The following is a 115,136-nucleotide window of genomic DNA, read 5'->3' as shown; positions in this document are numbered from 1 at the left end:
AAACATTGTGATCTGTAGTAAACTGAACAAAATAAGAAGTGGAACCACTCTTCTGCCATTATACGCTCCGTGCGGGAACTATAGGGGGCGCTTTGAAAAACGCGCGTAGCGCCGCTAGCGGAGGAGCTGGTGTCCGACAGTGAGGCGCGCTCAGCAGCCTGCGGCGCCTTTTCGCGTGCGAAGCTGTGGCGGCGGAAGCGCGCACGGACGGAACTTTTGCATTTTGAGCCGATAAGTTGAGGGTAACGTTGCATGAGTGCTGCGGCAGACCTAAGAAGGGCATTTAGCGGTTCTTCGCTTCTTATATATTGAGTTTGAGTCGTTATTAGGGGTAATTTCTTTAGTTGCGGTCGAAAAAGGGGTTTGAGCGATTTTTCGAAAAGCAAGACGGCCGCCACCATAATTGCTCTCAGTGGGAAATTTGTTCCGCTCGTCGCTGTAAAGGTAGGACTGCTGGGACGATGATATTTAGAGGCGAGTGAGATGTTCACTAAGTTTGCGCACTAAGTGGGCAAAGTTTTATTAAGACAGCAGCTGTGAAAGATATGGTTCAAAGGAATAAAGCTGTCAGGAATATCCAATATTGGACCCAAAATGTTGTGTTATAACCGGGCTGTGCGAAGTGCAGATTTGGACACACAGGTTCTTGGACATGACCGTTACTTGACACAACAGTTATAACACCAAAAATAGGTGGCATTGGGGAACCAGGTGGAAATTTAGTTTGGGCGGCGCAAGTGAATGGGAAACGGTTTTGACCGTGAAAGGGCTGTCAAGAGAATACCACTCGTCGAGGGAGATGGAGACTTTACAGGTAGAAAGGGACTAGTGCACTATACTTTCAATTGAAACAACTTTACGAAAGGTGGCTTCAAAGCCGAGAAAACCAAGTTGCCGGCCAACACACGGTTTGGCCGTCAAAGGCTTTTGCGGTCAGCTGTTGTGTAGCAATCTGGCTGTGCGAAGTGCTGATTTTCGGCACACAGGTACTTGGACAACCGTAACTTGACAGAACACTTATTATACCTAAAAAGGGTGGCATAGTTTAACCAGGTGGAAATAGTTTTGGGCGGCGTAACTTAATGGGAACCGGTTTTGACCGTCAAAGTTGTCAAGAGAATACCACTCATCATGGCCGGGAAGTGCACACTTTACAGGTAGGAAGGCACCAGTGGACGGGTACTTCCAGTTTGAACAACTTTGCGATAGGTGGCTCTAAAGCCGAGAAAAAAAAATTGTTGTCTAGGAGACTCAGGTTGTCAGCGTTTCTACATCCAAGCGGAGACTGATTAAAGAAGAAAGCACACCACATAAACTTCCATACTCAAACATCGATTGTCCAGTGATTCCAAGTTACATTGTAGTTTTCCTTAGTATTATATTTGTCACTTTTTGTACCGTCCGAATCTTTCTTCATGAAGTACACACTGCGTGCCATACTGGTCCGGAAATATCATCGACACGTGCAATTGGGACGAAAGTTCTTTGGAGGACATTCCTTCAACGAAATTCGTTCTGCATATCCGCGAGTGTGGGATGGCATATCATTTCGAGCTGAGATATGTGGGCGTTACTGGTACAAAAACAAACGCAGAGCGCAAAGCGGCACTGTAGAATATGTCAGCCGTGCCGACACAGGGGCAGACATGATCGGGAGACCAAATTTCTCGCGTCGTACGGCACGGGCCCATCGTTGTCGCTGTCCCACAAAACATCGGCGAGGTGAAAAACTGTGAAACTTCGTCCCCACGATATACGGCGCATAACTATTGGAGCACTTAACGACGCAGCAGTTCATGCTGTAAACCCAGCGCAACCGCACCGCTCCGACTTCAATACGTACCAATGTACGCGGCGTGGTTTCGTTTCGCTGGGGCTCTCACTGCCTACCTCCGGTAACGGCCGCGCAGCGGCGCGCCGGTCGCGTCGCACGGAGTGTATAGTGACGGACATTTCTCAGACTGTCTTGACTGGCACTCGCATTTTCCCCATTATCTCAGGTGCCACCATATAAATATCATAACTCTACTAAGTTGATCATTAGTGTACATGCTTGCATCCCATTTATTACACACTCAGTTTTTCTGCACTCTGAGCAGCATCAAAAATTATTGCAACTGTAACTACAAAGTTGGGCTGTTCCACCCTAGTTTCTGCAAGAGTTGTAGAAAACCTTAGGAGAACACTGCCATTATATTGCTGCAAGCAAAACTCCCTACACGTGTTATTTTGATTGACCAGTCAAAAAACACTGCAGACTGATAAAAAAATTGCCAACACAAAACTGACCGCACTTTTCTACGCTCACTCTACACTCTAAGCGACTTCAAACTCCAAAACAGTGGTCATAAACAGCCTACCTATTGTATATATTTTTAATGAAAATGTGATTAAGCATTTATACAACATTTCCTTTAAGATTATCTCACATTCAGAATATTCTCAGAAAAAAGGGTGTGGCACAGGTATACGATTAGATTTTTACAGGAAAATAGGCCACTCATAACCATAATTCCAGTTTCTTAGGAAGCTTAGGGCGTATAGAATTGATTGAGCCATTGGCGCATAAAAGCATGACCTCAAAATCCTCTTTAGTGTTCCTTAAGTTTAAGGGATCTATAGCAGCACTCTCTCTTCAATAAACATAATTTACAAAGAGCCCATCGTCACAAACTCTCGTGGCTGTGTTAACTGCAGGCACACACGAGCACCGCCGGGAGAAAACAGGCGTTACAAGAAAAGAGTATCACATCTGGCCACACTGTCACTGGGCTGAGGAGGTATTCCTCAAGCAGCGCTCGCAGAAAGGGTCTGTCGGCAGCGTTGGCAGACCTCATGAGGTGTCTTTGGGCCATGGGAAACGGCGATGGGGGTGCACCCTAAGGTGTCAGCGGCTTACTGGATGCGCTGGAACTTCCCGCTGTCCAAGAATCTTCGGAGGGCGGCGACGCACCGTCAATGAGATCGCGCAGCGAAGGCTGTGGTTGACAGTCCCTCCTCTTGGCAGCTTCCTTGTCCCAAAGCTTGCATCTGACGCTGTAGAACCATGTGCCAGCACGTATCCGGTACTGCTTCTGCGATTGCTGTACAACGTTCGGTCTTTAGTGGCAGTTGCAAAGTGCCAGTTGCAATCGCACTCCCGACCGTTAGCGCCATATTAATGCAGATTGTGTTTTAGGGCTGGTTTCTAGGTCTAGGACGTCACAAAACCACAAAACCAGCAACCTGAAGACATGGCCAGGTTTCTTAACGAAAATCAATTTGTCCCTTGGCATGAGTCGAACCAACAAACTCTCAACCCTTGTAGGAATGCATTCATGGCTGGCATGCTGTATCGCATTTCTTCCAGTTTGCCAATGTTGAATTTACCCAGTGACAAGTGCATGACACAAACCCGATCACCTGATATCCACCTTAATAACACTGATGCTAAGGGGCGATGCAACAATTTTTCTACTTTCAATAAATACAGCTTAGAAATATTCCTTGACATCAAAACCTATAAAACACATTTCTTGTTTACCTCTACCCATTGACGGTCGCAGAAAAAAATCGGAGAAAAACTAGCACCGTTTACCCCCTAACTCGCAGCCAGAAAAAAACGGCCACATGATCTGAAGCCGATTATACACTGCTAATGTTTGTTACATAGCCATACATCGGGGTTAGCAGAGCACAGGGCGTGCACCGAGTTGCACACATTATTAAGGTTCAGCTATTCTTGTCATCCCAGCGATTAGGCAGGAGCCACTACCCGAATGCATGTCGAGGCAATGATTGTCACGAGCCAAAATCGAATGCCTACGCAGTCTTTGGATCCACTGTACGAGCAGCATTTAAATATTGTCACAGCGGGGATTGCAAAGCTTGATGACGCACTCCCAGGGATCGCATTGTTGGCACATTGTCCCCGCAGCCCCCGTGATCAAGTTTTGCGAAGGAGAGATTTAAAGAAAGGGTCTGCTTTTATCCTTGGAATTATACCGCAATAAAGACGTTTCTTGCTTAGTGGTTTTTCATCAAGTATTCTCGAGTCTCACTAGGGTCAATATCGCTAAAACGGCCAACATTGAACCTACGAAAAAATCTTTCTTTTTTTTTTAGGACAGGCAAATCCTGCCTGTCCTTAGAATTTGCCTGTAATTAAGACAGGCAAATGCTAATTTTCCAATTTGCGTGTGAAACCGAAACTGTACCCCTGTGAGATGATGATGATAGCATTTGTACCCAACTTGTGTGAGCTACGAGTTCGCTAAGCCTCAGAGTGTACACTAGTTGGGTACAAATGCTATCATCATGCCACAAACGTACAGTTTCCGTTTCGCCCGTAAAATCGAAAAATCCGTATTGTAGCATAAATATTGGCCAAAAAATGTGCTTTTTCGACACATGCCTAACCAGGTAGGAAAAAAAAAAAGTTTTTTTCTACGTTCAGTGCTTCTTTAAAGAACCCCTAAAAAGAAAAAGATTTTTTTTTTTTAACAATCTGGTTGGGACACGTGCGTAAAAAAATTAATTTTATGCCAAAAAAAAAATTTTTTTAGGGCAATATTGACGGCGCGAGACGTGATTTAGTTTGTAGTCACCTCCTTTCCCCTTGTTTTCTCTCTCGGCATTTCGGGTGTGGGGAGGAGAAGTGGATCGGCTTCGCCTTCACATTGAGGTGGAAAGACCGAATGATCATCTTGTTGAGTGAATGAACATTCCGTGCAGTCATGGACTTTGTGCGCAGAATTTCAGAAAAATCTCTCGCAGTCAATATTGATCTAAAATTTTTTATTTTTTTTTATTTTGCATAAAATTTATTTCTTGATATACGTGTCCCGACCAAACTGTTTTAAAAAAATGCTTTTTTTTTTTCTTTTCCGGGGCCTTTCAAGTTTTGTCCTACATGCGATAGAGTTGAACCTCGATGTAACGAAACCCGATTTTACGGATTTCCCGATTTAAGGAGACGAATTCGGATTCTCCGCGCAGCCTATGCCTGCAAAATGACTTTTTCAATTTTACGAAGTTCCCGATTTAATGAAATAATTAGTAGGTCCCGGTGACTTCGTTAAATCGAGATTCAACTGTAACAAGCCTCACCTCGCATGCCTTGCAGTATGTTTTCTCTAGCACTTCAGCCAGCACCCAGTTCTTGCGGACGGCTCCAGGGGCTGCGTCAAAACAGACAAGGAAACATTCAGTCCGAAAGATGATCAAGCCGCGAATGAGAGGCAAACGGAACATAGTGTTGTGCTTAAGGAATACCACTCGACTACCTTACGTCGCATGAACATGAGGGTACTTTACAGAGCTTCTCCATCAAATGGTAAGCTCTCATTATTCAAATTTAATTTTGAAAAGCGGTAAAGGTCTGAATCGGAAGAGGCGGCATTCGAATTGCCACTAACGCCAGAGTAGCCGACATGCGAAGCAACCATTTTGCGCGCATCACGTGCGCCTAATTTCAAAACTATAAACAGCCCCAGACTCGGCTCGGATGACGTGCCATCCATTGGAGTTCGTCCTTTGGTACCTGGAAGGGCGGCAAGGGTGAAAGGACAGCAGGATTGCTGTTCCCCGACAACTGCTTGGTGCACTCCACGACACTGTTAGCGCAAACGAACCGTAGCCGGGTTTCCCTATTCTTCTCCCAGAATTGAAGGACTGTTATAAATACTACTGTAGTGGTGGAAAGTGATCAGTTAAGTTACTAACCCAAGTGGAAAAATTTTGATGCCTGCCAGTGCCCTCTCAAAGTAAAATGCAAAAAAGCGCCGAAGTCGCGTTCTCGCTAAAAGTGGCATGTTATCTATTTAAGGCGATCCTAGCGCACGTCAACACCCTCTCCCCCCTTTCTATTTTCTGTAACTCCAGGTACAATCTGGAATTCTCAGCGTGGCCTTCTTGATCCTTCTTACCCGTTTGGAGGCCCAATGTCTCGAGGCACTCTGAATGCGGGAAGTGCAGCACATATCCAAGATGGAAGACCATATAGCTCTGGCGACCCGGATGAAAGCTGAGCAAGACCACATCTCTGGCCTCGCACCTGGAAAAGGCACACCCCTCGGTGATGGGTTAAAAATCATTCCCACTCCTTTCAATAAATAAAATAATTTCAACAGCCTCAGTGTCAATGGCATTACAGAGGGGAGTGGGACAGAGGGGAGGTTTTTGGGAATGATTGACAGGTGGAATATTTTAGTATTGCACATTCGTATGCCTACTTTATAAGGATGATCGAGACGAGATGTAACATAGAAAGGTTGTGTAAAAAACGGTGACTCAGTGATAGATTAGTCTGAAAGATTCCTTGCAATGATAGTTACCGAGGATGAAAGGAGCAGAACAATTTTGCACAGCTTCTAGACTGCTAATTAAGTCTAAATGACTAGGACCCCAGATAGATGATGCATACTCAAGTTTTGAGTGAACAAGCTTTTTGTACAAAGTTACCTTCAATTGGGGCCACCTTGTTCGTCACAAGGGTAATGGATAGGGTGGTGGGTTTCATAATGTTGTCAAAAGGGAAACAAAAGTGGGTTCTATTTTTTGTTCCTCAAAGATGAAGAGAAGTTGTATCCAATGAACCGAGTCATCATCCTATCATTCATGATTCGTGATAAAGGGGGAAACGTGAAAATCTAGAGAAACGATTGAGTTGCCATCCAGATGCGCTTACTCCTGCGAGAATAGTTCCATGGGCCGGCACATTGTGTCACATTTGTCGCGGTCTGTGCACCCCGCAGCGAACCATGAATTTGCCTCCATCCAAAATGCATGGACGCAGGAGTTGTAAACAAAGAGAGCATTCCGATGTGAAGTGGCTGAAGCAGAGTTGGTCAGCTCTGCTTGGAAGTTAGAGTTTACGCGTCAGATCGCTCGGGTCCGGTGACAGCAAAATGTTGCCAATCTGGCTTTACTTTGTGTGTTACAGCACTACGCAGCACAGGACAAATTCTTCTCGCTCCCTCACATGGCTGCAACCCAACAATATACACTGAAGACAGGTACAAACAAGCACCATAACCAGTGACACAGCGGCGATTACACATTTGAAAGTGTCCGCCTTCACTGCAAAACCGTGCGCACCGTGAAAGGGGTTACTATTCGCTTTTGTCTTCGGCAAACTATATATGCTGTCTTAGCACGGTGTTTCGCTTTTCTAGGGCTATTTATAGTTTTAAAATTAGACGCACATGACGCGCGCGAAATGGTCGCTTCGCATGTCAGCTGCTCTGGCGCTAGTGGCAGTTTGAATGCCGCCTCTTCCGAGTCAGACCTTTACCGCTTTTGGAAATTAAATTTGAATAATGAGAGCTTACCATTTGATGGAGAAGCTTTGAAAGTACCCTCGGTTCAGAATCCGAGAACGCCGGAATGTTGCGAAAGCGGACATGCCGAAATGAAAGTGAACAAAAAAAAGGTGATACCTTTCCGCCTTCAATATTTTCTTTTGATTGCTTCTACACCTGAACAGCTTGCAAGCACTGTGCGCACTGTTTTTAGGTACTTAAAAAAAACTTGTGCACTGACGCTTTCTTTATACTATTCCTTTGGAAACAAAGCCCAAACCACTGAGAAGCATTTTTTGGGAAAATAAAAACTCAACCGCCAAAGGGTTAAAATGAAAGATGCTCACGATAGAACGGACACCTTGTCTATCGGCAGTCTGGTAGGAGGATGGGTGCTAAACAGATCCGACATGGCCAGCTGCGACAGACACGAGAGAACTGTCGTTAGTGAACGGCACGGGCTGCTCCGAGGCCAAGACATGTACTACAAAGCAGTAATTTGAACCAGAGGTGTCGGAACTATTTCGGAGAGGGGGAAGGGGGGGCAACGGTGGTGCGGGGGGGGAGCAAAGTCTCCCTTCGCCTTCCCTGTATTCTTCCCATTAAAATTTTGTAATGTTTGGGAAGGAAGGGGGAGGGGCATCACCAAACCCCTTTTCTGTTCCGGCACCACTGGTTTGAAGTATCCTGTGTAGCAGCAGACCTCAGGGATCCTGATTTCAATCCTCACCCCTGCCTGTTTGAATCTGGATGAGCATCGTACCGGCGTGCGATCGTATATCACCACTGTGTGGTGCACAATTAAAGATCTCTGGCTAGCAGTGGCACTGCATTGGCCAAACGTCTCATCTATAGCAAACCTCCCTGGAAACAAGTTTAGTAGACTCCAGCTAAAGCCACAAAGTACCCCCCCCCCCCCCCTAAAAAAAAGAAAAAAAGAAAACAGTTTTGTTGGGATGACATTGGATTCACTGTGCAATGTTTCAGAGTCCCAAAGTGGCCATTTTTTGGCTCTTGTATTGCTGACATCTTTCTGCTTGCTCTTCAGCAGCAATTTTTCTCAAGAATGAGAAAACCATGCAAATAAAAAAGATGACAACAGGTACCAGATATATTCCGTTTCACCGAAGCTTGGCAATCGGCTAAAGCTACAGCTCCAGCGAGCGAATCGAAGTGCCAATACGAGACACATGACAATCTATCATTGGTGTGCACTCCTCCTGCAGAGTTGTCGCATGCTTCGCTTCGCCTTGATTGGCCAGAGGGGGCCGTAGCATTTGCTCTTCGCCGAGTTGAGCCGCAACGGAGAATAGGAAGAGACAGAACCAGGACAAAATCAACAGCAAGGGTGACCTTAGGGTGCACAATGCAGCAAGGTGCCTAGCGAACATGCCAGGCTCCTTTGTCGGCTTCAAACAAGGCTGCACAATCGACACGACACTCACTATCATCCGTTGCAGCCGAGAAACCTCCTGCTCCTTGGACGTGAGTTGCTGCATGCCATGAAAGAGAGAAACAGAAAATAAACAGCTTCTCTGTGCTGTCATCATGTTAATGTGCGGACGGTTCAAACCATCCAAACTTTTATTGTCGGAAACAAGACAGAATGACAGAATCTCCGCTAAGAAGGTGGTCAGAAGTTGTTTAAAAACAAACAAGGACCCTTACGTTTTGGAGCTCTAAGGCAGAGGGTGCCTGCTGTGGTGGCCAAACTGTAGGTTCCCTGCAAATGGAGCAGGCAAGAAAGAACATGTAGCTCCTTTCTTCCCAGCAAAAGAACCGAGCCTCTACAGACATACGCTCACAACAAACATGCGCATGTGGACCCGAAAGCTCAAGTTCAAACAACAGCACTGTGATCAAGAAAACATTTCCCCACAAGTTTATTCCTCCGCAAAGAATGCTGTAATTAACAAAAGACGAGACCAGACATTTCGGGGTACACCGGGCCCAGATTGAACGTTAACAGCCACGAATGACAAAACTCACATCATGCTCGCCTTGTCCGGATCGTCGGCCAGGGAGCACGGGTTGTCGAGCCTGGGTGCGAAAAAAACGCCGACGCTGTTCTTAGTTTCACGTTTCAATCGCTCCAACAAAAATTCAGCCTCGGAGAAGCACATTCACTCACTGCATCTGCGAGACGAATTCGGTGGATGGGTTGCTGCCCTCCCGATCCAGAGAATCGGCTGTCCCTCCAATGCCTGCACAGTGTACCATTCTAGAATCTTACTGTAATCTGTCCCACGTAAAATTAAAATAAATGGGACCAGCCCCTCCAAAGAAGCTTTCTGCTTGCCCTGATTGGCAGCTTCCTCCTCTCCAGCGTTTGCTCTGCTAGAATGGAAAGAGTGGAAGGCTTTGTGGGAGTAAGTCGTTCTGCTATTCTGAACCTGCAACAGACTGCTTGGGCGATTTTCGCTGCACGGCGGGAGTGAACCTTGTTGCGGCGTTGAGCGGGGAGACGCTTGCAAATGCAAGGAGGCTATTTTTTTACATTAACCCCTTAACTGGGGAATGTGTCTTTAGACACACCTCTATTTTGACCTTGAAATGGGGAGTGCATCTAAAGGAGCGCGACACTTCCTTTCGACGGAGGAGGGAGCGTGCCGTGGAACGCATGCCAATACTTCGACCGGTTACGTCGGTACCGCCATCTATCGAACGCAACACCAAACATGTTTAGGTTCATTTGAGTTTGCTCTCTGGCGAAATAATTTGACGGCTTTGTCGGGAAACATGTTTCTTTGATCCCGTTCCGAATCATCGATGCTTCGAAGTGTCGCAAAGCTTAGACAGACGCGGAAATTGCGACGTTGCTTTGGCGAATTGACAACAATTTCTTGGAAATGAGTTCGTGCTCAGGGACAGCAAAACCTCAGAAATATTTACGAGTCAAGCCTGGCATTATATTTTTTTTTTCCGAAATTCATTTATAAAACATCTGTCTTTATGATCTAGCGTAAAACTGTGTCTCCCCTTCTCTGTACTTTAGTGAAACATTTTTAGTGAAACATTTTCCTAAAACATAGCCATGCACAAAACAAAAAAAAGAAAAAAAAAAAAACTTCAAAAAAATTTTTTACCTTAAAAATTTTGGCAATTCTTTTTTGAGCTGCCCCAACTATATTTTCTGAATCTTCAGCCTTTACCCTTTCAAGTGTGCTATTTAGTATCACAAAATTCTGAATAGGTAGTTATTGGGAAATCAGCACATAAAAATTATGCCCAAACCAACATTCAAATATACCTACGCTTTCCAGTGCCGTGACGTCAGCGACAGTCAGGCTCACCAGTCGAGCAGGTAAGAAAAAAGGATTATGCCGAGCATTCGTTTTGTGCTGCTGCGTGGGTGCCGGAGCGAGCTTCCAAGGCATCCATTTGACACCATGAAAGTGCTTGTACTAATCAGTCGGGAACAAAGTCTACGGTACAAATTAGTGAACCCCTGCCTGCCGCTGGCATCACTTTTTCGTTGTTGCCAGTAGAGAGTTTCAGTTTGAAAAACATAATAAGAACCAAAATCGTAAATTCAATAACTTTGCAAAACAAAAATTCTTTTGCCTTAATATTAAAGCGGAGTTCTTAGGCACCCGTTCCCAGGTTTCGTGGCGTTGGCGTAACTGCGCTAAATTTAGCCGGAAAACTGACGTCACGTGACCTCACAATGAATTCAGCTTACCCACTGGGAAAATGACGTCAGAGGACTTTGTGTCACGTCACCTATGAACAAATTCAGTTCCTCTGCAAGATTTAGCGGGAATATTGATGTCACATGCGGAGGAGGAGGAGGAAGAGAGGAGGAAGAGAGGAGGAGGAAAGGACAGGAAGCAGAGGGGCAGGACGGGAGGAAGAAGAGGAGGGCATAGTCTCCCCCCCTCTTCCTCAAGAGCTGCACTCTTATTTTGCGTTCTTTTTTGGGATGCTTATCAGCGATGTGTGTTTAGGAAATTTTCAGACAAATGGGGGATCAGGAAGAAAACGCCAGAGTATTAACAAATACGTATTATGAAAAGCTAAGTTTAATGCCTGTTTATTAAGAAGAGAACGAGGGAAGTTAAGAGATACCATATCTGCCTGTTTGAGGGAGACATTTGTAACATAAACCAGGAAAGTAAATACTATAGTAAACACAAATCTAGGTGGTAAATTGGCCTCGTGGCTTGACAAACAACATGATAAAAATAAGAAATGTGTTCTAAGAGCAGAGATGAAGAGATGGCAACAAGCAGATTAGAAGCTTGAACAAATGCAAAGATTTTAATATACAAAGAAGAAACAGGTATTGCCTGCATTCTTAGGCAGTTTGTTCCACCTTCTCAAACTTTTCTTGTGTGCAATGAAGTCAAAATTTTAAATTTGGTGTAATGACTCGTTTCTTGCTGCCCCATCTACGTTGTGTCATGTGTCATAAAAAATTAAACCTGTCTGCCACATTTGTGGGTGTCTCAGGCTGCGAACAAGTCTGCTTTCTGTGCGAGTCTTCCCAAGTTCCCTCTGCCCACACTTTTCGAGCGCACAACTACTATAGAAAAATGTATTGCTCCGGTCGCTTCTAGTCCTCGCAAGAATTGGACACCGCAAAGTTTGCAACGAGACATCACCTCTGTTCTGCTCCAGCAGCCATGTCAGCACACCACAACGGCTTCGTAGCCTGGACAATTCTTGATCCTTCTCGTTCAGCTTCTGAAATGCGGCAAGCAGTAATGGATGCTGCATTTGACTTCTCGTAACAGGTTTTGCAGCAGGCAAAATGTCGGACTGGAGCAGCCATTGCCCCTTTTGGAGCAGATACCAACAGAAATTTGCACATCACTTGAAGATTAAATGATGATTGCGTCGCAAAATTCATCAATCTTTGATCATGATTGAGGGCTCATTTTTCAAACAGGAGCACATTACTTAGCTTTCTTTAATATTACGCAGAAATTATCAGAAAAGTATGAAATGGACACGGATCTTTCTTTGTAGAAATAAGGCTCAAGTCAGAGTAGGTCCCCTTTACTATGGTGATTAAGAAAAAAAACACAAATGACTGAAAAATAAATTATAGCAAAACACTTCAGTTGAGATAAAGTGTTTCTCCCACTCTCCCTTTATGCTCCTGGTTCATGCAGCCGGTCAATATCGTTCATGTGAAATTCCGGCGAAAAAACTAGCACATCTGCTAAAACGTCAATCAATGAAGATATGTTCCACTAAGCTTTATCAATCTACCAATCGGAATGTGTTTCGAAACGACGGACTGTACTTTTTGAGGGCTTTTGTTGGAGTTCATTTCTTTTAATTATACAGCTTTACCCAACCAGACACATTTTTGTCAAATGGGTCTACGTTCAACCACTCAATGGCGTATTCATGAATTTTTTTTTTTTTGGGGGGGGGGGGGGTGGGGGGGGGGGGGGCTGATGCCTCATAAGCTTCCCCCCTGGCTATGCCACTGGTACGACTCACATGTTGCGCTGCCTCCATGTTTGCTTTCATAGAGGCGATCTGCTCTTCGTATCCTTTGCGTAGGGCTTCCACCTTGCTCGAGTGCCTGTTGGTATCGCTTGAGGCTGCGTTGTTAACTTCTTCGCTGGAACCCTCGTCCTCCATGAAAGAGATGGGAGGCATTTGGTCGGTTAGAGTGGGGACTTTCGTAAAACGATCCCGGGAACTGAGGATTCAACAAGATGCCCCCAAGAGTCCCCCGGGTCCAAAATATTCTGTTCCGTTATCTCTAAGGTGGTTCTCAAGCTTGGGTACAATCTGTTGCTCGGTTACGCTTAGGATGACCTTGCAAAACTTTTTCAAAGTATAACCTGTTTCACAAGCAATATTGAAAAGCCAAAGTGGGGGTGGGTAGGGGGGGGGAACTGGCACCATGGTGGCTGCACCATTTCGCTTTCTGCTCAACTCCTCTCCAAGGTCCTTCACACACACAGGGGCAGTACGGCGGACCTCACGGAGGAACTCCGTAACACCTACTTTCCTGTTTCCACAGAGCACGAAGAGGCCTTCCTCTCGTACACCGGGTCACCAAACCCCGAGCTCGACGAAGACATAATCGAGGCCGAGGTTCGGAGCGCGATGGAACAACTGCGCGCAAAATCGGCGCCGGGCTTCGACAGGACTACGAACAAAATGCTCCAGAACTTGGACGACCGTTCGTTGACGGTCCTAACGGCCCTCTTCAACGAGGTGTGGCGAACAGAATCGGTGCCCCCTACGTAAAAGCACGCCGTCGTCGCTTTCATTCCGAAGCCCGGAAAAGAGCTTTTGGTCCCCAATCTCAGGCGGATTTCTCTTACGTCTCGCCTGGGCAAGTTGCTCGAGCACGTCATTCTCAACAGACTTCAAGCCTACGTGGAAGACTGTGACCTTCTACCGCACACCTCGTTCAGTTTCCGAGAGCACCTCTCTACCCAGGACGTGTTCCTGCAACTCTCACAGTACATCGTCGAGAAGAAGAGAGGAATGCAAGCTTTGTTGGCCCTCGACCTCCAGAAAGCGTTTGACAACGTGAAGCACGAAGCCATTCTCAATCAAATTTCTCGCCTGCACCCCAGGCTCCGCACCTTTGCGTACGTGAAGTCCTTTCTCACGGGACGCACCGCAGAGATTCGCCTAGGAGAGGACGTCTCGCCAACCTTTCGAGCCTGCGTGGGACGAGGTAATCCCCAAGGGGCAGTACTCTCGCCCCTCTTGTTTAACTTCGCAATGATCAGGGGTGGAACTCATGAAATGTGCTTGGGAGCAGCCACGGGAGCAGCTAAAACAGCTGTTTTGGAGCAGGTTGGGAGCAGCTAAAACTACACTCTGGAGCAGGCTAGGAGCAGCTCAGATCAGTTTTCATTGCACTCCAGCTTGTGTCTTAGACAAGCACGGGAGCAATTTCAGTTGTGCTTAGCAGCCCAGATAAACATGAGTGGTTAGGGACCTAGGCAGATGGGATAACAGTGTAACAGATGCGAAAACTTGGAACTTTGTGAGCCTTGATATTTTCTGAGTGGCTTTCAGCTGCTCAAAATGCAAACCAGCACCGCTTATCGCACAGTCCACACGTCCTCGACAGAGTGATTTTATGTGCGAACCACGTGACGTGCGTAAGCAACGAACGTGCAGTTGCGCGGAAGAACAGGGAAACAAATTTCGAGTTTCTCATATTGCGCAACTCAATATCGCAACAAAATTCGAGTTTATCCTATTGTGCAACTCAATATCGAAGCAGCAGACTACGATTAACGGAGTTATCGTATTCGAAGCGATAAGCAGGAGCAAAGTTAACGTATGCCGAGCAGATCTACCGCTCGCCTGAGAGCTGCTGGCCGGCAAGGTTTCGGATCGGACTGCGTTTCAGATCTATCAAATCACGATTTATCTTGCAGGAATGCGGTTCCAACTTCTAATGATGAAGTGCTCAAAGGAATCTTTTGCTCCTTTGTTTTCAACTGACTGACGTCCGGATCCCGGGCTTCGGAGCCTCAGGCAATCTGACGCTTAACGACTCGACCTTACCTCGACCGACTTGTTTAACCGCTTATGGTTGAAGAATAACAATCCAGAGGCAGATGGTGTAGCGCTTGGAATCCGAACCCTGAGTTTTTTTCGCACACTTCCTACTCGGGATACACAGGGAGAATAAAGAGAAAAAAAGGATTGCAAGGCCGACCAAGCTAAACGCGATCATTGTTGCCAATCGAGTCGATAGAAACCGAAACCAAGACAAAATACAATTTTTTTGGCGCACGTTTTCCAATTTGGTGCATAATGGCGCGAGGTATTGACTGTGGCGCAGTTTCCGAAACATGGCGCAGGATGGCGCAGACAAATGCGTCTGGCGCAAAATGGCGCAAATGGCGCAGCCGTTCCACCCCTGAATGATGGACCTGCCAGAAAAGCTGACCGTTATCCTCGGCCTACATCATTCACTTTACGCAGATGACGTTACTCTTTGGACTGAGGGCCACGTACTACAAGTGCAAAGCGCGCTCCAGACAGCCGCTGATGTCGTAGTAGACTATGCCAGAGCCGTCGGCCTCAAGTGCTCCCATGCCAAGTCGGAACTCCTTGTGAAGAGGGGCTACCACGAGCGCATTTTCTAGGACAAAGTTTAAGTTCTGGTCAACGGCAATCGCATCTCTGAAAGCGACTCGGTCAGAGTTCTCGGCAAGCACCTCAGAAAATATCTGTCAAACGCAGATGTAGTGTCGTTTGTGTGTTGCCGAGGGAGACAACCAGGTAACAAACCAAAACTTAAAACTTTATTTTGCGTAGTAAGCCTCTCGCATCTGATCTCCGACATACCGCCATGCATTCTCCTTGTCAGTCACCCCCTCGCCTTTGGGGCTCTTCTAACTCATGCCGGACAGCGGGGATGTGGCGCCATCTGGTTCTTGGACACCACATTTCCTCTCTTGCTTTTTAAAAAAAAAACCTTCTCAGCGAAAGTCCACTGCGTAATCCTTTAACTGCAGTGGTCTCGTGTTCCTTGTTGATCGGACCGGCAGCCGTCTCTCTGGAGCTTGAGAGGTTGCTTCAAGCGGAACAATGGAGTCGTCAGGAACGTTCGTGTCAGCGTGTCGATCGTCTTGATCTGTGGGCATGTGGTCTCTAATTAGATTGTCAAAGTCATCGTCAGTTGCAACTTTAAAAGTCTTCTCGATCTTCTTGAAGAATGACGAGTTTCGAATCGTTCTCTTGCCACCTCTTTGTGCAGTTATAGCTGTCCCTTGCACACGAGTAATCGCATAAGGGTCTGGGTCATATTGGGACTCATGTGTTAGAGTCACGGGCCGTTTCAGTAGCACGAGATCTCCCTTTTGAAGGTTATGAGGCACAGCGTGGCGTTTCCTGTCGGCATACAGCTTCATCTGTGCCTTCTTGAGCTGATCTCTTTCTCTCACTTGGCCATCATTCGTTGTGGCGGTGACTTCAGGGAGCTTCGTTTTCATTTTCCGCCCGTAGAGTAGTTCTGCTGGAGAGAGACCTGTCGTCCCCTGTGGCATCGCCCTGTAGTTCAACAGGTACTCTTGCAGTTCAGGTTCCCACTTTTTCCCCTCTACTGTCGCTGCCTTGACAGTCTTCTTGATGTTTTTGATGAACCTTTCCGCTTCCCCGTTAGCCTGTGGCCACAGCAGTGTCACCCTATGGTGTTTTATTCCGTTTTCAGCCATGAAATCGGCAAAGTCTTGACTGAAGAACGGTGGTCCATTGTCAGGCTTGATGCTCAGCAACAGGCCGTGGACGGAAAACATTTCTTGCATTTTTGACGTTACTTCTTCAGTGTTCAGAGATGGCAGCGTCGTCACCAGAGGAAACCGTGAGTACCCATCCACTACGACCAGGAGATACTTTCCTCCTTGAAAGGGACCTGCAAAATCTGCTGCCAACGCCTGCCAAGGACCAGCAGGAAATCTTGGAATGAACCTGCTGCTGTAGTTTACCATACCCAATACGCTTCGGACCTCAGATGGATTGCTCGGCGGGGCCATCCGAGTGACTGCTTCTACCTTGGCTGGGTCCACAGTGATGCCCGATGCTGAAAACATGTGTCCAAAGAACTTGAGAGTGCCTGCACCGATCACACACTTCTTTCCATTGAGGGTCAGTCCCGCATCCTGGAGGGCCTTTAGAACCAGGCGAAGTCTGTTGTCGTGTTCTTCTACTGTTCGCCCAGACACCAAAATGTCCTCACTGATGTTGATTATGCCCTCTTCATCAGGAAGAACTTGTCGGATGACGTCTTGAAAGATTTCTGCAGCAGAGTTTACTCCGAAGGAAAGTCTCTTGTATCTTCTGAGTCCTTTGTGTGTTGAGAACGTGGTTATCTGCCTTGATGGTTCATCGAGCTCCAACTGATGGTAGCCCTTATTCAGGTCAAGTTTTGTGAAGTACTTGGCTCCATTCAGTATACCAATGACATCTTCGACCGTAGGCATGACAAGCCTCTCTCTTTCTATCGCAACGTTGGGCTCTCTCATGTCCACGCACATCCTCACCGCTTGGGGGTTGTTCTGCTTCGGTACTACCACACTAGGGAAACCCAAGGGTTTCCCTATTGTGGTAGTACTACCACAATAGGTAACGAACCAGAACTTAAAACTTTATTTTGCGTAGTACCCTAAGCCTCGCGCGTCTGATCTCCGACGCACCGCCATGCATTCTCCCCGTCCGTCACCCCCTCGCTTTTGGGGCTCTTCTAACTCATGCCGGACAGCGGGGATGTGGCGCCATCTGGTTCTTGGACACCACAGCAGACGCCATTTTTCGAATTGGCAAGACAGCCAAGAGCACGGCACGTCTCATTAGACGTAGCGCCAACAAGCGGGGCGGGGTCAAGGACGGCGACGTTTGTTGCATAGTACACGCGTTTGTCGTCAGTTGCGTCCTCTACATGGTACACTAAATGAGACTCCCGACAACCGACAAGAAAAAGCTCGATCCCATCATAAGGCAAGCGTACAAGTTGGCCCTCAAACTCCATGTCTACGGACCGCCTCATGCAACTTGGAATAGACAACACGGTGTCCGAACTCGTCGAGGCACACCGGAGCTCTCAGATCATGATCTCCAAGACGCCCACAGGGTGCGCCGTTCTGGACAGGCTGGGGATCGAGCCGGAACCTTTGCAAGAGGCCCCGGTCAACGTTCCGAAGACGATTAGGAAAGTTTTGGAAGTCCGCCCAGTACCGCGGATTATGCACCCTCAACATCACGAGGAGCGGAGAAAGGCGAGAGTTGAAGCCCTCAACAAGCAGCATCGTAACAACTGTGGCGTCCTTCACGTGGACGCTGCACCGTATCCGGGCGGCGCCTCTTGTAAAGCCTGTTTCGCGATCGCCGTGGTAAACAGCGGCGGATCCACGGTCGCCCAGGCCTCCGTGACCACCAAAGCCACTGCAGTGGCAGAAGAGGCGGTCGTTGCACTGGCCGTGGTCCACACGGGCCCCCACTCAACGACGATCACCAGCGACTCCAAGACGGCAGTCCACAACTTCGCCAGAGGCAGGGTGTGCGCGATAACAAAACGCATCCTTCGATCCTTCAAGCCCGACTTCGACCGCACCAGACACCGTCTGGTGAGGGTCCCCGCTCACTCGACTCACGAGGGGAACAAAACGGCACACGCAACGGCAACTCGAGCAACTTCCCTCCAAATGCCGGCCGGCACGCTGCCAAGTTCCCTTAGCAGCGTCGACGAGGCGGCGTCCCACCACCTTTCGATGTCCAAGGACTGCCTGACGGTGTTTCAAGAGATCTTACAACACTACCGCTTAGAGCGCAGAGTGTATCCACCACCCCACAAAAGTCTCACCAAGTTCCAGGCCCTGAGGTAAAGACAGCTGCAGACAAATACCCTCCCCTGCCTGGCCTTCCTGCGGCATATCTATCCCACCGTCTTCGACGGGAGGTGCGCCCGCTGCCCGCCACCAGACCCCGCCGACGGGGGGACTGGCCCGACCAAGGCCACCATCGAACACTTGTTTTGGGAATGTCCCTTCGACTCTCCCTCACCTACTTTACGGGACTTTGTCGCCCACGTTCGAGAAGGAGAAGAGGACCCGCTGGATCCCCCTTGGACCGTGCTTTTCCGAAGCTTGGACCCACACATCCAAGCCGAAGTGGTCTCCCGAGCGGATAAGATAGCGAAGGAAATCACAAAGACCCTACAAAAAGCGAACGAGCGTCCGACGTTCGACTTGGCGTGAGCATCGGTGCATGTACATCCCTTCCAGAACTGAGAAAAGCCGCCTCGCATGCATTCCTTCTTTTTTCAGGAACACAATTTTTTCTTTTTTGGGAAGCCGCGGTAGCTAAATGTCTATCCTGCGGCTTCTTGATGTGGTGTTCCAATAAAGTTGTTTCTTTTTCTCTCAAGACCACCGCCAGTATGAAACATACATAGAAGAGGCCTCCAGATGTACACTTCCATATGGTGGTCTCAATATCAACATTTCACTATTGCCGTTCGCCCGGTAGTACCAGTCTTACTTGTATTGTGGTTTCAATACTATCATGCTCTTATACCATCAGGGTCTCAGTACCATGGTGTTGACAGTACCCTACCTTTTGGCATGTCAAGGTCCCAATAATACTTTTAATTAATCATAGCAGTACCAAGGTGTAATAGTTCCATCAGTGGTATCAAAAGTGTTGGGGAGATGGGGAGGGAAAAGGAAGGGGGGGGGGGGGCGCAAGATTACCCTCTTTTGTTTTTACACCACTGAGCACCATGGTTTTGGTAGTATTGTGGCCTAAAGCCAGTGTTGGGTAAAGTACATAAAAAAAGTGCTTGAAATAAAGTACAAAGTAGTTGAGAGGTTATTTACTTAGTACACTGGGCACAATGTACTTCAAGTAAAATACTATAAATACAATGTACTTTTAAAGTAAAGTACAAGTACTTTTTAACACAATCTTTAACGATACCCTCTCATTCCCCTATAGAGCGTTTTTTTTTTAATCTGGTATGCATTGTTTTAGGGTAATCGGGGGTGCATCAGCGATTTTAGGAAATTGCGGCAAATATTGGATAAAGTCAAGCGACCACAGATTGTTGTTTTACTCTCACTGAGGAACTATTGAACACAATGAACTTATAAGGCATTTTATCAGTCTTATAGCCACTGTTATTTCCCTCAGAAATTACAGGATGACATCTTGAAAGACAATTTCACGTTTTCTAATGACAATACACCATTCTTTTGTGAGAAGTTGGTGAACACTTATACTTCAACTCAAAAGTAGTACTCAGAGATTGTACATTAAGTAAAGTACAAGTTTTACAAACCTACTTGAAGTAGTACATGGAGTTCCTGAGAAAAGAGAACAGTGTTTTTCCGCCTGGATAAATTAACTATGCATTGCAGAAAGCTACAACTTTGTGAAAATTTGAAGCTAGCCGTTGGGATAGAACACAGAAGTTAGAGAAAGATGACGTTGCATCGATTAAAAAATAATTGGGAAAAACAAAATTTCTTCATGAGCCGACGTTTACCCCAAGTCCAGTATCGTCAAAACAAGACATTATATTGTGAATGATTGTGGGATTTTAATCAGTTAAAACCGCTTGTCAGTAAGAAAGAGAATATTGTTTTCTTTCTTGCTGACAAGTTTGTTTCAATGAAATAGAAGCTACAGGTGCCCACAATATCATTTCTTGTTTTGACGAAGTTAGGTTTAGGTGGACATGGGATCATAAAATAAGTTTGTTTTTCTCAATTATCTTATGATCTAGGTACCATCTTGTTCTCAAACTTTCGCATTGTATACAAACCGCTAGCATCACATTCTCAGGAAGTTTGAGCATTCTGCGATGCATTGCTTGTTTACCCGGGCGGAAAAACACAGTTCTCTTTTCTCGGGAACTCCCTGTACATCAAGTACCATGTACTCAGTGACGTCTCTATAGTCTGTTGCAACTCAAGACGGTAGGGCGAGGGAAATGAAGGCCAGGGGAGGAGGAAGCAGACAAAATGCTAAAGAGTGGAGGAGGTTTCCCCCTCTCCTTTCCAGCGTTCCGTCTGCTTCCTCCTACTCAGCCTCCCTTTTCCTCCCTTTCCCTCACCCTACTTTCTCGAGTTGCAACAGACTATAGTGGGGGGGGACGGGTGGGGGGGGGGGGGGGAGGGGGCACACTGCCGCTGACCTTAGCGACGCCACTGCATATCCTCAAAGTACTTCCCAGCACTGCCTAAAGCCTAAGTAGAACTGTGGTCTCAGTAGTTAACCGAGGAGTCTCTCATGTGGACTGCCCACTGGTGACCATAAACGAGACTACTGCTGATCGGCGCAAGCTTATGACAATCCACCCCTTATCAGAAGATAAGGGGAAGATCGTTCTGAGCATGCACTGTGAACACCGTGCTCAATGGCACCCAGTGAATACCATTCTCATCCACGGCAAAATGTGAACGGCAGGTGGTGTTGTGGCAGTTGGGTCCCGAATACGACCGCACGGTCGCTAGTGGGAAAAGAACACGTCCAGCTTGGGTGACAGCTCACCAAAAAGTGACTTTAATTATCTATCAACTTCCGGAGGAAACTCCGTTTCCAGTAGCACTGTAGCACGGCACACATGGTGCCATCTGTTGCTTGGTGGCCACACTACATCTCCCCTTCCAGTTCGAGGGGGCTTTACCTCGTGCTTTTACAAGTTCGGTCTTTGAGGAAGCTTTACCTGCCGCCCTGAATGTGCGACATGTATACCTGGTGGGAGACTGTCGTGTAGCAATGGGTGCATCCACTGAACCGCCAGTCAGTCTTTCTGGCCCGTCTGAACCATTAGTCTGTCTTTCAGCAACAGGAACTAGCCCGTCTGAAGCTGCAGGCGGGTGCAAACAAAGTAGCTTGGCCGGCTGGGAGTACCCCAGCCGGCCAAGCTACTATTCCCGTTTCATTTCCGTTTCATGCTTAACTACTATTCCCGTTTCCCTTAAGTGGTCAGCCTCGTATCCACAACATCAAGCTCGGTCATCATGGTGCAACCAGTGCAACCGGCGCCAAGTGGCGACGGTTGCACTGGATGACATCCTTGGCGTCTTGACCATGTAGGAGCGTGGCCGCTGTGCCAGACTTTACAGCCTGGCGGCACGCGATAAATCCTGAACCCAAACGTCTTCCCCCGCTTTCAGGGGGTGCAGTGACTGGGCGGCGTGACACATGTTGAAGTCCTTGCGTTGACGTCTTCTCACCTTGCAGTCCCTGCTCTTGATGAGTACTGGTGATAGCCACTTTGGCACCAGTGATGCCTGTAACCCTGGCAGCCTGGTCTGAAGACGGTGATCAATGAGCAGCTCTGAAGGGCTGTAACCGGTCACTACGGGTGTGTCCCGGTACACCAGCAATGCCATATGTGGGTCCTCTGCCTTGATGAACAGCTTCTTCAGTGTTTGAACCATGCACTCTGCCTTGCCATTCACTTGGTACATTGTGCTGCTTGTCTGGTGAGCAAACACATACAAAGTTGTGAAAAATGTGAATTCCGTTGATGAAAACTGTGGACCATTGTCTGAGACCACAGACTCCGGAATCCCAAAGCGGGCAAAGGAACTCATCAGAGCCATGATGACCGAGCTTGATGTTGTGGATACGAGGCTGACCACTTAAGGGAAACGGGAATAGTAGTTAAGCATGACCACATAGTTGCGTCTCTTCAGCTTGAAAAGGTCTACTCTGATGCGCTGCCACGGGCGATCAGGTATAGGAGTCCCAAGAAGTGGCTCGCAGCGCCGATTTCGGGTTTGTGCACAAAGCTCGCACGGCCCCACCAGTTGCTCCAACTCGCTGTTCAGGGTTGGCCACAAAACTGAGTTGCAAGCCCTTGCTTTGCATCTTCCCACGACTTGGTGACCCCCGTGAAGTAGTTCGAGCATCTCCTTTTCAAGCGATTTGGGAACCATGATGAGACAGTCCTTCAGCAACAGGCCTCAAAGGCCGTGATGTTGCCTTAGTCCTTCCAGAAAGCCCCAAGATGCACTGGAACGTTGACCAGCTCCGAGTAACCAACACAGACTCCATCCCCTGCTTGGTGCATGCGAAGGCGATCAGGCAAGAGGATGCAAGACTTGCAACGTTCTTAAGCAGTGCCCCAATGAAGAGCCCAACAGTGTTGAGATTGTTGTCTGCCACCTGCTCAGGAGCCAGGAAAGGGTGTTCGCTGTTGTCAGGAGCTTCCTTGTTATGTAGAGAATGTTGTACCGGTTAGTCATAAGCTGCATCCTTAGGCGCTGAATGCGAGGAGGTATACTGTCCAGTTCCGCAGATCCCAGCAGAGTTACGAGGGGTCGAGAACCTGATGCCACCGTTGAACTGGTCGAACCTCTCCATGGCCGTGACAGCCAGAGCCTCTTTTTTTGTCTGACTTTGACAGATCTCTGCTGGTGTAAGAGATTGTGAAGCATAGGCAATGGCACGACACTCTCCCGATGATTGGTCCATCCTGGGAAGTCTGGGCTCAGCATGAATCTTTTCCGAGCTTGACGTCACCGCCAGTCTTCACCAGTTGAAGCCCTCGGGCGAAAGCCTGAGGGCTTGAACTCATGACCTTTATCACCCCATTCAGCAGATACTGCTTCTGTCGCCTTCCTCTTGAGTTCGCTCCGCTTCGGAGTATTTCCAACGTCAAATGAGGAGGATCCTGGAGGGTCTCGACAGGGTCGTCCACATGATCGGTGACGTTCTGGTCTTTGGACGCACCCGAAAGGTGCCCAACCAGCGTCTTGCAATGGGGTTGGGTTGCCTAAGCAACGCCAAAGTGAAACTAACAGGGCCCAAACGAGTCTTTTCACCATTCACCGTCGAGTTCTTGGGGGTCACTGTCGGCGCAAACAGCATCAGCCCCGATCCATACAAGGTCAAGGCTCTGGTCAACTTGGAGGCCCAAACGGATGTCAGTGATGTCAGAAGTGGGCCACCCAGGTTAACAGCCTCCTAGCTGCTGCCATGCTCAATGCTGGCCCCGCTTCCTGTCCTATGCTGCTACGCTTTTCGTCACCATCGCTGCATTTCTCATCGTGTTGCTCAAGAAAACAGCGGACGCCGCCGCCACTACCTCCACTATGGTCTCACTCCTGAGCCTGATTCCGCCGTCCAAAATTGACTTTGCAAATTCGGACAGGTGGCCACAATGGTTTCTACAATTCGAAGATTTCAGCTTTGCATCAGGTCTCTACCAAGCGTTTGAAGAAGTCCAGGTGCAGACATCAGATCCGAAAAGGTGGCGAGTGTTCTCGAGACCTTAGGCCTAGCCGCAGGGGAATGGCGTTACTTCCAGGGTCCCTATCATTTCATACAACTTTTCACAGATACGTTCCGTCGACATGATCGTTTCATTGACAATGGTTACGCGAATTGCACGCTGTAGGGGCATTTTGTCACACGCAGGCACATAGCCAGGATTTTGTTTCCGCCCATGACAAAATGCTGTATGAGGATGAGGGAGGAGAGGAAATCCCAGCAAAATGGAAGATTTCGGGGGGGGGGGGGGGGGGGGGCTACGTGCCTGATCACGTGACCAGGCACGTAGCCCGCCGCCCGCCCCCTGGCGTGCCTGGTCACACGTGTATTACTGGGATACGCGTTCACCCACCTCCCCCGTGTTCACGCCGCTTCGCGGCGACAGTTTGGCTACTCATTTCAAGAATGTTAACCGACCTGTACACGCCGCTTTGCGACGTGTACAGAGACGCCCGGCCATTCTCGATGAAAGTGTCTTCCATGCTGGAAGAAGCCAATATGCAAGAAATGCCCGTTCGTTCTCGCCTTATCAGAGACCACAACCCCTAACCGAACGTTTCACTAGAAGGGCACAAAATCTACCTCTACTATTTTGGTTGCTTCATTTACGGCACTGTCCTCTTTTATTATCAAGCAGCCTCGGTTTCACGACAACCGAAGCATACTGCTCTTACCGACGTGGAATCCTCGCTCTCAGTGTAGCGGTCTCTCTCCCTGCGTTCTTTCAGCATCCGCAAAAGAATGAGCTTCTTGAGAAGAAGGAGCTTCGTTCGATCGTGGTAGGACATCGCGAGGCGCAGCACAAATACCGTAGCACAAATCCAACAGCGCAGCAGATATGCGAAACAAAACTCGAAACGTCGAAATCCCGCGCGACTACGTTCGTGTCAGTGTTGCCGTGTTGCCAGACGGAGAAAAAAAAAAGTCAGCAGATTGATCCCCAAAAAGTCAGTAGATTTGCACAAAAATCAGTAGATTCCACGAAATATGTGTTTTGCCATGTTTTGCTATCTCTATTAATACACACTTCGAAGTAATAGTATAGAGTAACAAATAACATGGTAATAAACACAAATAAAAATGAAAGAAAAAAACAAGACCAGTTCTCCAGTAACTTTATATGAAGGAGAAATTAAAATGGCACCATAAATGTTTTTGTTTTAGTCATTATTGACTATTTCGAGGATTATTCTTTGAAATAGAGACTGAGCGCACTTTTGGGATCACAGATGAAGGCGACAGTGCGACGTTCACCTGTCGCTATTATTGAAACGAAACCGAAACAAGACGCTCCGGCAAGTGCGCGCGAACATGTCCAATGAAAGTCCTCTGCATGCTGCCATCTTTCCTTACTGGGCTGTGGAAGGTTTTTGAAGCAACGCTGTTGGTCCGGAGCACTGTTGAGGCTACGCGTCGTCTGCTACGGGCTTATTTCTTTTTCGCCTGACCCAAAGTTTGCGTTCAAACGTGGAGAAACTTCATCCGTTATTAAGCCACCGAGGAATAGAATTATATCATTTTCTTGCCACAGCCGGCCAAATAAAAGAAAATAACTGAAATTCGGATGTCGATCCCATGCATTCCGCCGTACGAATGAATGAAAATTGCGGCTCTCTCCGCTCAAGTCGGAGCTATTTTAGTAGATTGTATCGGAGCAGCCGAGAGTTCAGGCGCATGCGCAAACACCTCTCGCTCTGCGCCGCGGGCTGATTGGCTCACTCGGGAGAGGGACGTTACGGCGAGATCATAGACTAGCCAAACTCTCTCCATATATGGCTCTGTTGCTCTCGCCCGGATGCAACGTTACTAAAACACTGCAGTTGGGAAACTCCCATAGAGACAGCTTTGAAAGAGCGGCCCCAATCTGTCTCCGAGCACCGAGCTAATGACGAACACAACGCCACCATTTCTCCCGCAGCGGTCACTCGAAGAACTGCACGTGACTTCTATTTTGGCTTTAAAGCGCGAAACACATGTACGACGAAACTGTCCGATCCGACGTCCGACCGCGCAATACGACGGTCGGAGGCGAGGGTTTTCGTAGCATCGGAGAGCGTTGAAAACCCTCGCCTCCGACCGTCGTATTGCGCGGTCGGACGTCGGATCGGACGGTTTCGTCGTACATGTGTTTCGCGCTTAAGAACAGATACAGCGGTAGAGGTTACAGGGGTGCCACCCCCGTCTCACCGGCGGACGCGCCGCGTTTACAACCAACGTTAAAATGCACCTGGGTGCATTTTAACGTTGCTCCCTGAAAAGCCCGCTGAGGCATAGCTGTATGAAAACAATATTAATTGTTCCGCAAAACCTTGCGAACTAAAGATGATAAAAACATCACGCGCCCATCATTTGGTACTAAACTCCAATAAATTTAATACAAAAAGAGTCTTTTCCGTTTGTTTTTACGCAAAAACAGGCTTTCAAAAAGATCAAGGTGACCACAGTACAGACAAACGATAAAGAGTGGCGCTGTTGTCGCATTTAGCTCGGTCTCGGTGAACGCCAGCGGCCCAGTTTTCGACGGCGAGTTTCCCAACTGGGTGTTTTAGTAACGTTGCCCGGATGTCACCGTCGAACCTGCCGAACCTGCTCTGGGTGAATAGATGAATATATGGCAACGAGGTAGAGGCTACGTGCTTCTGGGCCATCTAGCCAGTGCTTCGTTTTTAATTCTGGGACATTATGAGTTTCCTTTGATAGGCGACACTGGGAACTGAAGGAGCCATATAATAAATTTTTAGTATGTTTACTAAAAAAGTCAGTAGATTTTTCTGTTTTTCAGTGAATCAGTAGACCCCAGGGGGGGTAAAGGTGGGTGAGGAGGAGTGGCAAATCCCGTGCGCCGACATCCTGGGTCCCGAGTGAACGAACGCAAAAGAGAGCGACAGAACACGAGAGAAAGAAAGCAACGTTGCCATGGTAACGCGAAGAGTGAAAACTCTCAGCAATATAAACAGTGATAATTTAACGTTTTAAACTAAATTCTGAGCTATTCTAACGCTTACAAAAAGCAATAAAGTCATTACGCTGCATTAACTCCCCTTCTGTCGAAATCTCGGAAATCTGGTGGTTGCACAGTTTCGTATTCCTCAACCGCGCCCAGCCGCGCCCCACCAGCGAAGCCGGGTATATGGTTTAGTTTAGCGTTAACGCGAGGCCGTACATCTGCGCGCTATGCAAAAAGAAACCTTCGAAAAGAACGCGAGTATCTTTCCACCGGTAAGTTCGTGGATTGTTGAAGTTCACGAAACTGCTCTGATGATGTAACTAGGGGTGTCGCGAACCGGCCGCGGTTTGAGTTCGACCAGGTTCGACTTTTTCGAACTTTTAGTGGAAAGTTCGTCGAACCTTGTATTGAGGTTCGACTCGTGTGCGCATGCGCGACAGGCTGGCCAGTTGGCTTCGGATTGGATGGTAATGGCTAAGAGATGAATTAAGTGCAGCGCTGATCGGCTATTTCAGTCAATACAGTACTAAAATTTAAGTTATTAACTTCTTCAGTGAATAGAATTAGTTTCTTTTAATGGACTTCTTCCAAAACCGACGCGCCCCAATGCGGCGAAATACCACGCAATGCACGCTGGGAACTAGTTGGCCACTTAGTTTCGGTTTCGAGTGAGCAGGTTCATGTCGTGTTATCACACCGCGACCGAACGCGCTGATTGCGTTTTCGATTATCTGACTTTTTACGAATGCACAATACACTCATTCTCGAGCGATAGAAAACGAAGACCGGGGCACTTTCCTTGGTTCCCTAAACACCGGATATTGTGCGTGCGTATGCAAACGTAGTAAGACGTGGCTTAGTCACCTCGCCCCACGAGTGCATCTTTGAGCTCAGTGTCAGTAATCCCGTTTAGTACCAGTGTACTACAACTGAAATTTGGTCACCTTGAGCCCTACACGTATTTTGCTTGCCAAACGTCCGCCTCTTGTTACTTCATTGGGCGAAAACAAGCCGCATCTTCACAGGATTATCACAGTTGAGCCCAGCGTTGGCGCATGAACTTTTAAGGAAACGCAATAAATTCGACCTCACTGCTGCACAAAAGTTACTATGATGTCTTCCTCGTGTCATCACATATCTCACATTCAAATTTTATGCTGATAGGAGATTAAGTTTTCGCAAACACTGAGATCGGCTTGCTACGACGGAGGCCCTAACTAGAGCACTATATAGCTCCTTCGGAGCAGAGTAGCGCAATCTAGAACGCCGTCTCTCGGCGACTAGCGGCGAACGCCCGGAGGTTCCAACTGCGGTCAGAAATGCATGGAGAACGTGAGAAAATCGTTGTTCCTTCAGTTTTGTGGGGATGTACGGAATGGCAATCATTTTTGACATAATAATGAAACATTTTAGAATAATTTGCGATAAGTTTTGTGCCATGCAAGGACGTAACTTTTTTTAAAAAATTGCCTGAGCGGCATCATGCAGCAGACGACACGGCGACGTCACACCATTCACGTGACCCGCTCCGGCCAACCCGAAAAGCCCATCTCCGCTGCGAGCAAACATCGTCTGCTTCAAACGCCATTGCCCTGGAAATTGCCTTCTCAAAATTTGCACACGCATCCGATATTATTCAAACTTTGATAAAGTGTTCAGCGCTTTACTAACTTCACGACAGGCTAGTTTTGAAAAGTGTGAACTCGCCGTTATTTTTTTAATCAGCCGTGTTATGTCGATCTCCATGTATTCTCCCATAGGGCGGGCCGCCTCTTGGAACCCTGAGTACCACGTGACTCGCGCCGAGCTGCTCTGTCGGCCATGTTGTCGGCAAAACACGGGGTTCAAAGGATTGCGCTACTCTGCTCCGTAGGAGCTATATAGTGCTCTAGCCCTAACAAGCGTCCCCTACTCCTCGGTAAGCCTTTTTGGACGAGCTTTCCCTGTTGCCCAAGATCTGTGCCTTAACGGTGTGTCTGAAATTATCTCGGCATGCTCAGCCAGGAAGAAAGCAAACTCATAACAAATATTATAGCCATTAGCAACCGTCAAATGCGCTTTGAATAATTTCGTTCGTTTGGCGCACCGCATAAAAGTTCATGCCCGTCCGGCGCACTTCCGGCGAACGTTGCGACATTCTACAGACAAGTGCTCGACTTTTGCTTTCTTAAAACGGTTTGTATGTGCGAAAGTGCCTATATGATTGCAGGATAACTTTATGCGCATACGCGATGTTGAATATTAGTGGAATGCAAGCGGGTGGAAACTTCACTTCGTGCAGTGCTGCGGGGCAGTACAGGTAAGAGATGAGAAGTGTGTTCAAATGGAGCTCTTCAATGGCGCCTCCAAGTTTTACCTCGCGTACTCAGGCGTATTAAGAAAAACAGTAATCGCAAAAAGTTATATTTCGTCACGCACGAAACAAACTTCTTAATCAACATTACTAATGTAAAGGCTCGAGCTAGATGTTACTTATTGGTTGCTACAGCTTGCTGATTCGCACACAAGCAAGATCCCCGAGCTTCACAGCGTCGAAATTCCCAGCATTGGCTCGTCCACATACCTCGAAACGCTAACAGAAAGGCTCAAGTACAAAATACAAGCATCCATTAAGACATGCTATACGCCTCGGGCTTGTGCTAAAGCTGCGAGGTCTGGCCATTTAGGTTAGTTTATAGACCACAAATGACGCTCTCTATACCAGAAAGCATGAGATAACGGCCGTTAATAATCCACGCTCTGTGTGTGACCTCTAGTCGACGTGTTGATCGAAACCGAAACCACACCACTCTCCTCCCTGGCCAACTAGTTCCCAGAGTGCAACGCGCGCCGTGTTGCATGCAGGGCTTTATGGAAGTAGTCTATTGCAGTTGTTCACACAATAAAATAACCCTTTGCATAAAAAAAAAGAAATTTTCCAAACCTAGACATGCTTGTATCAAGGTCTGGCCACACTGTCCACAAAGTCGAACCGGTCGAATCTGGTGAAAAGTTCGAAGGTTCGTCGAACCGGTTCGACCCAGTCGAACCCCGAAAGTTTGACCAAAAAATCTGGTTCGACAAAAGTTCGCGACACCCCTAGATGTAACCGTGTTTGGGACTAGGGGTGTCGCGAACTTTTGTCGAACCAGATTTTTTGGTCGAACTTTCGGGGTTCGACGAACCTTCGAACTTTTCACCAGATTGACCGGTTCGACCACTGATCTCTATGACAATTGCTGGATCGCGCTTCCCCGCTTGTTCGCTGCGGCGCAAGTGAAGCCACCGGGCTTCACTCGCTTGGGATACGATTTGCCGTTTTTGCTAGCCTTTGCTGCGGTTTTCCAGCGTGCTGACGACACATTTTCTACTCGTTCGTCGTCATTCGCCGAAGAAGTTTTTTGAAGACTCTGTGTATTGTTGAGACTTGCCGTTGTGAACACGTGGAAAATTTTACAAAAGTGCAGTGTCGCAGGAAAAAGGCACAACGGGTCGAAAGGAAGGGCTGGCGGCGTGTTCAAAGCTTCCTTGGCACGCCGAAGTGCCGTGTCTCTGTGCCTTCGCACGCTTGGATACCGACCAAGAACCGACGCCGTGTGTATGTGTTCAGCGAGTGCAATGTGCGTGAAGCTGTTCGTGCCTCTGGATCAGCGTCTTTTCCCCTCGCGGTTTAGGAACGAGCTTAATCTAGCGTCCACTAGCGACGGAAGATGGGGAGAAGGTACGTCTTTTTTTCGTCCTTAGACGATTTACACAATACCGTGCACAACAGCTCCTCATCACTGATCAGTGCTGGCTTATTATCAACCTACTTAATTGCAGTTGACGTTTGAGCGCGGCTCGCCTAATTTTAATTGGTCAACAGATGGCACACGACCATATCGGCCGCGCTTCAAAGATTTTCATTCTCGCCGTCTTGTACTTTTGCTTTCGAAAACCCCCCTGGCTCCACAACGTTGCCCTATTCGTGCTCCCACGGAATCTATTAGAGTTGATTTGGGACATAGCCATGGTTAATATAGTACATAAGAACACGTACAGATCTCCCCCTTTTATTGATAGCAACTCACCGGAACAGCTGGACGATCCAGAACTCCGTGGCCGATATATATAAATGATCTAAAGGCATCTATGCGCGACACACGTTCAGAACTTTGGCGCGGCGTCAATTCTTGACCGGTATCCAAGCGTGCGAAGGCACAAAGATGCATCACTCGGCGTGCCAAGGAAGCTTTGATCACGCCGCGACACCGGCGACACGTTTTCGACGAGTTGTACCTTTTGATACGGCTTCACGCACATTGCACTCGCTAAACACATTCACACGGCGTCGGTTCTTGGTCGGTATCCAAGCGCGCGAAGGCACAGAGACACGGCACTTCGGCGTGCCAAGGGTGCTTTGAACACGCCGCCAGCCCTTCCTTTTGACGCGTTGTGCCTTTTTCCTGCGACACTGCACTTTCGTAAAATTTTCCACGTGTTCACAACGGCAAGTCTCAACAATACACAGAGTCTTCAAAAAACTTCTTCGGCGAATGACGACGAACGAGTAGAAAACGTGTCGTCAGCACGCTGGAAAACCGCAGCAAAGGCTAGCAAAAACGGCAAATCGTATCCCAAGCGAGTGAAGCCCGGTGGCTTCACTTGCGGGAGCGGCAAGCGCGATCCAGCAATTGTCATTGAGATCAGTGGGTTCGACCATAGAGATCAGTGGGTTCGACTTTGTGGACAGTGTGGCCAGACCTTGATACAAGCATGTCTAGGTTTGGAGAATTTCTTTTTTATGCAAAGGGTTATTTTATTTTGTGAACAGCTGCAATTGAAAGAAACTAATTTTATTCACTGAAGAAGTCAATAACTTAAATTTTAGTACTGTATTGACTGAAATAGCCGATCAGCGCTGTACTTAATTCATCTCTTAGCCATTACCATCCAATCCGAAGCCAACTGGCCAGCCTGTCGCGCATGCGCACACGAGTCGAACCTCAATACAAGGTTCGACGAACTTTTCACTAAAAGTTCGAAAAAGTCGAACCTGGTCGAACTCGAACCGCGGCCGGTTCGCGACACCCCTATTTGGGACCCAGAGGGTCTGCCTGCATGGTCCGCCGCTTGCGGCAGCCAGAATGTATGGGAAAATGGCGGACCTTTTCCTCTAGATTTAGTATACACGTTTGCAAGTCCGGTCTCAGGGCGCCGCCATCTTACTCAGTGGGGTGCGCTCTCGGGAGCGGCCATAATCCGATTACGCCGCCTTAGCAAGGCTTCTTAATCGGATTATGACTGGTCCAAGCGCACCCCAGACAGGCAAGATGGCAGCGCCCTGAAGCCGGACTTGCAAACGTGTATATGATCTCTATGGTAGACCCGGAACGAAATCAGTAGATCTACTGATAAATCAGTAGACCTGGCAACACTGGTTCGTGTGACGTTTATGCAAGCAAGTGGATAAATGGCAGTGGTTGTATACTTCAGAATGGGTGGTAACTTGCGCCACCTAGCCTAGAATTTTATCAACTTGTAGTTTTATCTTTTAACACTTGAGTTTCAAACCCGTTCCAACCCACCTACTACACTCACACTCCATTTCAACGCAACTTGGCGAAGAGCGAAAGCTAAGGCCCCGGGAAGCCAGTCAGAGCGCCAGAGCAAGGCTCGTGACAACGTGCCATCGGCATACACTCCTGTCACGTCCCTCGCTCAACGTATCTGATTGGCTCACAGGAAAGACCTAGGGCAGGGAAAGTAATCGCAGGCCGACTTTTAATGGATCGGGCAAATAAAAATAAAAAGAATGAATGAGACAGCGACATATGATATATGCCATGGAGCACACAAACATCAGTGCACACCAGTCGAAGCCGCATTCCAGGCACTGAAACCACGATGCAGATGTGGCAAAGCCATAAAGTATAAGTTCTGGAATACGTTCCTTGAGGTTGTTTGCTAGAGCCACTGAATGATCCCGGAGCCAGTGCTGCAGCCAGGAATATTCTTTGAAGGGCGGGCATGGGATAACTTTGTGATTTGGGGAAAGGAAACATATACCGTAGAATCCAACCATTTCATACTAAGTGCCCATCCCCAAAATTTGAAACATAAAAAAATAGGCACAGTACATATATAGGGTTGTCCAAGTCACCAGGCTCAATCTAAAATGGACCGTAAAAATCGACGCCTGCACGTAGCAATCTAAACTTTTCGTCAAAGGTGTAATTAACAGGTCGGTTTTTTCTTGTAAAATTACAAAGTGTAGCTTTCTTTCTGTAAAAAATAAGGACAAGGAACTTGCCAGGGGCTACGACGGGCAGCAACACGGGCGACAGGGGTCCAGTAGCGGGGTGTGTTTGGCGTTCATATTGATAGATGGCGCTACCTCCTTATCGTGACCAGAGCCGTATATTGGGAGAGTTTGGCCAGTGCGTGTGGCAACGAAGGCGCCGGAGAGGAGAAAAGTGAATGAAATGGAGGAGAGCGCCGAAGGAGCGAGAGAGAAAGAAGGGAGCAGAGAGGAGACGACCGACATTTTTTAGCAACGCTGTCGAAGACTGGTCGGAGAAGAGCACTGCTGAGGCTACGCGTCGTCTGCTACGGGCCGACTTCTTTTTCGCCTGAATAAAAGTTTGTGGCCATACGCCGCAAAATCTTCATTTAGTAGCTTTTTAACCCACCGAGGAATAACAGAATGTCATTTTCTTGCCAGAGCCAGCGATATAAAAGGCAGTAATCGAGATTTAGATGCCGGTCCCACGCATTTCGCCGGGAGAATGATCGAAGATGGCGGCCCTCCCCACTCAGGTGAGAGCAGCCGGGAGTTCACGCGCATGCACTAATGCCTCTCGCTCTGCGCCGTGTGCTGATTGGCTCACTTGGGAGGAGAGCGTTACGCCGGCGAGATCATAGACTGACCAAACTCACCCAATATACGGCTCTGATCGTGACGGCGCTCGACCACCGTGGTTTATTGAAATTAATATAATCGTATTGAAATGCACCTTTGGTTAAAAAATAAATGCGAACAATAAAAGTAAAACTTAAACTAAAAAAACGCGCCTGGATAACGGCGGCGCTTTTGCTGCCAACAAGTATCGTCTGCGTGTCGTCTGCTATCTTTCGCTGGTCGGCTGCACCTTCAGACGCTGCTCCCGACGCCATCTATGAATACGAACGCCAAACACACCCCACTACTGGACTTCGTTGTCTGGGTCGTAGCCCGCCGTAGACGCTGGCAAGTTTCTTGGCCCTATTTTTTACTAAAAAATAACTACGCTTCGTAATTTTATGAGAAAAACCGACCCATGAAATACAGCAGATGGCTACATGCAGGCACCGTTTTTAGAGCGCAGCTCTTAGGGGCCCGTTCCCGGCTTGAGCGTTGTCGGCGTCGGCGTAACCAAGGTCACGTGACCCCCCAAGGTCACATGACCCCCCCCAGGTCACGTGACCTTGAAGGAGGGGGGTCACGTGACCTCAGGGGGAGGGGTCACGTGACCTCGGGGTGGGGGGGGGGTCACGTCATGTGACCTCCCCGATGACGTCACCGGCATCCGCGTCGTCATCATCATCATCACTGATGACGTCACCAGCATCCTCATCGTCATCATCACTGATGACGTCCCCGGCATCCACATCGTCATCGCCATCATCACTGATGACGTCACCGGCATCCGCATCGTCATCATCACGGATGACGTCATCAGTGACGTCACCGATGGCATCATCGGCATCGTCACGTGACCCCCCCAGGTCACTTGACCCCCCCAGTACCCTTCCCTCCTCCTCCTCAAGAGCTGCGCTCTAATTCGGTGTTACAGGGAGTTGTAAACGGCTTTCACTTTTTTAATGTCCATTTTAGATCGAGCCTGGAGACTTGAACCACCCTATATAGACCTTTCCAAAAAGAGCGCTCTGGCCGCCGCCATTTTGCGAATCGAGCGACCCCTATCAGCCAGAAATTTCTGGCACCCGCCTGAGCTGTGGAAACCCGGTCAGCGTGACTCCCCACCTGCATTTTGCATTCGGAGTTCGCCGGCTTTTCTTGGAAGTTTTTATTTTCTTCGCCTGTTTAGGATGCTTACCCTTTGTATGTTATCTTCCACTGTGAGAACAAGAGAATACCAGGGCTCGTAGCCCGCTCGGCCTTCGCAGGAAACGAACGAAGAGAGCGAACGTCAAGCAGCCCGCGACGCAGGCAGATCGACGTTCCTGGAGGATTATTTCCGTCGAGATAATCTCCAAAAAGCCTTCCGGGCTGTGTTCCGGGTCTTCGCAAAAACTAGCTGATAGGGTCGGGTCCGGGGTGTGGCGACATAATAAGCACGTTCGTTCATTTGCTGTGAAGCTGTGCAAAAAAGGAGCTCTCTTCTACATGTTTCCCAAAACACGGCGGATTCCGTCCGATCGTCGTGAAGTGACTATCGTCGACACTGTATATTGGACATTCTGTGTTATTTGAGAACTTTCTCAAATCCTGTTCGGATAACGCGGCACCGAGGGGTACGTACAATATATTTTTTGTTCGATTGATGAGACTCATGGAATTTTATGTTGTGGGTGGGGAATATCCATGCAGTACGGATATCCTGTGTGGTCAAATATTTTGACCTTTATAGATTGACACGGCTGAGTTTACGGCGCCGTAAAACAATGAACATAAAATGAAACAAACATTCCAGTTGCATTTGTACTGTCGCGCACGGACTCACCAAAACAGCTTTCATTTCTTTCTTTTTTTCCCAAAAATAGAGCACGGCTTTCTTAAAGACCTCTATAAATTATGCTCGCCACAGAATACAAGATAAAAAAGAAAACGCGGCAATTCAGCCGCCACCAGCGTCCGGAATTGCGCCAAAGCAGGCTGCCACAGCCTACTGACGAGAAACTCCACAGCTCAGCGCAGTCGGCCAACACTGACGTACACTCTCAAAACCAGGGACATGCGCTGTAAATCGCTTCGTTCGAGACTGCCGCTGGAAAGGTCTATATGCCAAATTCATGACCTCACATGCACCCATCCCCTATTTGTTTTCGCAATTATCTTCAAATCTTAAGTAAGCACTTGCTCGGTATTTTACGGTAAGCACTGCCTGCCCCTCCAACGAAATGTAAGGATCTGTCAATAAAACCAATGCAGAAGGCCTTTCAACTGAAACAGGTCGCATGTCAACAAAATCAAAGATTAATTTGTCGACAGGCGACGTGTTTGTCGAAAGGATTTCTATGTTCGTTTCATTGACAGACCCGACATTTTATTGATTTTGCAAGGAACTTTTTGCGTCTTGCCTGGTTAACGGGGGAGAGAAAAGGCGGAGGAGACCCAAGGATTGGGTAAACACGCCTGCGAATCAATGATGCACTAAAAAAATTATGTTGTCGATGGAACGTCACATGGTCATGTGTCCACAAAACATCACGTGGTCATGTGTCCACAAAACATAATGTCGACAAAATGTGTTCATGAAACATGCGTCCAAGAAAGTCGTCCATAAAAATGTGTTCTGGACACCCCTGCTTGGAGTGTCGCATTCCATAGCGACCGCCTGACCAGAGTTTCTGCTTGGTATGCTTGGTGGATGTCACTGGCAAGTATATATGCGAGTCATTTATTGGGGGAAATAGAAGCTTACGAAAACCATATACGTCACCAAGGTTTTCAATGTCAAATGCTGGCATATATATTTGCCCACCCTGGCTGAGCCAGGCATTACACACTAGGCTTACAAAAGCCTATGCAGGGAGGCAGCAAGTCGTCTGCTCCTAGCGCAGGAGTTGCAGTGATGTCAGAACGACGCCGAGCTTCGATTGGCTTTGATTGAAAGGATAGTGGTTAGACCTGAATGCTAGATGCCTTAAGATCCACCCACTATTTTTTTTTCTTTTTTCAATCAGCCAATAAGAGCTTGGCAGTATATAGTGGGACAGACCCCACTGAAAATTCCTCTCACAAAAGACAGGAAAAAAAAATGTTCCTCACCTTATAATGTCATCAAAGCCTACCTTGCTATCACCGGAGACACAGACAAATTCGTTTTCATACCAAAGAACTTTATTGGCGATTGATTCCTGTACAAATATCTTACACCGTGGCTTGTTTTGTACAGCAGCAGTATGAAAAAAGACATTTAGATTGAAACTTGCTTGTTTATAGTAGTATCTGCTATGTACAAGTTCGGTAAAAATTTGGGGGGGAAATCCCGTCAGGTAGCGGTGGTACATTGCCAAAGCACAATCAGCTTACTTTGTTGAAAACACCGCAATATTTTGTATTTAGACAATAAAATTGTACCCAGGGTACGCTGCCATGCTTGGACACTTTGGCATCACAACTCTGTCCCTAGTCTATGGTTACAAGCTGCGGTGTATTACAATAAAGGAATATTCACACAGCACTGTCTAAACCTTATTCTGGTGTTGTGCCCTACGACTGATTGGACGCTTGTGCCATTGGATTCTGTGTCACTTTGTCGAAAACTGCGACATTCTGCTCAGAGTGTCAGGCACAAGGAATCTAAAAGATGAAAAATAAAAGGAACATACTGCCAAAACTTTGACTTGTGCATTCTTGAGCAAGCCAGAAGCCAAACGGATTTGAGGCAACGATTTGACTATGCTAGTGAAATCGACGACAAAAGAATAAAACCAAGTGTGGCTGTAGAGTTTGTCAGTACCCAAATAACAAATAAAATTGACCTTCGGTCGAAAGCCAGATTTTGAAGCTGTTGCAGCAAGGAAGCACCCTTGAGCTAAAATACCGAGACCTCTACTATCACATCCTGTGATCTGTAGCGAATCGATCAGAGTGAAAAATGCAGGCTAGAAATGACCCTTCTGTCATTACAGCGCTGGACACTTCAGATAACCGTCTTGACTGGCACTAGATGAGCTTTCCTTTCGCGTAGTCTCAGGTTTCATCATAAAGGTGTCGCAAGTATGGTAAGTACCGAGAAGTTGGCCGTCAATATACGTCCTTGCATCCCGTCTGTTACAAGGTGAATTTTTCTTCACTTTGAAGAGCGTTAAAAATTGTTGCAACTGTCATTGCAAAGTCGGGCTGTTTCACATCGCTTCCTGTTGCAGTCGCGTCAAACGGTTGCTACTGCGTGGCCGCAAACTACACAGTCGATGAAAAGCCCTAACACCTGTCATCTGGGTTAATTGGTCTAGAACTCCTCACAAACGCTGCTGCCAAAAAACTGGCTGCATCCGAAATGCTACAACTGCGTCGCCACGAAAAAAAGCTTAATCGCTGACTTCAGTTAAGGGACCTACGACTACTTTACAAAGCTCGAGCTGCGCTCTCTCTGTTCGACGAACGCCGCTCACAGAAAATAAAGCTCCTCACAAAATCTCGCGGCAGTATGAACTGCCAGCACGTGCTAAAACCTCCGAAACGAAGCACGGCATTTTGTAATAAAAAGAATGTCCCGTCCGTGCACATTCCCACGTTGACGAGCAAAGGATCACTCGAGACACTCTCGCGAAAAGGGTAGTCCGTCGGCAGTGTTGGTGGAACATGTCGGGCTTTCTTCAGGGAATGGGGAACTGCAGGGGGGCGTCTTGGGGTGAGAAGGGCTCGCCGGGCGCGCTGACATTTCCCGGCGCCGAGGACTCTTCGGAGAGCATCGAGGTGGTGGTGGTGAGCCCGCGCAGCGAGTGCCGGCGCTGATGCTCCCTCCGCATGGCAGCTTCCTTGTCCCAAAGCTTGCATTTGACACGGTAGAACCGCGTGCCGGCAGGTACCCGGTACCGGTTCTGCGACTGCGGTACAACGTTACGTCTTTAGAGCAGCAGTCGCCGAGCGGTTGCTGTTTGCCGGCATCACAGCGCAACAACTACGGGGTCATCTTGCACCAAACTAAAACTTAAACTTCAAGCTGCTGTGGCTAACGTGTTACAAAACACAAAAATCTGGTGCATAAAGCCGGTGCTGGTAATGAAAGCCAAGATGCGGTCAAATGAAATGAGGGTATTCTCCTAGTAAAAGAGCAGGATGGAATGGGATTTCGGGAGCGTAAAAATTTGGGAAAATTAATACGACATTTGTTAAAACCTGAAGGGACCCATAGAATACATAGAAGGATAAGAACATCTCCACAGTCCTCACAAACCGGTGGGTCGTTCCCATAAAGAAGATACTTGTGCGAGACATAAAAGTGGCCAATGCGAAGACGACATAACAATGCTTCAGGATATTGGCCCTTGTGCGAAGAGACCTCCCAGAGCCTTAGGACTGGCTTTTTGTCTTTTTGTAATATGAAGTTTATTATCACACTCCACGTTCCACTCTGACTGCCATAAACAAACAAGTGGTGACTTTATTAGAGGCTTGAAATCTTGGTACAGCAAACAGGCAGATGGAAGAAGATTAGTCGAGGATGTAGTGAGTGTTTTCTTCCTCATTAACTTTTATTCTCATATGACTAGGAGCTCAACAAAATTTCATATTAAGGTCTTTGTACATAGCTTTATTAACCTCTCAGTTGTTGTACAATCATATTCTTCCTTAATTTCACAGAGCATATTGCAATAATAACACTCTGAGAGTCTACAAGTAAAACAGCAGCAGTTGCTGAGTGGTTGTGCTGGCAATCGCTAGCAACCTATTCGCATGTCTTTCGTCAACTGAATTAACAACTTCTTTTGCAACAAAAAAACTCAAAAATGAGTTAAGTGGGGACACTGGCTAGAGATTGAACTTTTGAACTACTCAAGTGATTGAAATAAAATTTGCAGGGGAGATCTAACTTCAGATGTAGGTGTACTGTGCAAACTTTCAGCTCTCTAGGACAACTTTACATACCTGCATAAGAAGATGTGTCCCTCTTCGTTTAGAAATCTATGATATGCAAATGAAGCTATTAAGCACCATTTGAACTGCTCGAATATAAAGTGGGGGATGTGGGATTTCGGGCTGTTTAGTTTTTATAACCTAAATATAAATATTTCAGAAAGAGTGATTACCTCAAGATATCACATGCATATCTGTCCTACGTCAATTTTTGAAAACATAGTTTTTTCTCAATGAGAACTTTAATGTAAAACAAAATAAAATAGATAGCCCAATTCCCCAGAAAATTTCAATTCAGAAACACCTTGATAGTGGTATCAGAATAATTTTACTTTCAAACAAAAGATTCCTTCGTATGAAATTTGCAGCAAAAAGTGGAACTAAGAAAAATGCATTCAAACATTGAACTCCTTTACTTTGTTACTGCCTCACAATGTGTTGAAAATATTTTATGTCAATGTAACTATTTAGCACATGGTTATGAAATTTGGTGTAAGGGTGTATAATTAGTTTCTAAAACCAAAAACCTCAAAATTGAAAAATGAATTTTTCCAAAAAATTTTGAAACTTAGGCTTATGTCCCCACTTAAAGAAACAGACTGCCATTAACCTCTGCAGGGCACTAGGTTGATGACAGCCAGTAAGACCACTTGGTGGCACTTGTTTGGGAATGCCCATTTGCTCCGAGTACCATATAGGTTAGTTTACCCTTAAATGCACCAGAGGAACTGAAGAATATGGCAGTTTCAAACGACTCTTCCAACAGTGACAAGAAGCCAGTCCAATCATTTAGTAGTAATCAGGTGGTATAACATGCATTTTTTGACACAAGATGAACGACTGAGAAAGCATACGAGGTTTAGGCTCCTTTGACAAAGAGCGAAGCAAAGCACCATACGCCTAAGCATGAGAATAAGAACACTACCAGGGCAGTCTTTTTTTTTTATGAGCCTGTTTTCAAATGCTCAGAGACTACCAGACTATCTTTGCAGAAGATTGAAGTTTTCGACTCATTATCAACGGTTAGTTTCACGAACAGCAGCTGACATTTGATGATAGGAAGAAATGCCAGTCCGTTCCAAACTCCCTCCCAATGGCTTAGACCAGGGGTACCAAACACACGGCCCGCAGCCGCATGCGTCCCGCGACTCTGCGTGATGCCGCCCACAAACATCCCGCGGCTGCGAGCTCTACATGCGCCATAAATAGTAGTTTTATATAGTTTATTCATTTCAGCTCGAAAGGAGCTCTGCTCATATAACGTGTTCATACATTTTGCACCATTTTGTTTTTTTTGAAAGGGCTGAGTACTGCTTTGTCTGAGTATTTGCTTCTGAGCCCTTTCTTATGTAAATGAATCGCAACGGCAATACCCCTAGGCTGCAAGTGTGAGCTCTTTGCTCAAAAGCCCCCACGGCTGCACAAACTCGCTCAGCTGGAGCAACTGCCAAAAATAAAGCTATGAGCTCGGGCTTAAAATACAGGTATTTTCTCATAATGTTGCTATAAAAATCGCCGAGAAAGCAAGAACTGTTGTATGAAGAGATATTGTTTACGCCTGTTGAGCCATGGTGCGACAGGGCAAGGAAGTTGTGCTTGCTTCATTCTACTGAAAACTGCCACTACATTGATGTTTTTAATTTTATAACATCAGGGTGGGTCCAAAGTAGTCGTATATGTAAATGAAAGCTAGAGGCAAACCGGTGAGCTTACAAAAAGCAGAAAGCCCAAGGCTCCCCTAGAAAATCACTAGGGTTTCGCTGGGAGAGTCACCTGCTTTGCAATGCGACACACCACTGCTGGTTGCTTATTTTTTAGAGCACAGCTTTTAGGCGCCCGTTTACCGCTCGAGCGGCGTTGCCGTCGCCGTAATTGCACATCGCATTATGGGATGTTTCCCATAATGACGTCACATGTGGCGTCACAAAGGTCAGTCATGAAGGTCACAACAAAGGTCCCAATATGCACAGTGAAGGTCATGTGAAGGTCATGACCTTCACGTGACCTTCACTTGTGAAGGTCACGGCTTTCATGAGTGATGTCACGAGAGGGGGAGAATGAGGAGGATGAAGGGGAGAAGGAGGAGGGGGGAGGAGGAGAGGGTAGAAGGGAGGTGGAGGGGCATATTTTCCCCTCCTCCTTTCTCAGGAGCTGCACTCTCATTAGGCATTACAGGGATATCGTAAACGTCTCACTTTTTTGTCCCAAAATAACAAAATATCCCCCCCCCCCCCTCCCGAGTTGGCCCTCGACCTTTCGGGGGTAAGCTATCTGGCGCTTACACTCGAATGAGTTTGAGACCATTGGCTTAGACTGATGCATCCCAATGACTTAGCCACATTTAAAATTCAGTAGAAGTATGCAGGTCTCACCTTGCGTGCCTGGCAGTATTCTTTCTCCAACACTTCAGCCAGAACCCAGCCCTTGCGGATGGACCCAGGAGCTGCGCACAAGGAAAGCAGAACAAACTATGAAGAAACATTCAGCCTTGAGTAACGGCCAGAGTGCAGAGAAGCAAAAAGGTTCCAAAACTAAGCCAGTGTAGACCTCGCTTTGGATTTGTCCCATTTCAAAATGAAACAAGAAGATGAACTGCGTTACTTCTAGGGCGTGCAGGGTGTCTGAATCGACGCAAGTGTGCCGAATGACCCTGAAAAAAAACTTCTCCATATTTATTTTTTCACCGCAAAATTAAACTACGCATTTCCGAACACTCATTCTCCACCCAAATAAAGTGCTAGCAATCCGGACCAGACACTGAAGTTTCAGAGCTTTCCGTTATCTGACGAAAAAAACATTCAGCATTTCCACTCTGGTGAAGATGGAAGACCAGCGAAGCTGTGCTGTGGTGGGACTGAAGTATTTATAAAAAATGTTCAGCTGCCGTGGCGTCCTGTCATCGCCGGGCCTCGTGCTTGCGCTTGGCTTCCGTGGCACAATCGTCGTCTGTGGCAATGTGACCAGCGCCGGCCCGCCGGCGCCGGTTACATCGCCGCTTCTATTCTCGGCGGCGTTCCAGGCGAGCGATCTGCTCTTCGTTTGCAAAAGATTCGGAACCACTCGACATAGTGGAACTCGAGGCGATAGCGGCTTTGCGGCGTTTGTGCGGCTACTCGCACTGCTGCGCACGTCGCCCGCTCCTTGTGCTCTCGCTCTTCTTCCTCCGAACGAATGGCACGCGGCCAACCCATCGTGAGTCCAAAGGGCTCACGATGATAAGAGCACTAGCCCTATCTCAACGTCACAAGACACAGGACACACACGATAGGTAGGTGAGACGATGACGTAGGGTGACGATGAACTGGCTCGAGTTTTGTGTCAACACACCGCTTGCCCGCGGACGCGATAGTGGGGGAACTAGCACTTAACAGCTTTGCTGTAAAAATTACAAGTCAGTTTGAAAAATTTTTAATGAGAAAATGGAGCAAATTCCCGATAACTGATGTAATTCGTCTCCCAGTATTCAAGGGCTTCATTGGCAGCCATTTTCTTATGGAAAATTTCCGAAAATCGCTTATAACTTTTTAATCGGATAACGGCAAGATCTGAAACCCCGGCATCTAGCCTGGACCACCAGCTCTCCACTTGGGCACAGAATGAGCGTCTAGCAAAGCATTGTTCATTAAAAAAAAAAATGTATTCAGAAGACAATTGGTACATTTGGGCCAATTTTATTTTTGTGAGGGGGATTGACTTCCGGGTGTGTTAAAGGCACCGCGGATCGGAGTGCACAGAGCGGAAGCTCGCACCGCAGATTCCAAGGGTCCTGGGTTCAATCCCCACTCCTGCCCGTTTCAACCTGAATAAACATAGTACCGGCGTGCGGTCGTGTACGACTATTCCATGATGCATGTTAAAGGACCCACGCATCTAGTGGTGCTGCACTGGCTAAATTTCTCATCTGCAACTGAGACACGAGACGCCCAATGAGGCTGACTAACTTCCGGCTGTCTCTAAACATACACACAACACACTTATTTATATAATAAAAATAACACAAAAACTATTCAGCGACGCATAGTTTATTTTTGCAATGAAATAACCCCGTAAACTTTTTTTTTTTTTTTTTTGTGGACACCCTGTACATTACCGCACACCGCAACTCTCTGAGGAACAATGTGGGATGCTCACTGGCACCTTCAGGGATTCTTAGAAAAATTACCGTTTGTCGGAAGGTCTGGCCTTTCGGTTCCTACACAATTGGCTCAATCGAGCCGCAATGACACTATCTGGTTTCTCACCCGTCTGCAGGCCCAACGTCTCGAGGCAGTCCGTGTGAAGGAAATGCAACACAGGTCCAAGCACGAAGAGCACATAGTTCTGGTGGCCCTCGTCAAAGCAGAGCAAGACCACGTCCCCGGCACTGCATCTGGAAAAATTGAGAACCGCCACGACGAGTTGAATCGTTCGCCGTTTCCGTTTAATGGGATTCACTTCAGTCTATCTACATGGAGATGTGGGTAGGGGAGCGTTTAGTATAGTTTAGTGTGAGACAAAGAAAAGTTGTAAGATATGCAGTGGCTGACATGTATAATCTTTCTGGTCTTGAGGTGTTCGAACAAAGAGAAGTTGTGTTCTAGTATATCCAGAACTGAAGTTGGGAGTATAAAAGACGCGGCACTGCAGGCCTCCGTGGTGTGGGCCATTGTCTTTCTCTGGTGCTGTGGTTCTTGTAGGCCAACAAAAAATGATTATCTTTCTCATTAAAAGGCAATACACTAGGAAATAATAAAGTACAATAGCTGCTTAAAAAAATTATCTGCCAAAATAGAGCTCTACAATAAAAACAACTTCATTTTCTTTAATAATAAAAAAAAGGAAAGACTAATTTTAAGCATTTTTAATGCTTGCAATGATGATATTCATGGCTCTAAAGGTTTTTCTTGCCACAAATGCGTGCAACACAAATAACATTGGCAGAATGACACTCATATAATAGTTACTTTCATCTTTGCTTGAAAATGTAAAAAACAAAAACAAAAAACCTTAACATAGTTTTGAGAGGCTTAATACTATGAATATAGATAACATAGCTTCGAGAGGCTACTACCCCCGTCAGACGGGCCAATTTAGTGCACTTCAACCAAGAACACTTTGCCTTTAGTGTCATTTCTGTAGTGTGCTACACGGCTTTTTTCCGAAGAACACACTTGGCTTCAAGCGAGTTTGACGAACTCGCTTCACTCGATCGAGTGCGTGGCCCCGGGACACAGAAACCAAAAACGTGGAGTAAATTTTATTTTTTAAAAGGATTAGAAATTTGCAAAAGAGAGGACAGAAACTAGTGTCATTGCAAACAAAAAATAGTGGTGTGGACTTAGCCTCAAAGCTTAGGTTGACTTGTACCGAGACAAGCGCCGCGTTGAATTGATAGAAGACTATGGCAAAGTCAGTCATGCCAATGCTACCTCGGTTTGCAGAGGAGAATAGAGCCTACATTCGTTTCAGCATGTCGCTGTACGAGACAACACAATGATCATGATCTAATAAGGCAGGGTCAGGGCCTCCTCGTAGACCACCGTGGGACGAAGTGAAACGCCAAGGTTTGATCTTCTTCTTTATCTTGGCTTGCAATGATCGATCAGAATCATTCAATTGGCATAAAGAGCATTCATTGATGTAACATTGTTTTTTAGCGTGCCTTTATTAAAAAGACAAAATGTTGCGAGACATTTATGCCCTTACGTTAACATGTTATGTATCTAAAAGTATCTTAACCATCGTTATTGGCATCGTTTGCGAGTAACCCTAATTTTTCCCGTGTAACACCGAAACACTTGAAATGACGTTCGGTAAGCTGAAGTGCACTAAATTAGCTCGTCTGACAGGGGTATAACATAGACTTAATGCACTGAACCATCAAACCCTCCCCTCCCCCCCCCCGCTTTTCCGAGACTTGTCAAGTAAAAGATGTACTCACGTGAGGACGGACACCTTGTCTGTCGGCAGACTAAGAGGCTGGGTGCCAAAGGTATCCGACATGGCCATCTGCGATAGGCAAAGGACAACCATGGTCAGTGAAGCGGTGACCCTTAACTCTGCCCACCACTTCCGCGCGCGGACCCTCTCTCCACCAGATCGCGACCAGACATGGCACGACTTACACCTACGTGTATTGCTATGCTAAAGAATAAACCTACGCAGTTCAATCAATCTTATCTCGACCACGACAGCCACCTTGAACCTTTTTCGTGAAAAAATTTTAGGTTATGCTGCCGGGACTCTACCCAATCCTTTTTTCGTTGCAGCGTGACATATTGCAAGGCAAAACCGAACAAGGTCAAACCGAAACCAGGTTCCCAACGCAGAACACTCTGACGTGAAATCGCGTAAGAGTAGCCGGGAGCCATTTTCTGTGACCACTCACCATTTTCTGCTGTAGTCGAGAAACCTCCTGCTCTTTGCACATCAGTTGCTGTGTGCCATGAAAGAAAAAGAAAGAAGAAAAATAAGGGTGGCATTTCTTGGTGCGACCAATTTTGTCATTGCCTTGTCAGCTTGTGTCACTCTATCTCCACTGGAAAGGTTGTCCAAACTTTTTAAAAAAACGAACAGGAAGACCCTCACATTTCTGAGATCCCGGAATGGGTCTGCCTGCTGTGGCAGTCGAACCGTAGATTCCCTGCGAAAAAAGTGCGGAAGAAAAAAATTGGCTGCCTGTTTGGTCATTCTGCTAAAAACATTTAAGGGAATCTTCTTTTTTTTATTACTAAACCCGATAAAACTGCCCAAGCCTATTCAGTTATTAGAGCTGATATCAAATATCTGGGCATTTTCTCAGTCAGTAGATTAGCCCTCAAGATAATTAGAACCCACCTGTCTTTGGAGGAACAATAAAGAGAAAACTGCTCAACAAAATATTCTGTCTAACACGTGGCTAGATACTATGAAGTGTAAAACATACAATGCTGGGAGTACTTTTAAGGTCAAACCATTATTAGTGATCTTACCGCACATTTAATTTCAGTGATCAATGTGTGGCTGCCAAGTAATAAGTACAAAAGTCACCTAAAAATTTTTTTAAACCTATATTGAAAAATCTGCTTGCAACAGCCAGAAGAACACTATCTGTAGATTTCAAAATTGCCTTTTTCCAAAAGATTAATGTTTTAGGGATTTTTCGGCACCAAAGACCCATGTCCCCTCTTAAATGCAGCAGCTTTATAGGGTGGGTGGTGCTCTTAGTTCGGGTAATGCCTAGGGCAGAATGACCCTTAGTCTTTCAATGCCAAGGGTGGGTGGTCCTTAGTTCAGGTGTTGCCTGGGGCAGGGTTTTGTTTGTAAATGGATTACATCACACCATTGTACCCTCGTGACGCTGTGCGCGCTTCTCTTCAGCACCACCCCGATACAAAGCCTTTGTGCTGAATTTTCTGGGTCAGCAGGAGAGGGGAAGTGCACTTTCCTGCTCTTTCTACTCCTTGTTCTGCACTCTTTTTACACCACCTGTTTCTGCTCTTCTCTTTCTCGCCCTTCCCCCCCTCTCCACTCCATGCACTTTCTCACACCACCTGCCTCTGCTCCTCCCGTTCCTGCCTGGGTCCGCAACTCAGTCAGCACCACATGCAAATCCCACGCCAGAGACCGCAATCTAATCCCTGGCACCGGTTGGCATTTTGTTTCAAAAGCGTTTAGCGGTTACTGACTGACCGGCCTACACATTTCGTGCATATTTCGTGCTTATGCGGCCTCTGAGGTTGGCTGGCCCTATAAAGCTACCACTTTAAAAATGTTTTGTTTCCCGCAAAAAGTCAGCGAACTCACTACAGGCAGACGCTCATAACAAACAAACACAGGCATAAAAGCTGAAGCTCCGACAGTACTGTGGGCCAGATCAAATACCCTTACAACTACATACGAGAAACATTTGCTTTGCGAAGGATGCAGCAACTGGCAAAACGTGGTCCGACAACTGGAGTGCATAAGGACTGGCTTGCTAGAACTGTCTCAGTTAAGACCACATAAAAAAGAAAGCACTGCCAAGGCACTGCAGAGCGACACATGAAGTTGAGTCCCGAGAGGTAGAGTGCTCCAGGCTTGGAAGGCTTTCTTTCTCACAGCCTTAGCTAAGACGGTGTTTCTAAAGTCACTGATGGGGTGAGGTTCTGATTGCCCAGCCTCCAGAATGTGCTTGTTGTCTTTTGCCGTGCAATGGCTGCACATGCTTGCCTGAGGATCATGAGACAGCCCAAGCATTTACAAAGGTAAGAGCTCGTGCTAAAGGCGGCACAACTAAAACCGTTCCCCGTTATTCCTTCACTGTCGGTAACTATGGCAAGTCAGCCCAGGTCTAGACTGAACATTAAGAGACAGCCACGGAAAAACTCACATCATGCTTGCTCCATTGGGATCGTCGGCCTGAGAGCACGGGACGCCGAGCCTAGGGACAAAGAAGACGCGGCGTTTTCGATTTTGTTTCAATCGCTCCAAACAAAAACTCCGCTTCCCAGTTTGGAAAGGGGCAGATTCACTCACTGCATCTGCGAGACAAGCTCGGTGGACGGGTTGTTGTCCTCCTGATCCAGGGATTTGGCTGTCCCTCCCAAGCCTGCACGGAGGATGTGCGCGTTTCGGGGGATTAACGAAATATATTAGCAAATATCGGAAACATATTAATGAAGGATAAGTGCCGCGTGTGCTTATTGAGGTGAGAATGAAGGAATCCCCAAGATGCCGCATATACCTGCATAATTATTTACCTGTCTTTCCAAAGAAACTGAGGCTACTTTTGGGATTGCAACAGTTGTGGAGGACAAAAGATTTCTTAGATAAACGGTTGCGATTGTGGTAGCTGTGTATTTGATGCACACGAGCAGGAAGAGGCCAGTTCGATGCCGCTTCTTTTTTTCTGCCACGCTCGCAGCCCAAAAGCAAGACAAAACTTCCCGTGCCAATGCAAGTTCCAAGCTGCGAACGAGCCCTCAGCAATTTCCTTGCCCTTTGTCCGCCCCACATTCTTTCCTGAAGCACGATAAATTCAGTGTTCGGGGCTCTTTCAGGCCCGCTGCCAGAAGAACTGGACCTGACAAAGTCCCCAATGAGACGTCACCTTTGTTCTCCTCCAGCAGCCTCGTCAACTTGTCACAACGGCCTTGGATCCTGGACAGTTCTTCGTCTTTGTCATGGATGGCTCGACTGATCGCCTCTTCCAGAAGCCTCTGAAAAGTGAGAAGGAAAATGGTTGGGGCTACAATTCTTTTCAATACAACTTAAAAGAAACTAGTCTGCCTTCTTCCCATCATGCCACTTGACCAGGTACTTTGGTTTACATACACTTTATCTTGAAATCTTATTCAACCTCAAATACAAATCCTTGATGCGACTGTTTTTTCTGCCTAACACGCACATTAAGGTTGCAACCGTTTGCGACTGCCTACGACGATTTTCGCATAATTCTTGAAACCACAGGCTTGAAATAATTCTTGCAATGTTACGAAGAGCCACTTCTCACATATAAGTGCGTAAGTATGATCTCGTAAATACTGTAAAGCTTTGAGTCTAGTTATATACAGTTCCAGGATGTGTGTTCTCTCATCATAAGCAGCCACGAGTAGTTGCAATGAACTCGGTCACATTCGAAGACAAATGAGTAAACCAGCAGTTATGTATTGCCATGTGCAGCAAATTCAGAAGTTTGTGATGGAAATTAGAATTAAAGTTTATTTGTATTTTCACGGGCCAAGCCTGGTGGGTAGGTAGAGACAACGGGCATTTCTGCCGCACTAAGGCCTCCACTCCCTGTAGTTTGCAGCCAGTGCACACAATCATAGAAAACAACAACAGATACACACAGAGAAAGAAAAGATTGCAGGGCTAATGGCCCTGAAATTGTGTTGCTATGTGAAACATTCTTGTTTTAGCATTCTTGGTGTGGGTTTAGTTCTTGGTTTGCCTCCAGGAGTTGCCACTCCTCTCCACCCCATTGACTTTTTCCATTGGGTCGGCCTGTGTCCACAGACTACGAAGAATGGCGGGCTGCGACCGGTCACGTTCCAATTTTCCTGCTAAATTTAGTGGGTGAACTGAATTCATTGTAGGTCACATGACGTCAATTTTTCCGCTAAATTTAATGGAGGAACTGAATTTGTGTGTAGGTCACGTAACATCAAGTCATGGGACATCATTTCCCCGCTAAATTCAGCGGAAAAACTGCACTGACGTTGAGGTCACGCGACGTCAATTTCCCTTGTAAATCTATCGGTGAAACTGGTCATGCGATGTCACAGGCCATGGCTTCACGAAATGCGGCTTCATGCAATCTGGAGCAGCTAGCCAAAGAATGTTTCACGTTAGAAAGAAAACTTGGGAGAAAGTGCTTCAAGAGAGATGACTCACACAATGCACTGCTTCCATGTTGGCCTTCATAAAGGAGATTTGTTCTTCGTATTTTCTACACAGGGACTTCAGCTCGCTTGCGTGCCCGTCCGCGTCGCTTGAGGATGCGTCTACAATGTCCTCGATGGTGTCCTTCTCCTGCGTGAAACGGGCGGGAGGCATTTGGTAAATTAGGGCGGAGATTTCCTCAAACCCAGATTCTAGAAACTGGAAGGCTCTCACGATACTCTAAAAAAAAAAAGCCTCAAGTCCCAAATTTCCATTCTTCCCCTAAAAATATAGACTTTTTTCAGCTTATACCGACTCAAAATGACCTTTTAATGATCACCATGATTGTCCCCGTTTCACGTGCGATGCTGAAAAGGAAACGTCAAGGCCGCCACAGTGGCGGTACTACCGTTCTGCCCTCAGGCGAGATGTCTCAAGACCACTCTAAGTGCACAACACAGATAGCTCCATAACCCTTGAAACTTTAAGCACGGCGGTGACTGAGCTTGCCTTCGACTGAGATTCCTCCCATTCGCGCTGCATCTTCAGCCTGCCGTCCTCGATCGCCTTCTGGATGGCCTCTTCGCGGCATCGCTGAAGCCTGCAAAAAGCAAGAATGTCGGTTCTTTTTGCTCTTTTGTTTAGCTCCCAGAACAAAGGACATGAAGTGGGTCAAATGGCGCAGGGTAGCATAATTCAAAACTCGGCTCACGAAACAGACCCGTGCAAAGTATGTCAGTAATTGATTGATTTTGACCGAGCATATGCTGAACATGGCGATATTAACCCCGAGACTGGGTCATTAAAAGAGTAACAACAAAAGAAGCGGACAGCACTGAAGTCTGAGACATACCTAAATGTTGACTGCAGCAGGATGGTGTATATACACATGTAGAAAGAAAAGGACCCAAACCATGTGATTCAAACCCTCTTAAAACCACACCAATTCACAAACCACAAACGGTCATCACAAAACAGTCCTTTGAAATATCCAAACCCACTGTGTAAAAAAAAAAGTTCATACCACAGAGACAATATTACCAAGCATAAAGACACGCTGATCCAGAGTCCAACCAGAACTATAAAGCACACCTAAGCAAAATGGTCGCAAACAGCTAAAGGCAACCAAAAGCCCCTAACTTGGATCAGTGGATGAATGAGAGGAAGGACACCGTAGTAAAGTGACATCTCATTACTACGGACACGCCCGTTCCACCCAAAAAAGTACCCATAATGTGAGTGGTCCTTAGTAACGGAAAAAAAGTGTGTATTTTAATTTACCCAGTTCGCCCCTGAAAATGTTGTCTATGTAGCTAGGTATTCACATTAACATGACGTAACCACACCGTAACTCTGCTCGTGCATAGCAGAACACTCTTCATCCCTACGTAGCAGAAAGCTAACAATGCAGCTCATCTCTTTGTCGCGGCATTGTGAGACATTTAGTGCAACGGTCTCTCGACCCACCTGTCAATCTCCTGCTGGTGGAGTTTGGCCAGCTCGTCCCTGAGATCCTGCTCCCGCTTGGCAAACTCCTGCTGGCACTGGGCCAGGAGCTCCTCTTTGTCCAGGATGTAGTGGGCGTTCAGCTGGTTCTCCAGCCCCTGGTGCTCCACAAACAGCATCTGGATCTGACGGTCCCTCTCGCAGATGCACTGCAGAGCAGCGCTGCATCAGTCCCCCCCCAGCTCAACCCGCACCCATGCAAACTTGCTGATATCTAATTAAAAAGGTTGGGGGGGGGGGGGGGGGGGGTTGTAGACATAGATTCACATAGATCCACCCAAACCCTGATCCGAGACCAAATGTTTCGAGGTTTTCTCAGCCTCTTCTTCAGGGGTGACTGCGGCAATGGCCATTGAGACTGCTCCTCAACAGCCACCGCCACAGTCACCCTCGAAGAAGAGGCCGAGCAGGCCCTGAAACGCTGGGTTCCTAATTGGGGCTTGGTTGAATGTTCCCTAACATTTAATTAGTCTTGCCCTACCCAGACAGATGTTCACATTTGCTGATATCTGTGTTACCTTTTAAGAAGAACACTTTTAGGTGCTGGTTTTCAAGTCTACAGTGTCACAAAACGTTGCCACGAAAATGAGATGACACGGCTAGTCACGACCAGTCACGCGGTCTAAATTTAAAGGAACAACTCGACAGAAGGATGTCACAATATCATGTGACGCAGTGTCCCATCACCTGAAACTCCGTCACATGACGCAATGTCATGTGAGACTGTCTTGCAAAACAAGGTGTAAAAGCCGATGTTGCCATCTTTTTTTTCGTATCCTGAACTTCAATCCAATGTTGGAGTATGTTTGTCGGACGTGAGCACAAAGTAACCCCCCTAAAAGTTCTTTAATTTCTTGTGTGTCAAAATTGGCACCCTTTTGGATCACGCTATCAGATGCGCGTTTCAAGTTCAAACCTCAGCTGGCGATCCTGGACTATTTCGAGCAATAAAAGTGAGTTTCAACTAAACTTTTTCCACCCCCTTTTTTTTTTTTTAAATCAAGCTTTGAATAATTTAGTCTAATTTCGAGGTTTTTTTGAGGTCAAATGAATGCCAGCGTACTGCCCCATGTTTATTTAAACTTTTTTTGAAGTCGTAGTGCTTGAATATTAACAATTTAATTGCAGTAAATTCCTCGAGAGGAACCCACATTTACCGTATTTACACGATTGTAAGTAGGGATGTCGCGAACCACCCTAGGTTCGATTTTGAAACGTTTCGATATTTGCGAAGCGAACTGAGGTTCGATTTCGAAACATTTCGATATTTTCGTACCGACCGAGGTTCGATATCGAAAAATTCGCAACTTTTGACCACAGCGGAGTTTCGAATTCGAAAATTTCGAAGCTTTCACGGTTTCCAAAATTTCGAATTCGAATATTTCGAATATTTTTTTACCTCAGGTTCGATAAATTCGAAGATCTCTAAATTCTTTGTAAAAAAAATTCGAAAACTTCGAACGCTTCGAATTTTTATAGACATGAAGTTCGAACAATTCGAAGATGTCAAATTTTTTTTTGCATAAAGTTCGAAAAGTTCGAAGGTTTCGATTCTCTTTTAACGCTAAATTAAAAAAAAAATTTCGAAGATTTTGAATTTCTTTCTAATCCAAGTTTTCAAAGTTCGAAGTCCGATTTTCAAGTTTTTCCACAGTTTCAGTTTCAAATAACGTTTTCACGACTCACTGGTTTTCACGAAATCAAGTTTAGAAAACTTAGGGTGTGATATCTAGATTCTGCGAAGTTGGTCAGGCAATTAAATGAGACGACGAGTGTCCCGGATGGTGCTGGAATATTTGGCAGTGCAGAATTGTGACCGCCAGCCCCGGGGGGGGGGTCTTTAACCTGCATCCCGCAGTAGTGATTGCACGAACACACTGTTTTACGAGACTCTTCCACTTCGAAACGGCCAGGGGCGAACAGGAGGTTGAGGCTCAAAAAAACCTTGAAGCGACCTGGCAAACTACCTCGCCACCCCTTGCACGCTGGTAGTAATCCGATCCGGTAAAGTTTATAATTGTCCTGGAGGTTTATTTTCTGGGACGGAGGAATCGCCTCGCAAAAAGCACAAAAGTTGACACAACTCGAGGTCGAGGAGCGTTCTACCATACAAGTGGCGTCGGAAGAGGAAAAACGGGGGGAAAGAGGGTAGCGGGGGGGGGGGGGGGGGGGCTTCAGCCTCCTTCTCCCCCTTGCAGGTATTTCGAATTGTTAAAGAAAACAATACGGGGAAAGAGGGCGTGGTCGAGCTTATTTTAATCTGAAATTATTTATGCATATGTATAGCTACTGTCGCTCTTCACTGCATAAAAGATCGCGTAGATGGTCATTGTTAGAAACTCGTTGTCAGAAGGCACTGCTCGTCACATGCTTAGTGGTTCGGAAGTTCAAAGCTGTCTTTTCGACCTAAACACCTGTGCCGATAGTAACAAAAAAACAAAAAAATAAATGCGGGAATAAAAAGCAGGAGAAAAAAAAAACTATCATGAATTCGTCGGAAGTGTTCTATTCTTGCATATTCAGAGGTTCAGAACTTCGAAACAAGTTTCTTTTACCAAAATGTGTACAGGCTAAAAGAAACACGTCCCAGGAACGTGAAGCGAAAAAAAAAAAAAGTTTTCGTTTAATGACGTGCTGAACTTGAACACTATTAGAAATCTTCTCCCATGAGTTAATTTATTCCTTAACGTGAAAAAACAATAAATATATCATTTCGTATTCTGCAGATGGCAATGATATATACTGTCTGTGGTGTTAATTTAAATGCGATACCTCAAACAACTTAGACGAAAATAAATATCAAGTTTAGGTTATAATTGCATGCAGATACATGTTTGGACATTTCTTCGAAACTCACGTTGAATAACAATAATCACATCTTAAGACGGCTCTTACCTAGGCTGTACATAGATCATTCTTAAAAAAAGTATAACATATCTACCATAAAGAGCTCTGGCTGCAGCGTGCTTCAAATCTGGCACAAACGATAATCGTCAAAAACCTGTCGTCCTTCTTCGCCCCTTCGGGGATTTATTTCTTTAAACCTAAGCATGCCAGAACATTGAAATAAACGACATTGTCTTTCGTAAGGAACGCAGCACCGCGTGTAAAAAGTTCGAGAAAAAAAAATTACGAATGTACCCCACTACTTGAAATCAAATGAAACCGTCCGCCGGTCTTTCGAAGTTCGACGAACGTCGAACTTTTACCCTAAAAGTTCGAAGTTCGTCGAACTTCTGACTTTTCAGAATCCGAAAGTTCGAAACTTTTCGAATTCTCTTGATAAATAAGTTCGAAAGTTCGAAATCCATCGAATTTTTTGGTCAGTCAAGTTCGAAAGTTCAACAAGCATCGAACCTTGCAGCGCAATAAGTTCGAAAGTTCGAAAAAGATCGAATTTTTTAGCGTAATAAGTTCGACGGTTCGAAAAGCGTTGAACTTCTTAGCTTAACAAGTTCGAAAATTCGACCTCCGTCGAATTTTACGATATAGACAATTCGAAAAATCGAAATCTTTCGAACCGCTTGATTCGATCATCGAAACTTCGATTCGAAAAAAGTTCGCGGCATCCCTAATTGTAAGTCTACTATTTGATTTTAAGTCAACCTCCAACATAGGAATCCTTTTATCAGAACTCTACCGAATATATCTGTACATTGCTCAAAACTAGCTAAGTTGTTTGATGTTGTTATTAAAGAGCCTTTCTACTTTAGCAAAAAAGCACTGTGAATTGAATCCAATCTAAAAAAAGTATATAGTGTCTGTTTTCAGAATTTTAAATATTCGCACCTCCCCAGTGGAAACCTCGCCACTGCCTCGAAGCTATTTAATTCATATTCAAAATTTCAAATATTTGCACCCTTCTATAATACTCTGTTCAGTCATCCATTTATTTTTCGGCACGTGATCACGCTTCCACCCATGCCCAAATGCAGAGAACAGAGTCAGTAGATGAAAGAGATGCGATTGGGCCAGCGAGCCAGTAGCCCCTTTTGCACGTCTCAGACATTAGCTTCCAACCTGATTTACCCAAAAGCACATGCACAGGCTTGCTCACGAACAGTGTGCAAACCACTCGAGTAAATATAGAAAACCAGGGCAGTAGTGCCCACCTCGTTCAGGTCTTGGACTTCTTCCTCGTGGCTTTTCTGGAAGGCCCGGAGCCGCTCCAGGGTCGACTCTTGCTCCAGCTCGTGCTCCAGGACCATCTTGGCAAGCACAGACTCGTGCTCCTGTTGAAGGGTGCTCCGGAGCTGGAAGGAACCCAGAGCAAGTGGGCTCGTTTGCACCCCCGGATACACAGGCACACTAGCTGGGTCAAAAACCTCTCGAGAACTTCTGCCACCAGCACTTGAGGAGCCCTCAACGTGCCGAGGGTTTTAAAAGGATTCCATCTACACCTGTTGTTAAAGGGAAGCCCAAACCAGTTCAAAGATATTTCTAAAGGAATGGTAATACAGTTAAACCTCGATGTAACGAAGTCGGTAAAATTCGCAATTTACTTCGTTACATTGAAATTTCGCTAAATCGAAATTTGGCTTTCGCATGCAAAAAAAATTCCGAAACATTTTACGGGTATGAAAACTCACCGAAAATGACATTTATTTTGGGGCAAAGTAGTCCGCGAGTTTTGCTTGCGCCTTGTCCGACAGTAGCAGCGGCGTCATACGGCGTTCGAGCGCCCAGAGCGCTTGCACGGCATCTTGCTGCCCATGCGACGCCGTGTACAGTACCTCCTCAGTACGTCCATTGCGTCGAGCACTTCCCGAGTGCTCGTGATCTCAGCAGTTTCTTCAGGATGGCGTCCAAAACGTTTGCTTTCTCATCCAAAGAAAGAACTTTACGTTTCCTTATGCCCGCAAGCACGTGAGTGAACCGCCCGGTTGAAAAATAAAGCTGTTTAGTTTAGGCGGTGCCAATGTTTCCAACCTACACAGCACTCTTGCCCGCACAGTTTACTTGCGCCCACAGTGTGCTTGCGCCTTTGCTTTACATCACGGTCGCAAGACGATAATCGGTCTTCTCGGTCTTCCCCTAGATGGCACTGCCCGTGCGGTCGCGCCCAGTGGTCGCGTCATAAACGGCTCTGGGTCGCGCCATCACGTCGCTCCCCCGCTGAAGTTGGCTCCCGCGCTACCCGCGGTACAGTGGACTATGATGATCAGTGAATGTCAGTGGTGATGCTGTTATGCCGTGCAAACTTTTTGCTCGGCATTTTCTGGCCAGCCCCGCGGAATCCGCTTTGCCGCACGCCTCGCCGGCGCTACCGGCGCCGCATCCTCGGGCAGCCTAGGAACGTTGGAAGGCCTGTCCCCGTGAAGTAACCTATCAAAGCGCTCGCGTTTGCGCATAATTTTTTTTTAACCACAATTTTTTTTTGCGAAGTTGTTTTTTAGAGTTTATTTATTTATTGCCTTCTTTGGCAATGGCGCTTCGTTATATTGAAATACAGTAAAACCTCGTTATAAAGAAGTTGAAGGAGCGGTCGTAATTACTTTGTTATAACCATTAGTTTGTTATAGCCAATGTCCATTTCTTCCAACTATTCAAGCAAGGGGAATTACGATTGCTTTGTTATATCCATTTGTTTGTTATATCCCATTTTGTTATAACGAGGTTTTACTGTAGCAGCAAAATAGACTTTGTTATATAGAGACTAAAAATACATGGGGTCTATGGGCAAGAAATAATGAAAAATAAAATACTTCGTTAAATCGAGGATTTCGTTACATTGAAGTTCGTTATATCGAGGTTCGACTGTATTCACATTCTAAAAGGCTCAATGCAGTACTCAAATTTCTCAATCTTATCAGATATGCCTTAAAAATAAAGCAAATATAGTATCTACTATTCTGTAGTGTTTCAGTAGTACACTGAAACATCACGAGCGTGACTGCATTCTCTCCAGCTATGTGTGTGGCTTGACAGCCCCATCAGTTTTAGTCTTTGCCTCAGCAATTTCTGAAGCAAAAATCGCCCGGTTACATTAAAACTTTGTCAGCATTGTCCAGGGTAGCTCTGCTGAACGTCACCACTGCAGAATCAATCTTCAAGAAGCTTTTTTTTTTTTCTTTAGTATTTTCTTGATTAGACGCACAGATAAAATATGCTGCTACATTTGTGCCTGTCTTCTACATGCCCTTTTTGTACTGGTTTTAATTTAGGAGTCAGATAATTACATTAGTATACTGGTGTTTCAGCAAAGACTTTCAAAAATTCTTTCCAATTGGGTAGTTGTGAAAAATGAAACCTCTTTTCAAGAACAAACTGCCAGCCACAGCAGATATCCGGGATTGCAAAATAAACAACTTAATTAGCTAAATAATGAAATCAATTGACTAATAACTTTTTCAATCATTAAAAATAAACACATGGTTTCAATTTAGAAACTCATTAAGCGTCACTTAAAACCCCTAAATCAGCCAATTACAGGATGATTTAGACCACGTGCGAAGAGCGGGAGTGCGCTAAAGTTACCGCTCATGCAGTAGGCACAAGGCCGCCGCCGAGAAAACGCAAATATCCTTATCATCAGCATTTTTGCATTGCCAGCTTTAAGACTTCCTAAAATTAACCGACTTGGTGGGTATTCAACGACGCTCAACGAGTTTCTAATTGGAATCACATGTTTACTTTTCACTATTTAAAAATGTATAATTAGTAAATAGTTTGCTATTTAGCTAGTTAGATTGCGTCTTGCAATCCCTAACGTCCGCCGTGGCTGGCGGTTTGTTCTCGAGAAGAGTTTCTTTTTCTTTTTCTCGACTGTCCTATGGGCAGGAGTTTTTTTAGGTCTTCGCCGAGACGCCCGAACATGAAATACGAAGACACGCAAACAGAGAGGAACGGCGGTGGAAGAACCTACGCTGGTCAGGGCGAGCGCCGAGTCGTGCCGCAGGCTGTCCACGAGCTGGGACAGCTGCTGAAGCTGCTGCTGGTACAGGTGGACCTCCCGGTGGGCGTCCTCCAGCTTCAGGCGCTCCACCTCCAGCTGGTGGCGCAGCTCTTCGTCCGAACTGCGACACTCACGGCGAATTCGCTCCACTTCTGCGGCCACCGCCTGTGCCTGTGTAGTACACGAAGGCCGGTCAGCGGCGCAAACTTGTCCCCTCACATGCACAAGGACAAAGGCAGCACCCAACTTATTCACTAACAAGACGAAAACAACGGGATGTCTTCTTCGGCTGCCCAGCCTCCAGCACGCACTTGTTGCCTTCTAAAGCCTTGGCTGTGCGTGCACGCTTAAGCTTCTAAAGCTTTCTTAATAAATTGCGATCAAATTCAAAGGAAATTTATATAGCTAATATGCCTTCACAGTCTCACTAGAAATTTGTACAGTAATCCATGATTATAACAAAGCCAATGAGACTGTAAATTTTTTTTATAATTGGTAATTCGACAAAAGCGATAGAGGGACCAAAAACAGTGACACCAGCCTTGAAGGTGAATGGCAACACTGCAAAACACATTGACCATATATTTAATCACAAAATCTTGGTTCGAACATCTCCAGCAGCTTTACCGAATAAAAAAAAAAGAATTAAATGGAGTTTGCCGATAATTTCATCCGAGCATCAGTTCTCTTCAAACTGCTCCAGGCATCGCAAAGAATACTGGCACCGCCGCTGCACTCCACTTTGTTTCAAAGCCTCCGGGTTCCATCCCTTGACCCGAATCCGACAGGAGACGGGCAGCTTCGGTCACGGACAACGTGAGTAGCATCAGGACGTTCACGCTTCTCCCTGCCCGCGTCCCCGTGTCGGCACATCGACATCAAAAGCGGCGCTCTGCCAGCAGCTCTGCACATTCTGTCCTTTGTCACCCGTTTACTCCACTTTTCCCAGTATGCCGTTTGCCTCAGTGGAGAAGGGGGTGGGAACACAAGGGTCTCCGTATGTCTCCGAGTAGGACTGCATGCTTTCGGCGCCGAGGCCTTCGTAATAAGCATGGTCGGCCGCCGATGCACTTAGAATAGTCCAGATAAAAATGCTTGCGTTTCGGTCGGGACCATGTTGAACTTTGATAGAAGCGACAATTCGAAAAAAGCGATTTCATTATAACGAGGGATTACTGTAGTTTGTTTTGGAGTAGTCTAATTAAGTTTGTTAATATTAAAACTATAAAGTTGAACCTCGATTTAACGAAGTCACCTGGACCCACTAATTATTTAGTTAAATCGGGAACTTCGTAAAATCGAGAAAGTCATTTTGCGGGCATAGGCTGCGCGGGGAATCCTAATTTGTTTGTTAGATCGGGAAATTCGTAAAATCGGGTTTTGTTAAACCGAGGTTCAACTGTACTAATGTGCAAAGATTATGAAAAAGATAAAAACAAACTGAAATCCTGAATTAAAAAAAAGAAGCAAAAACCTATCTCAGCAGATTAAAATGTATGTGGAATCCAATAAGATGTAAATGAGAGCTTTAGAATGATTTATAAGTTTTTACGACGCTTATTAACAAATTTATACCACTTATAGACCATTCCATTTAGCGCTCTCTGGGCGGCACCATTTTGTTTGACAGCAGCGCCCTCGCCATACATCCGGGAAATTCAGCGGGTTCGGCGGGGTAAAACGAGAGAGAGGGCACGCGCCCGACTCCGCTAGCATACGACAAAACGGGAGGTTGCCATTCTCCACCTTTGGGCTGTACGGAACATCGAACTCTCGCTCGTGGCTGCCGTTGTGAAGTGGTTCGCGTTCTTAGAATAGTTATGGTTACTCCAAAATCAACCTATAGCTCTCTGTTCTACTTCGGTAAATGATCAACTGACATATCTTCTTTCCGTTACTTAACTAGCAGTTGAGTCCGCCGGCAGTACTACCCTCAACTACTGCGTGTATTGCGGCAGGAGAGCACGTTTTTATTTATTTCAGACATCCACTCATGGTCGCTAAAGGCCTACACCAGTACGAACTTTGAATAGTAAAAAAGGTACAGCCACCGGATTTACTTTTCGCCGGAGAGATCGGCCAGTCTGACACAGTTTTCCCTATTTTTTATTTTTTTTTGCACGCAGATAACAGCGCAATTAGACCCTGTTAGTCTTTTTTATCTAGCATAGTAATACACGATAACTGGCATACCAAATTCTGCGCATCTGCGCTTGAAATTCCCAAAATGACGCGATTTTAAACAGAGTTTGTACGCTAGCCAGGTGCTAGGTACTGCCCACTTGGCGGAGCAGACGACATGCGAGCGAGAGGGGGAGGGCATTTTTTCCTCTTTTCACCCTCTCTGCTATGACCCTAATGGAACGGTCTATAAACCCGTTCCGGAATTCAGTGCCATCTGGTGACTCAAATGGCAGTTTAACTTTTCCTCTACTAATGGTGGCAATGAACCTGTGATCTGCAGTATTTTATGAAGTACCGTCACTTTCGCAAATCATTGGCAAACGACAATGCGCGCTTTGCTGTACAGTTCCTTTTCAATCTCTTTCAGTGTCGGTGGTGAAAAAATTGCAACCAGCCAGAATGAAGTGCCAGCCCACACAGACACCTCGATAAAATTCAATACATCAAGGGGCTTTGAAGTAGAGTGTGTGCTACTAACACATTGACTGGGCCCAAGTTAGAAATTAACACTTACGCAGCTCTTGTATCCAATTCCTGCTTCACATTGCGCTAACGCCTAGCATATGTAGGCGTCGAATCACCTGCTTAGGAAAATCTTCAACTTCTTCCTTCATCGCTAAACAGAAGGCCACCATTAGTATTGCACACATGCCACTTTTCAGATAACGATAGTGATCAAAGTTGCCAGACTGAATTCCGGAAAGGGCCTATTGGGTACCTTGCACATACACCTACCCGAGAAAGAAAAAAGGATGAAGATTGGATCTGTGAGAGTGGAGATATGGCTTCCATAGAATAAGGAAGGGTGTAAATAATTCAATCTGAAACAAGGGCAAGGAAACATGCACAAACCCATTTTTCTATGTGTTCAAGTCAATATTTCAAGGCAAAAGAGACTAATTTCATGAAACAACTTCAAGATGATGATGAGTGCCTGCCAATCTTCAAATATACAACTAAAAAAGAAAGTGCTTAAAGTATTTTTTTTCCTTAAAAAGCAGTCAAACAAGGGAGAAATCCCGGATATTTCTCCCCGGCGCGCACGTCAACGCGACAAAAACGTCAGGCTTTTGCGATGCGCCGCTATGACGTCAGCTCTGCAGCGGAGGGAAGTTTGTATTCAATAATATTTTATCGTTAAACTATTTAACGTCAAAAGTAGGGCTCGCTAAATTTGTCTCCCGTGGTGTCAAGTGAGGAACCTGCTAAACTGAACTGCAAACGCTTACATCCTCCCCCTTGGCACTTTGTTGGGGCGAACGACGAAGTTGAGGAGAAAATCGTGCCTGCTGTTGATGTCACGCAAATCCCTGTCCTGATTTCTCCCCCGGGTGAATGCCGCTCGAAGGCCACGAGATGCTGAAGTGTTATTGAAGCTAGAAAGCTTGCATCAGAAGCGGGACAATCGAAGAACCTCCCTGCTCTTCAAATCCTGCCGGTGACTAGTCCTCGATTGAGGAGGGAGTGAGCAGAACCCGCTCTCTCCACTAAAATTATATACGAGACCTTTAACGCTTACGGTGTACACCTCGGTAATTTCAATGTTGGAAGGTGTCCATGACAAGACGCATACTACGCTGGAGCTCGGCGAGCTTGTCCAACTGAAGAAGGTGCCTGAGTAACGGATGTATTCAATTTTGTAGGTTTCACTCCACTAACGAAGCACTGGAGAAAGAGTAATAAGGCAAGCAAGCTGGTTTTATTGTTAGACACACTGAAACCTGACTCGCAACAAAAATAGGGATGCATACAACATGTCTCCAAGCGAAATGCTTCAAAAAGGAAAGTGTATGACACGAGACATGTCGTAGTTCCTTTTTTGTCCTCGGTCTCGAGTTTTAGCGTGTCTACCTAATACATTATTTGTTCATAACCAGCAAGTGGTTCGTAATTTTGGGGCGATCCACAGTCAAAATATTTTCCACCTCCTGCCTCAGTCTCGGGTAAAGGTCATCATTCTAAATGAAGATTGATGTACCACTGCATCAAAAAAAAATGAAAGCCGTTTACAACTCCCTGTAACGCCGAATTAGAGCGCAGCTCTTGACAAGGAGGAGCCAAGGCCACAAAGGTCACATGACCCTCCCCTGAGGTTACGTGACCTTGGTGGGGTCACGTGACCCCCTCCACAAAATCACAGTCGGGGTCACATGACCTCGGGGGGGGGGGGGGGGGGGGGGGGGGGGGGGGGTTACATGACCTGGGGGTGTCACGTGATCTCGGGGGTCATGTGACCCCCCAGAGAAATTTTTCCACTAGATTTAGCGGGGAAAGTTTTCCGCTAAATTTAGCGGGGAAAATTTTTCCGCTAGATTTAGCAGGGAAATTTTTCCGCTAGATTTAGCGGGGAATTTTTTCTGCTAGATTTAGAGGGTAAATTTTTCTGCTAGCTTTAGCGGGGAAATTTGTCCCCTAGATTGAGCGGGGAAATTTTTCCACTAAATTTAGCGGGAAAATTTTTCCACTAGATTTAGCGGGGAAATTTACTCATAATGCACCGCGCGGTTACGCCGACGGCGACGGCGCTCAAGTTGGAAATGGGCGCCTAAGAGCTGCGCTCTAAAAACTACAAAGACAATCAAAACTGCTAATGTGTTAAAATGCAAAAACCATTCATATACGTAGCATATTTCTCCAAGCTGCGTGCCGCACAATGCTGCACGCCAGCCAATGGGAGTCCATCCATCAATTTGCTGCTACAAACTACAAGCTTTGCTCTATCGGACTGGGGAGAGCGGCTTCCAAAACTGATAACGCTGGTTTGCTCCATGGGACCAGTTAATGTTTTCGCATTAAAATGCTGAAGTACTTTTTGATAATTATTGTGTTCTTCCGAAGAGATTCAAACATAGCTCTGCTGTGCATTGGGTGTGGTTTTCTCGTGGTGTGAGCGCACAAAGGGAAATTGGACTCTTGAGCGTGCTTTCACTGCAGGAGCACCGAGGAAAAGTTGGTTAATTGAGCATGCTTGTACTGCGGCACTGGTGCATTGAGAAAAAAAAGAGTTCCTTGAGCATGCTTTTTTTTTTTTGCAGCACCAGTGCACTGGGGTAAAGGGCGTTCATAAAGCGTGCCTTCCCCGCAGCAGTTTTGCACCAAGGTAAATTACATTAATTCAGCGCACTTTTTCCATAGCATTGATGCACCAAGGGAAAGTGAATTCACTGAGCACTTTCCCCATAGCACTGGTGCACCAAGGAAAAGCGAATTCACTGAACACCCTTTCCCCATAGCACTGGTGCACTCATGCAAAGCTGCATTGCAGGGAATAGGGAGGGCAGGGAGAGAGGTGCTCAAGCCCCTCACCTGATCTCTCTCGGCACGTGCGAGCAGTGCCTGAAGAACGTCGTCGACGGCGCTGCCCATCTGGCAAGCGTGGTCGCTGAGCATCCGACGTGCGGCCTCTAGGTCCTGTCGCAGCGAGGCCATGTCGGAGCGCGAGCTTGCACACACCACCGCCGCAACCTCTCGCAGACCGCACAGACTACGCCTCAACTCCTGCCGTCGAGCCCGCTCTTGTTCCAGATCACGCTGCGGGGAGTTGAACAGGGGTCAATCGGGCCCTCGTCGGAAATGCGAGATCGAAGAAGGCTCAAAAGAAGTCCAGAATCTCAAAACAAAAAATTCTGGGGATAAGATGAAAGCAGTCTTGCATTGTACCAATATGGCCCTCTTTTTTCCAGTTTGCTTGCCTTATCCTACAACTAACTTTGCTCGAATTTAACGAGATAACAGTAGGAAGATAGTAAGTTTCACAACCTACGAATATTTGTCACTACCTTCGAACCCCACTACAGTCACCGACCGATTTTTCAGACTTCAAAGAGACCGAAAAAACATCTGAATAATAGAGCAGTCCGAAAAATCAGCACATGAAAAGTGGCCTTTATAATGTCTCAGCGGACCTAAAAAAGTTGTCAATATTGCCTTGCTTCAGGGTATGCCTCTGCTTTTGGCCACTTTCTATTAGCTTGAGAATCACAGCCTTCTTTCCTACCGTTATACAGTAAAACCTCGTTATAACAAAACGGGATATAACAAACTAATGGATATAACAAAGCAATTATAATTCCCCTTGCTTGCTAATAGTGGGAAGAAATGGACATTGGCTATAACAAACTAATGGTTATAACGAAATAATTACGACCGCTCCTTCGACTTTGTTATAACGAGGTTTTACTGTATTAGAACACTTTCTGCGCTTCTTAGGAACACTTTGCAGCGGCGGAAGAAGAGATGGGGCCACGAAATTCAAGCCAGCGTAGTCCGAAAACACAATTTACCAAGACGAGATGAGAGGTTCAAGTCCAACAGAAGAATGAACAACGCAAAACTGTAACAATGATGATAATAATGACGCGCAGCTAGAGAAAAACAAAAGCAGTAGCATGCCGTTACCTAGCGGTAGGACTTAGCAGTAGTACTCAAGTAGCGCTGCCAAACCAAGCCAATCCATGTGCAGCCAACGTAGAATCTAATTCTCGGTGGTGCTTCCCGCCTATCGCTTGCGACGATTTCGTCCGAAATATTGAACTTTCAAACTTCAAGCTGTCCGAAACATTGGTAGTGAATATGCATTATTTTAATCGGGTAGGTCACGGTTCCTCCTTTAGGTCTGAATTATAGGTGTCCGAAAAATCAAGTCGGCGACTGTACCTTTGAAGCACACTACTTTTTTGGCCTGTCAGCCCCTACAACCAAGCAACCCAGTGTAGTGCACTCCGTGCAGTCATCCAGTTGGTCGTCAAATCTCGACAGACTTCCCAACGTGTCCACCAAACGCGAGGGCTGCTGCAGAAAAATGAAAGCTATTTTCAAAAGGGAAACGAGAAAAAAACCACGGCGAAATCCTGCAGACACGGCCTAGCTGTCAATAACCAGAATCGTCTTTGCTTTGAAAGTTTAGAATCACTGGCGCTAAATATTTCGTTGAACGTTAGGTTTCAAAACTTCCGACGTCTCATCCCAACCAATAGTTAGATTCTTGCAGTACCTGAGCACTCGTTGATGCGCGGCACATCTGCATGCCGAACAAAAAACGCGTTTTGCTTTTCTCGCAAACGCAGTGCCAATTTCTTTACAGCACCGGTGCCGGCCAGGCCCAGCAACTGAAACAAACTCCGCCGCAGCTCACCTGAGTGGACGAAAGAGCCGCAATCTTCTCTTCGAGCTGCCTCTGCAGTTCGGCCGCGACTGCGTCCTGTGGCCCCCGGGCCAGAGATGCCGGTGGCGCCCCTGAGGCGGGGGCCAGGCCGTTGCTGTCCGAATAGGAGGACGGCATCGATTCGTCGATGTAGAAGTCCGCAGTCATGAAGTCCTGAGAGGCGTGACCCTGGTGAGGACAACCGCCGAAGCAGGATTGTAAGTAACGCCATGTTGGAGGACAGTGGCCAAATTCCAGCGCGAAAAGAGACATTGGGAGCCTAAAAGTCTGCAACGATTGCGGAAGTGCCAAACTATTCGGTGGGCTAGTTGGTTCCACAATTGAGGAAATGCCATTTCAGAGGAACTGCATAATTCTGAGAGGCAAGAAAACAACAATACAAAAATGCTCTTCCTCTTGCAGATACCGCAGAACGTTTCAATAGTAGCTTCGTTCGATTTACCTACACTTCTTGCACTGGTGCAGAAAAGTGTAAGGCAGTACACTTCCGGTATCTGTATTAAGATACGACCGGAAGTACACCGCCCTACACTTTTCTGCATGGGATGCAGGAGGTGCAGGTAAATCCAACGAAGCTGGTAAAGACTGATGGGCAAAGATAAGGGTGTAGTAAAGTAAAATTAAAGCTCACTTTTAATATTCATACAGGCATTTGAGGCACTGATATACATCACATGGTACTCATATACTGGAAAGTTTTCTCGAAAGAGCTGACATTACTAGTACAGAGAAGTCCTACTGCAGTATGTATGTAAAGTCACAAACAAAGACAACGAAGCCGCCCAAGCGTGCGACCTCGCGCTACAAGTATGCATCATTTCACTCTTTTCTTCATTGTCACGTCTTTGTCGCCCTTCTAAGAGCAAGATATGGCTAGCCTTCCTTTCCTGGCTGCGGAACAAACGGCCACAGTCTCGAGCGGAGCCGACTCCACTCACCAGTGAGTCTGGGGACTGCACCACCGCGTCCTGCCGCCCCCTGTCGAGTGGCGTCTCCTCCGTGCGCGCCGTGGACGCCGGCGTCTCGCACACCTCCTCGAACTCGTCGTCCGACTCGGCCAGTTTGGGAGTGCGCTCGTGGTCGTCGGACTCTGAATGGTCCCTGCAGCCCTCCCGACTGCCAGTCTGAAAAACGAGTGAGGAGGAAAGCGACAAGATCAGACCACCCAGTTGCATCTCTGCAAAAAACTCAACAGCAATTCAGTTTTCCTACTAAATTTAGCGTGGAAAATGACGTCACATGACTTGGTGTCACATCACCAGTGAATAAATTCAGTTTCTCCGCTAGACTTGGCAGGAAAGTTGAGGTCACGTGCGGAGGAGGAGGAGGAGGGGAAAGGAGGAGGGGCATACCCTCCTCTCCACCTCCTCAAGAGCTGTGCTCTAATTTCACGTTACAGAGATTTGTCGACATCTTTAATTATTCCTATCAGTTTCTCCATATACATATCATATCTCAAATGACTCTACCAGTACTGTAAACATACTTCAACCTTCGTATCTTCCCTATGCTACAGCCCCTCCATCGTCAAGATTGATACAAGAAGACAAGTTCGAAATGTGCTATTAATACTGGTCCACACAGTATTAGAACAGGTCACAGAGATGTTACCGCCAAACAAACACCTAGTGGGCGACAGAAGAAAAGCGAAGCTCACCTGAGACGCTTGCAGAGTCGAGTCCTTGAGGCCATCATTTTCAGGTGAACGCATCTCGCACTGCGACGATGGTCCGCAGGATCGCATTTCCGAAGACGCCTCACCCGGCGGAGCATCGACCGAACCGCAGGACGAACGGAGCGGCACCTCCGGAAAGGCCGGCAAGGCCACGGACACCAGGAGATCAGAAAGCTCCGGCAGGTTTGGGAGTGTGTTCCGCAGGAGCTCCAAGTCCTCCGAAGCCAGCGGGGGGAGGTGGTCGTCAAAGGGCTTGGGGTTCCGGGTCTGATGTAAAGCAGATAGAGCAAAAATAGCTCGGGTTGGTCTCAACCAATCATTCGTGAAAATTCCCTTTGAGTGTGATTTCATAACTAATCGTTTAGTGAACACTGAAAATTCAGCAAAGCCTCTTTAATCTATTTACTCACGTTAGATCAACCGGAAGTAAGCGGAAGCTGACATAGACATTCTCAATGAAAAAAACAGTGAGTGCGTGCGCAGGTGAGCTGGTGGATATTGATCACGATGTAGAATAACCGAGACTGTGGTAAAAGCTGGGAAACTTGGTCAAAGAAAAAAGATAGGGGAAAAGAATGTCTCAAACTCAGCTACCGCATTCATTTCCTCAAAGCCTTATATATCCACAACCTAATCACCGACGTCACAAAGTCAACCTTTGTTATACATACAATCCCAACCACACTAATCTTCACCTGAACCGTAAACGGTGACCTCAATCCCAAACTGAAAACATGGGACCTTGAACAAAACAATCCCACCGACCCACTTCCTCTCCAGCCGGAGTCTGAAAGGGCTGTGCTTCATCTAAATGAGGACTGATATGTCCTCCAGCTGAACCCTTGCCCGCAAAATGACTCATTGCACAATCAACTACAACTGTAAAATGTAATGTTTTTGTCGTTTTCTTTTGTTTGGTTTTTCTACAGGAAACAATTGCGATAGATGAGTTCGAGACATTCTTTTCCCGTCTTTTTTTCTTCGACCAAGTTTCCCAGCTTTTACGACAGTCTTGGGTATTCTACATTATGATAGACATTCTATCCTTTTTTTACAGTAGAAACTCAATGATACATTACAGGCTTTTACGGTTTCCCAGCTTTTACGTTCGAAACCGCCGGTCCCGCTGAGCTCTTAGCCCCACAAAGGCTTCTCGCTTTTTACGTTTTCCCGAATTAAAAGTTTTTTTTCTTCTGTAGTCCCCCAAGAAATGTATCAATGAGGTTCTACTGTATTTACTTACACAAAAAATACTGGAGGCGTTTTGATTATGCTCCTTCAGGTGTGGGGTACAAAACAGCAAATAGATACAATAACAATAACACATTAAAGGGAAGATGGGGCACTTCTACATTTGAGAAAAAACGCTTGAATTGCGTTCATTTGGCCTTTAGATTAACAGATATCAAAATTGTATTTCAATGTGACGCGCCGGAGAGCCATAGAAGCAATTTCAAAATAGGACTGAAGCCCCGCCTCCCTAGCCTTGGGCAGCCAAAAGAGCCGTCGATGACGTCACGGACAGCGACTGTCTTTAGCGTTTTTCTCGCGTTTAACAATACTTGCGCAGCAAATGGTTTGGGTATTCGGGTTCACGGGGTAAAAATACACTAGAATTCACTTCTAACTCATTTTTTCCAAAAAGCTCCGTAGCTTCCCTTTAAACGCATGTCTACAATCTGTCAAGGATGGCAAAAACAATAAAGGAATGGTGCAAAGACGCAATCAAAATATAATAATTAATGACACAGTACAAACACAAAATTACATCATTAAATTATCAGTCTAACCAGTCATCTGCTGACGACTTGCCGACCGCCCTCCTAATCACATCTTGCTAGTAATAGAGTCTACGACGACCGTTGGGTCCAACTCACCGCAAATGGGGGTGGAAGATCTTGCATGCCCGGAAACAGCGCCCGCAGAAAGTGCTTTGAGAACTGGCTGTTGAAGGCATTTCTTGTCTCAACCTCGTTCTGATGTAGCTTCTGGCAGTGAGATGACAGAGAGCCTGCCCACTGTGAGAACCACAAGATTGTTTGCCGCGTCAGTTTTAAAAGGGGCCGACATGTACACTGTGCAACACTGTTAGCGCAAACATGACATCGGCCCGTTTCCACTATTTACTTAGAATTTTACTGCTTATGTTAGTGCCTCAACTGATCACATTTTACTATGCAAGTAATTTTCGTGAGAGCCCTCCAATTCTAAGAGACAAGAAAAAAAAAAGGAGATCGCCCGTCTTCCTAACAGGTCGTGCCGTGTGCAGGATGTTAAAAACAAAATATTTACAGGGTTTCATCCGCCGCAAAAATAAACTATGCATCGCCGATTGCTCATTCTCTGCCAAAATGTAGCGCTAGCCGTGTAGTGCTACCCAGATGCCAAAGTTTCAGAACAAACTGTTATATCATTCAATGCGAAAATGACAACTGACAAAGCCCTCGAACACATAGAGCCGAATGGTACCAGTTACCGAAAACAGGCCCCATTTTCTCGTAGAAAATTTTAAGAAATCACGCACAACTTTTTAGTAATGTAACCTGTTTGTCCTGAAACATTGGTGACTGGTTCGAACCACTGGCACTACGTTTGGGCAAAGGTTGAGCGTTTGGCGATGCCTAGTTTATTTTTCCGGTGGAAAGAGACCGCGTGCAAGTTTTTTTGGGCAGGACACACTGTACATGTGGCAAGGAAAGCAAGGGATTTGACAGTTGGGGAAAAGTTTGCAACAACTGGGCAGGAGATCGAACTGTAGGGGGCACTTTATTGAGCTTCTTGTCCCCACAGTTCGGTGTTTACCAGCACAGCATAACAAAGAAATTTAACCCCGCCTAGCGCGGTCTGAACATGAGCGCTTCACTCTGATGAGTGTTTTGGTTGCACGAGGAGTGGCCTTCAAATTGTCATCTTCGATTTCTCCTATCAAAAACAAAAAAAAATTGCGGTGGCTTAGCTCGGCTATGCCAGGATATACGTAGCGTGAGCTTATGCGCACAAAATGAGAGGCGCTATCAAGCGGTTCCGGTGCAGCGTCAGACTTGGCTACTGCGCAACGGAGGCGCACAGCTGGGCACGCGGCGGCGCCAGTGCGTTTGCTGCGGCTATGACATCACTCCTCAGGAATGCGCAGACCGGCGAGGCAAGCGCGGCGGCGACATCTCCGGCGCGCCAGGTGTGTGCCGTGTGACGTCACTGCTCCTTGCGCATGCGCAGCACGGCTCATTATGCGAGCCACGCGAAACTACTCAACCTCGGCCAGTGTAGCTCACGCTACAAAAGAAAACTCGGTCTGTTGCACACACAGCTGAAGCGTCCCGCTAGAGGCGTGACTCTTCAATCTCCTCCCCAATAGTAATTAATTACGGGTGAAACTACGCCAAACAAATTACACTTTATTGACATCAATCTACCAAATATTGGCCCATGCACAGAAGAAAAGGCGAGGCAGTTGCTGCCTCGTCAGCCTCCCCATCATCAACTAGGTACTCTTACAGCTTACATACTCTGGCATTCCTTGGGTCACACTAGCAGCAAATATAGGCCGCGATCAATGAAGTCAACTAGAGCCAGGGCAACGGCACTGGGACAATATCACTGCACAGGATATTTGGTGGCAGCTGTCACCGGCTTACACCGACATGCCCGACGGAAAACGTAGGAGACGCTTCCCATTCTCTTGCCTTTTGAAACAGCCAGCAACGGCGTAAAATTCTGTTGCCAGAATCTCCTAACGTTACATTTGAAACACGAACAGTCGCACTCCAGAACCGTGCCTGCCATTGACGGCTCCTGAGCACCTCTCGGCAACTGAATGTCGGCACCTGCAAGTTCCTGACGCATAAGCAAACATCACCAGATGCAAGCAGACGACTGATCGCTGTGGTATAAGAGGATGGGAGGAAAGGACGTCGAAGCTCTGAGCACGGCTCCCCATTCTCTCGAGTGCAGCTCTGGCCCGATTCTATTATCTAACGGCAGGTTGACACATTTGCGTCTGCGTTGTGCTCGCTCATAACCACTTACGGCCGACACTGTGGCACACTAGTGCTGTACCGAAGGTCTCGCAGTACATGCAAGATCAAGTTTACATACCATCTATGAGAAACAGTTGCTCGTAACATTGCCAGAATTATTTGAACCACACAGTGAAAGAATACTGCATAAACAATTAGGAAACATGTACATATACTGGAAGTGTTCCAGAACCACACGACAGATGGCACCAGTAGTGTGGTCCCCGTCGTAAGTGGCCGCAAGCAACTGCGACGCACTTGGTAATGTGCGAACCGGCCTCGACATTTGCGACAGGTGCGACAGGGCTGACCTCCAGAAAATGTAGCGAGAAGTTGCGGCGCCGCACCACCTCCGCGACGGCGTGCAGGTAGACGTGGGGTGCCAGGTGGACCTGCCGAAACACCTCGAGGTGCCTGCACAGCCGCTTGGCCGTCTCGGAGTAGAAGACCATGCGAAGATTCACCTCGTGAATGGCCTTCTCCACGTAGATGATCCACCTGGAAATCACCACGGGGACGAGAGACGAGCAGTTTACGCGGTCAGACTCCAATTTTGTTTCCCCGCGTTTCAGTGCACATAGTATGAATATTCTTTGAATATGGTTTTGTATTTTAGGGATTTTTTTTTTCTTTTGGATCTGTTCGGCGTTGGACAAAAAATCACGCTCGTCCGGACTTGGGTTGAATGAGACGGACAACAGCCATGGGATGCCCCGACCTTCGAGTGACATGCGTGCGACCCAATCTACCATTTTTGCGTGATTGTAACGCACACTTTTTTTGTCGCCAAAATCGGTGCCCATAAATACAGTTAAACCTCGATGTAACGAAGTCGGTAAAATTCGCAATTTACTTCGTTAAATTGAAATTTCGCTAAGTCGAAATTTGGCTTTAGCATGCGAAAAAAAAATTCCGAAACATTTTACGGGTATGAGAACTCACCGAAAATGACATTTATTTAGGGGCAAAGTAGTCCGCGAGTTTTGCTTGCGCCTTGTATGACAGTAGCAGCGGCGTCATACGGCGTTCGAGCGCCCAGAGCGCTTGCACGGCATCTTGCTGCCCATGCGACGCCGTGTACCTCCTTCCTCAGTACGTCCATTGCGTCGAGCACTTCCCGAGTGCTCGTGATCTCGGCAGTTTCTTCAGGATGGCGTCCAAAACGTTTGCTTTCTCATCCAAAGAAAGAACTTTACGTTTCCTTATGGCAGCAAGCACGTGAGTGAACCGCCCGGTTAAAAAATAAAGCTGTTTAGTTTAGGCGGTGCCAATGTTTCCAACCTACACAGCACTCTTGACCGCACAGTTTACTTGCCCCCTTGCGCCCACAGTGTGCTTGCGCCTTTGCTTTACACGCTTTACATCACGCTCGCAAGACGATAATCGGTCTTCTCCTAGATGGCACTGCCCGTGCGGTCGCGCGGTCGCGCCATCACGTCGCTCCCCCGCTGAAGTTGGCTCCCGCGCTACCTGCGGTACAGTGGACTATGATGATCAGTGAATGTCAGTGGTGATGCTGTTATGCCGTGTTAACTTTTTGCTCGGCATTTTCTGGCCAGCCCCGCGGAATCCGCCTTGCCGCATGCCTCGCCGGCGCTACCGGCGCCGCATCCTCGGGCAGCCTAGGAACGTTGGAAGGCCTGTCCCCGTGAAGTAACCTATCAAGCGCTCGCATTTGCACATAATTTTTTTTTTAACCACAATTTTTTTGCGAAGTTGTTTTTTAGAGTTGATTTATTTATTGCCTTCTATGGCAATGGCGCTTCGTTATATTGAAATAGCAGCAAAATAGACTTCGTTATATAGAGACTAAAAATACATGGGGTCTATGGGCAAGAAATTATGAAAAATAAAATACTTCGTTAAATCGAGGATTTCGTTACATTGAAGTTCGTTATATCGAGGTTCGACTGTACATGTGTTACAATCAAAACCAAAACCAGAAACGCAATACTTGGTATAAGGTGGCTAGCCCTATCGCCATCGTGGCCATCTGTTTACATTCGCCATTTCAGTATCCGTATCATGCGAATTTCCTCGTGCCTAGGACTTGTGTCTGCCATCTTAAGATGGAAAAAGAAAAGAAATTAGACTAGGAGGCATCATTTAAATGAAAGGCTATCACGCTGGCGGGAAAAGATAACAACGGAGCAGCACTGTGTGGCCTCGCAATCTTAGCGACCTGACGAGCTTGCAAAGTTGTTTGGAAGACAACCTTCCTAGAGGTGACGGTCGCGCACTCGTATGAACACAAGAAGTGCCGCACCTAAAATGCTTTAGACAAAAGCAAGGAATACCTTTGTGGACAGCGAAGAACCATCGTCGGACTCTGACCATGGCGGCTAGTGCACGGTATTTATTTTTGTAATGGCGTGCGTTTAAAAAAAATCTGCTCAATGAGGTATGTGCTCAGCCTTCCTTTTTTTACTTGAGCGGTACAATCAGCTTTCAGTTCTTTTTCGAATATTTGAGCGCTAAATATACCTGTGCGTTACAATCAGGGGCGCGTTACAACGTGAAGTTACGGTACCGTATTTACCCAAAAATAGGTCGACCACGAAAATAGGTCGACCCCTATTTATTGAGCCCACCGAGAATCAAAAAAATATAATTCAAATATAGGTCGACCTTTCTTTTTTTTTAAGGAACAGGGGAAAGTTAGGGCAAAAGAAAAAAACCTTTATTTACAGCACTCTCAGCTAAATCACAGGGCGATGTCAAAAAAGCTTCGTCAGCTTGGTAGACATCCTCGCAAATCGGCAACAATACCTCACTGACACCGTTGTAAAATGGATGACGACAAGAAGAAACGAAAGAAGGTGGAGACGGGCGAGCGACGAAAGATCAAACACAAAGACACGAGCTACGCTGCGAGCCCCGTGAGTAACACGCGACCCGCCGAAAAAAACAAACTAAAAAAATCCGTTTTTCTTTTTTTTGTTTGTTTGTTTGTTTTTGTTTGCGCGTTTGCGAGGGAGAGAGGAATGGAGCGCATAGGAGGGCAAAGTGCATGGCCATAGCCGCATGGCGCATCGCGTTCCTCTCCCTCCCCTTCCCCCTTGCCTAGCGAGGGGAACGCTACAGGCGTGATGGCGAAACTCGATGCCCGAGGAATGTGCGCGAGAGCCGTTCCCGCGGACACGGGCTGTCGGCTGCTGCTGTTCGGTTGTTTTTGTGCATCAAAAGCTTTTTGAAACAAGAAGCCGCGCGGCTCTACCGGGACGCCGGCTAGGTGATTGATAGCTCCATACCCTCGGTAGGGTTTCAAATTTTGGTTGCGAATTAGGTCGAAATTCTTTGGTCACGATTATAGGTCGACCCTTAATTTTTGACAACATTTCCGAAAAAAAGAGGTCGACCTATATTTGAATAAATACGGTACTTGTAAAATGTACAGACAAGAAAGAGAAACGAGATAACGGTGGTGGTTCCCGAACCTCACAGTGGGGCTGCGCTCTGGGTGAACATAAAATAATGCTGTAGCTAAAGATTTCTTCCGGTGAAACTTGGTTTTTTTTGAATCGAGGACAGCTCCAATTCATAGTCCTTTTGTCTTTCCCGGATATGGCAAAACTGGAACACCACTTATTCCGAAAACACGAAACCCCATTTATAAGGAAGGCCTACGCATCCGCTTTCGTGTGGAGCACGGCAGTTAATGGGAAAAAACCTGTATGTGAAAGCATGCAGGTACAGGTTTGGCAAAAAAAGCAAGATGTACTGGGACGACGAGTGTGTAAAAGTTGTGCTCGGTGACCCCACACAGCTGGCAATATTGATCTCCAATGTCGCAGTATGTCCTTGTTTGCCGGTCTCTCCCTGTGAATGCATGCAACAGGCTCATGCGTGCTCTGTGGGAATGCAGATGCGTGGGCCTTCATTATAAAGGATATCGTTGAGAGCATTACATATGCATTGTGTATGTAACTGAATGGACTGAACTGTGGCACACCCGTGGCCAGTACAAAAATACTTGACTGGAGATAAACTGGATTCTCCGACACTCGCACATCAGTTGGCTTACTTTGTTCCGCAAGTTCGGCTGCACCGGCCTTTCACGACTAAAACGGCCAACAACATACCGGCACACGTCACGTGACAAGAAGCACATCACACGCACAATAACTCGTGCAGCCATTCAAAATAAATAGCACATGGAACAAACGAGTCATAACGGCCGACATTGAAATGTCTGGCACACACATGCACAGTAAGTGGTGCAGGTACTCAAAATACACCACAAGTGGGGCAACCGAGTCATAATGGTCGACATCCAGACATCTGGCAGAGACGCTGCGGGACCTGAAACACGTCACATTCGGAGCACTTGACTTGAGTCACGCACTCGGTGCTTGCACCTACCGCAGCCGTGAATTGAGATTTTCCGACAGTTCGTTCTTGGCGGCCGTGCAGCGCCGCCTGATGTCCCTGAGTTGCTGGTGGTTGGCCAGGATCATTTTGAGCTGCTTGATGTGGCTGGAGCACAGGTCCGGAAAGATGCTCGGGTCCTTGAGATGAGATGCTCGAGCCTGGTTCTGTGCAAATGCCTGTGCCAAACCGCCCAAGTATAGAATGTTGCGCAATTAAGGCGGGCTTCCAGCTGTTCACAATCTCTTGCAGTAGAATGTCTCTGCGTTAAAGCCGTTTAGCTTTATAGAATAGGAGGTTTGCTAAAGCAGCATCCTTAAAATACTGTAAAGGGGCAAGCAACAATCTTTCTCTGTCATTGTCTCACCTTCTGCTCATCAACAGCGAACCTATATCAGCTCGTTTACCGTGACTCGTTGACTTCTACCGGCATCTCATTTATCGGTATGCGTATTAGCGCCTCACTTCGGCTAATGTGAAATTCATAAACGACCACACCTCGTTTTCCTAGATATGTGTCTTTACACCACAAAAAGCAGAAACGTCGTCAGTCCTCTGAATTTTGTGCAATGTCTGGCAGAACCCCTCTAGCTCCCGTATGTGTCCCAGATGGGTAGATCAGAGCAAACCAATGGAACATGCCTCGATTGCACTCTAAAGCAACTCTACCATGATCACAGAATAGCAATAAACATACACAAATTCTTTCTAAAAAGACTACCAAAAAAAGGATTTTAAAGGACTCCTTATTTATCATTCTGCACTCTAGCCCACTGTGCTCATCCCAAAGGGTTTGTATTGCTTTCATAAATAATTCATTGTTAAAGACTACGTCTGAAGTCAATAAAGCAATGACCACCAAAAACATCCCCAGAGAGTCATAATGTCCGACTATCTGTCTACTTACGATGACGAAAGAGAGTTTACTGGTACAAAAGCAACCAAGGCCATATTGTGCGACTAAAGACGCTCACAAGCACCGACAACTACCGTTGTGCAATTGTGCGAGGCTCGTTCCATGAGCGGGCACTCCGCCACCGTTTACTTTCAAGGGCAGCTCAATCTAGGGATGCACCACCGTCTGCTTCCAAAGGCACATGAGGCCTGAATCTTGTGCACAGGCACATTTGACACTGCTCGTAAGACCGACACAAACCCACTGAGGGGCTGTATGTGCCACCTCTGCTCAAGGCACTGCGGCCCAAACTTGCCTGTGCCAGTTCCTGCTGGTCCTGGACCAGCCTCTGTGCCTTGTGCATCAGGTCTTCGAGGCCGTAGAGACGCTCCTCCAGTCCCTTGATCTCCTTCATGGTCGGGTTGTCCACCGAGGCCAGGGTCGACTCCACGTCCGCCTTCACCTTCTCTAGCGTGGCATCGTTCAGCTGCCGGAAAGGGACGGGCACGCAGTGCATTGCGGGAGCTGCTCTTTCTGGCGGCCATAGGAAGGGTCGACCCTAGCCAACGTTCCTGGGACCTACATAAGAAAGCTGGAGTGCTGAATATCTGCCGTCGCCTAATTATTGCCGATGCGGGGCACCAACTGGATGCGAGAGCTGCCTCAGGTGTTTGAGGGGGCTCATGTTCTTGCGACTAAGCATGAGCGGTAAAACTGTCCCCTTTTTCTTAAGCTCTTGCAGCATCTCTCTCTAGCACTAACAATGTTCGTTGCTAAGAGAACTGAAAATTCACTTCAGTGTTCCTTTGACACATGTCTGGGACACTTCATGCATTAACAACCAATGGTCTTACCTGTAACACACAACAGTCGCCCACCGATTTTTCGGACGCCGATAATTCGGAATCGTTCAATATTTTGGACCTAAAGGAGGAACCGTGACCTACATTGGTCGTGAATATGCACATATTTCTGCCGGGTAGGTCCTACCCGATAGAAATAGTGCATATTCACGACCAATGTTTTGCACAGCTTGAAGTACGAAAGTTCAATCTTTCAGACAAAATCGTCGCGAGTGATTGGCGTGAAACACCACTGAGACGCCGCCATTTTAGATTTTATGATGGCCGCACATGAATTAGCTTGGGCGGGCAGCCCAAGCTAATCCTGCCAAGTACTACCATTAGGTGACGCTACGCTACCGCTTTTTTTTCTTCTCTAGCTGCGCGTCATCCCATTGCTACTATTTTGCTCATATTGCTTTGTTCGTTCGCCATTCTGCAGTTGTGGACTTGCACCTCTCGTCCTGTCTTGGTGAATTTTGTTTTCAGACTACCTGGGCTGGGACGGCATGGCCCCATCTTTTCTTCCAGTGTTAGCAACACTTTGCTTCTTAGCAAAGTGTTGCTAAGAAGCACGAAAAGCACTCTACCATAACGCTAGAAAAGAGAGCAGCAATTCTAAAGCTAATAGATAGTGGCCGAACGCAAGCGGAGGCATAGCCTGAAGCAAGACTCCATTGACAGCTTTTTTAAGGGGAGACACATGGGTCTTTGGAGCAAAAAAGTCTATAAACTGTTCTTTTGGAAAATGGCAATTTTAAAATCTGCAGCTGTTTTTCTTTCAATCTGCCAAGTTTCTTATTTTGAAGATTAATATTTGAGCCATATCACTTTATAGTTATCTATCTGGTCTGAAATTGCACTGAAGCAAATGCTAAACTCACACTTTTAAAAATTTTGGATTCCTTAGAAATTTTCAGAAGGGATATTTGCCCATCTAGTGCAGACAGAATTATTATTCTTTTTTTAGCAACATGTAGCTGAATGAGCAAAGCATACAATGTTCAAAGCAGATTTTTCAATATAGGCAAAGAAAAATTTTAAACTGAACTATTGTTTTATTGATTGGAAGCCACACAATGAGCACTGAACTTCAATGTGTTGTGAAATCACTAAGAATAGTTTGATCTAAAAAGAGCTTCCAACATTGTATTCTTCATAGCCCTTAGTGACTAACCAGCTGTTAAAGCATTCCTTAAAAATTTTGTTTTTTTTCCTATTGTTTTTGCAAAGACTGTTAATTATAATTATCCTGAAAACAAACCTACTAATTAAAAAAAATAACAGATATTTGAAATCAGAACAAAAGTCTGAACAAGCTTGTGCTGTTTCATTGGGCTACGCCAAAAAAATAAGAAAAAAACTCCACTTAGACATAATAAACGGAAGTTTTTTAATCTGCTAATTTTTCTTTATTATTCTGACATTTTATCGGTCCCTGCAAAGTCCGAAAAATCAGTCAGTGACTGTAGTACTCTAAGAAGTGGGAGGTGGGAAAAGGGTTGGGCCTTACATCAATGTGTCTACTTGCCTGTTTGAGAGACTGGACACACTGGGCAGCCACCTTGTCCAATGTTGTCTGGCTGTCCTGCAGTTTACAAAGAAGTTGAACAGGCTTCAGGGACGAAGGAAAAGATTTCCGCACGGGCAATGTGCGGAAGAAAGGCCCCAAGGGAGTCGGACGTTGCTCGCAATTCCGTCGAAACGCCACAGGAACAGAATTCCAAGACAACGTGGAGAAGCGTTGGTTCTAAAGACTCACATAAGCCATGCCGGCTCAAGTTCATGCAAGACGTCTTTGCAGAACTGGCCCAAATATCTTGCAAACGGAAAGAATGATGCAAAAAATGTGATGTGGGAAAGATGACGCACAGAGTGTCGCGGTACAATCGTTACCAAACATATTCCGTCTCACCTTACGATGAACTGCAGCGCACACCACAAGGCATCTTGGCCAATCCAGCGCCATGGATGTATCACGTCACTATGCACTCCGTGCAGTGCTGTGACCTTCCCAAAGCTCATGTGACACTCGCACGTCGTTGAGTTGGCTTTGACGGCTCGTAGCATCTTCCACAGTTTATTGTAAGGTGAAACGATGTGTAGCCAATATTTAGGTCTCGCCTTCTACGGGAAAATAAGGTTTGAAGACGAATTCGGACTACGACTAACTAAAAAGCGATTCCAGGCTCCTCGTTATCATTTGATTGCTAGTTAAAAGAAAATGCACTGTTCGCAGCACCAATCTCAGCGCCCGGAAAAAATGGTGAACGATGTAACAGCGGGAGACCAACCATACCTGTGAATGAATCCAGTCGAGTAGCATGAATGAAGAGGTCTCCTGCATCGGCTTGGACGAGAGGAGAGCCGGCAGGACTGGGATCTTGGACAGGAGCTCCAGATCACGCTCGAAACTGGTGGGTAAAAAATATTTGACCCTTGTGTTTGCAACAGTGGCCGAAAGACTTCTACCGGACCAAAGTGTCCATGTGCACAAACCGTGTTTACTTGCTTCACATTTGTCCCTTTTCTCATGCTAGTCCCAGGGTCGACAGGTATGTGCAACGCTTATGAACGAGAATTGCACACTCCCATTTCTTATATAGTAACTCGGGTAGAAGCTTGTAAGTGACTAACAAATGACGAAGCTCAGTGGCAAGTATAAAACAAGATTAGCAGAACTCCAAGCTTACTGGGCCTCTTTCGTAAGGAACAATAGTTTCTTTCATTTCAGATTTTGGCAAAAAGAAAGGCAACTTTCAAAACTTCCACCGCACTCCAATGGTGCCAATCCGCACTTAATGGCCAGCTCCCAAACCCCTGTGCTGCCAACCAACCGCGCGTGTTCGCACGTGTCGCGTTTGGACAACATGTTGCGAGTCGCCCCCACGCGATGCTTTCCTCACCTCAGTCTGCGATTTCTGGGCGTTGTCGCAACAAAGAAAAGAAAGGACGACGGGGCAACAATTTGAACAGACACGGCAACCCATGCCAGACAGACGCACATTAGACTGGAGCGTCAGCTGCAACTCTCATAAACCGTGACTCCGGGGCCCATAGGAACCCTGTTATGCTAAACTATACTCCGTTGCAACCTGAGAACGAAGGGCGAGGGTAAGATGGGCCAGGGAGGAGGAAGCAGACGGAACGCTAAAGAAAGAAGGAAGTGTCCCCCTCTCTTCTCCAGCGTTCCGTCTGCTTCCTCCTCCCCGGCCCGTCTTACCCTCGCCCTTCGTTCTTAGGTTGCAACGGACTATAGACTCATGCTAAACTTTGGCCAGTAAATAAGTTATGCTTACAGTATTGGCACTACATTCCCCGATTATCGCTTTAACATTTTTCGAGGACGGAAAAAGGCGCTCCAGGAATTTCAAATCAAGGCTTCGGAAAACTAGCAACAATAATTTCAAGCCCCAAGATGGCCGACGAGTCGTTACTTTAAAGTATAGTTTATTTCATGGCTCCAAATGTTCAACGTTTCAAACGAGCATTTGGAGCATGACTGTTGAGACAGAAAAATGTATTTTTCCGGGGTGGCCTTTTACGCAATATCCATCTATTAGGAGTAGGCAGCTCACATGGAAGACATCATGCACAGTGCCCTCTTCATGCAAGGCAAGTGAACAGCACAGCAGTCGGATGCAACTGCTCGTGAACACGGTTGTTCATGCAAGCAACGAGCTCGACACCTTTCAAGCAGTGCTGTGTGCTGGGGCTTGTTCCGGAGGAACTCCACGAAGGACTGCTCAAACGTGGCAGCACTGTTCCTGAAGGCTCTGAAAAATGCCAAAAGGGGATGACATGTAATTGATGGCACGAGGAAGGGTAATAGCTTCGGCCGCATTGCGAACAACCTTCCCTTGCTGAATTATAAACACAGAAAGTTTAGAAAAGTGTTTTTTAAAAGGACACTGAAACCCTCCAAATTTTTTGCCAGGCAATCAATAATGGTGTCAGAAGACCACTCAATTAATATTTTGCTACAGCATAACATATATTTTCAATAAAGTAAAAAAAAACGCAACTGCTCCACACCAAAATTGAAATTGTCAAAGGCACGCACTCAATAATTAAAAATAGAAAAATAAATATGATACCCATTTTTTGTCTCTTCTAAAAAACCGTATTTACATTGATTTTTTCAATCAATGTAAATACGGTTGTTTAGAAGAGACAAAAAAATGGGTATCATATTTCTTTTTCTATTTCTATTATTGAGTGTGTGCCTTCGATGACCTACGACTATATTGGGTGATTATGTCTAAAGCATAGAAAATAGCATGTGACCACGCAGAAGAGAGTGAGCGTGACTCAAACCGGCCAGTTCTTGATCGCCGTTAGGCGTGCTATGCTATGGATTTCGTTTTCGCCACGTCTCCAGCCAACATTTTGTTATATTTTCGTGCCAGTCGCCTTCCATTAATTAAGTGCAGAATGCGCTGTTGACAGCTTCTAAACTTTGCACCTAAATGCCTCGCGGTTTCGTCGTTTTGCTCTGCGTCGATACCTACTTTAGACATCATGGACTCTTCTTGCACCTCTGCCGGGTGAGGACGCGATGCTGACATGAATGCAAGCGAACATGATTGCTTGCAAGCGTAGCATGACACAAGGTACTTTTAGTGACTCTTTAAAAACCCCTTAGGCTCAATAAAGTCAAGTTTTGTAATCTGCAGATTTTCCAAACCGGTTTATTATTCTGACGCTCTTTGAGCCCCCACAAAGTATGAAAACTCGGTCAGCGACTGTATACACTACAGCAGACACATATACAACACATAGTGGAAAAAACATAACCAGAATTCGGTAGTACTTAACATCCTTCCCATGGCAGTGAAAGAACACAGTGAACAGTGAAAAAGAGCATTCACTTCAACAGCACCACAATGGTTCTTCTTAGACATCTAAAATAGTTTAAATTTCTTGTAATGCTTTTAGAGCGCAGCTCTTAGGGGCCCGTTTCCGGCTTGAGCGGCGTCGGCGTCGCCGTCGGCGTAATTGCGCGGTGCATCATGGGAAATGTCCCATAATGCACCGCGCGAGCCCCCCACCGGGGTCACGTGACCTCGTGGGGGGGGTCACGTGACCCCCCGAAGTCACATGACTCCCCGAGGTCACGTGACTCCCCTGAGGTCACGTGACCCCTCCTCGAGGTCACGTGACCCCCGCCGATGTCGCGTGACCCCCCGATGACGTCATCGTCACTGATGACGTCACCGGCATCCACATCGTCATCGTCATCATCACTGATGACGTCATCGGCATCCACATCGTCATCGTCATCATCACTGATGACGTCACCGGCATCCACATCGTCATCATCACTGATGACGTCACCGGCATCCACATCGTCATCGTCACCATCACTGATGACGTCACCGGCATCCACATCGTCATCGTCACTGATGACGTCACCGGCATCCATATTGTCATCGTCATCATCACTGATGACGTCACCGGCATCCACATCGTCATCATCACTGATGACGTCACCGGCATTCATATTGTCATCGTCATCATCACTGATGACGTCACCGGCATCCACATCGTCATCGTCATCATCACTGATGACGTCACCGGCATCCACATCGTCATCGTCACTGATGACGTCACCGGCATCCGCATCGTCATCGTCATCATCACTGATGACGTTACCGACATCCGCATCGTCATCGTCATCATTACTGATGACGTCATCAGTGACGTCACTGATGTCGTCACCAGCATCCGCATCGTCATCGTCATCATCACTGATGGTGTCATCAGCGACGTCACTGATGACGTCACCGACAATCGCATCGTCATCATCACTGGTGAAGTCATCAATGACGTCACTAATGACGTCATCGGTACCCGCATCGTCATCGTCGCTGATGACGTCACCAGTGACGTCAGTGATGACATCATCGGCATTGAGGGTCACGTGACCCCCAAGGTCACGTGCCCCCCCCGCTGGTTAGTTTAACCCCCCCCCCCCCCCCCCCAGTACCCTTCCCTCCTCCTCCTCAAGAGCTGCGCTCCAATTCGGCGTTACAGGGAGTTGTAAGCGGCTTTCATTTTTTGCACTATTGATTTATTGTTTGGTGGCCACACATTAAGCACTGAACTTCAATGTGTTAGATAGTTGGTGACAGGTCAAGAACGAAGTGGAAGCTCCTCCCACCCCTTTCCACTTCAGTGGAGCAAACGGTAGAGAGGAGGTCGCCTCCTCTCCAGCGTTCGCTCTGCTAAAGGGGAAAGAGGTGGGAGGAGCTTCCAGTTTACTCTTTACCAGTCACTGACTATAGTAAAGTCACTAATAATGGTTCAATCAAAAAGGTGCTTCCAACATTGTATTCTTTATAACTTGTACTATCAGACCATATGCTAAAACAATTTTTTTTCACTACTCTTTTAGGAAACAAAGTTTGGTTAATTAAAATTATCCTAAAATATCATTGACTAATTAAAAAAAAACATATTACAAATTAGCACAAAAAAATGAACAAGCCTGTGCTGTTCATTAAGCTTGGTCAAAAAAATAAAAAGAAAGCTCCAAGACCACTGTTCCACCTTAACTAAAGTGAAATTTATGATATGCAGGTTCTAGCGTATCCTGTCCGTACCTTGACGTAGTGGTCGATCCCAAAAGAGAAACCTATCGACTTACAAGAAAGCAGAACATTCCAAAACCGAGCATATAATGATTGGGGTTCAAATGGTGGGTTCCGCCAGATCGCAGGTGCCACTCGGCCATGCTCAAGAGCGTTCACTCACGCTGTGGTGTCTTCCAAGTTGGCAACGACGGCAGCCCAGCCCTGCTGCTGTAGGTGCTGGTCGTGGACAAGCATTTCACATGCCTTGGTCTCACGGCGTGCACGCTCGTAAAACTCCTGAGGAGGAGAAAAGAAAAAAAAAAAGTATGTAAACCACTAGCTACACTTATTCTAGATGCATACCAGGCGGCACATCAGACTGAGGAACGAGCAGAACAAGGTGGTGCGATTACGGTAAGAACAAAGAAGAATACTATGTCTCCAAGAAAAGCGTAATGTAAGGATTCAATGCACTGCAAAAATTGCTCACGCAAAAAAAAAACCTGCGATATTTGTTGTTAGAACACTCAAATTTTATGGGGTAATTTGAGATTATAGGAGACAAAAGAAAGGTTAGACAGAATTCCGCAAGCACATCCTTTAAATTTTTTCTCCCCGTGCACGAGAAGCTGGCCGCCGCAAGATTGCGACCACTGCATGGAAAACTTGGTCGGAGGTTTTTTCTGTGGTCTTTTATAGCGCTCGCACTCTGTGCACGCCAACGTCTGGCTGTTTCTTTACCGACATGGAAGTATGGCCAGTGCTGTGCACTGTGCGAATTCTGGTTTCAAAACATAGCAACTGCATTCAGTGGTGCTAGTGTCGCTACAAATGGGCGGCAACGCTGGTTAGCACACAGTGAACACTGGCGGTATTGCAGACAAAAATAGATTTTTCCAAAACGTCACAAAATTTTTAGACTGAAGTACTATGCTGTTGCGCCTATTTAGTGTTCAACCAACCAAGTCTATCTTCTACTGAAACAGGGTTTACAAAAAGCTCTAATTAAAAATTTAAAGAAGCTTTCAACGACACAATGGGTCTTCCTCAATTACTTGGAGACCATAAAATCAATCATTCTGAGAGCAACAGTGCTTCAAGGGTGTTTTATTAGATAACAGTGATAAAACCAACTATTACTTTGGAAATAATTATTTTAAAATCACTTGGTTGGACATAGGCAAATGAAACACTACTAAAAAACAACAATTTTAACAAGTTTCACCAAATTGTTAAAGGTTAGATTTTTTCAAAACCTTGATGACAAAATTGAATATTTGAGTTTTGAGGAACCTGTGATAACCTTGAGAAAGCACCCTGCTGATCCTGAAACCTGTCAAAACGTTTCTCCTGCACTCTTTCTAAAATCTGTGTTGTGCAGCAGTTCTGTTATTATCTAGTCACTTATGAACAATCCTCGTATTGTTTCAGAAGATTTCAAAGCTGTGATAAGAGATAACTACAAAAACGAAAAGCAATTAGCGTTACAAAGATTGATGAGACATAGTTCAAACTTCATCATTCTCACCTGAGCCAGCTGGGTTCTTGTTACAACTGTGTTGTAAGATGGGGGCAGGTTCAGCACTTCCTCAACTCCATCTTGCATGTCATCATCTGAAAGAAAAGCAAGCAGGAGAACTCAGTAATGGTTTCCGCTTTGAGGATGGGTTGTCGACAGGAATGTTATCGAGACGAACAAACATTAAGACAAACGCGGCTGACAGAGCTGGAAAAAAAGGAAATGTTCAAGAGCACGTCTAAGGCAGTAATACTGATATGAAAACAACAATGAAAAAAGTTTGCCCAAGGATGGTATCGCAGGGATAAAAAAAAAATTTCACCGAGGTTGAGAAATGCTTTTGGAACATCTCTGCAAAAGTATGAATTCTTAATCTTCAGGCACTGTTTAACGACTCCTGAAACTGTTTCCTTCTTTGTACTTGTTTTCTTGGCACAAAAATCGTAATATACCTTTGCACGTATCTCCTGCAGCAGTTGCAAACAATGCCGCGAGTCAAGTAGCGTATAGGGATCTTGGCAGTCTAAAGAAGAAATATAACAAACGTTTCCGCGATGCGGTGGTTAGAGTGGTAGTATTGTGCCATGTTTTTTTGAGCAGATGGGACAACAGCAAAATTGATTCAGTCTGCAACTTTTTTTTTTTGTTCTGCTGAGCATTAAGCATGGAACACGCAGAGCATGCAATAGCCAACTACCTGGCATGCTTGCCTGAACTTACTGGTAGACTGAGACTTTTGTAACCACTGCAGGCAAACCCATGTTTCATCCGATGATACGCACATTTCACACAGAACTTCGGAGACAGTGGCACCCACTGGCAAGCTAGCGACTGCCCTAAAGTGCTTATTCTGAGTACTCGTCAGCCAAAGTGAGCAAAACGCTGTTTCATAATCTCTCTAACATCTATGTGCAGTGATGAGAATCTAATATGATGAACTGACAGTCATTATTTTTGGGAGCTCTGTATGCCAGAGTAACAACACCAGGCAATGGTGCTACTACTAGATGCACAACACCATAAGCTGTGAGATGGCAAGTAACTAGGATTTCGTGTTTTCCGAGTTTATTTATCGCAAGATTCAGAGAGTGTTTTTCTGAGTCAATTTTTTGCTGAAAATTCGGGGTTTCTCGGAATTCCTTTTTGTTAGATTCCCAATTTTCTTAAATTCAAAATTTATTTGATAGTGTTTCTTATTTTTAAAAATTAAAAAAAAACTAAATAAATAAAGTATGGGTGCCATGACCTGTTGTCCTGGACTCCTCCAGGACAACAGGTCATGGCACCCAGACTTTACTAAAAGGCAAACGAGATTTCAAAGGAAACTGAAGTGGCATCTCCTCATGTCCACTGACCCTGTGCTCTTGTGAAGTTTACTTGAAAAACACCTTTTTTGCTTTTTATCTTTTCATTGTGACCTTGAAATTCCAAGTTTTTCTGACAAATTTGAATTGACAAAAAATTTACCGGCAAGCGTTTTCCTGATATTTTTTTTCGGATTTATCCGAAAACACGTAACCTACATTTTGGTGTTAAAGATTACCATGGCAACGAGATAGCCAGTGGCACCTAGCTCTTGATCGTTCTGTTCATTCGAACATGCTGATGACAATAATCCCCGGAGAAGGCGAACAAAGGACAAACACAAATCTCCGAACACAGTTAGGTAATAATCCCCTTCTTCAGCGATTATTGTCATTCTTGTCCAGCTCGCTGCACCTAATGGCTTGAGCATGCCAAGTTGGTCAGGTCTCAGAACGAAACTTCAGCAAACTATATGTGCCCAGGAACGGGGCTTCTACTGGAGTACTGTTGGTAAGTGGGAAAAGCGAAAAAAGTTCTAATTCCATCTGAGCGCGCTCGGCAATCCTCGGCACAATAGACCCTTTTCAAAATTTCAAAATGAAACATAGATTATGGGTGACTGCCATTAGTTGGGCACGCACTGTGAGCGAGCACGCATTGGACACTAGCGCTTCATTGGCATTTGGAGTGCATCCGGATCGAAACACATTCCACACGAGTTCTGCGCCAATGCTAGACGTGACTCGGAACCAATCGTAGGCTGCACGCCGGAAGCGACAAGACCAACTAATGGCGGCTGCGCATAATCTATGCATTGTTTCACAATTACGGGAAGGGTCTATTGGGTGCTACCAAAACTGAGCTTGCTTAGATCATCGTTTGCACACAATCGTGATGAGGCAGCACGGGAAAAAGCATGGTGCTACTTTGGCAGCCATAGCCATCTGAACGTACATTTGGGCGAGCTGGTAAAAAAAACAGCGTGACTGGGACAGGGACAAAGAAGAGAGATACACCAGATAACCCCCCCATCTCTGTTCTTTGTCCTCGTTCGAATCGGGCCGTTTTCCACCGTGAACACCCATAGCTGCTGCAGCTTGGAGCATGTGGCGAGAAAGCTTGTGCTGCAGCAGCCGGAAATTCCGAGTGCAGTTTCATCCCTGCTCGTTTCTGAATGAGCCTCGTAACGGCATGCGGTCATATATCGCTACTGCATGAGGCACACTGAAGACTCCAGGCTTGCGGTGCTACTTCACTGACTAAATTTCTCATCTACAGCAGAGACACCAGACGTCCATTGGGATTAGGGTAGAGAATAAAAACCAATATGATTTAAATCAGACCAGTTTTATACTACGATGATTTGAATCGAAACATTCCTGCAAAGATAATCACGGAAATAATTTGTATCTACCGTCTGTCTATCACTTAATGATTTCGTAATTAAATCAAAAAATCATTGAGCAAGAAAGATTTATATGACGGTAACACGAGCAAAAAGTAGCGCTCTCCTGAGCAAATCGGAGCGTTGAGGTTCATTTCTACTGCCCACCTTGTTTGTCAGCTATGTAACATACTATTAGCAACAAAATTGGAATGCAAAACGAAAAACAGAAAACAAATGCCCTATGCAATCAAGTCAGAATGCAAAAGAAAAAAACATAAATCTGTCTAAGAAAAAAAAAAATTTCTTTTTTTTTCTAGTACGGGGGGATTACACCAATAAAAAGTTGTCAATTAAACTGTACCTAAGATTTTAAGTTATTCTTTCTTCCACATCGTTATCGGCAACCGCATAAATTGATCTATCAATCTGCCATGTTGAGAAATAGATCAATAGTGGTAAATAATCACCATGTTCCAGCTTTGGCGATTTAAATCAAACTAATCCGATTGAAATCCAATAAATCCAATTTATTTTAAGAAAAAAAAATTCATCTTTTTTGCGTTTTAATTGGGGCTGACTAACTTCCCATTGTCCGAAAGCATGCAACACAATTCAACTAAAGCTGCCAAGTGAGGCGGCTCTGGCCGAAACGGAACTTGCCAGAGAGCACGGATTGGTCGCCGGATCTGGAGAGTGCGTCCGACTCTATGGAGGCCTTGTTGAAGAGGAAGATGGGGTTGGTGTCCGTGCCGGCGCTGTACTTGCCCACCGACGCACTGAGCTGCAGGCTTTCCCCACCGCTGATCAGGAGCACCTGCTTGTCGGGGGGCACGTGGCAGCGCTGCGCTATCACCTCCTTCAGGTTCTTCACACTGCAGGAACACCGGGGAGAATGGGGGCCATGTGAAACTCTCAGGGCGTCACGTCTCGCAAACCGAGGGCAAGCTACCGTGCCAGCAAAACTTGTAAAGACAAGGCGCAACGGTAACACTTCGAAGCAATGGTAACTCGAGGTTCTTTTTAGAAAAGGACGGCGAAGGCATTTTCAACAACCATTGTTTTTCGACTACAATGAGACTAGAATATTTTTTGGTTAAATGCAGGGTTCGGAGAACAGGGTCACGGAGTGAGGAAGATTGTGATTCAGAGCAATTTCACAGGTCAATAACACCGGGTGCACCATAGACACAATATTGTGTATAAACACATAAAGTAAAGAAACAGCATGCGTTTTGGTGCAACAATAAGCTTGCCTGTATTAGAGCAAAAACATATGGTTTAATATAAAAACATACCACCCTCCCCTCCCTCCCCCCAAAATAAAAGAGCAGCAAATTCGCATTTTTCTGCCTTCATCTATATATCAGAAAGACCGTCAGTGTGCCACAAAAATCAAGCAACCATTGTAGATTAAAGTTCTACACTTCTTTGATACCAAACTTCCCACTTTTACATTTCCCGACTCCTGTATGTAAATCGTTAACTTATTTCATATCTTGGTCGGAAAGCTTTTCAGCATTTGCTCCACACATAAACCTGCTTTGTTTAACAAGCAAACTTTGACTGAATCTTTACTGACAGGTGGTAAGATTTATATACACACTCCAAATACCCTAGTCCCCTTAATGTGTCAAAGCTAGGGTTCCGTATCTTCGGGGTTTGTTTTCCTTCAAATGTGGGGGTGTTTTCTTTGGGGTTAATTTTTTTTTTACTATACACACAAAATTTTTGTTTTTGTTTGTGTTTTTTACACATAAAAAACACAAAATTTTTGTGTTTTTTAGCGTCGTTTCTCAATGTCGTACAAAAAATGGGGGTTTGCCAGTGCTTATGTGGAAGGAAAGGGGACATGGGCATGGCATTCCTCTACATCCAGGGTACTTACGCGTGACTCGATACTCGAAAAACGTCTCTGTACCGATAAGAAAAAGAAGCCAGATAACATGTACGGTTCCGAAAGCAAGAAAAAGCCTCGCGGACTGTGTAAGGGGGGGCCGAGTTCCGGGCTAACACAAAATCAAGCTGTATATAGGCAAAGATTTTCTTACCGCGAGGCTTAGGGTTTTCCGAGGTTGGCTCCGATTCAAGGTTTTTAAGTTCTCCCAGATTTTGATAAAACTGGCTAGGGGTCAGTATTTTGGGTTTATCGGTATTTACCGAAAACGTGGAACCCTAGACATAGCATAATGGTAGGAAAAAAAGGTCCAAGTTTGTTGCGCACGTAAATTTAATCATTATTTTGAGATTTATTTCTCTCCGACTGCCATAACACTAAATGTTAAAACAGTGCTCCAGTTTTAATAATTCCCTCAACAACCGCAAAAAAATTGTATGTATCCCATCTGGCCTGTTTGTAATAACTTTGAGTGTGAACGGACAGCCCTGAAAGACATGTGTCTGCTTGTGTGGCAGAAGCGTTTTTATGCTCAACTTCGCAGAAAGAATATTATTGGAAGCACAAAGACCCTGGCATAGTTGAGACACACTTTAAAGCAAAAGGCTACCAGTTTATATGGTCTACACTTTACTTCTCTAAGATTAAAATAGGTACAGAAAACAACAAAAAAAAAACCTTATACTCATGCTTTTATTATTATTATTTTTTCGTAATTCAGCATTTTAAAAATTGCTGCCTAAAATGATGTGTGACTTCTGGTTGTTCTACTAATTATGATTTTAAGTATTAAAAACTATAGTAAATTTTTTTTTTTGCTTTGAATAAGTGCTAGTCTGATAATCGACCAAATGGTGCTACAAAGTGGTGCCACAAAATCGTAACCTGATATGCGCAGGCATATCAGGTCACGACGTTCCGGCTAAAATCTGCTCTTTTACGATTACCATAAGCAATCCAGTAAAAATAAAAAATACAGAGGCAAAAAAAAAAAAAAAAAAATCCCTGGGCGAAGTGATTCTAGAGAGCCTCATCACTCGGGACAATGAACGAGCAAGTGCACGCATAAGTGGTCATCGTAAAAACACAAAAAGGGACAAAGTCATCGCCACGGTAGCTTCAAAATGGTCGCCATGGTTACGGGGCAAATGCCCTTTGGACTGCCGTGCCGAAAAAAAACTTACCTTTCTACAGCGTGGTTCATATCGAAGGTCATCATCTTGCCTGTATCGACCAGGAAGACGTACAACATTTTCGCTTCCTTCTCGATAAACTGCACAATGACCTGAAACGACAAACAAAGCGATCCTTTGTCATCAGACGAGGAAAAGTCTCGATGCGCGCTAGCGCTCGACTACAAAAGAACATCACGTAAATTGACAATTATACTGCATTTCTGAGCTCAATTCATTCGTTAACTTTTGGTGTTCCGAGCGACACAATCGCACGATAATTTTAAAGGACCCACATTTTTGCGAAGCTACGAAGTTACAAGAGAAAGACCAGCGCGTTTACCCTACAAAGATGCATCCCTAGCGAAATTGGGAGCGAGCAACACAAATCCACGAACCTAAGATGTTGTGATGTTTCTGTTTCACTCTGTTGTTGAAGCCGGGTGAGCAGCGTGCTGGAACTTCTTGTTGGTACAAGCCGATATGGAGCAAATAATCCGGGCTCGCTGGTCAGCAGGGCATGCTTGTCGTATCTGCATGATGGTCCACATTTATCATTCGCCAAGATATTTTGGCGCATCCGTCCCCAGAGCGGAAATGTGCGAGTGCGTGCAGCGGCTGGTTCCTCGTTCGGGTTGCATTTGGATTAGTTGATAGTTCTTTTTTTCTTAAATATAATTTACAGATGTAAAATCCCACGTTCACCACACCTCTAGTCACCCACTGTTCGACTTCCAACAGCTGACGCCATGTTACGAACGCATCCGGCTAAATCTCGCCGCAAGCCGTCACGTGACTGAACCGACTTGTAGGTGAGCATGCGCATTAAAAAGTAGTACCATGTTTCAGCCGTTATGTATACCACAAACTTTTTAGTTTCTAGACTTATCAATTATAATTGTTTTAAAAAGAAGTTTTAGATTCAGTATGTTCTAAATACACTTTAATAATCTTTATTAAAAGTTTTAATGAGCGCGGTAGTAACACGGTGGGAGCACTGATTTTGATACCATGGCTAACTGTAGTGGGGCTATGCAAGCAGTTGTTGCCAAACAGATGACGCCAGTTGCACAATTTTATTACTTCATCTGGCTTCCCCATTAGTGCAGCCCCTTATTTGGCATGACTTGCACATGGCAAGCATCATATTTGTTTGTCGAGTGTCAGTTCGTTCAACGCAAATCAAAACCAAGAACTTGTCGCCCTTGAACATTAGCGGTGACGATCGCTATCTGTGTGCGCGACCTCGGCCCTTGGTCTGCTTAGCTTCCGTCAGGCACGTCAGGCCCCAACAAAAATAATAATAAAGACGTAAACATTGCAAGGCCCTATTGCTGTGCCACGACAGAAACTAACATTGTAAAACCTGTGTAGCTGTAAATTTATGTTTAGAGAAAAAAAAAAAAAACATATACACAAACTCGGGAGTTATGAACACGAACCAAACAACGTGCTCCAACGACTCCGCGTTGAATTGCCATAAGCATCGCCAAAATGGCTCCTGTGACGTTACGATTTTTCCTTCTCCTCGCTTCAATATTTCTTTTTAACTCCCAAGAAATCATAGTAGAACATCCCGAAACCACCGAACCGGTCGCCGAAAGTCCTCCGGAAGACTCCAGCACCCCACAAGAGCCAGCAGACGTCGTTGACAACTCTCAAACGGCGCCCAACGTGGACGACCCTGTCGCCACTGCCGCGATTGTCCCAGTCCCCGCAAATCCGGGCAACTTGACCATAACGCGTAATGAATCTAACCCAATCAACTGCACGCCAATCGTTCGAGACACCGACGAGCCGAACCGACTGATCGTCGTCAACGGTACGGCCCTCCTTCAAGAACTGACGCCGGCCGTGAACAAGACCAACAGCACGGCCGGGGATTGCGTCGTTGTGACGTTTTACTCGCCCTACTGCAACTTCTGCGCCCGGACGGCTCCGTTCGTGAACGCTCTGCCGAGCGCCTTTCCGGGCCTCAAGTTCTACGCCGTGGACGTGGTTCAGTCGAGCCAGATCAACATGCGGTACGGTCTGGTCGCCGTGCCGAGCATCCTACTCTTCCACAACGGTCGAGCCGTCGCCAAGTTCAACGATTCGAGTCCGAGCATCGAAGGTCTGACCGGTTTCATTGCCAGGCACACGGGCGTGACTCCCGATCGCCCGTTGGTTCCGGATTCCAGCGGCCCCATGTCGGATGTGCCGCTCGAGTTTATCGACTGGGTGCTCGTGTCTGCTTGGGTCTTCACGGCGGTGTGTTTGATCGGAGCCTTTCTGAGGTCTGGCCTGTGCAAGCATATGACCGCGAGCGTGCAGAACGCGTGGCGCGAAGCGCAGCACCAGCATCAAGACTGAGCTGTGCCGGTGGATGCTAAGACGTGGCGAAAATAACAATTGTTGCGTGCCATACCCATGGTGATGGACAACACAATAGGAATCCATTAACACCTTCTTTTCCCTTAGACCTTGGCCCTCATAATGACTGTATGTGCGAGTGATTAAACGTGAGAAGCCACTCGCTTTTCACATATTTCACATATTGCTGCAGGGCAGCCGCACTGAGCCATGCGAGAAGCTGGTTGAACATTCCAGTTTGTTTTGTCCCCGATTCTGCCGTTTTGCACAAAAAGAAACTACAGTTAAGTGCACCCACATGTTGCCTTCATGTGGCACTTTAGGGGCCCAATTCATGGTGCAAAGCGTGGAACATGATAATTATAAGGCCATCTGCTCACTTTCGCCGAGTTCTCCGACAAGAATGGAGTTCACAAATGTTACTGGTGGTGTGTGGAACCTCAATGTGCTTGACGCAGCGACATTTGCATGGAACTTAAGTGGTGATCAAGAACTTGCTTGGTAGCACTAGGTGTAAATGAATATGGTACGTGATGTGGTAACGTTTCCAGCGACCTTAGGCTATTGTTGCTGTTTCCACCTTTTCACAGAAGTATGATATCAAATAAATTAGAAAAAACATGTGAAAGGGACAGTGAAAAACGTGGCAGTTCTCTTCAGGCCCGCTTCAGACAGGGCAATTTCGCCCAGCAACTTGACGTCGCAATACCAGCAACACGAGCTGCCCTCGTTCACACGCAGCAACCAATTGCTGCAATTTGCCATCATGAAATTGAATTTTCTTGCACTATTTAGACACACAATTACGTGCTGTAAACGTGTTTTTATAAATTTAGATAACGTTAAGAATACTAACTCATCTTTCTAAAACAGTTTATTTCCAAAAACTATCAATTTCAAACCAGAACAAAGTCTTTAGTTGTCATCATCACCAACACGGGGTATCACGTGAAAATATTGCGTTCCTAATTGGCCTGCTGTCGCTTCAAACATCTTCAAGTTGCTCAGAGTTGCTCGATTGTTTCGAGCCAGACCCATTCTCAGCAATTCGTGTTGATCTAGCGGAAGCTAGGGGACAACTTGCCAGGAACACCAGAATTGCTGAGAAAGTTGTCCCGTCTGATGTGGGCCTTAGTAATCATTCACTCCTGCTTTAGCCACAGTGGGCTGGGGATATTGATAAATGAAAAAAAGGTGTGTTCACACTCACACTTTTACGACAGTCGTGCGACCAGCTAGCGACCACCGACGTTGCGGACAATTGGCGAGTCGCTTCTCCGAAGCTCTCGGGAACCTCCGTAGATTCCGTCCCCGCCACAGCTCGGGTTCGCGTTTCGCTGCTTTCCCAGTTTCGTTGTCTCGTGTGTCGTTTTCGCCACGAGAGAATGACTTCCAATATTGACCTGGGTCCTTTGGAATCGTACAACAAAAGCGAAATTGCTACACTGGCGTGCACTCGCTCGAGCTTTCACGGTACAGTATGCAAGTACCTGTCTAGCCAAAAGCCATGGATCTGCTGCAAGGCCAAGTTCCTTCTCTGGCGGTCGTTCAAATAGGTGTGCGCTTGTTATAAAGAAATGGGTACCCTTTAATAGCACTGATTGGAGCGACTGCACAGACCTCAATGGCCCTGTATCCGTGGTTGCTACCGGCAAGTGGCTTCTCAGAAGCCGTTGTCGATGCCGTTCATCCCCACAGCTTGGGTTCGCATTTTGCTGCTTCCCCAGTTTTGTTGTCCCACAGCTACACATGTGTCATTATTGCCACTAGAAGAGACCCATTACATTGGCCCGGGCCCTTGAGAACAGTACAATGAATTACAATCACTACATCTGCGCGTATTTGCTCAAGCTACTACCCCTACTGCGTCGCAGTGCGTACCTGTCGAGCCAAAAGTGGCACGGATTGGCTGTGAGGCCGAGTTCTTCCTCGGGCGCTCAGTCAAATCGGGGTGCCGCTTTTATAAAAGAAAATTTTTACTCTTCAATAGCGTTGATCAGAGCAGCCGCAGAGACCTCCGTGGCTTTGTATCCATGGCCACTACTAGAGCCCTGCGCAGATAACTGTTTGACTATCCGCATCCGATCCGCATCCGCAGACTTTGTATCCGCATCCGAACCACATCCACAAACTTTTTACATTATTGTATCCGTATCCGATCCGCATCCGCCTACTTTGTATCCGTATCCAAACCGCATCCGCAAAATGTGGAACCACATCCGACTCACAATCCAGGTATTCATTGTATATCATGATGTCATGCTTGAATGAAAAAAAAAAATACAAATAGCACTTTTTAGGTTGTTTGTTTATCTTTGTACAAAGAAATCTTCGGGTCACCATTCAAAGGGGATGTCATTTTATCATTATCAGTTTCATCGTATTTATATTAAAAGCGATCAGCCTTCCCGAGACACTGCGCGTCGAAGGAAAAATGATCTTAATTATGTGATCGTCCTAGAAGTCCGCAACACTCTGTCCAGAAGAAGCGCACAAAAAGGATTTTTTTTTGCTTTGTAACACCAATTTTATGCAGACGCATACTTTTGACACATAAAAGTTAAAAAAGGGCATACTAAATTGTGACATTTTAGTTCCGTCAAACAATTAAAAAGTAAGAGAGGTTCATATTCGTCTGGCTACGATGCCCTGGCGTCGTAGTTGGACGAATATGAACTACAAGACTTTTTGGCTAGGAAGCATACAAAAAAGGAACACTCAGGCAGTTTACGTGCTGCTTATGTGGGTGCGCTGTTGATTCCGAAGCTTTACGAACCGTGGCGCCACAGGGTCGCACTCGCTATCGAGGCACTTTTTTTTTTCGGAATCATGACCTCTTTGCGGGGTGGGAGAGGTTTCTTCTACTTTTTTATGACTTGTACGTTTGAGGTTTTCTTTGCCCGGAGAACCTTTTTCGCTCTTTCCCTGCCAATTACTAGCTTTCTCGAAACGATTGATGCCTTGCATTTTTTTACTTTTTCTATAGATGGCATTTTTGACGAGATGGAGTGCACTAACTGAAGCGATCTTCAGTGGGAATCAGATCTTTCTTGGGATCCCTATCGTTTCTTCGAAAGCGTTTTGTGGAAATACGTTTCGTGGACAACTAACTTTTCATGGGCATACATTTCATGGACACACGGTTCGTCGACGTACGTTTTGTGGGCACATATGCCTGAGACGTTTTCTCGACAACCCATTTCTTCACTAAGCCGCTAAAAGCTAGCGCGCGATTCACTAAGGTGTGCTTAACCAAACCATATACCCCTCTCCCCTGCAATCCAGGCGAGACGCAGAGTTTGTTACGAAAATAGCAGGGTTGTGTGCGACGAAACAAACCCAGGAAGCCTTTCGATCAAACGTTGCATGTCGAAGAAACAATCTCTAGATGGAACGTCAGTCGGCGAACGGAACGCAACCGGGCAAAAATTTAGACCCGGATCCGCGGATATCCGCAATCCACCAATATTTGTCTAATTTTTATCCGCATGCCAGTTTACTGCGGATATCTGCGAATAATTCGCGGATATGCGGGGCTCTAACCACTACTGCCAACCGAGGTGTTGGACGGACATGCTGGTTGCTTCTCCCACAGAAGAGCGGTGTGCCAGATATAAACAAGTGCGAGGCGCACCAGACATTGCTTTTGCGGCAGCGCCGATTGGTTCAGCCGCCGAGCAACTTGGCGACAGGTCTGAAAACTCAGTCTGGAAGCGACTGCTCCAAACAGGTCCCTTTTGCGACAAAAACTGTAGCGTGACTTGCAAGTGTGAACGCGCCTTAACGGTAGCTTGCATGCGGGAGTTACCCGAGGATATGTGCGCATGCAGACGAGAAAGTGTAGAATGTACAGCAATAATAGTTCTGGTTCTCTCATCAACACTTGCACAGCATGCAGACATTTACTTACCACTGCCAAGTGCTTCCAACAGGAAACAATCGTCCTGTTTTCTGTTGTTCACAAACATACTGAGCCTTCATTGGTTGGCGGTATGCCATTATGGCTGTGCTCAATGTGGTGCAATTTTTCCACTGAAAGAAGCTCCAAACGAGTAAAATTTCGACAACAGCTCTGCATTTATACTTTCTCTTTGTACAATTGTACATCATGCACACTGAAAGTGTACCAAACAAAAACACACTCAAAAGAGGGGCACTAAAAGAAAACAAACCAATCGCCATGCATTCTTTATCTGCCCAAACAAGCAGGAACCAGTGTTGCCACCATACGGTATTCAAAAAAGGTAACAAACCACGGCAAAGACGATGGTGAAAAAGTTCACAAAACAAATAAATACACTTTGGTCTTAACACTTTACATTAGCCCTACCGATAATCTCCCAATCCACAAAGCGTAACAGTAGTAAGGCACGACGTCATTAGCCAGGCAAGAAACCGTTGGCTTATCAGATACACGGCAGAAGTCCTTATGGCATTACTTGGGCAGAAAGCCATTAGCTGACTATAAAGTTCCCAGTTGTATCAGGAATTCAAATTACCAACTGAATCAATGGCTGCAGCGTGGCTTCTCGGCAATCAAGTCCTTGTAGGTACCGCAAGCAGAGTTCATAATTGGGTCAATGGCCACAGGTGACTTCCCGGCAAGGGCGTCCGCGTTGCTCGCAAGTCGTTAGCCAAATCACAAATTTGCTTTGAAGCAGCAGCCATTCAAATAATGAATTATGGTGTAGAATGAACATATACGTTCTGTGTTTGCAAAGCAATGCCGCAGGACTCAGTTCAGCGGTTAGCCAAGTCCACAGTTCCCATTGTAGTTCTTGTCTTGACCTGCCCGGTACGGTAACACAAAGGTTCTTCTACATGGCATCAAAGTGGAACTGATGTGCTTCTTGCAGCTTGACTCTGCGGTCTTCACGTTTCTCCAACCAGTGGAAGGCCGCAATGATGAGTGAGATGAAGACGCACGTTCCTGCCAGGGCAATGAATGTCAGCAGCACCTGCACACGTGACGGAGAGGACGGAGGAATCAGACAAACCGTTGAGCAAATTTATTATTCTGTGTTGCGCGTCATGCAGGTGGCACACTACTGGGGATGCTATGGCACCTGGCGTGTGTGCCACATCCTCAAATATGGTCCCTCGATTTCTGCCTTATGATGTCATAGGAGTGTCATGCTGTTGCCCGCCATGATCTTGGCAGTGGTAAAGCGGTGGATGTGTACTTGGCAGTATTTCAGTGTGGCTATTAATGTCCAAGAAAGAGATCTACTCCACCAATACATCTATCATCTCTCTCTCTCTCTCTCTCTCTCCCTATGACTCTCTAGACATCAACTCATTGCTTATAAACGAGGTAAATTTGTCCACAGGAGCTTCGCGCACAACACATGGAATGTTCATGGTGCGACATTGAAAATAAGTTGGTGCATTCGTTGATCGTTTTGGATTCTTCAAGATACACTACTGACAAGAAAAAAAGTATGGGTTCTTGAGTGCGCAGAAAGTCCTTCATGTGAAGAATTTTTTTTAAATCTGAACAGATTTTTCTATCACCAAACAACTCGCTTATTGCTGTGTTGATTTGTTTCCTTAAAGGGACACTGAGAGCTCAGAATAAATATACTTTTTTTCATTACCCAAAACGATTGAAAACAATGCCTGAACAATACCCTCGAAATTCGAAATTTGGGAACTCAGTATCTGTAAAGTGAAAATACAATTTTCAAAAGCCGAACTTGAAGTTCCCGCGCGATCCGCGCCGGTGCAGTGACATAAGAATTTAGTCGTCCTGCAACGTCTGCCCGCTCCCCATGATCAACCGCTGCCTATCGCTGTGAGCAGACGACGCTTCACTTTCGAGTTTGAAGTTATTTTAGGGCTCTATCAGCGATCTCAAATTCTTTGAAACGGTGTAAGGTCAAAGAGAATGCGCAGTGGGCTTTTATGAGCGACGTGAGGGGCCGTCGCATCGATTATGCATGAAAGGCTGTCCCAGCGGAGTCACAGGTGAAACTACGGTACAAAGACACTAAACCCAGTTGTTTTGGCCATTTGACGATTTCCTTTTCGAAGTCTGGGAGGTCGTCGGGCACCAAAAAAAGAGAACTTCATCCGATTCCCCAATCATCCTCAGTGCTACATGCGTCGAGCGCCGCCATGTTTTCCCAGGGAGGATAAGAAGCCAGGAGGCGACATCACTCCGGACTCCGATTTTCGGTATTTCAGAAAGAAGGGCCATAGTGCGTTTGGAATTGCATTAAAAAACATGTTTTATGAATGCCATTATAAAACATTATAAAAATGTCGCTTACAAAGCTTTTAGATTTCATAACTGATTATGTCACAAATAAAAATAGGCAAGGTGGTGAGGAGCGGGAGGAAGGCACCAAAAATAAAAAAAGCCCCCACGATCGTGGCAAAATTGTTTTTGCGCTCTGGTACTTTTTTGAGTGTCTATGACTACAACTTGCATCGTTTTTGACAACAAAAACAAATACGACCTTTGGAGCATCAGTGCCCCTTTAAGAGACAAACTGTTTAGAGCTCCCTAAGGTGGTTGTCAGTAGGCGATTTAAGTTCTAAATAATAATAATATAGAACGAAGACACCTAAGAAGGGTCTGAACACAAAAACTGGGCAAGAACTGTAAGAACGTCTATTGGAATCTCTGGTGTTAAGCACACATATAAGCTTATATATCCACCAGACATCTACCCTAGTTTTCGAGAAAATCATGACCTTGGGGCAAACGTTTCTGCCTGACATTTTAAGAAACCCCTTTCATAAACTACGGCAAGCAGCGTGTCTAAATATTTTACGACAATGCATCACGACCACTCTTCTAATTTTAGCATTATCCTTAAAAGAATAAAAAAAAGCTACTATATGTGAAAATTCTCGGAATGATAACCGAAAATGAGTCGTTATATACTCTGAGGAATTTTCCGTAAAATCCCATTAGGGTGCCCACCCAAAATGAAAAGATAAATTGTCAAAAACATGAGGTGGGTCATCTTTTGAGATGAGACAGCAAAACTTTATAAAAAAAATTATTGATAAACATAGGGGCACCCGCTACATACCATGCGACAGTGTAAATAATACCACAAATCTCGGACAGGGTGAATTCGCGTTTCACAATGTGATAAATACGCGGGAATTCGCTACAAACTCCTGTGTCACTGCAAAGAATACCGCGCACTGCGGATGCAGCAGGTTTGTGTTTCACAATGCGATGAACACGCGGAAACTGGCTACAAGCTTGCAGGCTACGAGAACCGAAATCGCTTCTGTAGATCCCAGACAAAAAATGCGGGAACTCGCATGTCATGGAAACTGACATTACGCAAACAGATCACGGACATAAACGCGGGAACTTGCTGAGAACTCACTTGTTACATGCACCGGTACCGCAACCCGCGCAATTGATGCGATTCCCGTCAGACATAGTGTGATGTCCGACAGGAAGGGGGGGGGGGGGGGGGGGAATGTTTCGGAATTTTTATGTTTGGGATGTTTGGCCAGAAAAACGGGACAGGTGATCTCTCAGGGGAGGGTGCGCTTTCGGGATTTTATAGAACTTTCTCGCCTGAAAGAAGACGAGAAAATTTCGGGATCAAGACTATAAGAAGCAAACGACCGGCAGTTAAAGAACCAGTTCAAGGACAATCCGTTTAGTGTGGTGTGTAACGTGCGTGACAGACCGTGGCCTCAGGCAAATGAGAGCATGGGCGTCCTAAATGCCACGCACTTAGAACGCGTTCGCCTGCAAGACAGCAAATTTTCCCTTTTTAATCCTTGCTCCTCAAGAGCCAGGTCTTGCGCCATTCGTGTGCCTTCAACTCAAGCCAAACAAGGAGGGCACAAGGTGTAGGTTCCAAACCTGTCGTCCGGGCGTGACGAAGAGCTTGTTAATCCACTGGGACGGCTGGTCCGGTGGGTGCGGGATGATCACCATTTGCGAGTTGGGGATGATCTGGGTCCACTGGTGGTGCACGCTGGGATGCTTGGTGCTGGCATTGTTCGGGAAGGCCACGGTCAGTACGTCCACAAAGTTTGGCGACTGGCCCAGCCCAAAAACGGTATAGGGCAGCTGGAGCGAGAAGTGGGCCGACTGGTACAACTGGCTCGTGCAGCTCTCCTGGGAAAAGCAGTCGATCAATCGGACAAATTTATCGTGACAAGTTTATATTGTCAATGCCTGTTCATACACTTGCATTTGCTTACGACCGAGTTCTGGAAACGCCCAGTTTAGCGAGGAAATTTTTCCGCTAGATCTAGCGAGGAAATTTTTCAGCTAGATTTAGCGGGGAAATATTTCCGCTAGATCTAGCGAGGAAATGTTTCAGCTAGTTTTAGCGGGGAAATTTTTCTGCTAGATTTAGCGGGGAAATTTTTCCGCTAGATTTAGCGGGAAATTTACCCATAATGCACCGCGCGGTTACGCCGACGGCGACGCCGCTCAAGCGGGAAACGGGCGACTAAGAGCTGCGCTCTAAAAAACTGCTCATGCATTGACCGTTTAGATCTGAAAGAAATGAAAAAGCCAAAGTGCAAATTTGCTACGATGCCACTAAAAAAAAAGAAATTAGAAACAAAGAAAGATATTTTGGACTAAGAAAGCCCACAAGATACAAAAAATACTGGGGATTCCATCAGCATAGTGGGACAGCTGCCAACAGGCAAGAAAACGCGGGCAATCCGGTCACAGGGTTCAGTCAACGATCAGTATGATTGTCTTTCCCTTTCCTTTTTGAAATCTTAAAGGGAAAAAAAATGCCCTGTGACTACCCAAGATAAGCTGTCTTTTATATTTGTGTAAGCGTCCCAATGTTTACCACGTAACTGCGATGTGACAGCGTCTTTCATGTAAATTATCAAGGAAATCAAATGCACCAACACCTTCCCAGGGCAACTTTGAATTTAAGCATAGCCTCCTCTATACTCACAAAGCCTGGCAGTTCGACGACGGAGCCATAGAACGCCCGATCACAGATTTGGAACGTGAGGATCTGGTAGCACAGAGCATCAAAGAGCCATTTCTCGGGGAACCTGGACGTCAGCGCACAACTTTTGCAGCAGTGAGGACCCGAAACACACTTGTTTGCTCGGGAGAAGTATGTTTCGGCGTCTCGCTGCAACGAGGCGCCAGTCACGTGGTTCTCCTCTCATCCGTTGTCTGCTGCTTCACCTTTTCCATTTCGGCAGCCACCTCTCGTGGCGATCTGCCAGGCTTTGTCAGTATAGAGGAGGCTATGATTTAAGAGATGAGGCACGCCTTGTCCCCACACCAGGCCGGGCCCAGGCCGCGCCCAATCAGGCCGGGTCTGGGCTGGGCCTCAAAAAGTAGGGCTATGCAGTGCTCTAAACCAGACTACCTAAATCAGGCAACCCCCGGCTCCCACAGCTAATCAGGTCACGACCGGTGTCATCAAACTAACCATATTGCTGCTGAATTTTCTTCTTCATTTGTAACCAGGTGCTTACTAAGGCTAAGGAAGAAAGCGGCGACCCAGCATTCGCTGTAGCGCGCCGGCGTCGCGCTCTATGCGTAGTTTTCACCAACCAGTTGCTTACTCGAGGAAATTGGAGGGCTTCCATAGAAAAAAAAACTTTGAAGGACGCCCCCCGAAAAGCGCCTCGGGTGAATTTCAAGCCTGCAGATCAGGCAGGGATCTGTTGGCCCGCAGGTTACCTCGGGGAAACCTACGGAGTTGTGCACGGGAGAGGCTCTGTGCGGAAGTCGAAAGAGCAAGATATGCAGCCGAGACCATCCCCAAAGAGATTAATCGGCGCTTTAAAAGAGAGTCGTTTGTGGCACGATCGGCTAAGTAAAACTCCAGTGCAATTTTCACTCCACTTCACAAAATTGATGTCTTGAGCTATTTATATTTATTGCTTCAAACCTATGGGGGTGATTTGGGTTCTACATTCGTAGAACCTTCTAACTTAGCAGGCTCCAAGGTTAGAAAATCGTTGAATTCCCTAGCGTACAAGTTCGAAAGTTAGAAAACTGTTGAATTTTATGGCACAAAACACTTTAAAGTTTAAAAACAATAAAATTTTTTATGACCAAAATTCCAAAGCTTGAAAATCGTTGAATTTTTTATCTAATAAATTTGACATTTCAAGACCTTTCGAACCCCTTGGTTCGACCTTTGAACCTCAGGTTCAAAAAAAGTTTGCAGCATCTCTATTCGAAACACACCAAGGCTCAGCTGTTCTTCCAAAACTTTCCGAAACACCTGTTTTGGGACCGAACCCTGTTTCGGAAAAAGGTTAGCCCCATCACGAACATTCAGCAAGGTTTGGTAGCGCCATTTGTCGTTCTGCGCCAACGGTAAGTGTCGGAACCTTTTCTGTTTTTTTCATATGCAAATCGGCCGCGCATGAATTTAGTTTTGGGTAGTCTAGTGCGAATAGAGGATTTTGAGTCCGAAGCGAATTCGAAGCGAATAGCGGTTTTGGCCGAATATTTTCGATTCGAATATCGAATAGTTTTCCTACAACTTTCACTACCATTGCATAATACTTAGACAAAAACCCAGCTAAACCTGTAAAGGTTATTCCACTTTTTCATTCATAAGCTAAGCTTAATCTATCTATATTTATGAACTGTGATCTCAGAAGGTGTGGTGTCTTGGGATGGCAAGTAAACGACGGATTTGACATAAAATGAATCCTATATAGATGGCCAACTATACCAATTGAGTGAATTTACAAATCTTGATATATAAAATATTCTTTCTTTAATCTCAAGTTAAAAAAGAATGAGTCGCGCATGATGAACACAGGTTGTAACAGCATTTCTGCTTAACATAGTATACTCTTCCGTAAAAGTTTAATTTTGAAACTTTTACTACAATGTAGATATACACATTCACAAAGTTTCCATTTATTTTCAAATACAGTCGGCATGGGTGCACTATCCCGCTTTGAATGTATGCTTTTCTTGAGCACGCAATTACGATTTTGTTTATCGCAGCAGGTTACCTCGTTAAGTGCGCTTCTTAGCGAGCACCGATGTAATGCGGACAAGCAACACCCGCAGACCTCACCTCCGCAGATATTGCTTCTCCGCAGCGCACTGGTGCTTGGTAAGAAGCACACTCAACGGGACTAACCCGCCGTAATCAACACTTCGAAAAACGCGAATAGTGCAGTTCTTTTCGAAGCGAATATTGAATACTGTATTATTCAAAACTACTATTCGAAATTTCGAATATTCGCACAACCCTAGTTTTGGGTTTATTAGGATACTTAGAGCTCATAGATTGAGTTATGACCTTAAAGTAGTATCTCAAAAAGCACTTTAGTGCCCCTTTAATATAAAGCATTTTTACTACCATATATCAGTATGTTGGGAGCTTGCATGCAAAGGGGCTACACCAGTCGCACAGCCAGAGGGGAGGCTTATGGAACTTCAGCTCCTCCTCCTCCTCTCCTCCCACCTCCCCCCCCCCCCAACAAAAAATCCAGCTGCATTTTGACCTTCCCCTTTCTCCTCAGCAACCTAAGTCATGGACATCCCAGCATACTTGGGTAGTAATTCAATTACAGTAATTGAATTACTGTAATTTAATTACTTTTCCTGGTAATTTGTAATTGTAATTCATTACTTTTGGCTAAAAGGAATTGTAATTGTAATTTAATTACTTTCTAGCATCAGTAATTGCTAAATTTCAGGCACAATTACAATTACTTTTGCAATATTTTGCGGCGGCGGCGCTTTTCCCCCTGACCACGGAGACGACAGTACAGCCAAAGCGACAGGGGAGAAAGTGTCTCCCAACCTGCTCAAAAAAAGGGAAAAGAAGGATGGGAAAGAGAGGTTGGGATAGATCGGAATGAAGGGTTTTGTAAACTGTAAAACGATTTAATGAAGAATTTGAGAAATAATTTGATAAATGAGGGCTACATTCGCGTCCATTTTCCTTCCTGTCGTAGTTGAATCTGACTCTTTGTCTCGTTCGCTTCCTGTTGCTCCTGCTTCTAGGGGTCTTTCTTATTTCTCATTCCCATACGGGGGCATCGGGGGCCGAAGTCGAGCTGGTTGGCTCCGATCACATCATCCGGTCGATGCGGGGAGGTTCGAGGTTCTCCTTACGCGTCTTCGCCGCTAGCATATTCGCTTAGATATTTCAGTCAAGGGTGGGGATTTTTATTGTCCAACGAAATTATTCTCTTTTCTTGAAGAGTTTTTCTCGTCCTTCTCTACTATTTCGTATGTTGGTACCACTAACAGTAAGTCGTGCTACTTTAACATCGAGGCGAAGAAGCAAAGAAGCAGTAGGTCTCGTTAACACGACTCACCCTGCCTTACTTCCAACCGTTGTTGCTGCACTACTCTTCCTTCTCCAAATCCGCGTCTACCTTTTTGTATAAACTTTAATTATTTAGTGTTCGCTCTAACCCCTAACCCTTTCAACCGTTTGTCAAACTGATTGGACGAGATTCCGAAACTTAGAAACCGCGGCTTTAGACTGTAGGGAGATTGTTTTTACATTTGGTGTTCCTTGAAGGCTTTTTTTTTTTCTTTTTTTTTTATAGGGGGCTCGGCTTGCACTTTGTTTTTACACCTCTATCGTGACCCTCCACGCGTTGTCCTCTCGTCATGGCCTGTGGAACCGTCCCGAGGCGCGCAGTGCCGCTTTGCATTGAGAACCTGCAACAGTCTTATCTACAATGGAAAAGGAAAGGCTGCCTTGGCCTTGTTACGGAATTTTTTTTTAAACAGATTAGCAGCAATGTAAAAAATATAATTGTAAGGTGCAAACTCTCCGCAATGCCTCTGAAAATATATTCAACACACAGAAACGCGACCTCCAATTTCCGGAAACATTTTCAGGTAGGCAACTTTTATGTCACTTTCCATAATACTTAGAGTTATAAAAAATGGCTCGTCTATGTCTTCCAGCTGAAACACGCTCAAGTAATTCCTAAAATCGAGGTGTCCAAGAGGTCGGAGTTTTGGAATAATTCGCGGGTTCTCATTTTCGCGACACGGTGGGATCGCAATATAGATTCCAATGTGTTCAGAATAGTTCGCGGGACCTATTTTTTTGCGAATTGTAGGCAATTCGCGTAAATGAAGTCGTTTACAGTAAATCGTGAACTTTTCGAGGTTGTTCTTGCCATACCAAATTCAAATCTTCATGAGACGCATAACATCGATACAATCATTGCTATCCTAACGATTAGCAACATGAGGATCCTAAATTTATTATCTATTTCAGGAGCTTTTTGGGTGTTACCGTGCACTGAATGAACCCAGAATCCCTGGCAAGAGAGTAGCTGCTATTGTGACACTAGTTTCATGGAAGCGACCACAGTTCGCGTACAACGGTTGCCCACATCTGGCATGTTACAAGTCCACAGACAGAGAGAGGCAGCGAATCATCGTGGCTGAAATGTTTTCTTAAGTTGTCGTATTCTTTAAATGATTGGCGTCGCTTACAAGTTTCTCTTATCAGCCATTTTTTCGTGAGTTTTATGATACCAGTACTGTCGCATATTTGTTTCCTTGTATTATTTTTAAGTTTAGTTTTTTTGTTGGTTTGACTTGGATACCATTTGCATAAGCACTAGGCAAGCTCACCGCGCACCTGCGAATTTTGTCGCCATTTATTTTTATATATTGAGAATATAAGAACGCAGGAGTTCATCACTCCAAACTATTACTTTCTACAATTCATCTAACAAATTTCATAAAAGAAAAGTACAGTGCGTGACATTTATACGGCGGCCATATAATTTGTTTAAAGTTAAATGGCCCAAGGTGGGTAACTGTCAGAAATAAGTAATTGTGAAGTAATTGCATTACTTTTTAAAAGTAATTTGTAATTTCAATGAATTACTTTCGCGTAGTAGTAATTGTAATTGTAGTTAAACTACTTTTGGAGCAAGGTAATTGTAATTGTAATTAAATTACATTTTGAAAGTAATTTACCCATGTATGCATCCCAGCCCCCTCAGCCCCGCTCCGAAAAAAATATTCCTGGATACACCACTGGGCTACACTACAAATAAAGTTGCAGTGGGCTCAGATTCCTAGTGCAAAAACTTTAGAATGCTCACATAACAAACAGGTAATGATTCAGCAACAAGATACTATTAAAAAAAAAAAGGCTTGACTATAAGCAAGTTCAGGTGAACAGAAAAAGCATGAATAAGTAAAGCAGGGTTTCTTCGGGGAACGCCTGTCTCTCTGGAGTGGGAACCGAGGAACCTCTCCTGTTTGCGGCATTCACGCAGTGAAGCAGTTCACAAGGCAAAAGACCTTGTAGAGAATAATGCGCATAATAGGGAATGTTTGCCACATGTCTATGAATGAATGGATGGCTCAGATCCTCTAGAATAGCGCTTTAACTGGGGGAACATTTTAGTTACGGGCAAGGGCGGCCAATAAAGTTTGGGAACTCGAGGAACCTGGTCTGAAAATCCATGAAGTGAGTAAAAGTTGTAGTAAGTTCTAAGAAAAAACCTAATACAGCAAGATTTGTTTTGTTCCTTTAACCCTTTGACGGTCGTCACAGTATGTGCACGGTGATGATTACACATTTGAAAATGACCGCCTAAACACGAAACTGCGTGCCAAGGGCATAACCTATTTGTTACGCCTTTGGCGAACTATAAACGTTATCACACGTTTCGCATTGCTGGGCTATTTATAGTTTTCAGATTAGATGCTCACTGCGCATACCGTCCACTCTGGCGATAGTGGCAATGGAAGCACTGGCTCTTCTGATTCAGACTTGACGTTTTTTCTAAATAAATTCCGATGATGAGAGCTTGTCATCTGACCAAGAATCTCTGTAAAGTACCTCTGGTTCAAAATATGAAGCCACAAGAATGTCGAGGAAGTCCACGCACCAATATAAAACGTAAAGTGACAACTTTTCACTTTTAACACTTTCTTTTTCATGCTTCTAAACCTATACAGCTTGCAAGCACTGTATCTGCTCCCACTAGATAAGTAAGAAATAACCTGCGCATCAATCCTTTTTATATATTATTGCTTCGAAAATAAAACCGAAGCACTGAAAAACATCTTTTGGAAAAAAAAAAAAAAAAACCGAACAGCTTGACCGCCAAAGGGTTAAATAAATTTACGACACCGAGAAGCGCGGACACGGATGGCCAACCGCAAATGCTAAAATGCGACCAGAGGTCATCCTGGTGATAGTTACAAAATTGCAGGGGGGAAGCAAATTGGCTTAGAAGGTGAAAGAAGGAATCACACTTTTGGTTTTTCGATTTCTAGGCTAGGTGGTGAAAGCTACCGCCCGTTATAAGTGTACAGCCGGTAGCATCCATCCATCCATCAACCACTCACCTGCGGATAGCCGTCTGACGTGATGATCCGGTAGCGCACAAACGGTCCCGGCTGGTTGGTCCCATACGCGATCTGTCCTAGAGGGCAGTTGGCGTAGCACAGCCCACTCACGGCCAGCACCTTGATGAAGCAGGCGTCATCGCTGAACTGGTTCCTCAGGGCGTGCGTCCTTAGCCCGTCTTCCTTGGTCCCGTTGGTCAGCAGCACGTCCATCTGGCCGTCCTCGTCAATGTCGAAGAAGGCAGCCAGCCTGACAGAGTCGAAGGTCGCGAGGGCGCCGTAATTCCAGTAGGGGACTAGCTTACGCCCGAACGGGCAGGACGGGCAGCGGACGTTTAGGAGGAGGGTGGCCCTCCTCACCGGGCCCTTGCGGTCCTTGGGCCGGCCCTCCAGGACCGCCAGGAAGTCGGGGTAGCCGTCCATGTCCACGTCGGCGGTGCGGAGCGCCGTGGGCACGGCCAGCCGCGTGCCTTCGGCATCCCTGAAGAACCGCCAGACCTGCGGCGATGTCACCGCGTTGGGAACACGTCTCAGACTGGTGTGTCCAGAGGTACTGGTCGAACATTATGAAAAAAAATAGCGCACAAAAAGACGAGGGCGGGGACAAGAATCCTAATACCTTCAGAATGGCGTGCCGAGCCTCCTATTCCGCCCAGGCATTAAAACGGCCCCAAAGCGGCAACAGATGACATTACAAAAAGCCGGAGTCGTGCTGCCAGACGTCGCGGTTGCGAGAAAATGTGAGCATTGCCGTCGTCGCAGCGTCCCGACTCACGGCTGCCAAAACTACCGTGGACCGTCGAGTGACCCACGGCAGAACCGGCGGCTGTAACGTCCCCCACCGCTACTCGGATGCCGCCAGGGTCGTGGCCGGGGACGGCATGATGCTTTTCTGGTGTCGTCGGGCGGAAATCGAGGGAACACATTTTTGGATGCAGTAGAAGGATCAGTCGGAGACACATTTCAGGCACCACGGTGATGTCGATTCGTATTATATTGTCTATTTACCATATTTTTCGGACAACAATCCACACCCAGTGTGTAGATCACAGGGGCACATTTTGGCTGAAAACTGAGCGTTTCTCCTCAGATAGCTTGCGCCTGGTACAATGTCCGTGTTGGGCCTTTAATTTATCCACGTCTTACTTCCGCTAAAAATGATAAATCAATGGTTCCCCGACAATGGCACTTCCTGCTGACTGATAAAATGATACAAGCATAAATTCTTCTTGCCACAGACAGTTCTTAATGACTTTAATTCAAATTCATCATAATCCTTCTGACAAGCTGCCTGCAGCACTATCGAGCAAGAAGCATAACAGTGCAGCTCTGACAGGTTTTTTGTTTACACAAACGCTGGGGCAGAAAACACTTGTTTTTTTACTCCTTGCATCAAACCCTTGCAGCCTCTCCTTCCACAATGCTACACAGAACTGTTGAGATGGAGCACTGACCTCCTTTTTGTCTACAAACAAGCACACATTTCATTACATGATACATGTGGGCACTACATGTGCGTCGAAACAGTTGCCTTTAAGGTAAATATGCACAGTGGTGTGTAGGTTCCTTCGGTAAAATTGCCACGAGCCGACTCTTTTGCGTTTTGTTACCCTTTTAACTTTTCAAAATAGAGAACCAATCATTTCTGCCACAACCATTTCATAGAAAAATTATCTCCATGCTTAACTAGAAAATGGCTGAGTGTGGGAACATTTGGAGAGTTTCAAAAACCTCTGTGAGCTAATGGCTCACCTCAAACATCCTGGATGGTACAGCAGAAGGACCTAGCTAAATGTCCAACTTCGCTGTTTCCATGGCATTTAAGCATCTTAGCATCGGCATCACAATCAAGCTTGCAATGGGCGCGTTCAGTAGCGCCCCGAAGTCAAGGAGCTAGTAACTCCTTCCACTGGACGGCCAAAAGTCACTTCCGGTGCACATAACTCCGGGGCTTCGAAGTCAAGCTCCGAAGCACCGAGTGCGGGGCTTCGAAGTAAAGCTCCGAAACACCGAGTCCAGAGACGGTGTACATAGAGTCAAAGAAGCTAAAAATGACGTCATTTCCTGACTGGTGACGATTTCCGGCGAGAAAATCCAAAGAGCTCTGGCTCGAGTCACTCCGTTCGGAGGCAAGGGAGGCGCTACTGAACACGCCCATTGGCACTAAAAGAGTAGATGTCCCTTAGACGGTAAGAGGCGACTTCTGTTTGTAAACACTACAAGGCTGCATAGGAAACAGAATGCGCAGAAGTGTACAAGCCTACACACCTGGTTACTCGCGTCGTGGAAGCCGTCAAGCCACGTGATCCACCCGCTGCTGTTGAACACGACGATAGAAGAGTTGCGGCAGTCCGACTGGCCGAGGCAGACGGGCATCACATGCTCCATGTCACCATCCGCGTCGATGTCCACGAACAGAGACTGGCCTTTCACCGCCGCGTTGCTGGGGTAGTCCCGGCGCTTGGGCCCGCTGAAAGTGCCATCCCCTGTCCAGTGCCAGAGTTCCATGGCGGACTCGGCGGTGAGCATCAGATCCGCCGTCATGTCGTCGTTGAGGTCGACAAAAGAGTTGGAGTGTGGACTTGCTAACTTGCCAAAGCCAATGCCCAGGGCGTGCGTGGTTGGGGACCGGGACGCCCCAAAGGTCCACACTGTCCGAGTCCTTGGGTCGCCCCCTGGCTTGCCGGAGAGGAGGTCGACGACGCGGTCGCTGTTATGGTCGAACAGGAGAGGCTGGTCGGTAGCGACCTGCGATAGAAAGCAGCATGAACAAGGTGAGCTGTTGGATTGACACTTGAAGAGAAACTTCCCAGAAGCCCCAGAGTGGCAGCCAACAGCTGTGGACATAGCTGAAGAAGGTAAGCCTTTTAGCTGCATGACTGCCGAGGAAGTTAAATGGAGAAGCTAAGTTTTTTTTTAGATGCATGACTGCTGAGGGACAGCTGAAGAAGCTGTCTTTTAGCTGCCTGACTACTTAGAATTTAGCTGAAGAAGCAAAGTCCTTTTAGCAGAACATTTTCTGACATGCTCAAGCTTCCAGGAGGGTTCTTCTTGTCGGCTTCGACTACCTTTCATGTTTTTTCTTCAATCAATATGAGGATTAAGAAAAAAATTCTTTTTACTCCCGTTTCCTTTAGATAATTGTTACAGCGAAAGTGTCACATTCATGGAAGAAAGTTCATGCATAGCTAACCTCCCTTGAAAAAGCGTCTTCCACACTTATCAATTTTTAAAAAAGAGTGACTGCTTGCAAAGCACGCTGTGAACATGGTATTGGTGCTTTTCTTTTGTTTTTTAGACTCGTAGTCATAGAAATTACTGGCCAACACCACATTTTATCATAAATGCAAATGACACCATAATAACTCCACAGTATGATTCTGTGTCAAGATATTCAGTCCTTCAGTTTGAGAAGAAGCACTCACTCCCAATTCTCTAAACTTGCTACTATTTTTAAAATTGGATTATGAAAAGTTTCATAAGCGGTGATTAAAATGTAGGAATGAGCAAATGGCAATGTCGTAAAGAGTATTCACCGAGTGTCATTATTTGATGCACAGCAGAAACGGTGATATGGCAAAATGCATTAGATTAGGTGCGTTGTTCATGCTGACAAGTGCAGAGGTAAGGGTATTCACAAACATGGCCGAGTGGCATTAGAATACTGCTAATTGCGCAAGGCTAGTGAAGTGAGCCATGGAATCATTGCTAACATCCATACATTGCAGCACTGCAGGGTGTATTTTTACAATCGATTTTTGTCAGTGCTGTAACGCGATGGTGAGTTCATTTTTTTACTTAGAATGCCAGAATCGACAACTCTGATTTTTTGCAGACGCTAACTGCCAGATGCCCAAACTTTCAAGTCAAGGTTCTCTACTTCGACTGCCTGGCGAGTCATCCTTCAAAATAGCGAATTTAAAGCCTGATGACACCGTTAGAAACAGGACCCGACCAGCGTGGTGCCGTTGCCGCAGTCAATGCCCAAGCTCAGCTGGCCCCAGAAAATGTGGATCTTCATGTCTTTCGATGACGGATCTGCCTTGGCCGTCACCAGAATGTCCATGATGGAGTCGCCGTCGAAATCACCGGGCATCACACTCGTGATGATGCCAGGCACTGTGCACTTGACGTCGGACTTCTGAAAGGTGGGTTTGGCTCCCGTCGCAATCCTGATGTCTAGGTTATGCATGTCGCTCGAAATAAGGAAAAGATCGGTGAGTTTGTCCGAGTTGAAGTCCCCGAACGCGGCCAGCACTCCGGTGTTGGCGCTGCCAAACACAGAGTCCGTGATGTCACGGAATGAACACACCCGCTGCAGGATTGTCGCCACCACGGTGACGACGAGCAAGCGACGGTTCATGACTGCTCGCCTTGGGTTCTGGACGAAACGCTGCAGGGTGCGGCTTTACATCACGTGCTCACGAGGCTCCCAAGTCGGTGAACTGAACATGTGGCGTACACACAACCGACACAACCAGGTAAACACACCACAGCAAATGGTTTGGTTTCTTGCGTGGACGATGGATTCTCGTTGACCAGCTTGTCCTAGGAGGATATGAAAAAGCGTAGATACATAAATTTACAATAGAGCTGTCTGAATTGGGAAGCGGCTTGCGCCATCTAGCGGGAGAAAAAGAAGTTCGCGTCATTAAATGGTGTTGACCGCTTTTTAAATTAAAACTTTGGGTTATGGTCTGTGTAAAGTAAAAAGAGCAGGACAAGCACCTCCTAAGAATCCCTTAACTCTTTCCACTTCAGCAGAGCATACGCTGGAGAAGAAGCGGCCAGTGGAAAGGAGAAAACGAGCAATCATGTCGAGCACGTTGTCCTGATTTCAGAAGTTAGTCAAGAGACAAAGAAAAACTTTATTTGAACGCATGTAAAATATGGGAAATAATTTAAAAATATATCCGTTACTTTACATGCGTTCTATTTTTTTTTTTTTTTCACGCAGCAGTTTATGGGAGAATTTCCGAGATTCGGCACCACAGCTTCGGAAGTTCTGACTTGGGCTCTGTCCAGTGGTTCTGCCACCTCAATCGCCTGTCACGATTGGATGATGACTATCATCTATTCAATGCATATTTATCGTTAATGATTGTTATTTATTGAAATTGACCCCGTAAGTGATGACGTCACAACATGGCGTCTGGGTCCAAACAAACCGTTGCTAGGGGCGTTGCTATGGGCTATTGCATGGAGACTCCACACGAGGCTAGATTTTCGCTTATAAGTTAGTAAATAATTTTTTGTAAGCAACCTAACTTCTTGATATCTAATTATGAAGATGTTCTTGTCATCTCAGTGTCGTATTGCAACGATGAAAGCCATTTCTGAAGTATTCCACTTCGCTTTGCTTTGGTAGCAGACGACACGATAGATTTGCTGGCCTCTGTTGCAGCGGGCGTCTTCATTGAATTGTGTCGGTAAACGAGCAACACAAGCAAGTGCATCGCCATGGCCGCATAGGCCTCCACAATGTGCGTTTTTTTTTTTTTTCTGTGAAGAACCCAGCTTAGTTCAGACGGGCGAAAATTTCGTAAAATCAAACCACGTCATGCAGATCAGATACGACGACGAGCTGAAGTGCATTACCGGCGTAGTGCAGGCCGGCATGGGAAACAAATCGTACGCCGTCGAGGTAAGTCGTTTGTTATTATTATTATTAATATTGTCAGGTTATTAAAATATTGCATGTCTATTGGAATTTCACAATTTTTTTTATACATTAAATTTAGTGAATGTGCTCTTTCGGTGAAGATTTCCATCGAACCAGCGATGAGAGTACAATCTGTAATAAACTCACCTTATGTTTTTTATACAGTTCTTTCGCGTTTTGGGGTTTTGCGGAAATCTGAAGAAACTGCAAGAATCTTTCTCCACGCGATAATGACAACCAGGTATGAAGCACCCTCCCATAGCGCGAGTCCGCAAACAAAATTTGGGATCTCTACCGATCGCCTGAAGTGCTTTTCTCACGGGTGCATTGCGATCTTTTAGCAGACGATTATCTCGATCGACACCCGGACTTTCGATAAACCATTTTCATAT

General features: G+C 46.0%; 5 protein-coding genes across 6 annotated transcripts; 1 reads left to right on the top strand and 4 right to left on the bottom strand.

Moving 5' to 3' along the window:
• Positions 1-2,895: 2,895 nt before the first annotated feature.
• On the bottom strand, positions 2,896-24,880 carry LOC115321702 (RB1-inducible coiled-coil protein 1). Its single transcript, XM_040218684.3, is given in 12 exon segments — positions 2,896-2,993; positions 2,996-3,083; positions 5,089-5,159; positions 5,907-6,034; positions 7,628-7,698; positions 8,726-8,773; positions 8,949-9,003; positions 9,270-9,320; positions 9,412-9,484; positions 11,885-11,966; positions 12,735-12,872; positions 24,677-24,880. Coding segments are annotated over 12 exon segments (1,017 nt in total). The 5' UTR covers positions 24,791-24,880.
• A 12,075-nt stretch (positions 24,881-36,955) lies between these two features.
• LOC115308200 (RB1-inducible coiled-coil protein 1) lies at positions 36,956-92,197 on the bottom strand. Of its 2 annotated transcripts, none has more exons than XM_042286709.1 (30): positions 91,834-92,197; positions 91,448-91,548; positions 89,030-89,241; positions 85,687-85,772; positions 84,340-84,455; positions 81,273-81,359; positions 79,883-79,997; positions 79,115-79,171; positions 77,058-77,228; positions 75,841-76,025; positions 71,790-71,976; positions 69,340-69,480; positions 67,445-67,729; positions 66,726-66,911; positions 65,758-65,955; positions 63,930-64,154; positions 58,410-58,610; positions 55,657-55,797; positions 51,506-51,693; positions 50,549-50,639; positions 50,051-50,188; positions 48,765-48,873; positions 48,191-48,263; positions 48,045-48,095; positions 46,283-46,337; positions 46,083-46,130; positions 45,636-45,703; positions 43,957-44,084; positions 42,088-42,158; positions 36,956-38,685 (listed from the first exon to the last, which is right to left on the bottom strand). In XM_042286709.1, exons 2-30 carry the CDS (start codon positions 91,513-91,515, stop codon positions 38,455-38,457), a joined length of 3,912 nt encoding a protein of 1,303 aa, XP_042142643.1. In that variant the 5' UTR covers positions 91,516-91,548; positions 91,834-92,197; the 3' UTR covers positions 36,956-38,454. The 2 variants fall into 2 exon arrangements, with proteins under 2 accessions (XP_042142643.1, XP_029837815.2); XM_029981955.4 differs by having other exon boundaries at positions 79,097-79,171; positions 91,834-92,186.
• A 660-nt stretch (positions 92,198-92,857) lies between these two features.
• On the top strand, positions 92,858-94,429 carry LOC8052267 (thioredoxin domain-containing protein 15). The gene has a single exon (XM_002436039.5). It carries the CDS (start codon positions 92,930-92,932, stop codon positions 93,785-93,787), a length of 858 nt encoding a protein of 285 aa, XP_002436084.3. The 5' UTR covers positions 92,858-92,929; the 3' UTR covers positions 93,788-94,429.
• A 3,416-nt stretch (positions 94,430-97,845) lies between these two features.
• LOC121048070 (T-cell immunomodulatory protein) lies at positions 97,846-101,930 on the bottom strand (the record flags this gene model as incomplete). The annotated part of the gene is made up of 2 exons (XM_040503935.2): positions 97,846-98,745; positions 101,631-101,930. Coding segments are annotated over 2 exons (441 nt in total), but the record flags the coding sequence as incomplete, so codon positions are not given.
• Positions 101,931-108,467: 6,537 nt separating this feature from the next.
• Positions 108,468-113,631, bottom strand: LOC8052268 (T-cell immunomodulatory protein). Its single transcript, XM_029974632.3, has 3 exons — positions 113,038-113,631; positions 111,351-111,830; positions 108,468-109,580 (listed from the first exon to the last, which is right to left on the bottom strand). The coding sequence occupies exons 1-3, from the start codon at positions 113,443-113,445 to the stop codon at positions 109,071-109,073; spliced, it is 1,398 nt and encodes a 465-aa protein (XP_029830492.3). The 5' UTR covers positions 113,446-113,631; the 3' UTR covers positions 108,468-109,070.
• Positions 113,632-115,136: the final 1,505 nt, after the last annotated feature.

The sequence above is a fragment of the Ixodes scapularis genome, unplaced genomic scaffold, assembly GCF_016920785.2.
Source record: "Ixodes scapularis isolate PalLabHiFi unplaced genomic scaffold, ASM1692078v2 PGA_scaffold8__174_contigs__length_109621045, whole genome shotgun sequence".
NCBI classification, from domain to species: Eukaryota; Metazoa; Arthropoda; class Arachnida; order Ixodida; family Ixodidae; genus Ixodes; species Ixodes scapularis.
The sequence above is the reverse complement of the archived record's forward strand: the minus strand, read 5'-3'. Positions and strand labels throughout refer to the sequence as shown.

Excerpts from the sequence above, each read along its gene's own strand:
- LOC8052267 (XM_002436039.5), top strand. The coding sequence starts at position 92,930 with ATGGCTCCTGTGACGTTACGATTTTTCCTTCTCCTCGCTTCAATATTT.
- LOC8052268 (XM_029974632.3), bottom strand. The coding sequence starts at position 113,445 with ATGAACCGTCGCTTGCTCGTCGTCACCGTGGTGGCGACAATCCTGCAG. Across the intron at positions 111,831-113,037 it reads GCGGCAACGGCACCACGCTG|GTCGCTACCGACCAGCCTCT; the intron begins GTCGGGTCCTGT and ends TTTCTATCGCAG. Across the intron at positions 109,581-111,350 it reads TCCACGACGCGAGTAACCAG|GTCTGGCGGTTCTTCAGGGA; the intron begins GTGTGTAGGCTT and ends ACATCGCCGCAG.
- LOC115308200 (XM_029981955.4), bottom strand. The coding sequence starts at position 91,515 with ATGTTGTACGTCTTCCTGGTCGATACAGGCAAGATGATGACCTTCGAT. Across the intron at positions 81,360-84,339 it reads AACTTGGAAGACACCACAGC|AGCCTTCAGGAACAGTGCTG; the intron begins GTGAGTGAACGC and ends GGCATTTTTCAG. Across the intron at positions 79,172-79,882 it reads TCGACTGGATTCATTCACAG|GACAGCCAGACAACATTGGA; the intron begins GTATGGTTGGTC and ends TGTAAACTGCAG.